Source organism: Echiichthys vipera (assembly GCF_963691815.1).
Source record: "Echiichthys vipera genome assembly, chromosome: 15".
Taxonomy (NCBI): domain Eukaryota; kingdom Metazoa; phylum Chordata; class Actinopteri; order Perciformes; family Trachinidae; genus Echiichthys; species Echiichthys vipera.
This window is the reverse complement of record NC_139840.1, coordinates 22,845,687-22,954,488: the sequence shown is the minus strand read 5'-3', so window position 1 is coordinate 22,954,488 and position 108,802 is coordinate 22,845,687. Positions and strand designations below refer to the sequence as shown.

At 40.8% G+C, this 108,802-nt stretch overlaps 7 protein-coding genes across 12 annotated transcripts in view; 3 read left to right on the top strand and 4 right to left on the bottom strand.

The window, feature by feature from the left end:
- Window positions 1-321, bottom strand: part of mul3 (mitochondrial E3 ubiquitin protein ligase 3) — a 5,257-nt gene extending 4,936 nt beyond the window's left edge. The window contains exons 1-2 of the mRNA XM_083927799.1: window positions 253-321; window positions 2-120 (exon numbers count right to left, since the gene is read on the bottom strand). Coding sequence (XP_083783925.1) covers window positions 2-118 — 117 coding nt within the window. The 5' untranslated portion in view covers window positions 119-120; window positions 253-321. The remainder of the gene's footprint in view (window position 1; window positions 121-252) is intronic.
- Window positions 322-9,173: 8,852 nt separating this feature from the next.
- On the top strand, window positions 9,174-28,966 carry LOC310958218 (vasoactive intestinal polypeptide receptor-like; the record flags this gene model as incomplete). Its single annotated transcript, XM_083929067.1, has 13 exons — window positions 9,174-9,191; window positions 9,572-9,665; window positions 10,846-10,959; window positions 17,319-17,428; window positions 17,523-17,620; window positions 19,554-19,683; window positions 22,576-22,729; window positions 24,664-24,724; window positions 25,545-25,611; window positions 26,065-26,156; window positions 26,253-26,382; window positions 27,605-27,646; window positions 28,775-28,966. 13 exons carry the CDS (start codon window positions 9,174-9,176, stop codon window positions 28,964-28,966), a joined length of 1,302 nt encoding a protein of 433 aa, XP_083785193.1.
- A 3,204-nt stretch (window positions 28,967-32,170) lies between these two features.
- On the bottom strand, window positions 32,171-36,771 carry klhl40a (kelch-like family member 40a). The gene is made up of 6 exons (XM_083927748.1): window positions 35,561-36,771; window positions 35,286-35,446; window positions 34,677-34,784; window positions 34,111-34,296; window positions 33,756-33,905; window positions 32,171-32,617 (listed from the first exon to the last, which is right to left on the bottom strand). The coding sequence occupies exons 1-6, from the start codon at window positions 36,680-36,682 to the stop codon at window positions 32,506-32,508; spliced, it is 1,839 nt and encodes a 612-aa protein (XP_083783874.1). The 5' UTR covers window positions 36,683-36,771; the 3' UTR covers window positions 32,171-32,505.
- A 2,125-nt stretch (window positions 36,772-38,896) lies between these two features.
- Window positions 38,897-49,716, bottom strand: hhatla (hedgehog acyltransferase like, a). Of its 2 annotated transcripts, XM_083927762.1 has the most exons (13): window positions 49,538-49,716; window positions 48,128-48,255; window positions 45,200-45,267; window positions 44,988-45,101; window positions 44,500-44,520; window positions 44,085-44,279; window positions 42,447-42,656; window positions 42,050-42,221; window positions 40,921-41,065; window positions 40,795-40,830; window positions 40,490-40,691; window positions 40,245-40,386; window positions 38,897-40,000 (listed from the first exon to the last, which is right to left on the bottom strand). In XM_083927762.1, the coding sequence occupies exons 2-13, from the start codon at window positions 48,231-48,233 to the stop codon at window positions 39,858-39,860; spliced, it is 1,554 nt and encodes a 517-aa protein (XP_083783888.1). In that variant the 5' UTR covers window positions 48,234-48,255; window positions 49,538-49,716; the 3' UTR covers window positions 38,897-39,857. The 2 variants fall into 2 exon arrangements, with proteins under 2 accessions (XP_083783888.1, XP_083783889.1); XM_083927763.1 differs by lacking the exon at window positions 44,500-44,520.
- Window positions 49,717-51,734: 2,018 nt separating this feature from the next.
- On the top strand, window positions 51,735-75,526 carry LOC310957591 (CTD small phosphatase-like protein). Of its 2 annotated transcripts, XM_083928225.1 has the most exons (8): window positions 51,735-52,365; window positions 66,039-66,190; window positions 66,330-66,362; window positions 67,285-67,386; window positions 68,764-68,820; window positions 70,790-70,882; window positions 71,445-71,630; window positions 72,487-75,526. In XM_083928225.1, the coding sequence occupies exons 1-8, from the start codon at window positions 52,290-52,292 to the stop codon at window positions 72,610-72,612; spliced, it is 825 nt and encodes a 274-aa protein (XP_083784351.1). In that variant the 5' UTR covers window positions 51,735-52,289; the 3' UTR covers window positions 72,613-75,526. The 2 variants fall into 2 exon arrangements, with proteins under 2 accessions (XP_083784351.1, XP_083784352.1); XM_083928226.1 differs by lacking the exon at window positions 66,330-66,362.
- Window positions 75,527-77,019: 1,493 nt separating this feature from the next.
- On the bottom strand, window positions 77,020-91,817 carry LOC310957606 (1-phosphatidylinositol 4,5-bisphosphate phosphodiesterase delta-1-like). 2 transcript variants are annotated; one of them, XM_083928244.1, is made up of 15 exons: window positions 91,599-91,817; window positions 88,914-89,105; window positions 86,587-86,815; window positions 86,356-86,485; window positions 85,219-85,447; window positions 83,009-83,210; window positions 82,428-82,572; window positions 82,187-82,339; window positions 81,909-82,067; window positions 81,631-81,790; window positions 80,507-80,623; window positions 80,222-80,400; window positions 79,997-80,129; window positions 78,403-78,552; window positions 77,020-78,184 (listed from the first exon to the last, which is right to left on the bottom strand). In XM_083928244.1, the coding sequence occupies exons 1-15, from the start codon at window positions 91,630-91,632 to the stop codon at window positions 78,093-78,095; spliced, it is 2,304 nt and encodes a 767-aa protein (XP_083784370.1). In that variant the 5' UTR covers window positions 91,633-91,817; the 3' UTR covers window positions 77,020-78,092. The 2 variants fall into 2 exon arrangements, with proteins under 2 accessions (XP_083784370.1, XP_083784371.1); XM_083928245.1 differs by having other exon boundaries at window positions 88,947-89,105.
- Window positions 91,818-94,282: 2,465 nt separating this feature from the next.
- On the top strand, window positions 94,283-105,775 carry LOC310958298 (serine/threonine-protein kinase OSR1-like). Of its 3 annotated transcripts, none has more exons than XM_083929192.1 (17): window positions 94,283-94,471; window positions 95,633-95,745; window positions 97,555-97,663; window positions 98,178-98,319; window positions 99,144-99,199; window positions 99,784-99,893; window positions 100,023-100,124; window positions 100,297-100,430; window positions 100,557-100,605; window positions 100,708-100,773; window positions 100,897-101,019; window positions 101,446-101,481; window positions 101,631-101,780; window positions 102,236-102,341; window positions 103,006-103,074; window positions 105,425-105,489; window positions 105,620-105,775. In XM_083929192.1, exons 1-17 carry the CDS (start codon window positions 94,402-94,404, stop codon window positions 105,692-105,694), a joined length of 1,575 nt encoding a protein of 524 aa, XP_083785318.1. In that variant the 5' UTR covers window positions 94,283-94,401; the 3' UTR covers window positions 105,695-105,775. The 3 variants fall into 3 exon arrangements, with proteins under 3 accessions (XP_083785318.1, XP_083785317.1, XP_083785319.1); XM_083929193.1 differs by having other exon boundaries at window positions 94,366-94,464; XM_083929191.1 differs by having other exon boundaries at window positions 99,784-100,124.
- Window positions 105,776-108,802: the final 3,027 nt, after the last annotated feature.

Here is a 108,802-nt window from a genome sequence, read left to right as displayed (position 1 = left end):
CCTTCAGCTTGTTCAACTCTTCTGTCTTTTCTTTGTATAAACGATAGAAAAGGCTGGAGAAAGCAAAGCTGGAGCCGACACCGATCAGAACCAGCGGGTTTACACAAGAGTCCCCCATATCTGTGAAGGTAAACACGAGGAAAACATCAACAACAACATAAAGTCAAAGTCAATTATACTGTGGTAATTACCGGTGTACAGGAGCTTCCTGTGTTTCTGAAGAATATGCAGATAAATGACCCAAAAACGTACCTGTTTAACCCTGACACACCTGCAGTTTGAGCTCAAACCGAAAACACAAAAACTTGGTTTCATTTCCGTGTTTGCCCTCGTTACGTCACATGAATTCAGCCAATAGGAAGCAAGCAGTGGTCTTCTAATGAGCGTCTTGATCCACCAGGGGGCAGCAGTGTCCTCCTGTGTGTATATACTGTATATAACAATATATATATATAACAAAATACAAAAAACAACAATTACTACTACTATTATACTTATATATGATATGACAAAAGTCACTTGTGAAAATAAAAAACAAACAGTAATCAAACAATAAAAATAGTCAGCAGTGTCCTGTTGAGACATTTAATACTTTTTTGATTGATGTGTTTATTTCAAACATATATACTGTATTTATATATAAACACACACACACACACACATATATATATATATATATATAACAAACAGCAACAATTACTATACTTAGAAAAAAATATGATAAAGTAACTTATGAAAATAAAAAACAAACAGTAATTAAACAATAACAATTTTACATTTAATGCTTTTCTGATGGATGTGTTTATTTCGAACATGAATATATAAAAAAATCATACATATATAAAGATATAAATATATATGTATTATTTCCTCTTCTCAGATTGTTTTAAAGACTTTAAGTGACCTGAAGAAATCTATCTATTCTTTCTATTTCACATGATAAGAGAAAATAACTCAAAAATATGAAACAGTTTTGTATCTTTCCTCCTGTTAATCATCTCATGACCTCAGATTCACCTCGTGGGACCTCCTGCAGATTAAACCTCTGATTATGTCTTTGCTAAAAGTTTCCAGTGTTGACCAACATAACACACCCATGCATCATAAAGTAAAGCATCGCGACTTTGCCAGCTTCCCTTTTCCTCCCCTCTCTCTCTCTCTCTCTCTCTCTCTCTCTCTCTCTCTCTCTCTCTCTCTCTCTCTCTCTCTCTCTCTCTCTCTCTCTCTCTCTCTCTCCCTCTCTCTCTGTGTGTGCACTGAATCACTGACTAACTTCTGTTGGCAAACAGTGTTTTGACTGTGAATACGCACCTGTTTTACACTGTGAGGTCGTATTTTCTCCTGTCGTGTGGATGCTGTGTTCACCTTTTGTGTCCAGGCTGTGAAAAGAGTTGCTAAAAAATGAAAAATGTGTCGGCTCTGTGTAAAGGAAATACTGAACATTTGAATGGAGCTCTGTTCTCCCGTGGATAGCAGTAAACCTTTCAGCACCTGCAGACAAAATGTAAAAAAAATAAATGCAAAAATGGTTTGACAAGGATGAGACTGATGTGAATTAACATCTTTATGAGACAATTTATCTCGTTTTTTCCTTATTTTGTATGCGTATAACTAAAAAAGGGAGGCTGAGGAATATTCTGTAAACCTTACATATCTGATATAATCCAGTAAAACATTATAACAAACCACGTCCCCTAAAACTGCCATGAAGTTTAGATTGCAATGTATCTGTTAAGTCATCAACTTGAGACTCGACAGAGCCATTAAGTCTCTTTTATTATTAGTATTATTGTTCCAGACCATATACACGGCCATATACAGTAGACATTCACATGAACAGTGCAGTTACATGCAATAAAAATCAGTTTCCCTCAGTTTGCTGTCAGATATGGCGCCGGTCATAGCAGACGCGCTGCCCTCAGATAAGATAATGCTCAGAGAGTGATGCATGGTGCACATATGTGGAGTATGTGAAGCGTTTGCAGCAGGAGAAGGGAGAGTAATAAAGCGCATAATTCATCAAAAACAGTGTGGGAAGAGTGAGAAATATGTCTGCTGCCTCTGGAAGTTCTGCAATGTGGAAAACCTGCAGAGTGTTTGTCTGTGGTCGGATGGTTGCTCTGTTATCGTCAGTGTCACGTGGTGAGGAGTGTCGTTTATTTAATGAGGAATACATGTTACTGGAAACAACGCGCCCTTGTTTTCCCCCACTGGCGGCATGAGCTCTACCTTATGTTTTACTGGCCTGGATTTACCGTCAGCGGGTGACTCACCAAGGCTTATGAAAGCTTTGACGGATGTCAGAATAACCTTCGTTCTTAGAAGAAAGTAAATGTTTGAGCTCTTGAGTTCTGTTGGATGAGTCTTGTGGAATTTCAGGACAGAAAGCTCCTCTGTTTGCAGAGTTTCTGCTGTTCCTCCATAAATGCTTTGTTGCTTTCTGAGGCCTGATATGACGCACACTTCCTCACTTCTAAATGCAAGTTTTTAAAAACATCGTCTCTCAGATATAAGTCCTAATGCAATTTGAGGTCTATCCTGTGACTTGTTATTCATCTTTTTATTTCTTATCTCATCTCATCTCATCTTCAACCGTTTATCCGGGGTCGGGTCGCGGGGGCAGCAGCTTTAGCAGGGGACTCCAAACTTCCCTTTCCCGGGCCACATTAACCAGCTCTAACTGGGGGATCCTGAGGCGTTCCCAGGCCAGTGTGGAGATCTAATCTCTCCACCTGGTCCTGGGTCTTCCCCGAGGCCTCCTCCCAGCTGGACGTGCCAGGAACACCTCTCTAGGGAGGCACCCAGGGTTCATCCTTACTAGATGCCCAAACCACCTCAACTGGCTCCTTTCAACTCAAAGGAGCAGCGGCTCTACTCCGAGTTCCTCACGAATGGCTGAACTTCTCACCCTATCTCTAAGGGAGACTCCAGCCACCCTTCTATTCATTGAAAATGTTTTTTAAATCTAATTACTGCTCCTTGTGTCATCCCTTTGTCGTACCTTATCAGCTTTAAATCCTCCTCAGTAAACACTGGAAGTACCCATGTCTGTCTCATACTGTGAGTTAACTCGTCTACTGTATGTCCTGTCATTAAAGTTTGTGAGACGCCCTCTCCTGCTACTGCACAACAAATCTACCTACGGGTATTATTAAAGTAAACTGAACTGAACTGAACTGAACTGAACGGACGTGACCTGACCAGACAAGGATCCCCAGCTCCTACGGTCTGCATGTCAAAGTGTCCTTAGAAAGGACACTGAACCCCAAATTGCTCCCTGTGTAGTTGGACTTGTACTTATATAGCGCCTTTCTAGTCTTCTCACTACTCAAGGCGCTCTCACTTTGTTTGTCACATCCACCCATTCACACTGACATTCACACTGATGGAAGTGGACATCTACAGACCATCTAATCTAATCTAACCATTTACACCACATTAACACACCCATGCACAGCACGTGGAGCGATTCGGGGCTCAGTGTCCTGCCCAAGGACACTTTGACATGGAGGTGGGGATCGAACCGTCGATGTCTCGAATGGAGGACGACCCACTCCCCCACTGAGACACAGTTGCCACTGTGTGCACAAAATAAATACTGTATATGTGTATATGTTATTATAGAAAGTATAGCTTGCTGCTGCTTGTGGACGGATTGTTGGGTCTCTGTAAATCATAAATAAGTCAGAGTGTGGTTCATGAGAAACCCATTTCCATTTGTCAATCTTGCAATCACAAAAATGTCGTCTCTCCAGGAACTAAGAAAAACAGCCTTTTTGCTTTGTTCAAAACATGTTTTCTGGTATTAACTCGAGGCCGTTGAAAGTGCACCATAAACTATTAGAATGTAGGGTTTTCTCGAGCAGTGTGTCTTTTGTCTGCTCTCACTCATCATTGAGAGGCCAAAGGGGGGGTGCGTCTTTCAAACAAATAGGAGTGTTTTTAGAGCTGTGGAAGTCAGAAAGGAGGATTCAGGGACATTTTTTATGCAGATGGAATAAGAATAACAACTCTTCATTACACACACACACACACACACTCATTTGACTAAGAGCTTGAGTTTTTTTTCACTTTGTCCTGATGTATTCCTCTGTTTTGCATCAGTCCAAACCTGAAGCCAAGTATCTCCACAGACTGTCCGTGTTGACAGTGTCATCACATGCAGGTTTGTTCCATGCAGGTTTGGAGACGCTTTAGACAAGGTTGCACATTTGAGGTGTTTGAGTGAAAGTTTTTCCGACGATAAAGAAAATGATTATTATTTTGACCTGAATGACGTTTTGCTTTCAGTGAGAAGAAGAAAGAAGAAAGAAGCACTAACGGACAAAAGAAGCTCTGAATTATGACGATCTTTAGTGCAACCTTCATCCCATCTCTTACATCAAACTCTCTTACATCAAACTGTAAAGTCGAAGTGTCAGAGATACCCTGTTGATTTAGCTGCATTACCAACCCTAAATTATATACATTTTAATTATACTGCCGTAGGCCTGGTCTACAGTGCCTATAGAAAGTTCTGATACCCTTTTGAAATAGTCCCTCTTTTTTGCTTTACAGCCTGAAATTAAAATACATAAAAACATATATTTTTCCAGCGTGATTTACAGTGATGTGTCCCTTTAGAATAACAATTATAAACATTCTCAGGTATAACCAATTTCCTTCCAGATTACCCACCAAGTTAATTGGCCTCCGCCTGACATCAACTGTGGTGTTTTTGATTTTACTTCAGAATACAATCAGCTGTTCCTTGTGGATTTCACTCCTAGTAATGCATGGTAACACAAATATTTCACCATGGCTGGAAAAGATGCTTTCAAATGAGCTCTGGGCTAAAGTTGTGGATAGGCACAAGTTAGGAGTAGGATATAAAAAGATTTCAAAGTCTTTAACTCTCCCTCTGAGGACCGTTCAGAGTATCGTCCAGAAGTGGAAGGCATATGGCTCCTCCCAGACCTGGCCTAGATCGGGCCGCCACTCCAAACTAGAGGACCGAGCCAGGAAAAGATTGATCAGGGAAGCTACCAAGAGGCTCATGGTGACCTTGAAGGAGTTACAAGTCTTAATGGCAGAGGTTGGTCGATCTGTGCATGTGACAACAATTTCACAAGTTCTACATGTGGCAGGGTGGCAAGAAAGAAGCCTCTTCTGAAAAAATGTCACACTGAATCCCGTAAAAAAAAACATATTGAAGATTCTGATGCCATGTGGCAAAACTGAACTTTTTGGGCGGAACTCTAAGCGCTATGTTTGTCAGAAACCAAACACAGCACACCACCCAGAACACACCATCCCTACAGTGAAGCCTGGTGGTGGCAGCGTTAGGTTGTGGGCTTTCTCTTCAGTTGGGACTGGGCAGTTGGTCAGGATTGAAGGGAAAATGGATGCTGACAAGTCCACCCAAATTCTTGAGGAAAACCTTCAGCCCTCTGTTAGACACTTGGGCAGGTGGTTCACCTTCATCATGACAACGACCCAAAACACACCTCCATAAAAACAACACAGTGGCTAAAAGACAGGGAGGTGAAGGTCCTAGAGTGGCCCAGTCACAGCCCTGACCTGAATCCTACAGAACATCTGTGGATGGACTTGAAGAGTGCAGTCCATCTCCGCTCACCACAGAATTTGACTGAGCTGGAACAGTTCTGCAGGAAGAACGGGGAAATATTCCCACTGTAGGTGCACAAAGCTGGTAGAGACAGATCCAAACAGACTGTTGGCTGTAATTAAAGCAAAAGGAGCCTCCACAAAGGATAACATCTGCGGACTCATCACTTTTCCAACCCTGCTATTCTAGTTCTTCATTTTTTTTATTAATTTTCAGAAATTTTGAAAACAACTATACTTGAATGTTGTAAGGCAAAATGTGTAAATCACGCTGGAAAAATATATATTTTATATGTATAATCATTTCAGGCTGTAAAATAAAAAAGTGACTATTTCAAAGGGTATCATAACTTTCTATAGGCACTGTATATACATATATACAGTATATATTATGTATTACACTGTTCATTTTAAATACTATTGCATCAAGATCAAGATTGGCAAGGCCACTATCCAAGAAAAGAGCTGAAATTAAAGTTGGCTCCATATATATTGGTCAGGAGGGGAATAAGCACTTGAGTAAATGTAAATTATTTTCCACCTCTGCCCTTTTTGTTTCTACAGAAGAAACTCCGGGAACAGAAAACCCCGTTTATAGAGTAAAATTTTTGATAAAACACATGCTTATAAAACAAATGCATGTTATTATAGTAGACTTTTAGTGACATCACTATGATAACATGTTCACCCCTCACAAATAAACTACAGAAAACGAAACAAAGGGTCGGTCACGTCTGAATTTGAATTTGCGGATACTTGTGTCCTTGTTTCTATGAAACTACGTGCTTCACGCCCTCATCTACCGACGTCCACAGATGATTTCATTGGTTATTTGATGGCTGTTGAAGGTAAAGAGTGAGTGGGAGGAGGAGGTGGTGGAGGATTTCAGGAGCGGAGCAACTCTCTCCACTCAGTGCGCAAAAACGCACAGACTGAGCAAGGAGACACGACCTGCGGCGGATTATCACGACTTTCCCAATACTTTAAACTTTTTTTTCTTTGATGCTATCTCCAATCAATGATTCTGTAACGCATCAACTACTCTGAAGGATTGACAGATGGCAGTTTCAAAAAGCGTGTGCATCCTTCTCTGCTGCATGTTGCTGGAGCCTGTGAGTATACTACTGTATATGAACGCTTTCGACTTTTCTCTGCTGCTTTTCAACGCAGATGCTCTTCATTTGGAAATGTAAGGTCGAGCACGTTCATGCACAGTGTTGTCTTCAAACTAAGTTGATGTGCATGTCACTCGTGCGCGCGTCAAGCAGTTTTGGACGCAGTGCGCGCCAATGTGCCCCAAATGAGACGCTTGAGTCATTCACCGGTTAAGGCGTGGAGAGAAGATTTTAGTGACATTACAGTATTGGCTCCTTCTTGGTCTGATTGTCACTTCAGAAATGAGCAGAAGTAGCAATTATAGCAAGATATCTGAATATGTTTACAGATGTGCAGAGGAAACTATACTTTGGTTATAAAACCAAAGATGCATCGGTAATCTGGCCTCTGGTTCCTTCAAATGATCTACACATCACACATTTTATTACATATATGACACATTCCCAAACAAGCAGTAACTTCATACTCATCTTTAAAACACCACAGTTCAACATTTTAGAGAAATGATTAATAACAACCTGCACCCACAGGAGCTGCAATAAGATGCAGAGTAAATAAAGTTATTTATTTGCTAAATAAATCAAATAGTGTGTGGTATAAGATATTACAGGCAAATGTAGTCGTGTCTCATTGCTGCACATTGACGAGAACATCCAAACTGACACTCATATCATATCATATCTATCATATTTAACTTGGGCTCCTCTCCCATCACCACAGTTCAGCCTCTGCTTCGACCCTTCAGGGAAAACCTGCAGCTTCTTAAATGACACGTGGAACCAAAGCAGAACCGTGGGCTTGATAGTGATTGTTTTCAGTGACATTAATGCGCTTTTGTGCCCAAGCCGGTTTCCTATTATGACCAAGATTAAGGTGAATTAGCAGGAGAAGTGGTACTTGTTCGTCTCCCAGAGGAACACCATGGCAATGACCTCCTCTATCTGCCTGTGTCCCAGTGGTTCTCAAAGGTTTTTATCACACGGTACACCATAGACTCAGGCGTAAGCATATGTTTGTCATAATAAGGTGAACTACTACTTTTACTCTCTGCTCTCCATTGTCCTTAACCACTACGGAGAACAATATGATGCTGGAACTCAAAGCCGTCAGAATAGTGTGCTGGCCTTCACGTTTCACTCGCAGACTGTTACACTACCTCACTGTTGAAAATAAAGTACAGGAAAAGATGGGGAGGGAAGGTAATTATGATCATAATGATGCTGACGCAGTGCAGGAAGTTTTCTCCTGACACTCCAACGTGCACTGCTTGAAGAAGTGCTGATCCATCACTGACAGCATATTCTCCAATCATAGTCCAGAGGTGTGGCACAGTGTAGCCTGAGGAGTGAGATTAATCATAACTTAAAGGGGGGAGTCACCTTGTGTGGTGTGGGGAGAGGCTGTGGTCATATGGCTAACAATAGCCACATAGTATAAGTCTGATTAATGCCCGTGCGGAGGAGGAGACTCATCCATTTAAGTGGTGGCTATAAATCTTGTGTTCACGCAGAAGGTTTGCATATTCTCTGGTGGTGAAGTCTCGGGGATTCAGCTTCAGGTAGAACTGGCTGAAGATTCTCTCTCCAAACATGTGCATGCAAAATCTGAGGAATATGATGAAGTTTTGAATCACAGTGAAAAGATTGATTTTGTGTCCGCCGTGTGTAGAGATTAATGATAGCCCAGCTCAGCTCAGGGAGACCCCGCTGGAGACAATAGATGTGTTTGCCTTGACATGTGGAGCAATGCTGGGAGAGCACATGAAGGATTCATTAAAAAAAATGAGATACATACGTTTTTAGTTATTTTCCCAAGTTATGTATTATTACTGGTGATGCTGGGGTTATTTTTCACCTTGTGAGTCTGTCTGTGTGTGTCATTAAGGCAAAATGTGGTCCTGGAGACACCTACTGTAGCAGGAACTGACACAGCTGGGGTTAATGTGTCTGTGATCTCTTTAGACAGTTTCTGCATGTGAAAGCAGAATCTGTGGCAGCCGGACAGGATTTGGGTAGCGGAAGTGGTCTGGTTTCCTTTTGTAATATGTAGAAGTATTGACCAATCACGTTTGAGCATGCTTTGGCTGCATGCAGATACACAGAGAAAAAGTGAACCCACAGGCTGTCGAGTGATGATGATTTATCTTTTCATTAGCTTTCCGTTGTTATTTATCTGCATTCAAATGCAGATATCTGTTTAGAGAGGCGTTGTTTCTCAACTCCGAGTCGCTTATCTGACCGCAAACATTGACCGCTGCTCGGAACAGGACGTGTTGGCCCGGATATCTGCCGGCTACACCAGAAAGGCCAGAAATATTAGCTGTTGAGGCTTATCTGCTGTCAGACAGATAGCCACTGGGTTCCAAGATTGGTGTCTGTGGACAAATTTTCTCACTGTGATGTCGCACCTGTGCAAGATACAGTAATAAAACAGGTTAGTTGAGTTCAAAGATGGGTGTGGTGCTGGAGGTAAGGGAGTAGAAGGTAAGTAAGGGGCAATTCCCCCACCACTCCACGCCCCTGACCTGATTTGGCGTTGTGGCTGCAGGGACCCCATCACAGCGTCTCTAGTTTGTGTTTGTATGGCAGGGAATATCAAACTGGTTTTTGATGTGACTGGTAACATCTCTTTTCTTGTTTACATTCAATAAGTCAGCTCTTTAAAGGGTATGTCAATCAAACTGTTGTTTTTTTTATTTTGGCTTTTCATCTTTTTTTGCAAACAAACTCTTCAGCTGCAGCACAACCCATGTAGGCTTCACTAATAAACAAATGATTTTTGACACTCTCAAATGTCACTAAGAGCTGAAGAGACACACAAAAATACGTGTAAAATTTTCTCTTTGCAGGTGCTTTCAGCGCAGAGTCAGATGTGCGACATAGTGACGGAGATAAGCACGGAGAGGGATCTGTGTGAGGCTCAGATGGAGAACAAAACGACAGGTATGTGGTGTGTGCATGTTTGTATTCGACATGCCTTTATTGTCCTGCACTTCTTCTGCTTATCCTAATTCGCTTAATCCACAGGTAGTTTCTGATCGAAGTGACACAACGAGCTCTAAAGTCAACACAAGCCGTTCAAACCTCCCCTCTGGCTCTGCATCACACTTTGCATGGCTGAACACTGTTTTCCACCTGATGCCGGCCTGCTGTCACATGTGCCTTATAAAAGTACTTCTTCTTCTTCTTCTTCTTCTTCTTCTTCTTCTTCTTCTTCTTCTTCTTCTCCTCCTCCTTCTTCTTCTTCTTCTTCTTCTTCTTCTTCTTCTTCTTCTTCTTCTTCTTCTTCTTCTTCTTCTTCTTCTTCTTCAATTTTAAAGAAAACTTTCTAACTGATCACATTTGACCTTACTGTACATGATCATGAAACGCTATTAAGGTGCAACAATTTAAAATACAACAGTGAGTGTACAATGATGAAACTCACTTTAATGATTTGCTGTTCCAGTGTGTCGTTGATGAAGCTGGAAGTTGCATCAGAAACGCACCACATAATTATGTTCTACAAAGAGATAATCATGCTCCACTGAGCCTTTATTACCTCTGAGTGTAACCAAAACCTCACTCATCCTAACTGCATGTATCAAGAGACTCAATGAAAAAGTCATTAAATACTCATTATCTTCATTTTAATTTAGATATCGTTGTGCTCCCTATGGACGCAATCGCTGCTAAATCCTCACGGCGATGATGCAAACATTCCCCACTCAGTTGTTTGCAGTGGTGAAATGGCGAGCAGGTGTGGATGTCAAAGTGCCGTGACCTTAGTCTGCACCCTGAGAGCACACACGTGGATGGTCACCGTGAAATCAAATATCAGTGTGTAACAAAGGAAGCTGTTTTATTAGTCATGGTGGCGGCGTGTTAACTCAGGTCGTCCGCTCTTATGGACCCCAGGGGCTGTAATGGCCGCTGACCTGAGCCAACATATTTTGGCTGCCATGGGAACTCCAGTGCTCCACCTTTAGCTAAAGCAAGCTGTTTGAGAGTCATCTCATGTCTCTCATAGACATGTTCAAGAAATCTGCTGTGTTGTTTTCTTGGTGCATGTGGTATTTGTTTGACAATCATGACCTCTCTCTCTCTCTCTCTCTCTCTCTCTCTCTCTTTCTCTCTCGAGCAGGTTGCAATGGGACGTGGGATAAGATCACCTGCTGGCCTAGTGCCAACGTTGGAGAGGTGGTCACCATCCCCTGCCCCAAATACCTCTTCTACTTCTCCAGGGACGTTCCCACGCGTAAGAATCGTGCTTGTGTGTGTGTGTGTGTGTGTGTGTGTGTGTGTGTGCGTGCGTGCGTGCGTGTGTTTGTGAGAGGAAAGAAACGGGGAAGGAAGGCAAGCATGTGACTATATCTTCTTCTCCTTTCCTCGTTTGTGTGATGGTCAGCAAGTTCTGGGGGTCCTTAGAAAAGTACAGTCACTTGTTATATGTAACATGTTCCTGAATATGACCAAATCAGTGAATAATCTTTGGGTGATGCTGCTGTTTATTGCATAATGATCCAGACAGACACCGATGATACCTTGATGACTTGTGTAGGTGAACGTGAGGTGGTCCAGGTTGTGTCATGGCCCTTTGTATTTGGACATAATTAGACATATCATATGCAAGAAAGAGAAACAAGCTAATGTAAATGGACAACAGCAAATGTAAAAACTGGAGGAAAGAACGATAAATCACTACTTCATTGTATCCATTATTATTTCAAACACCTTAGCGAGATTGTTTAAAGCTGCTGTAATCAGTGTTGTTATATTGACAAAGGATCAAATAACTGTGTAACGTTTAAAGGTGTCGCTCACAGCGCAGTTTCCTCTCAGCTCTGTGGAACGTTTCAGCTGCTTTTAGCTCATTGTTTTGGTTTTATGGCACACAGATTTACTGTTTCAGTTCAGTCTGACACTCTCATCAGGTCATGTTCAGCCGCAGGCAGCTGTTTTCAGTGGAATAGCAATAAAGATCTCCTTTATACACTACCTGCTTATACAGGCGAAAGACAAAGTTAGCAACTACTGTAGACAGTGCGGAGCGTTGGGAACCCTGAGGCATTCTCAGCTAGATGAGAAATAAATATAATCTCTCCAGCGTATTCTTGCTTGGAATAAATCTCAATAATCCAGATGAAATGTCACAATTCACTGGAGCATTGGTATACATGTGCGATTGGAAATGATTTGGCATCTCCCTCCATATCTGAGACCAGAAATAGGAATTACAAAGTACACTGAGCATCCCGGTGGCTTATATCATAATGTTATTCTGGCCCACAATCACCTGTTGTTTATATCTTTCCCGACACCCCGTCTCATATATCACAAAGAACACAATAAAACTGAAAACACACGCCACAGCTGAGTCACAAAATGACAAACAACTTCCCCTCCCGGCACCACTCATGCATCAAAGACACGTCTTTGTTTATTTGTCCTCCTTTAATCTATGAGAAACCTCACAGTGAAGTAGTAATTATGAAGAAGCGAAGACACTCTCCTGAGGATTTATTGTGCGGGAAACTTGCGGAGTGTTTGTACAGTAGTGAGTTTCCTGTTCATCTTCATTTGTCATTAATTACCACACCGAGTCTCCTCAGTGTAATTACGCTTGAGTTGATGGAGTTGTTTATTTGTATTCATCTGGCAGAGAGGCCTCGATTTCAACCTGCAGCCTTGAGAAATGTTCCTTTATTGGAACTATAGTTCTAAGCTGTACTTTTAAAAATAATGGATCTGATGGCTATGTGAAACCTGTCAGTTGTAGTCACCAACCTGCAGAGAATTATGCAAACTTAGCAGATGTTCAGCTCTACGGAGCTTTTTAGCCCTTTTAGCCAGTTCAGCACATTGTTTCGGTTTTTCCCACCCACAAACTCTCACACTAGCCCCTCTCACACGGAGAACAGCATGAAGGTTCACTGCAACACCAGCTTTTTGGTAATTCACTCAAAGCCACAAACCATCAACGTTACATGTGACAGTAGCACAACTGTCAGTAGAGAAGGACGGACAGACTGCAGTGACACGGCACCTGCATGCATTTATGTTTTAATGGAGAGAGAGAGAAAGAGAGAGGGGAAGAGAGACGGTGGATTTTACACGCAATATTTCTGCAAGTTATTAGTAGCTTAGGTTACTGGGAACGCTGCGGGGGCTCCTTCCCTCTGCGTGTACTGTTGCGCTGCAGAAAAACAGAGAGAGGATGGAGCGTGGTTCAAATTCCCCGTGTGAGTGGTACCAGAGCGGAACTGGAGCAGGAGATAAAGGCGGCTCTCCAACCTTTTTTCAAGCCTTTATTATATAGGACAGACAGGAAATGGGGTGAGAGAGAGAGGGGGAGACATGCAGCAAAGGGCCGCAGGTTGGAGTTGAACCAGCAGCCACTGCCTCAAGGACCTTCAGCCTCTTTACATAGGGCGACTGCTCTAACCACTCCCTGCCCTGGCTCACCAACTTTTAAAAAATCTGCTTGTGCACATGTGTCTGTCCCTGAATGCAAATATACAAATAAAATATACAATTGTTTGCTAATATGTTCACTCAAGCATGTTGCTTTGTCTCCAAGTGGCTAAAAAAATCACTTAAGATGAACCTTAACAAGGTTAACGAGGTCTGACAGATTGTATATAATAAGATAACAATAATAATAACTGCTTTGTTTTTAAGGTAGGACAGTGCACATTAATGTACATCGATATTTACATATCTCTGTAAACATGCCGGATTATAGCAAAGCTGCTTATTTGCATCTGTAGTCCCTAATAAATAAATAAAATATATAACAAATAGTCACACAGCACAATACGTTACATAGTCAGAAAGACATCAGACCCAGACAGGATATAACAATGGAATAAAAAAATATTGTTCAATTAGGCTCAACTCCAGTTAGTGGTCACACTTTAGATTTGAGCCATTGTTCCAGTTGTCCTTTAAAAGAAGAGTTTGTGGGGGGTTCCCCTATGGAGGGAAGACTGTTCCAAATGACACCTGATAGGTCGAAGCTGCACAAACTCAACCCACAGATCGTTCTATCAGCTGTGATAAAGTTACAGATTTTAGCTATAAGTGACTGCAGTCCTTTTACACACCTGAGTGTCTCTACACGCACCTGGTGAGGGGGTTCGTGCCCCTGTAATCCCGTCAGTATTCAGGACAAACCCTAAATTTATCACCAGGCTTGGTGCGGAGGAGAGGGGTTTTCTGGGAAGCTGTGATGTGACCCAGATGGGAGACAGTGACCTGAGAGAGGAGAGTACTCCAGGGAAACGAAGAATGAAGAATCACCAGATTTGTATGGCACAAGAGGGATACGTCAAAGGTTGAAGGATGAAGCGAAAGAGGTCTTCAAAGACAGAGATAATAAGCGGCCTGTTCCGCACTGATGTGCATGTTATCAATTATGCAGTAAATCAGCCAGTCAGGGCAGGTTTCTTCTGATTAAACCTGCTCTGATATCAGGTCATGTAAGGAGGCCTTCAGTAAGGAATGATGATGATGAACCGCCATAACTCACTGCTACAGTCGGGGGAGAACCTCGTGCCTCCAAATGTGAAAACAGCCATGTTTGTGTAGCTTGACCGCTGTGCATTTTACAGTTTATTCGTCTCATTTTTAAAAGTTCTCTGAACCCAGAGAGGCTTAAGAGATATATGACAGACTTCTCAAGAAGTCGCATTTTTTTGTGAGTGTAGTCGTGTCAATTTATCTTATTGTCAAATATATTCTCTGTCAGTCAACGTGCATAAGACTCAAGTTATTGACACGTCCCAAGTTATTCGTTTTATAAGCCTCACGCACACACACACACGCAAAAACTAGCGTTACGAAACACGGCGCCCCAGAGATACGGGGTCAAGTCGTAAATGTAGTCGAGATAGAGTTTGCCATTCTCATGAACTCTTTACTTAGAAGGTCTAACACAAACACACACACAGTCATCCATCTCTTTCAATAACACGGGTGACTCTCTCTGCAGGCTCAGGGGGACTGACCGGTTTCACCTGCATGCCATAACATTCAGCTCCACTGACCCTGACCGCTGCACGCTAACGTGAACCTTCCTCCAAGATATAATTAGACAGGATAAAGCATTTGACTGATACAACACTGCAGAAAAAAAGCCTAGAAATTAGAGCAATGATTGGGTGATTATGTAGTTTGGGCTCTCGTTGTCGTGCAAAACCCCTTGCAGTCATGTTTTGGGGGGATGATGAAAGCATTCTTCTGGCAATCCCTCAAACAAGCCAAATCCAGCGGTGGCATGGGCTGGAACAGCAGGGGCTTACCGCCGCCTTTGTGTCTTGTCATGTTGTTTGAGGAAGCTAAGCCTCATTCTTCTCTGCAATACGCCACTCAGGTATTTGTGAGCTGACCGTATTTTAATGCCAAATAAAGACTTTGGATTGTTGGCCATTTCCCAACTCGGCCTTGATTTGATAGTGGCTGCGGATTGTAAAAGATTCTGAGGAATGTCCTACATTTAGATTTCTGCGCGTGGATTAATTTGTCGCCAGCGCTCTTTCTGTACGGACAAGAAAGGAGATGAGCAAACGCTGCAGATAAATACTGCTCAACAAAAGACGGAGATGTCGGTCTACGCTTGTGTTTACAGGATTAGATACGCCTCGTGACGATTTACGGAGGATTTTAAATCTAATGAACGATTAGTTTCTGCATTTTCTTCCTGTTGTTTAGGAAAAAGTCAAACTACTGTATCTATTATTCAAGAGGCTTTTCTGATATAAAGGATTACCATATGCAATAATCATTCCTGAAGATAATGTTTTCCTTTAAAAAACCCAAATCTTTTAATTCATTAAGTGATGCACATTTACTGAAATAGCTATTCGAACATTTACTCAATTTCTTAAAAAGCTTGAAGCAAAACAAAAAAAAAAATCTGATTTTGATGTTGCTTAAGTGACAAATAAATGTACTAATGTGCATTCGCTGAAAGGGAGCTATTTATAATGTGTAGTACGACAAGATGGGAAATTACAAATCCACTCATTTATTTACCTTTTTTATTATTTGGGTCTTTATCCCTTCAGTCTTTACCATTTGTTCTTCTCTACTCTACTGGACTCTACTCTGTTCTACTCTTCTCTATATTAGAGTAGATTCTTACATTAAAGTAGAGACTCTACATCTACATCTACTCTACTGAACTCTAGCCTCAGAGCTCTACTCTCCTCTACTGAACACTACTCCGCTCTACTCGTGTCTATTGAGCGCTACTCTACTTAAGAGATTTCCTGTACTCTACAGAACTCTACTCTACTTAACTTTACTGTGCTCTACTCTGCTTTACTGAGCTTTACACTAATTTAATGAGCTCCACTTTACTTTTCTCTCCTGAGCTCCACTCTGCTTTACTGAGCTCCACTCTACTTTTCTCTTCAGAGCTCTACTCTGCTCTACTTTACTTTTCTCTCCTGAGCTCCACTTTGCTTTACTGAGCTCCACTTTGCTTTACTGAGCTCTACTCTGCTTTACTGAGCTCCACTCTGCTTTACTGAGCTCCACTCTGCTTTACTGAGCTCCACTTTGCTTTACTGAGCTCTACTCTGCTTTACTTAGCTCTACTCTACTTTTCTCTTCAGAGCTCTACTCTGCTCTACTTTACTTTTCTCTACTGAGCTCTAGTCTTTCGCAGCGGCGGCCCAAAACTGCAAAGCTCTTGGTCGTCACGCACATCCTCACCTCAACCCAGTTCAACTGTATCATCCCTCCCCTTTCAACCCCCATCATCCCTCAACTCCCTTCCCACACCCCTTGGTCATTTTAAACTAAAACCTTTCTAATACCGCACCATGGTGTGGTCTTGTTAGTGAATCTACTTTTATCTACTGCCCTCTACTCAGCTCTACACTTGTCTATTCTAATCTACTGAACTCTACTTGGCTGTAATCTACTCTTCTCTATATGTCTCCACTTAGCTCTACTTTTCTGAGTGGCTCTATTGTGCTGCTCTTTACTCTACTGAGGCCTAGTCTACTAAACTCTAGGCTCCACTGTCTTGTACTTTAGTGAGCTCTACTCTGAACTCCTCTCTGGTCAAAGTGCCCTCTCCTCTCTTTATGGTCACTCTGATGCACTTGGACCTTTCACTTCTGCCCCCCGTGGACAGACCAGGGTAAAAATATCTCTCTGCTCGAGTGCTGTGTGTGTGTGTGTGTGTGTGTATGTGTGTGTGTGTGTGTGTGTGTGTCTGTGTGCGCGCACCCTGAGAGTAATTAAGAAACAGATGCAGGCAAATACACATGGGAACCGTCCCAGCATGTTTGAGCCGATGGGACGACTGATCCCCTTCAGTCATTGCTTTTAGTATTTGGAAGTATTCCAGTGAGACACATCAATTATGTACAAGACACACACACATACACACACACACACACACACACACACACACACACACACACACACACACACACACACACACACACACACACACACACACACACACACACACACACACACACACACACACACACACACACACACTATATTCTAATTATGTTTCTATGAATAACACATTCTGATTAAAAAACACTGTATCCGTCAGACCAACGACTCTTCTTCTGTCCCTCTACTCTTCAGGTTACCTTTCAAAGACCTGCACTGAGGACGGCTGGACCCCAATCAGCATAGACTCCTACATACTAGACTGTGGATATGATCCTAACAACACCATTGACGATAATACGTCGGTATGGCAACCAGAGTCTGGGTTATGGGCTTCATTTTAAATGTCAAATAGTCCAGATAAACAGACTTTTTCAGTAACTGAGTGTGTTTTTGCAGGGAGAGTTCTATGACACCATCAAAGTGGGTTACACCATTGGTCACAGCGTCTCCCTCATTTCTCTGACGATCGCCATCATCATCCTGTGTCTCTTTCGGTAAGGAGATCTGTCAAAATGGCACTTAACGTCCCCGCGTACAGACAATCAAACACCTTTTTCCCGTCATTTAGAGCGATAAAACAGCGTCGATCTCTCATTTCACACCATGCTTCCTGCATTTTATAGAGGTTTTACAGTGTTTTTCACACAGTAAATGTGACTCAGACAGATTTTTGTGGGACAAGACGTCCAAATTTGACATCATCTGCTGTTGCAACATTTCTCAAACAAAGCAGCCTGCAAAGCAGCCATAAAGTGGAACCACTTAGACGGGCTGTTGTTCACGACGTGTTTCCTTTTGACCTTCTGTCCAGGGGTTGCAGAGAAAAAGTGTGCTAGTTGCTGCAACATAGCACTGATCATTAGAGTAAGTTTAAGCGGTTGGTGTGTGTGGCCATTCTGTTCAGTTTGGTGTGTTTGCATCTGGAGTGTGTGTGTGTTACGGGCTAAACAACAAGGGATGTGTTTACTCCTCTGGGTTATTAAATGCCAGTGGTTCTTCTCTAGCACTGACACAGGATGTGAACAGCGTCGTCTGTTTATGGTCGGCTGCAGACGTCGTGTTCATCAAACTCCTCCTGCTGGGATCGCTCGCCTGATGGGTTTACACAATTCAACCCCGATCATAAGCTCACTGGGAAGGCATTTGTTTGAGAACACCCAGGAAAGAATTTACATTAGAGACATTTTCTCTGCAAAACAAAAACCCTGACTTGTTCTTGTTTACCTCTGTGCTGAATGTTTCTGCCTGATAAATATGTTTCACTGGAAAACTACATCCTGTATCCAAGTATGTAACATACAGATAGCTTTTCTTGACATTTAAATAACAGCGCAATACAGTAGGAGCACATTACAAGGCAGTAGTCATGTTCACTGAGTGCTGATAATGACTGCTCTTCAGCTAAAACATACATTCTTTCTGTGAATGTTGCAAATGCCCCCGTGAATGAAGTCTGTGAAGTTCCTGCTGCATTCTTCCTTAGTATTTATGCGGATTAAGTGCTCAGGTCTTTTAAACACACTTCATCATTGTTTGAGATCCTTAATCATGAAGACAATTATGCGTATTGCATTTCCTTCTTGATTTAAATCCTGTAACGGCCGGCCCGCAGTGGTTGCGTCCCATGTTAATTGGTTGGAGCAGCCCACCTGAACAGTGTGGCTCAGCAAAAGCAACAAAAAACAGCCCTTTTGACATCATAACAGCGCTTTCACTGCCGTTTCAACGTGTATAGATGTAGGTTACGTCACAGACATGAACACAATTTATAACTCAACACTTTCAGATTCTGTTTTGTTTCCGGGGACAGAATCTCGACCTTCTCTGTCTAAAACAAATATAAATCACATTTGTATTGAAATTAAAAAAAATTTAAAACATTTTTTTTATTCATGGCCATTATCATAAGCAAAACTCCATAAAGAAAGTCAAGCAGCACCACAGCAGCAACTACTGCATGTGTGGATGCCTGTGCAAGCCACTTCAGCAATGCAGCCGCCATGCACTGCTCATGCATGCAGCCATAAGTGCTTCTCAAAGGAGGGTACTGTTACCCCTATGGAGTGTAATTCTGCAGGGAGTACTTGATTTTGGAGTACTGATCCGAGCTGACTTCTGGCGTGAAGCGGGGTACAACCTGGACAGAACACCAGCTTATCGCAGGGCACATAGATACGATCAGAGACAGACAACCATTCACACCTACGGGCAATTTTAGAGTCATAATAATTTAATTTAGTGATGCAGCATTTAAGTGTTTTTCAGTTGTTGTTTAGTAAGTCAGACACTGAAGAGGCTGCACTGTATTGCATCTTTTTATTAATTATTCCTTTTTTTTTTACCAACAATGTTTTGCACTTGAAAAATATTCAATTAGAAAAAGTTTGAGAACCACAGATCTAACAGTTGATGTGTCCTGTTTTACAGGAAGCTGCACTGCACACGGAACTACATCCACATGCATCTGTTTGTGTCTTTCATACTGAAAGCCGTGGCTGTTTTCATCAAGGATGTGGTTCTGTACGATGTCGGGGAGACGGACAATTGCCAGTCACCTGTGAGTAGACCGTTGTCAGAGCCCCAACACTGTGGAGCACTCTGCCCGTTGAGATCAGACTCACCACGACCTTGGCATCTCCTAAATGGTGGTGCCTGCTTCTGTGGTCCTGCATGACGCTTCCTGCTACTATTATAACTATAAGTCATATATACTATCATTAGTCTTATAAATTATAACATTTGTAGCCATAAAAACACCATCAGTGGTTTGTCTCGCTGTGTGGTAGCTGCTATCGCTGCTACTCATCGTTGATCATGTTTGTCACCACAATTATTAATATTTTTCATGTTCTATCCCCTTAGCTGTGCTTGTTTCTACTATTCTGCTGTATTAACTGCCATAACATATAAGTCATATTCACATTACTATAGATTTTATTATAGTTACTGTTACTCTTTGGTTGCTTGCATCTCTGGAAGTGTGTCTGTCTCTGTCTGTGTGTCTGTCTCTCTCTGTCCATCTGTCCGTCTTTTCTCTCTTTCTCTCTCCTTTTCTTCCTCCCGAACCGGTGCAGACAGATGTCCGTCCTCCACAGAGCTGGGTCTGTCTGACGTTCCTGTCTGTTATAGAGAAGGTTTTTGTTGCCACCGTACTCTACGGGGGAATTGTTGGGTCTTTACCTACTCTGTAAAGTGTCCTGAGATAACTTTGATTATGATTTGTCACTGTAAATAACATTGAATTGCATTGAAATAAATACCTTCTTAAAGCTTTCTTTTACAGGAAAATACTATAGAAATCAAGTTTATTTATTAGTATAATTATAATTATTATGATACTATCCTCTGCTCCCCCATCTCACTCAATTGATTTTCTTCCATGCATTATCACAAGTCCTGCATCATAGATCAAGTTAACTCGTCCATCTGAACGAGCAGCAGCAGCCGCCAGCTGTTCGCTTCTTTCCTGAGCTGAGGCAGACTCTATTTAATCACTCGCGTACACTTTAATGCTTTGTCTCTGAGTTTACTTAACATGTGAGCGCTCAAGTGCTCGTGGGTGTAGCAGTGTTTGCCGAGTTCCCTCCACTCCTCAGACGACGTTCCTCATTCATGTGTCCAGCAGGATGTTGTGAGAGTTCCTGTTTGCTGAACATTAAGCCTGAACTATAGAGAGCTCGGTCAATAAATCACATTTAGAGTTTTGATATAGTTTTAATCCTTTCGTCTCGACAACATGACCATAGCAACAATATCAAAACACTGTAAGTGCTGAGTTCAGATAAAGAGTAAGATAAGCTACTGGATTAAATACAGTTTCATATAATAAGGCTGTTTTATTCTTTATTTGTTGGATTAAGTTTCCAACGTCAGCGGTGTTTTCTCAGGTCTCCAGCTGAGTCCACTGCTTTATTACCTGAAAGGATTAGACCGGCAGTCTGTAAATCACCTGCTATACTATCTCTAAGTGCTGAGTGTTAATGGTTGAGTTTAGATATTTCCTCCTCAGCGGACACAGATTGTCCTGGTCCAAACACAGCTGCTAACCCTCTCAACTGTTTCTGTTGTATAAACTCTGCAACATGTTAAACTCCACCTGTTTTACATATTAAGGTCAGTTTACCAATCATAAAGAGCACCACGCAGCCTGGAAAATACTATAAATATAAAGATTTTCGTATATTTGATTTTTCACATTTTAACCTGCCTTTAAAGTTGCAGCATTTTTTTGATCATATTCACTGAAACCGATAACCTGACTCCGCCAGATGGAGTGATTTGCATAATTCTCATTTTCTCCGCATATCCATCTGGGAACTCTCGGTTGGAGAACTTTTGGGAAGGGGCGAAAATATTGGTTGCTGATTGGATAAATCGTCTGTCTGTCACCAATATACACATATATATTTGCCATTTGTGTAACGTGAATTCATGGATCTAGGTCATAATTTCAGGTGCCCGGTCCATATTTCAACAGAAGGAACCAAGAGAAGAAAGCGTTAGCGAGAGGCTGGCTCGATAGCTGCTCATCACGCCGTAACACGTCACACGCATTGATTGACGTCATCGCGATGCGTCGCTTTGTTTACAAATCTTTCCATAGACCTCAGAGTTTTTGTGCGTCTTGTCCGACTGTTTTTGAATATTTTCATCCGACCAAATCTGCATTAAACACTCCACCTCCGCATCATACCAACGTGAACCTTTCGCCGCCATTGTTTTAAATGTCCGCGCATGGTCCGTCCTCCTTTTTTCTATGTCCGAACAGGCGCAGAGGTGGGCTTTACAAAAGCCCACCTCTGTGCCTGCGTCCCAAATGGACCGTGGCCGGCAAGCGTACCGCACCTAGGCGCATTGCGGTTGCACTCACACTGGTCAAACGAACTAGACTTTACCCATGAAACGTGCTTGGCCACATATGGATGGACAGTGTGAGTGCGGGCTGAGTCACCTCATTCTGCCAGACTTGCCGACTGCAGCTTTAATGGACACCATTTCCCATAAGTCCTTGATGATATAGACATTTTTATATAGCTGAGGTTAGAACTAAAGACTTGGGAAATCTACAACAATATTTCGAGAGCAAGGTGTGAGGGGCTTTACACATAAATCTCAATTACACTTTGATTGCAGATTTAATCAATGTAGCAGTCATAATTACTATAATCAGCACAACCATGAGGTAACCCCAGTAGATTTTTGTCTGATTATGCTATGCTCATCATTAATTGTTGTAATGAGTGTTTCCTCACTGTCAAGTCTAAGAGAATTGTTTTCTTATAAGTGAGTCATCAGTACTAATTTTAAAGTAATTTACTAAAAGCATTCTAAGATTTGCCTCGTCCACTGACAACTGCATTTATCTTCGTCATTTGAGCTGCAAAATAATTGCATTGATCTACGTTCACTGGTAATGCAATAATCCACTCACATCCTCGTCCTCCTGTAGGTGGGCTGCAAGGCCGTGGTGGTCTTCTTCCAGTTCGGGGTCATGGCGAGTTACTTCTGGCTGCTGGTGGAGGGCCTGTATCTCCACACTCTGTTAGCTGTTTCCTTCTTCCCTGAGAGGAAGTACTTCTGGTGGTACATCCTGATTGGTTGGGGTACGTGCCAGCCTCTCTGCCATATTTTGATGTACACAGATTAACTCACGAAAGCTCATTTTCAAGGAGATCTGATCCATCAATTTGTCTGAAGTGGCAACCTGGAAGTCTGTTTGGTCTTACTAAAGCCACAACATACATGATAATAAATGAATGAATGTATAAGTGACGTTTTTATACATGCAGAGGGAAAATGATGTGCCTTCCCATCTGCGTATGAATGAGTCTTGCTGCCAGTTTTAGATTAGCAGCAGCAGGCAGCTGCCACTCCACTCCACGGCCTGAGCATCCTGCCATGCTTTTGATGTTCTTGATAAGAAAATAGCCAATTTAACTAATCCATGCATGCGCGGCAGACATAATATGTGATTAAAATGAATCCCCCCCCAAACTAAGACATCAAACAAATTCAGACTTGAACTTTTTTATATTTTTTAGATAACTAGATTAAGAATTCAGGATGATTCACTGTGCACATGCTTAGTTTAATCCTTTTTCCTTTATCCGTATCCTGACGTTTATAAGGGGGAAAAAAAATAATTTTGGGGGTAAGAAAGTTTTTTTTCTGCGTTTATTTTTGTGAAAGCATTACCTGAATCGCAAGTTAATGCATCGAACTGAAAATCACATTGATAATGTGTCGTGCAAGTTGTTAGTTCTAATGTTTTAGCTGTTAGCTGCAAGGTAAGCTAGTTCATGCCTGCAAGAGTCTGTCACAGCCTACACGAACACCACTTTTGTATTGTATTTATATGTTTTCTTTAGGTCTTGGGAGAGAAAGTGTCACGGGGGAGGCTTTTCGCCATTTTAAAAAGAGCATCAAACGATTTGATAGAGCAGGAAAACCACAGACTTTAAATAAAGATGGACGGTTGACGCTAAAACATCGCCCCCTGGTGGCTAGCCATAGTAGTTCCTATCACACTGATTTTTGATTTCTGAGTATTTTTTGGTTTGGATTTATTATTTGACGCTATAAAAACTGAGCGAAACATCATGAATGACAGCTGTGACTGACTCACTATTGGTCGGGCGGGTGCATGGGCGGGACATTCAATCTGCCCGACCATCACTGCGCAGACAGCATCTCCAAACCCGAATCATCCAACTTTATATACAGTCTGTGGGGAAAAGAGAGAAACACACATACACACTAATTAGCCTGTCGAATGTTGAATAAAAGACAATATCAATATCTTGCTTGTTTTGTTATAATCCTTATTTTATAATGTTACAATCCACTCCAGGCTTGGCCACAACTAACCCGGATTATGGGTCGGATTGTAACATTTAACTCTTTGTGTTTGAGAATAAACTACGAATTTGTGTTACAGATATAACAGCTGTACCATTTCATAGCAGACACATGTAACTAGTTTGTGCCACACTGGAATAAAAGAGCTCCAGGATAAAGACAGAAACATCACAACCATCCACGGTTACATGCATGTATTCATCCAGAAGTATTGGCCTTGAGAGCTTTCATGTTTGGCCCTACATTTTCATCTTTCAAACACTTTTGGTCCTAAAGATACACTTGCCCTTGAAATGTATATTCAACTTCCATTCCCCAAATTTCTGATGCTCCTTTTTCCATCACAGCAATAAAGTCGCTCTATAAATAGGTCGGAGATGTTGTGTCTGCCAGCAGGAAAATGGAAACAAGCCTGTGACTGTCCTGCAGATACCCTGGATCAGCCAATATTGGCACAGAGCACATGATTACAGTTGAAAATGATAAGCATACCCAAAATGCAATATTACTTTAGCTATAAAAAGATTGACAGTGTACACATGCTGAAGGCTCAACGTAATTTTTGGTGGTGTTGAGTCATTGTGGGGGTTTTGTTTGAACACAGTGGACATAATTAATAGTTTCTCTCAGTGAAACCGAGATTATTTTAATGTTGAAATAACTTGTTTCTTGTTTGCAGGGGCTCCAACCATCTTTATCTCAGCGTGGGTGATTACAAAGGCTTATTTAAATGATCCCGGGTGAGTTAATCATTGCTTTAATCAAGCTGTAATTTATCAGTACAGCTGATTTAAACAATACACATTTACACACTCATAACATAACAATGATATCTGGTCTCTGCCGAGGTCTGTGGTGAACTATTAATCTGCAGCAAAGTGTTTACTCAGATAAGAGCTGAGTGTTTCACGGCTGCTACACTGCCTTACAAAGCTGCAAAGTGCAGAAACTATTTTTGTTCAAAATGAGTCCATTTTTTAAAGTGCTTTACCCAAGCCCCCCACCACAGGAAGCCCACTGTTCAGTTTGTTTGATGCTTTTTGGGATCATGGTTTCTGGTTCGGTTTGTTTTGCACATAAGGGAGAAGAAAATATAATTAATTTCTATTATTCTCTCTGTATTATATCGTTTGCAAAAATAACATTTTTCTTCCATCCAGAGATTTGATAATGTATGAAATCAACGTAATTGAAAAATGTGTTTCGATTATTAGACATGGTAAGAATTCAATAAATGAGGCAGAAGCAAAACTCTGTCATGAGCTACTTCATAATCACATATTTTAATACATTAAATCTAGATTATTTCATTATATACTAGTTAATTAGTTCAAACGGAAAGAGAGTTGAAAGAACACATTTTGTTTGTAGATGCTGTGTTTTTCCTGCGTCCTTTAGAAAAAAACAAAAGTACTTAACGGCTTCGAAACTTCAAATCCCTTTTTCTCATCTTCACCGTGTCTGTTGTTTCTTCTCTCTGCCTTTGAAGTGCAGCTTAAGGGTTTGTTCTTTAATTTATTCTCTTATTTTCTGACAGTTTGTTTCTCTCTCCCCTGACAGATGCTGGGAGATAATCAACGACAGGCCATGGTGGATCATCAAAGCACCTGTTCTAGTCACCATAATTGTGAGTCACACTCTCTTCACGATGTACGTCTCATCTGCTCATCACAGTGTAGGAAATTCAACTATAATCAGGGCATTTGAAACATTTTGGGACCCCTTTTAAAAAATATTTTTTAGTGCATAAAGTTGCTGTTGAGCCCAGATTAATATGAACACAGTAATCACCACCTTGTGCCAACATCTGTTATCTTTATGTAACAGCGCTTTTTTTGTGACTGTATGTTAGAGGCTGAAATGGAAATTACATTAATTCAATGAAAATTAAACAATGGAATAAAGTAGGATTAGGATATTGGCAATAACTGTTATTATAACTATTATTATTATTATTTTTTGAAAATCTTGGCAGCAGTTGTCGCCCCTTGAGCACAATTTGTAAGCGCATTATGACATTTCTTGGGGTATTTCAGCCCTTAACGCCCACTGACTCTTTGACTTTGACTCTTTTTTGCAGGTAAACTTTTTCCTTTTCATCTGTATAATTCGTATTTTGCGTCAGAAGATGAACTGCCCCGACATCGGAAGAAAGGAGTCCAATCAGTACTCGTAGGTTTTCAGTGCAGATTGTATCTGGTTTCTTGGGCTTTTTCACAAACGCGGACACAATCCCTCTTCACTTTTTCATTCTTGTGCTTTTTTCAGGAGACTGGCTAAATCCACTCTGCTGTTGATACCTCTCTTTGGCATAAACTACATCATTTTTGCCTTCATCCCCGACCACATCCACCCAAAAGTGAGGATGGTGTTCGATCTCATTTTGGGGTCGTTTCAGGTAACGTCACATAAATGACGAACATGCGAGGTGTTAGTTAGCAGTCTGTTGGCTATGTTACAACTTTCCAAATGTCACACAGAAGCAGCGCTACTTTCTGATGAATTAAGGGATTGATGCACCTAATCCGCCTACAAAGGATTGTCATCTTGTGTTTTAGCTAAAAAATAAAAAATTGTGCCACAGATAGAAAATAGAAGTGATCCTATGATTGAAGTTGCAAGAAAACAGCTCGATAACACAAAGACAGTTTGTCTGATTAGGCAAGTGAATGGTTTGTTTAGCTGACCTGTTTAATTTTGTTTGCTTAAAGTGTAATTCCGGCGCACAATCATCCAACTTACATACATACGTTATTTTCGTGTAACAACTATTAATGGAAAAATCGGGTAGAGTCGCTAACAGCCGGACTTGGCCAACAGTGATTAGCTCGGGGCAGTACGGTGAAGGCATTAAAACCTCTTTTTTAACCACTAATGCTGCTCAAAATAACAGCAAACCTCTGCAGCAGCATCAGAAGAGTCCCTACACAGAAAACAAAGCACCAATGGGCTCCTTCCTTTTGCATTTACTTTGGTAATCCACTTGAATGGACTTTACTATGAGAGGAGCTGGTACAGGGGCCAGTAGGTAAGTCTTTAAAACACTCTTTTAATAAACTCTGGGTCCCTGTTCACATACTACATTGTTTCTGCTTTGTTTAATGTGTAGGGATTCCTAACATGCCACTGCAGAGGTTTGGTGTTATTTTGAGCAGTATTGGAGCTAATCAGTGTTAGCCACGTCCGGCTTTTAGCCACTCTCCCATATTTCTTTGTTAATGGTTGTTACACGAAAATAACTGTCTTGATGGCTTATTTGACGTATGCAAGTGCCAAAAAAGACCATGGGCGCCGGAATTACACTTTGAATAATGATGATTTAAAGAGTATTAGGTTGAATGTGAACGCTGGGAGCCAAGTGCAGCGGTGGAAACCCAGCGATGGAAAGTATTCTTAATTTATAACCGTTGGCGCGCAGAACGATATCTCCTGGGAACTTTTCCCAGAGATCTAAATGATGAACCTCCTGTCTGAGCCTGAAGTTGGTCAAAGTATAATCGTCGTTACTCATGCACAAGCATTTTGAGCTTTTCCCCAGCTGTACTATCACACTGTTGTTTCTTTTTCAACAACAACTCCTATCGGTCTGTAAGTTTGATCTACTTCTCTGTCTCTTTCAGGGTTTCGTCGTTGCAGTTTTGTACTGTTTTCTGAACGGAGAGGTGAGTAAATTCAAACAAAAAACAACATCTTGGTTCTACCACTTCTGAGTTTATCTTTATTTGTTTGCAAACCCTCTGCTAGTCTATGTGGACTTCACAACTGGACTAAAGGAACATGTATTAAGCTGCATTATCACTGTACATTAAATTAGGATAATTATGGTTTGTTTAAATGTTTAAATTATCTTTAAATTATGTGTTATCATGTTATTGTCAATAATTATTTAATTTTAAGGGGTAGGATTAAAGTAGTTTATGCTGCTGTTGTCTTTTGTTTATTTGTTTTCTATTGTTTTCTGTTCTTTTTATATTTTTCTTGCATTTTACTTGTTCAAAATAAATAAATGAATAAATACAAATACAAATAAAATCAAAAGATGAACTGCCGGCCACACACTAGAGTATTGGTTCTCAAACTTTTTTCAATAAATATAATAAATATTTTTTTAATATAAGCACTCTCTGACCATGAAAAAACAGTTTTGGTAGATTTTGTTTCTTATGAAGAGGCCCCATCAGTGTCTTGATTTACTAAACAACTGTTTTTGAACAAAAAAAACAGAACTACTGCAACATTTCAACCACAAATCATGATTGCATTTGCTGCGACACTTTAGTTTACTGCAGTTAACTTAGGAATGCTGAATATGAATGGGGTTTATCCAACTCACATTTTCATTTTTACTGTGCTTATTAACCTATATTTATTCTAGGAGTCATGCATGACTCATATTTTATAAATTATCATCTCACCCCCCTCATGCACCCCCTGCAGTACTCCAAAGTACCCCCATTTGACAAACACTGCTCTAGAGAGAACCAAGCTGATTTTGGGTGGTGGTTCGATGGTTCTAAAGATTATCATGCCAGATTTTCTTGTTGTGTGAGAGTGTATTTTATGTCCCAATATAATGCCCGGTGGTCCATCTTGGATGCACCGATTTTATATCGCAAATATGTCCAATATTTATGATCCGATACTTGAGTGGCGAACACAGAGGACGCAATCACATGAGAAACAATGATAGCATACGAACAACAAACCTGTCAAATAATATGTTCCGTTTTCATGCCCTCTTAACGCCCCCCCTCTTCGTCTGTTTGTCTACCCCCTCGTCTCTCCTGCAGGTGCAGGCGGAGATTAAGCGTAAGTGGCGCAGGTGGATGCTGCAGAGGTTCCTGGGTACTAACACCAAGTACCAGCAGCCCTCCATAGGCAGCAACGGCAACAACTTCAGCACCCAGATCACCATGTTGACCAAATGCAGCCCCACAACGCGCCGGTCGTCTGAGTGTCCGGAGCACCTCTCTACCATCTGAAACCCATCTGCAGCTCAGTTTCTGCCGTTGGGTACTGAATTGTACACACACGCACTGTTGCAATGCAGTTGATGTTGGTTATTAGAGGTTAATGTGACGTTTTAGTACTGACGCTAATATTTGTTCATTGTAACTTTATTCATAACCCGTCAAAAAAAGATGAGGAGTGTTTTTCTCGCAAGGGTTAAATCCTGACCTTTATATGAAGACTTTATTTTCATAGACTGTAGCTCTAATCAGGTTGCTGCCCACGCTGACTGGCAGGTATTTGATATTTACATAAGGAGATCTAAAGAGTAAAGCTTTGTTGAGATCACACGATGAGTCGACCTGAAGCTGCTGCTGACAAGTTGTTGGAAATCAATTCTCAGAGTAAAATTAACAAAGTCTTTTGTCACCGACACACTTCAGAATCCTGCAGGGAGAAAGATCTTCATGGCCACTATATGAATTAAAGGGAAACGGAGCTCTTGCCTTCATCTGATGTCAAACAATAGATGAACAGAGCCAGAGACCAGCCGCGTCCTATAAGGAGCAAGATGTTTATTCAGAGGGTGTGTTACACAAGAGGGCTTCAAGCACTTAACCTAATGGCCTGTGTTGCGTAGGGGACCAGTGGTTACAGCATTAATGACAGTGTCAGACGGTCATGAACAGTGGTCACAGAGGAGGAATCTATAGCATAACCATCGTACTGGGCCTTCCTGTTCCTGTCCCGTCTATGACAGTTTTATACAGGACGTACACTCTGCTGAATTACTGTCGGAGAACATTCCTGAGGAGACACTAAAGCTCCCGCTTGTGAAATTTATCTCAGATTACAAAAGCTTTTAGTTTTGTCTGAGTGCACAGTTGCTCACAGACGTTCGTTTTTCACTTTAACAGACCAGATGTGCTCCATTATTAGTCCTCAACATTGTAAATAAATGTGGCAACACTAATTCACTTTTAGTAACTGGATTGCATGAAGGATTCATTTCATTGCATCTATGGTTAACTTTTCTATTCTATCTAGTATATACAGATTAAATAAATATTATTGTTGTTATTGTACCTTAGGTTTTTTTAGCCACGTTGGCAGCATCAGCCAATGGTCGGTCAGCCCTCCACTTTGTTCCAGATGGAAATATCTCAAAAACTCTAGGATGGCATGCCAGGAAATCCTATACACACATTGATGGAGATGGAGAACCTGTTCATAGTCTTATCTTACCTTTCTCTTACTTTTGTTCTTACGATAGGTTCATACCAAAAGGTTCAGCAAACGCTCCTAACTTCAGTTAACTGTGTAAAATGTCCCTCGTAAACATGAATTTGTGCGTAAATGAGCGTGCCTTCACGAGAATTGTAAATTAGCAAAGTAACGCCCCCAATAATACCATGTCAGGCTCTGCGTCCTGCCTCATTCTGTCAACATAATTATGAAATGTAATTTATATAGGACTTTCAAACTCAGAATTGCTTCAAATGAATTAAAGTACTCCGTAAGATTTTATTTTATTAAATTGTCTTTTAAGTTAATTTCTATTAAAGAGTGAGTTAAAACAATGGTGATTGATCACATGACTCACAAACAAAAGCACTTCTACTCCCCTTTTTGCAAAGTATTCCGATATCTGGGTTTGTGGCGACATTCCCGGGCTGGATGTAAATAAGCCTCCATGTTAGTGACGCTGCTGACAGCGGTTGGTTTGCTGGCCGAGATCATCACTAACGGTTATGCTGTGTTTACTTGTAATCGGAAATTGGGAACTTTCAACTTGAGTCAGGCTTGTGGTAAGGGCAGAAGTGTAATAGGAACATGTGTGTGTGGATTTAAGAGGGTCACATATAGGGGACAGACTGGAAGTAGAAAGGTGAATGTGTTTTAATAAAGTTTACAAAAGAGCGGGAAAAAAAAAAACACACATAGCGACAGTGAACGTGACAAGTGGAGGGCTCCGTAAGAAACATAGACTGTATAAAAAACGGGGCGTAGCCTCTTCATCGAGGTCCGTTCTCTCAACTTGATCTGGCTGACGTTTACCTCTGAGGAGAAGTTAGGGCCAGCGGCAAGCTGGCAGTCAAGAGGCCACGCCCCTAATTATTCATAAACTTTTACCTCCAATAAGATAAAAACTAGTTAATGTAGTTAAGTTCTTCTAAATCATCTGTGCCAGCAACTTAAGAACGAATCTGTTCGTACAAGTGGTTCTCACACAAGGTCCATCAGAGGGCAAATCTTTAGGAATTATGCATTTGTTGGTCCTGTAACTTTTTTATTAAGCGCCACCGAGAAAGTTTCCTCTTATCTGGGGAAATATGTCGTTATCTAAAAGATGTATCTGAACAACTTTTTTAACAGACGTTCATTATTCCCAGATGTTGGATCCTAATGACGTGAGGGGACTTTTCCTCTTGTGCCACCATGAGGCTGACGTGAAATACCTCAACAACTAAAAGACGGATGGAAATTTAGTTCGGACATTCATGTTCCAAACCCGGATGGATTGTAATAACTATTGTTATGCCTTCACTTTACGTTTTGAATCAACATTAATACTTTTATTTATGATGTAAGAACTGCAAAACTAATGGCCTCAGCTTCAGCTATACTCGGAACATTAACCCTCTACACATCAGCACGTTAGCGTTGTAGGATTTATAAAGTTCAATGACACTATGCATGGGAGTTGTTGTTCTCTCTATCTCTGTTTAATAATGTTTTCATACATGTATTTGAGGCCACCTGCTCAAAAAAAAGGCATTTTCAGACATTAATATGTACAGGCAGCAGCAGTGTCACATTTCACGAGGGAGTCATTTTGGAGTCGATGTTTACTTTAGTCCCCTTTCTTGTTGTGCCAGTGTGTGTAAAACTGAAGCTAACTGAAAGTACCTCAGACTAATCGTCACATGTATCTAATGTGAACCTTTAAATACGGCTGAAGAACTGGTTCATGATGTGTTTCGTGTTGATGACTTATTGTGCTCAGGTGTCAACTGGAAATCAATGTTTACATTTAAACGTTCCTCACTCATGCTATTTGCATTGTGTCACTGAAGTGTCTCTTATTTGTTGCCATGTAAATGTCGTGTAAATATGTCGTACTGTGCAGCATGTGTAAAGATGTATATTGAACAAAATGTCAGATGAATAAACCATTTGCACTGTGGATCGGCCTTCTGTGTGTTGTTTCAACTAAAGGAAAGCTGCACTTAAAGTGATACAGTATTATCTTTATTTCTGCTTTGAATAAAGCAAACAGGTATTAAAGAAACATTATGAAATATCATAACAAAAAAGAGATGTATAAATCAACATTTTAGCTTTTTATAAAATAAATTTGATGTGATAACTTGTTCACTTCACATAGATTCAACATGTAACTGTCTCCCCCTGCTGTAAAACACAAGGTAAAACATGTTGATGCTGATTACATGAAGCTTTTTCATCCTCCAAATTCATTTGTTACCGTGAAACATTCTGTACCTTAATGCTAATGTTACACAATTAACCTCATGGTACCAACGGTTCGGTCCAGTTCAGTTCAGTTCAGTTATAACTTGGTGAGACGCAGAGTGTTGAGACGCACTGGAAGAATGGTGGATCCCTCTGCGTAGCTAATCTCCCGCAAAATCCCATTCCAGCACTTGTCTGACACGTCATATCTGTGGGGAAACACACGTATGTCAGTGTTTGGTGTCCTTATATGGGGTCAACAGAGGGGTCATTAAGATTTTGAGCTTTTAACATCAACTTGCACAGTCGTATGTCACCTTTTGTGTGAAAGCAAATTACATGCATGTATCTGAATTTGTGAATTTGTAATAAAGTTTTGCAGCTGTACAAATATTTTGTGCGTGTGTGGAAAAAAAAGTGCACACATAATTGCACATGTGTAAATATATAGTTTGTTTTTGTATTCGCATTGTGGAATTAATTTGTGTATGTTTAATTTCAATTTGTGCAGGAATGTTATGTTAACAGTGAGGTTTTACAAAGTCTGAGAGAAGGATGCACAAGTGTCCTATCTTTGTGTGCTACCCTAAAGTTACCAACTGCAAGTCACGAGTACAAACACTGACCCTTAGGGCTGTACAATACGGTCATTTCATATACTGGTAATTATATAAATGAATGGTTTACATAAAACATGGTAAAATCCTATTTTTATATACTCCTGTCTAAAGTAAATACTTGACAAATAAAAAAGTATTGAGGATTTTCTCATTTTATTAAGAACTTGAACCTAGGCCACACTGATCAAATATGACTCAATAGTCTGTTACTGCATTGACTATTTCTCACGTGAAATATTTTCAGAAACGCATTTTAATGTTTAGCTGTAGTTGAACGTTTGTTACCCGGCCTCCATTGTTTTCCATGGCAAGATTACTGAGATAATAGTGCATTCTGGGGGTCTATTTTCAGCTGTGGATGAATACACATTTGGTGTTTGAGTGAAAGTAGCTTCCTCTTTGGAGCTCTAAGGAGGAAAAAGTCACATCGGGCTTTGGCCAACAGGTAATACTTGTTAGTATAAATGAATTGCTGGTTTTAATCATTAATAGTAATTGCTACCAGTTGGAAAAACAGAGAATATTACCTTATTGTTGAGGGTTATTCATTAAACCTGTGCTTTTCCTTTGGGCAACGTCAATAAGAGGAGTTTTTCATCTTAATCTGTGTCATCAGATTCTTCTTCGCTGTGTTTAACTTTGTAACTGCATGCATCAGGATTTTTTTTTATTTCAGCCTTCATAATCACTCATCATGTGTTTTGAAGCATGTGAAGGAGCCGCTCACCTCCAGATGTCAGTCATCTCTGTGGGGACGGGCTCCTCACTGGTTTCGCTGGGCATCATGGCAAAGCCCCCCACAGCGTACAGGAAACCTCCCATCGAGATCAGATTGAGAGAGCTGCGCTCCTGAGGGAACTCTGTGAACTCAGACCACCTGGAGCACGACAATAACCCAGGGAAGTGATGACGGCGTTAAATAGGCGGCTATATATTATTGTATGATATCCACAGCAGTAAACAAGTGCTATTTTATGACCTAATGATCTTCCATTCATGCTTTTCACTCCTGTGGACAGATGCTTTACCTCACAATGATAACATAAAGTGGGTCATATAAAAAAAAAGAACAGTTGTCTCACTTGTTGGTGGCAATGTCGTAAACCTCCACAGAGCTGGTGAGGCCTGCATCTGTGACCCCCGTCACCACGTAGATCTGGTCTTCGTGGATGGTGATACCAAACAGGGAGCGGGCTGTCTTCAGAGGAGCCAAATCCTTCCACTCAAACTTAGTGGGGTCATAGACACAGACTCTTCTCATGCATTTTCTGCATAAAACATTTCATACAGTTTGTTAAAGGGTTCACTGCTGATCTGATTTTGGTTGGCAGTATGATGTTACTGTCCAAAAGTATATATTTAAAATGTAATTCCGGTGCAAAATCATCCCATGGTCTTTTTCTGCACTTACGTACATCAAATAAGCCATCAAGACAGTACTGCCCCGAGCTAATCAGTGTTAGCCCCGTCTGGCTGTTAGCAACTCTCAAGGATTTCTCCGTTAATAGTTGTTACACAGTAATTGTCTCGACAGCTTATTTGATGTCTATAAGTGTAGAAAAAGACCATGGGATGGTTTTGCGGCGGAATTACACTTTAATACTGAAGAGGGCTTTATAAATTGAAACAACAAATACTTGCCACTTACTTGCTTTCAGACTTTCCTCCAATGACATAGACAAGTCCGTTGTGTGATACGGTGCCGTGGCCGTACACTTGATAAGGCAGAGGGTCAGACTCTCCCCATTTGAATGATCTGTGAACAAAGAAGATGATACCTGATCATGAAGTGACCCTATAGATAAGAAACTGCAAACTCATGCAGCACCGTAAATGATGGAGACGCTCTGGAATTCATGGTTCAAAGGAAACCATGTATGAATTTTTCCAATCAACTAATTTAAAAGTTGTTTTAGGTCAAATAAACGAATCAACCAGCTGAAAATGCATTGTCACAAAGCTGGCATGACATTTTGGAGATACATGGTTCTCACAGGACAGTGAGGAATTATTCCTCTCATGTGGCATTTCATACCGATTGCTTTATCTATGGAAATATAAAGTAATGCGTTTAATGTGATTATGAGAGGCATGGTTTCAAACTTATTTGCATTTAATGGACATTTCTTACTAGTGATCAAAAGGATACATTTCTAGAAAAGGCATCTCTTGCAATATCTGAGTGTTTTAATTTCTGTAATGGATACAAACAAATACTTTTTTAGAGTTACATATTAGCTTTGTTGTCTGCACTTACTGTCTGTCATAGATGATGACTGAGTCCAGGGCGTGCTCGCCTTCCTTCAGTTCCTTTCCTCCAACAACAAAGATGGAGTTTTGAGCTTCAGCAAGGCCGAACAGACAGCGAGGGTTGGGCTGTGAGGGCATCCCTAACCATTCTGAACTTACTGGGTCAAACTGTGGGATGGAAACAATGATATGTGAGAAATGAGAGGAGAAATCAGGAGAAGAGCAATGTGTTTTTCAGGTTACAAAGAGCTGCTGATGGTCGCCATGACTCACACACTATACCTGCAGGAAGTAAGAGGTGAACGGTTCGTCTTTGTCCTCCTCGTTATAGAGAAGACCTCCGACGGCAAACACCTGGTTCTCCTTGGTCACCAGGCTGCAGTGGTTCTTGGGAATCTCTGTGGACTCTGAGACCACAAAGCATTCATTTCCTACGGGCTCGTAGGCCACAGTCCCTGTGTCACTGATCATAAGTATCAGGTCCTGCTCAAACATCCCAAAGCGAGGGTTGTTGTTGAGTATACCCGGCAAGTACCCTTCCTCCTCCTCATCATCTTCCTCGCTCCCTTCTCCCCCCTTTGCCTCGCCCCCGCTGGGCTTACTGGGCTTAGGCAGACGTCCTCTGTGAGCATCCTTGACGAGATCCAGCTCCTTCTTGATGTCCTGGCTGAACCGGAGGTACTGGTGACGCTCTACTTTCTCCTTGAAGTAATCCAAAGGTATGAGCCTAAAACGGATGCAGTGCAACAGCTCCGGCAGATCCTTGACACGGTTCGTCTCGTCATGTCTGACCCAGTCCATCAGAGATTCAAACACCAGCTCCTCCCGCTCAATGTTGAGGGCGTCTGAGGTGATGATGATGGCCAGCTCGCTCGGGCCCAGCTGCAGGAAGTCCGGGTCCCTGACAACAACCTGGTAGCGTTCGCAGATGAACTCTCTGGAAGCCAGAGCGAGCCTGGGACAATCCAGCAGCAGTCCCAGCCTGAAGATGGCCAAGCAGTTTCCCAGCACCAGCTTCTCTTGGAGATAGGACGCACATACAGAGAATATGGAGGGGATCTGGTACATGTTAGCAACCATGAAGATATCCTGGACGTTCTGCTCTGTCAGATTAATTTCAGAGGTGTATAAGTAGCGCAGGATCATTCCCATAACACCTGGCTCCACATCTTTGAGGACAATCTCACGCTTCTTGCTTTCCTCCAGGTCAGACAGGAACATGGCCTTGAAGAAGGGGCTGCTGGCTGCCAGAACCAAGCGGTGGCAGGGGAACTTCTCCTCCTGAATTTTGAGGATACAGTCCACAAACTTGTCATTTTCCAAGAGGTCACACAGTCCATCCTGAAGCAGAGTCTGCTGGTACATCCGAGGCTGCTCCACCGGATCTATAGTCATGGCAGCCATTTTGTTCGGTTTCCTTGTCCTGGTTGGGTTTCCTGAGCACCCCACTCACTCCCCACAACAGAGCAGGACTGTCAGCGTGCACAGGGCTGCTCAGTCGCTGTGAAAGTCTCGACGGGTTGGTTGGCTGGTGGCTGCAGCTGTCCGTGGCTGTCAGTCACTACGTAAGTCGAGGGTATTTATAGAAAGGACCCTCACAAAGCTAAGGAATCCATTTTGGTGGACCTATCCACTCCTTCACCACACAAACAGCTGAATGACTAAGCACAGGGGTGACAGCATGTTAAATCCAGCAGAACATCTCAACAGTCTGACTGGCTGCTATTAATTCGATTTTTTTTCCCCCACACTTTTTACAAGTTGTGTTTCTCTCCGTTATCCAATATTGACTTGAATAGGGAACGTGAATACTGATGCTGAACAGCGTAAAATGGTTCCTGGAGTATCAGCATGTTACATAATAAACCTTCCCTGACACCAGAAGTTGGCATAAAGTCATGTTTTAGGACAAAAAAAGACAGCAAGCACGGACATTAATGAATTGTTTATTTATTGTACTTAAACACAGCACGTGACACACTTCATCATATATACCTCATGACACGAGAGTCAATCTTTTATTTTGAAAAACAAACATAAATTGATGAAAACATCAGTTTCAACACATGAAATTAAACATTAAGGTATATATTAATTGCCTTAATATGATTAAAACACCAGATCCCAAGTGGTTCATTATTAAATGAATCATCTTTCAGATCAAAAGTCTCATTATTCATTCTGGAGAGTATGAAACATGCTCACGCGCTCGTTATATATGAGGAAAACGTGTAACCTCTTAATAATTCCCTCCACAGATTCATCCAGAGCGATAAACAACACTGGCATCTGTTGGCTGAAAATGATATAGAAGTTGTGGAAGATTAAATCCACCTCTACCACTGATACATACATGGATTATTTTTTGTTACTTGTAATAAAGTATTTGATTAATTTAATCAAATGCTAGCTCATAGGTTTACTTAAAGGTTTACTTAGAGGATATGACAAGGCCAGGGAAAATGTGATAACATAAGAGTGGTATCCTGTGAGGTGTGTCATCTGTGGATCAATCTCTCAACCCGTCAGCGATCGGTCTGAAGATGATTCAGCCTCTGGGGGCAACGGCCAATATTTCAGGCTTTCCAGTGAAGCAAATGTGCAACGGTTTTTCTGTGTACTAAAGTAATGTGCAGGAATTAAATCTGAAAGGTTCAGAGCAATACACAAAAGTATTCAGCTGGACAAAACTGACATTCTTATATGGTACGGTCAATTCGATTCAATTCAGTTCTATTTTATTTACAGTCCCAAATCATAACAAAAGTGTATCAGGACACTTTACAAAGTAGGTAAAGACCACACTCTATGACTTATTTAGGATTTACATAGACCCAACAATTCCTCCGTAGAGTACGGTGGCAACAAAAACCTTCCCTATAACAGACAGGAACGTCAGACAGACCCAGCTCTGTGGAGGACGCACATCTGTCTGCACCGGTTGGGGAGGAAGAAAAGGAGAGAGAGAAAGAGAGAAAAGACGGACAGATGGACAGAGAGACAAAGACAGACACAAAGACAGAGACAGACACACTTCCAGAGATGCAAGCAAACACAAAAGTAACAGTAACTATAATAATAGTTAAAGTAATGTAAATATGACTTACATGTTAGGGCAGTTAATACAGCAGAACAGCAAGAAACAGGCACAGCCAAGGTGACAACATGACAATGATAACAATTGTAGTGTTAATGAGAAGTTAGTGTCAATAAGAAGACAACAACAAAACAGAGACTTAGGTTGACTGTCGTAGTGAAAAAACATTGACACAATGACAAAACAACTTTGCATTTTGGTGCCATCGGCCAATTTACTGACACAATTTACTGACACAGTAATTATGTTTTGAAGCATGAATTAATTGTTGTGGGTGAGTCATGCCCTCTGTAGACGTGCCATAAAGTTGTGATGTCCCAGGAAACCGTTTAGAGAATGTGCCAAATTTAAAAAAAGACCCCAAACTGTAATTGCAGTCAATGATCAGTTTGGTCAAAAGGAGCCATCTTGTGGTGACAGATGACAATGTCTTCAGTAACCAGCATTACCACTAAAACAATACATCCATTTTATTAAGTCTCCTTTCCACACTGCAACAAAACAAACTTCCACTTTTGTCACTTTTGGATGGATCAAAATTTTATTTCAAGTGAAACATCTAAAATGAACACCTCTGAATAAAAACCAAGGCAATACAATCGGCATGAACTTTATTCTCTGCCACTGCTGCACTGACGACAGGCAGCAGGTTGTGGTGACAGGCAGGAGAGGAGTGACCCATATTGCCTTTCATAGCGCGCTGACGGACCTGGATCATGTGAAAGAGGGCAGAGGGAAGAAACGTCGCACCTACAGTTATCTTGCGTACGATAGTGCAGTAAAGAGATAAAATACATTCTCAATCAACTTTAAAATAGACCATCTTATACATTGTGACTTGCATGATTGCTTAGTGACAGTAGAGCAAATATACAATCAGCTGCAAACTATGTGGAAGACCTCCACAGCACCTTTTGTTTGATTCCTTTTACGGCACTTTATACCTGGAACCCTGATTTCAAGTTTTAACCCTTTCAATATGGTGAAACAAGAGTCAAAGGCAAAATTAAGACACTGACTAAGAATTATCATATTGAGGATGATTTTGTTTAAAAAAAAGAAAAGGTTGAATGTAATGAGGAAATCTATAATGAACAGATGAGACAACCACAAAGAGCAAAGTAGTTGTTCCTTTACAATACTCTTTGTCCTTATATTTATATATATATATATATTAGCTTTGTAAAATATCATTTGTTTAACAATCTTTTGTTCAGATAAAATACAAAATGCACCATCGGTGGGTTTGTGCAAAAAGGACGTGGCAATTATCTACAGCAAGTGCACTTGAGGATATTTTACAGTTCAAAACATTGCCTCGCTTCTGACAAAGAAAAGCAAAAAAAAAAGCCCTTGTGAACAATACAGGTGCTGACTGGCTGTTACAGTCTGATTGGGTACAGTTCAGAAGGCTGAGGATGGAACCACGTGAGGGGGCTGTTGACCGTGAATTCTGTGACAATCAGTTTTTCTTTTGTCCTTTTATTCTGCTTTTTCTTTGCCCCCATCTACTGGCTTCACCGGCTCTGGATCGTCCAGCAGGGCTTGTTGTCTCTCCCTTTCCTTCACCAGCTGCACGCCGCAGTAGGTCACAAATAACACTGAGAGGGAGGACAGAGGAAAACCTGGAAGAAAAACAACAAAGAAGTGAAGAAAGAGGAAGTGAAGTAGGGACAAGGAGAATTACTTTAGGGCGCTTTCTTTGTGCTGAGTGGATGTTTAACTGTAGATAAACCTGTGAAAAACCTCTACGTTTGCAAATTCTACGTGAAAGAAGAGGATATTAAGCCATGTGATATCAATCTTTTGATGTCTGAGACAGAAAAGCCTTTGTTTGATTTTATATAATACACCCTTGTTGTTGCCCACCTTTGAAAATCAGTCGCCTTCCCACCAGTTTGGCAAACTCCAAACTGTTCAGGGAGAGGACGTTGTAGAGGACAATGGCCCAGAAGTTGGCAGCATTGAACACACCCCGGATCCTGCGTGACATGGCTTCACCCATTAAACCCTAGATGCAGTGGACACCGGAAGATTAAGGGATATGGCATACAATTAAACACAGCATTATCCCATTTATTGGCTGTGGGTTAAAATAGTTTTTATCTTCTTACCTCGATGGTAGAAAATGGTGGAAAGGAGAAGAGCTTGGCCACCCACAGCTCAAAGTTGAGGCCAAAGCAGTTGAAAAAGGACCAGATGTAAACCAGCTCACACGGGCCCAACCACAAGGTAGTGATAGCAAAGGTGCAGATGGTTGCCAGGAGCTCCTTGAAGATTTTATCGTGATCCCCGCCAATATAGTCATAAACATACCTGCAAAATTACAACTCAAATTCAACGTGATGAAGAATCAAAGCCCTTCCTAATACTGTAAGTTCTGTCGTTTAAACCCATGATTTAAAACTCAAACACTCACTTGCACAGCCAGTCGTTGATGCCTCTGTCAAAGTGCCTAAAAGACACAATTTAAAGGTTTAGCGTGCGGAACAAAGACGCTACGCAAGGATTTCTTAAGACTGCACCAAAGACAAGTCGCACGTACGTCTCAGAGAAGACATAGAGCATGGTGATACACTTGGGAGGCTGAGGAGGGTCCAGGTGGTCCAGTGTAGCCACGGTGTTGATGACACCAAACATCATGGCTGCTTTCACCCAGTCATACACCAGGTTGGAATAAGCCAGACCAGCTGCAAAGGTACACATGGAAACAAGGTGCATTGGTGATAGTTGTCGAGACACATTAAAGTGATGATTTGGATTGTTTGAAGTGGGGTTGAATGAGCTACTTATTGTATCTATAGTCAGTATGTTACCTACAGTAGACGACGGAGAGCTTGCCCACAGTTTGGAGAAACAGGCAGGAGTAACCACACAGAAGCTAAGCATTGTACTACTGTGGATGGGGGCAGCAGCTTAACAGATTTTAGCCACTTAAAGTTTAGGTGTACGCTATATATAGAATGCTTTCACTGCTTTACTTCACCCACAGACAGCCCTGTTTAGGTTTACACAGGGCTGAAGCTGTTGTATGCTCTCGTTAGAGCCACCAGATTTTTTTTTTTTCCTGCAAAACACGGGAGTTGGTGGTCTACCGCTGCTTGGATCGTTAGTTTGATTGTCTCTTTTCTTAATTCCTAACCCTTTAAAACACCAAAGTCACTCAATAACACAAACAAACTTACCCATTAAGGCAGCGGTAGACCAGCAACTCATGTGTTCTCTGCGGTAAATTTACTGTTTTTGAGTCTGGTGTCCTTGAAGAGAGCATAGATGTATATGATAGCTTCTGTTCCCCCCATGTAAACTTAAACGTCTGTTTGACTGCAACATAAAGCGATGAAAATATTCCAAATTTGGCGTACACTTAAACTTTTTGGAGGGTCTTTTTTAGTTAGCTAAAATACATTTAGCTGCTGCCCCTTTCCACAGAAGTACAATGCTTAACTTCTGTGACAAGACACCTGTCTGCTTCTCCAAAATGGGAAAGTGTCGGCTGCCATCTACTGTAGATGGCTCCTCAGACACACTTAAAAAAATCAGAACTATCCCTTTACTATGAACTATACTAAAGTGATTAATAGAGCCCATATTAAATATTTGCCCTGTACTAAATACCCAATGTGAGATCGTTATAATGACCACAGCCACATGAAAACGTATATTTAACTCACCCAGACACCAGTCAGAAAGCTTGGTGACCAGCTTCATGTCACTGGGGATTGTCAAGATGTAGAGGTAGTGGAAGAAGACGTCCACCATCAGAATAACGCCCAGATGCAACAAGGCCTTGGTGGTGATGTTCCACATCTCCCTGTCCTTGCGGGTCAGCTGGGTATTGTTCACCTGGGGAATTAAAAACACCAACATTGTTTTGTACAATGACGCGACCATCCCAGCATCTCAGCAATCTGTCCAAAATTCTTATGTTGAAAATGATTTAGAGCAGGCACATACAGTAGATTAAAAGACAGCATTTAGAGTATAACAATCAAATACAATTATATGGGTAAAGTAGGTATTACATAAGCCTTACGGAGTCCCACCATCTGTCAAATCTTAAATCCTCACCTGTGCATGAAACCTGTCAAAAGTCATGATGGGTCCGAAGAAGAAGAAGGGGAGGTAGAAGTTGTATCTCAGCAGGTCAGAGAACGTGTAGTTTCCGTCCTTCTTCTCACAGTTCTCTAAAGCAAAGCTCATACAGCGCATGATGCTGAAGCCGCAGCCTCCGTAGAACAGGATGTCTTGCAGGTCAAAAGAGCCGGTCACCAAGGCTTCCTGAAGAAGGACTCAGTTATTCTGAAGCTCAAACATCATCGCATCACATCTAGACATTGGACAACAAGCACTTTACAACATCACACCTGCACCTGCACACTTGTTCTCCATAATGTATTACTATTATTAATATTATATCATTTTTATTATTACAATAAGAGTAGTAGAAGAAGTTGTCACACGTATCTAACATTGCATTAAATTACATTACTTATACTACTACTTATGTTATCATCAGAATTTTATGCTACATTCATTGATGACTCTAAATCACCCGTAGGTGTGAATGGTCTGTCTCTGTTCGTCTCTATGTGTCCTGTGATAGACTGGCGTCCTGTCCAGGGTGGACCACGCCTCACGCCCAATGTCAGCTGGGATCGGCCCCAGTGCCCCGCGACCCCGACAGAGACAAGCGGTTGAAAATGAATGAATGAATGAGTGATACTACAGTAATATTTTCAATGTCTCTTAAATACATTTCATAGTATCTTATGAGTATTGTGTGTTTGTATAACACACTGCATATATGAAACACCATATTCTTTATTATATTATATATCATCAGTAAAGTCTTATCTTATCACCTTCAGGCTTTTTAAATGCATTTATTTAAACGTCCCATAATGTAAAAAGTGAGATTTCTGAGTCCTTTTGGATTATAAAGCAGGTTACTACACATAAATACTGTGAAAGTATCAAAAGGCTCAAGCCTGTATTCAGAGACTGTGCCTTAAACGGGCCGTCAGGACTTCTGTACACTTGTAATGTCACATCTATACTGTATAATGGTAGAAAGTGCAGCTACAATGCTGTTTCAGTCATTCCCCGGCTGCAATGATGGTGCAAAGAGAGTATAGATGGGGAAGACCTGGAAACATGGATGATGGACCCCAAAATGGCGCCTATTCACTTCAGTGAGATTTGCTCGACTGGCGCATACGACAAAAAGGTTTCTGGGCTTCTGGGATTATACCTTGATATGCACATTTAATATGCACATTAGAGTTTCTTCAGCTGGCCCCACCTGCAAGTTCCCACATGGCTCATAGGCTTTACATTGGGATGACTTTAGGTCTTTGAAACACTTTTCTGTGCTTGAGAAAAGTTTTACAAAAGGAAAAAGTCCATGGGTTAAAAGTTCATAATAGAAAGAGTCGTAATCGAGGAAATGCTTTTTGGCTTGCACAGGGATTTTTAGTTGCAGTGTGGCAAGTGGTCACTGGAAAAACAATGTCTGCAATACCTCCATGGTGAATACAGGTACATTCAGACAGACAGTTGTGAACATTAAAGCAGAAACAGAAACCCAAAATACAAGTATGAACCTGAAAACGAGCATGTTTGTCCCCTTTAAAATGAGATATCACAAGATACAGATCTCCTTAACATTCCCACATCTCATTCTGAATTCTTGAACCACCCACTCACCTGCCAGGAGTTATAGGGCTCCAGCTTGATGGAGGCTAGTGTGGTAAGGCCGGCCACAAAGCACAACCATTTCATCTTGACCAGGGCGACGCTGTAGAGTATGATGCAGTGAGACACAACCAGAGCCGTGAAGGTCCAACCCATCGTGACCAGGACTGCCAAACAACCGTACACACCAAAGATCAAGGATCTGTGCTGTGGGTAAAGAGGGACCAGCGTCAGCGTGACGTCACGATTATTCATAATTTAATGCAACACACTTGAAGAATGGTTTTTAGTACAACAACATTGGTGTTTCTACAACAAATGGATAAACTCTACGATGGAAAAAACAACAAATCTACTGTCCATGTATTAATGGTTTAAATGAAACACATGACAAATGAAACACAGTTCACAAGTTTATTAATGTTACCTTACATCCATTTATACCAATCTTCATTGTATGCATGGAACAAGACAGAAAACATGTTTAAAACTCATTGAACAGTTTTAAATATGTCAAAAACATTCACAGGAGAGAATAACTGGTACACTCAACAGACAGCATCACAGTCCAAGTGGTACTCATGCATCAAGTCAATTATGTGTTAGACCTTGGGGTACAAACAAACAGTATGACAAATTATATTTTGCTCAATAGAATAGAACTGAGTTGAATTACCTGTACAGCCCAAGGTCTACTGTTTACATCACGACAATGCAGCTTTGCATTCAATATGTTCATAACATTTCAAATCAAATCTGGTGGACTTGCATGGAGCAAATATGTTACACACACACACACACACACACACACATAATACATAGATGCATTATGCACAGAATAAAATACATGCCATTATACTTGGGTGCAATCATATTACAGTGCTAGCTGACGGACATTCACACACATGCACGCACCTTTGGAGCCAGCAGGGTAAATATCTTGGCAAAGATAACGTGACCGGCGAGAGCAAAAAGGATATGATTGCGGAATGTAGAGAACCACATCATCCATTCGAAGTCCGCAACATCCTGTGGCAGAGAAAGGTGCATTAGAAATACAACCACTGTCCTCCATCCGCATCGAGCACAATGAGATACTGAAAAGGGAATATATGGGTGTGATTTACCATTTTCCTGCCAAAGTAATGCCATCCTGGTTGCACACTTTCTTTGAAGGCCTTTCTGTTTACATTCTCTGAAGAAAGAAGAAAAGGAAACATAGTGTTTAATTAATAAGTTAATGCATTTTCAGCTCATGGTAATATATGGTTAAGCTTCTAGGTTGAGAAGTGCTAAATACAGACTTCATGTAGCTGTATTTCTGTAAAATTTATGTAAAAACTGAACAGGTCGATATATCTCTATATATATTTGACGATATGTATTGGTATAAAAACTTATTTTAGAAAACATTTAATACAGAAAACGATGCTTGATGTGACTGATGTGAATTTATTTTAAGCCATTTTTTATTTAGTCTGAATTTAAATGGTAAGTAACAGACTGATACTGAACATACAGTAATATTTTGATATTTATTGTATTTGTATTTATTCTTCATTTAACTGTCCATCAATTTAATGACATTTATCTAATTGTATTAATTTGATCATTTATTATTTAAGTTTTGCTTGTTTAGAGAATTGGTTGTACTACATTTATATAGTATAACAATAATAATAAGTTATTTGTTTAGTAAGTACCTGAGTACCTTTGCAGAGTAATATTGGTGCAAAAGGACTATTTTCATTCCCGCTCAAGAATTAAATTTACCTGCCACCATTTCGGTAATCGGTGAATTTGTCCCATCTACACTTTTTATCGGCTTCAAAAATCACATTTCGGTCAGGGCCTAATCTTTGGTGGAATTGTTGGATTATTCAAAGTGAATTTAAGGTGTGAGAGAACGTTCAGTTGATCATTACATAATGTACTCATTTCTATTTTTGAGGCTGACGTCTCCACTCACACAGTCATAATGTGGTTCTAGGAGATTAGTTCACTGCATAACGTGAGTGAAATGCTGACAGATAAATTATTTAAATATATATTTAACAACAAATATCAGTCTTTATCAGAATCAGAATCATGACATTGATGTTGAGACATTCAGTTCAGGGCAACGACTGTGACTGGCACGCGCCCGCACAGTGGCTCCTCCAGCTTTGCCTGATTACACTAATGGACATGGAAAAGGATATGAAAATGTGAGGGTCAGTCAGGGGAAAGCCTCTTAGTTCTGGGAACACAGCCAAACTTTATCACGCTGTACAGTGCTACTGTAGCATGCAGACATGAGCAGTATAAACGCCCACAGACTGAACAGCCCAAAAATGACCATTTTAAGAAAATCAGGACAAAAGTGATGACTGGCAACATGACTGTGCCCTGACTGCACCGACCGGGACAGACAGTGCCATTCACCAGATTACAGTGAGTCCATTCACATCAGTTTTAAAGCATGTTACTGTCTGAATTTACACTTGAGGTCAAAATTAGAGAACAAATTATTTATACTTACGGTCATTTTTATTGTTCAGAATTTGATATAATATCTGCTGTGGCTACACTGCTGTACTAGCGTGTGTTTTTTAAATAACAAAAACCTTTATTTTGTGAAAAACAGTGAGCATAATTAGAGAACAGTAACCACTGTGTAAGAAGAGAAGATTTAAACAATGTTTTCTTCTATAGGATTGAAACATGAATAGGAAGTGTAGAGGCCACAGCTTTGAATGACATCTGCGCCCACAGGACATCTCTAGTTTCTATCACTGCTCTGGTTTGATCTTGGTCCGTTCTTCTTCAGTCTCGTCCGCAGTTTGGTAACTGTAGTGGGTTTCTTAGACATTACTTTTTCGCTGAGGATTTTCCAGAGATTCTCTATGGGGTTCAGGTCTGGACTCGGACACTTCCTCCTCCAAATTTAACTGACTTATTTAGATACTTTGGGTTCAGTCGTTCCCAGTCCGAAGCTGAACTAATGTTTCCCATCAGACACAAATAAATTGAACTTTAGCAAACTTTATGTCATGTCAGGGTTTGGGAGATGTTTTCTGCAGCAGGAGTTGGGCCTCTTGGGTGAATACAAATGTTTATGTGAACCTCCTTCAGCAACATGCAATACCTTCACTGCAATTGTCTCCAAATCTGCTGCAATTTTCATGCAAGACAATGTCCCCTTTCACACTACAAAACAGGTTAAGCAGTTCCTTGCTGCTAAGAAGAACATTGAAACAATGAAATGGCCGGAGTCCAGATCTAAACCCCATAGAGAATCTCTGGAAAAACAAAGTAATGTCTAAGAAACCCACTTCAGTTAGTGAACCGTGGAAGAGACTAAAGAAGAAAGGACCAAGATCAAACCAGAGCAGTGTGAGAAATTAGAGATGTCCTGTGGCCTGGATAAGCGGTTGAAGATGAGATGAAATGAGATGAGGTTTTTTTTTCACAAAATAAAGGTTTTTGTTAAAGTGCCTTGGTTATTTAAAAAAAAAAACATGCAGTGGTATATCCTCAGCGGATATTCTTTCAAATTCTGAAGAATAAAAATAACAATATTTCAGAATAAAGCAAGTATTTATAACATGTTTTCTAATTTTGATTTCCAGTGTACATGAAAAGATTTGGCAGTATTTCAGGAGGATAAGTGTGGGATTAGTTGACTCAAGTGTAATTGAGTCTTAGTCTGTCCATCAGGAAAATAACTAGAAAGTAACTGGATCATCTTTAAATTGCCTTCATATTAATAGAACCATGCAGGGATTCCTTAGAGAAGAGGTCTCCTTTAGTCTGCTCAGTGTGCTTTGTCCTACGCAGTTTTAGATAAAATAGGGACATGTTATACGTAGAAGTCTTGTTTTAAAGCACATTTCAATTTTAAATTACTATTGCTAAATGTTTTCAGTGAGATTTATTTACACTGTGAGTGTTTTTTACTGTAGGTACAGCAAGCTGCTCAAAAGTGTCCATTATAGCTCTGACTAAATATGAATGAACTGCGGTGAACATTGTGTTATTGTATATGTGCTCTGGATATCATGTTGTGCACTCACCACTTGAAGCTTCAGATATCCAACTGCCTGCCCATATCAAGGCCCCGGCGAGTACAGCTGTGTAGAGATACAGCTCATATCTGGGGAGGGCAGCCTTGATCCCCATGGTGAATCTGTACGCAGGAAGCCTATAACGGGTGGAAAAGCAATCGGCCCCACAATATTAGATCTGACTGAAGGCAAACGGTAAAAAGTAGACGCCTCTGAAACCAGCAATGGATGGTGGTGAAAATGTGAGGAAGAGGTTTAACAAGGTTTATTGAGAGTGTGTTTTTTTCAGCTACCCCTGATTATTCTGAAGGAAAAGTATTAAGTTTTAGTTGGGCTGAGAGATCAGCACAAGAGCATGCACAGTGATGGCATAGTTGGGTGCTGTAGCAATAAAAATGTGACTATTAAGAGGACAGAATACAAAAGGTTTCGAGGCATATATATATACAGTATATACTGTATTACTATACCGCCCTACAAAGCCTATGCAGTAACGGAAATCACTAATATCATTATTTCTGGGCCTGAAAGTATAAAAGCTAGGATGGATTTGGATAAAAAAAATATTAAATGTTAAACTAGTAAACCATTATCCATCATCAATGTGCCCAATATTAATTTGTTGGTACAGTAAACCAATTTTATAGATTAGCTCAAGAGCTTTTTTGGCTCAAGCTTTGTCGTAGTTACTGCACTTATAAGCTTTGTACGGTATATATTGATCATGAAGAACAAGTTATATAGGTTCCCTGCAACAATAAAGCTCAGTGGAAAACAGTCCGATGCCTAAATTCAAAATAAATACACCTTTAAGAATTGGTGATTGAATGTAAAGCTCCCTCAACACACATCAACATTCTCCATGACAGGTACAAGGTGTTTTAAGGAGGTGACATTCCACTAATAAGCCTTTGGGATCGACAGGGCAGTGACTTAAATAGTACTGCAGAGCTCTGGCTCCTCGGAATCAGCACCGTCAGCTGCGCAACCCTACCTCTCCTTCCTATTATAGCTCTTGCAGTTGGTCTGCTGTATACAGCGGGGCAGCTGCAGTGCTATGTGATCTGAGAGGCGCTGGGGGGACTCACTTCACACAATAATATGGTATTAATGGTGCATTGGAGTACAGGAAAAACAGATAACCGGTTACTTTCCAGTGGAGAATAACGCACTTGTACACTGAATGTGAATGTGTCTCAAGTCGCGCACTGTGAGTTGAAGTTAAAAGGAGTTGGACTCACAAGTCCTGTTCATGCCAAGATGCCCCCATGGCTGAGCAGGACCCCTGCAAAGCGTCCTGCATACAAATACTGGCTCACTGCTTCACCATGCACACAGAGCCCATAACACACATTTGCACTGATTATGCTTACTCTTATGTGTAACCCTATACAACAAAACATTTTTTTTTTTACTAACCTTAAATCCGCCTCACACTGTCAAGATGGGGGTGTTTACTGCCCGACTCTTCAATATAGAGAGTGAATAAAAGAAAAGGGGGGCGGCGGTGGTTGCAGCAGCAGGTTTTCTAATTCATCCGTCTTGCGGGGGCTTGTCGCTGCCTGCGATCACCAGCCTCGGCCAGTCAGGATGTTGCGGACTCAACCAAAGGCGGAGGAGGAGGAGGAGGAGGTGGTGGTGGTGGTGGAGGGGGATATATTTATCCTCCACTACTGCACCGCAGTGAGGGGTGGTCCACAGCGAGCCCATTAGACCTCACTGGAGCGCAAAAACACTCTGGCAACGGTAAAAAAAAAAGAAGAGGAAATCATGTTGCATGGATCAATAACACACACAGTCTAACACACATGATCAGTGACACCCCACCTCCTGTCAGAAAACAACAATAATGGATTATACTTGAGAGAAGAAAACGTGCAAATGACGCAGAATGTAAAACATATGTCTTTAAAAAATCACAAACGCGTGTTCAACAATTACCTACAACAAAAACAACAAGCTAAAGCCTGTTTCCAAGTTTTTTCATTAAGTGTTTTTTAGGTCTCTATACTATCTTGTGTAAAATATCAGAGGAATTAGATTTGTCCCTTTATAAGACCTAAAAACCCACCTGTGCTCCAGAGTATTTTGCTAAATGTCTTTTATATGTTCTCCTTTTAACTTATTACTTATTTTTCTTTTTTTCTATTCTGCTCTGAAGCACTTTGAGGTTGTTGAATGTAAAGTGCAATACAAATAAAATGCATTATTATTATTATTATTATTATTATTTATATAACGAGGCAATTAAAAATGCTTCACATAAAACATAAAAATAAAATAGGATAAGACATGTATAAAATACAAGAATCAAAGTTACAGTTCAGTAAGAAGACATTAATAATTATTTGATTTAATAAAAGTCCTCATGAAATGTCATCCAAATGAGATTGCCGTGATTGAATACAAATACAGGAGGATACGTCTATATTTTGTATAATTATGAATGCAGGTTATACTTGACGCATTTCATAATTTAAGCACTAGGTGGCGCACTCGACTTGTTAAAATTAGCCACACGGAAAAAGAAACAGGCAACTTAAGGGTTTGGGATAATAGTCAAGTAAATACTGTATATATATAAATATATAGCATGGTTTTGACTTGTTTGTTTACAGCTCATAAAGAGGGAAAATAAGAAAATGTAAGCATAACAAAAGAAATGTGGAATGTGGAACTGTGTATCGTGTTTATATAAATAGTATTATTGTTATGAGGCCTATAATTATTATTATTATTATTATGAGGCCTATTAAGACTCTGTAAATCATAAATAAGTCAGAGTGATTTAGATCTTCTCTATATGTAAAGTGACCTGAGACAGCCTTTGTTATGATTTGGCACTGTAGATAAAAATGCATTGAATTGAAATGAAGTATTTGCTTGGATTTCAAACAGGCAGCTGTGCAAAGTGTATTATGTTTGAATGTATTCTTTTTTTTTAATGACACAATAAACTCTGCATTAGTCCCCATCTTATCTTATATAATATACCTTATAAATGATCAAAGTCAAAAGTCAGATTTATTGTCAATTCTGCAATATGTGCCAGACATACAGAGGAATCGAAAATACGTTTCTCTTTGCAATAGTACAAAATATACATAAATAAATAACGTCTACATTTCAAATAGTGCAAGAGAAATAGAAAAACAGGATATGAAAATGTGCAATGTAATGGACATACTGCACAACATATCATCTATATAAATACAAATTGAATTGAAAAAACAATTAAAGGCAGTGATGAAGTGGAAAAACGTTGCCTATAAAAACACTCTTTTTAAATGTTGTAAATGTACATTTGAAACACTTTTTAAAGCATTGTTGTACTCTCACACTATTTTCCATCTCCTGTTTTTGACTTTGTGCCTGTGTGTCTTGTTCTACTTTGTTTTTATTTGGTGTTTTGATGTAAGGGGGGACATCATACGGAATCCCATTGTACTAAGACAGTAAAGATGAGTCTGAGCTGTAATTTGTTGCATGACCAACAGTAGTAATTACAGAGGAAAGGATGGTGGGTTGAGCAACGTCGGTGAGAGAATCCATCACAGAAACAAACCCTCCCACTCTGAGCGCCCCCCCGCTTCAGATGTAACTCAAAATACATAAAGCCTCCATGTTGCACGGGGAATGTAGGGCCAGCAGATAGATAGCTTACTTTAACGTTCAACAGCTTGCTTTCGATACATTTTTCTTTTTTTTGTTGGACAAGAACGATCATCCGACGGGCTTCTTAGTGTTGTTTTCAACGTTGTTTCCAGACACGGCCTCACATTCTTGGATGATCGGAGCTTCGCAGCTAACTCAAGCTAACCCAAGCTAACTTGAGCTAGTATAGTTAGCATTTCAGCGTCGGTTGTTTTGTTAATATTATTATTTTTTTAGCTCACAAATATATTTGTTTTTGCAGCGATGATATTTTGCGGAGAGCCGTAAATGACAGCCCAGTCGCCATCACCGTGCTAAGCTGGCTGGCTACCAACCGCTGCCACAACACTTCACCCCGGACGGTTGGCTGGTCATCCTCGTCCTTAAACGGCTAACTAACGGCTGCTGCTGCTGCTGCTGCTAACGGTAGCTAGGTAACGAAGCAAGCTCGCGCGTTAGTACGAATAACAGTGTGTGGGGAAAACCAAAAACAGGAATAAAACCATCACCCGTCTAAATGGACCACATGTCCATAATAACCCAAGTTTCCAACCCCAAGGAGGAGGAAATAATATCCTTTAACCAGGAAAAAGGTAAGGAAAAAAAGTCCCGGTTAACGGACAGACAACTAAATGCTAACTGGCTAACTACTTTTCCTGACGCGAATGCTAACGCTGCTGTAGTAGTTGAAGACACTGGTTGCCTAGAAATAAAACTCTAACTAACTACAGTGGTGGCAGTAATTTACTACATTAACTCAAGTAATGTATTAAAATAACATTTGTGGCACTTGGAGTTTCCCTTAGTAATTCAAGTTTATGCTACTACTTCTCCTTCTCCACGATATTGTACTTTTTACTCCACTAGATTTATTTGGTAACTTCAGTTACTAGTTACGTCACAGATTCAGATTAATAATACATACTATTATCAACAAATACAATAGGATATATGTTGTTGATTAAGATACACAGCCGCATATACAGCAAATGAAACTAGCTCCGCCTATATCAGCTGCAAAATTGAAAGTGAAATTTACATTAATATCTCAATACCTATAATCCAATACTATTATTATTATTATTTTTCTGCACAAGGAGTACTTTTTCTTTTTGTACTTTGAGTACATTTTATACTAGTTATTTTGTACTTTTACTTAAGTATCATCTTGAATGCAGGGCTTTTACTTGTAACAGAGTATTTATACAGTGTGGTTTTACTACTTTTACTGAAGTAAAGGCTCTGAGTACTTCTTCCACCACTGTCTAACTCTGAGTAAGTTTATCAGAGTCTCTTATGGGTATTGGACTATCTTAACACCTGTTTAATTGGCTGTTAAACCTAAAGAGCACTCCAGTGTCCAGACTTGTAGTTTTCTTTTTATCCTATGTTCACACATTTGTTGTGAGCACAATGCTGCAAAGTCTTTGCTTCTTAATATATGTGGCTACTTAAACTGGACTGATGTTATGGGTGATTCACAAAATGAATCACAACCACAAGAAGCTAAAAAAAGCTCATGATTGCTTCGGTCTGTGTGGTAGCAAAAAGTTCTTAGGGACGGACGAAGCAAACATGCAGGCAGGCAGAGGACAACTGTCTGCTGTCAGTAAATGTCTTGTGAATGAGAACAGATTTTTCCCTTAAGACGTGAAACTTTGACGTGACAAAGCCATCACACCTGTAGGATGCACAGATTTAAATTGTTATCCGTTTATCTGTCTTTTTCTATTTTGTGAAGCTGCCTTATCTTCTATCTAAAGACTGTGCTATGGATTTTCTGTGGTCCTGTCTTAGGTGCAAATGTTATTTTTTATATTTTTAGTTAATCACCCACGTGTATGGGGATCTCAGGGTGGAAATGGTTGCTTGTGTCAGTGAATGTCTTGTTAATGAGCACAGATTTTCCCCTTAAGACATGAAACTTTGACGTAACAAAGCCATCACATCTGTAGGATGCACATATTTAAATTATCTGTTTATCTGTCTTTTTCTTTGTTGTGAAGCTGCCTTATCTTCTATCTAAAGACTGCTATGGATTTTCTGTGGTCCTGTCTTTGGTGCAAATGTTGTTTTTCATTTTTTAGTTAACAATCACCCACGTGCATGGGGATCTCAGGGTCGAAACGGTTGCTTGTGTCTTCATTTTCACTTACACTTCAATCTGTCATTAGTATATGTAATTCTCCACTCACACTTTTGCATGATCTGCAGTGGAGGTCAAATTTCTTCTTCAAGACTGTAGCGGCTAATGTCCTTTCATTCCCATTCCTGGGGCTACCCTGACACTTCCCGGGTCACCCAGGCCCATGGGAGGTTTATCCGTATCGCATCTCAAACCTCACTTGTCAGACCATTAGTAATATGAGAACTTAAGTCTTTCAAGCACAACAATGCTTTCTCCCCTGAGGCTACAAAAGTATCCCTCACTAACTTCTATGGATTCTACGTGACTTGAATAAGTGTGCGTCATGCAAGATTATCATTGCATGTATGTGGGAGTTATGGGAGAAAGAAGGCTAAAGGTAATGACAGACCTACGCAATATGAATGTATGGCAGTAAAAGTATGCAGATTCCACTGCTTGATATTATATCTCAGTATTTATATTATCAATATACAGTAGTTTGAAAGCTATCAGAAGCTATTTTTGTTTGCCATCGTTAGTCACAACCTGGTGCTTGGAAGAGGTTTTGTTATTTTGCAGGGGAAAGGGACGGTGAAGTCATTTGAGGGGTGTGAGCCGTGCTGAAATGATTAGTCAATTAAGTGGTTAGTTGACAGGAAAATTCATCTGCTAATGGTTAAAATTAGATTTAATGAAAGGTTTAAGTAACTGTTCCAGTAAAATATGCCAGGCAACGCGGGCTATGGGGCTTCATTAGTGAAGATTTGTTTTTGCTTTCCTTTGTCTCTTTGTTAATTGATTTTTTTTTCTTTTGGCTGTTGGTCAAAGAAAGTAATGAATGCAATGCATCATTTCAGGCTTGTGAGTTGTATTTATTTATAGACTATATGATTGATTAGAGTAGTTATGGTGTTACTATGTAATTCTGCTATAATGCACTATTCTGTACAACCTAGTTAGTGACAGTGTGTTTTTCTTCAACATCGTCATTTCCAATTTTGTGCAAATAAGTGTAGCATCGCAGCTTTAGTTTATTTTCATAAATATGGGATTGTAAAAGTTAGGAGAAAGGCTTAATAAGCCATTTTGTGTTTACTTTTAGTCTTCATGTGCTAGATGATGCTGGTTGTGCTGCTCATGATTCAGAAGGGGGGCTGCTACACTGTTTATCTTTTTATATTTGTTAAAGACTGCCTTATTCGCTTCATTTGTAGAATGAATAAGAATTAAGAATTATTACTTATTAATTCCGCAATGGGGAAATTCAATTTTTTCACTCTGTTATTATTATTCAGGTAAAACACAAGGGCCCGAAATACACACACATGCACAAACATGACCTATATACATGCAATTAATGGAGAGATGTCAGAGCGAGGGGGCTGCCAATGGATCGGCGCCCCGAGCAGTTGGGGGTTAGGTGCCTTGCTCAACAGCACCTCGGCAGTGCCCAGGAGATTGTAGCATGCATAGACTATACAGTCTGTGGAAGCGTACCAAGTCGCAGCAAGAGACACACATGAGTATGTATATGTTGGAAACATTTATAGGTTTTTTTGTTTGCAATACTTTTAAAGTAACTTTGACTTTGACTGTTTTGAGTTAAATTAATTGAATATGTACATAAGTTTAATTTGGATTAATATATTTATGCAGGGATTTTCTTACCTTTTGTTTTACCTGGGAAATAGGTGTGTCGGTCCACGTCAAGCTCTGTCCTGGTTTGTGCCCTTATAAGTAGAGATGCACCTATCTAATCCAATACCGATACCTGGGCTGAGCGTATCAGCCGATACCCGATAACAAACCGATCCTGCTGTTGAATGAATAAACCGTGTACCTACATGTGAGTGAAGGCATCAGACTTGATATAAACATTTAGCCCTGTTAGAAAAAAGGTAACAAATGAACACAGCTTTAAATGTACCTAATATTATTTATTAACAAATAACAAAGTGTCAATAGCAACAAAAAGAAATAAATAACACTTCCATGTAAAGTGCACTGCAAACAGATATTTTAAAATGTAATATAAAATATAGCAGCTGCCTAAAACCCAGCAAATAATGACTTTATTAACTTGCTGTGTATGATATTAATAGAAAAGAAATGACTGGATCGAAATGCTGGATCTGCCTCTTTCTTCCTTTCTCCTTCATTTTGCTCGGTTTAGGAAGGACACAGAGCAGAGTTTCTGACCGCATTTACCTCATATACTGCATTCATTTTAGCGATTTAGGTCATAGCACTGAGTCATTCGTGTCAACATTACATCGTCATCTTGGTCGTGTAAATAGCAACATTTTTGGTTTGTGTTTTGTTTTATTTATTTTTTCTAGAAATTCAACCGGAGATTATTGTTTAAGAATAAATATCAAACATCAAGACAAAACTCTGTGCGTGCTTTAAAGGAAAATGTGTGTCGGACAACCTGTGCCTACGGAATAACGCACATTAAGAATCTGCCAACATATATGTTCAAGCAGCATGATCAGCATCACTTGAAAACGTGAAAAAACAACAAATAAACACAGAAATGGGAAATTCACACAACATAACACACCTAATTTTAATGATCTGCTCATTATCAATCAGCTTTAGCCTGTCAGGGGTTTGATTATCATTAGAAACAGGTGTGTAAGAGATGGGAGAAACCTAAAACATGTAGGAATACCTTTGCTGCATGTCTCCCCCTCTCTCTCACACCCAATTTCCTGTCTGTCCTATCTAATAAAAGGCTTGGGAACAGCCAAAAAAAATAACAAAAATATGTAGTGCAGTAGCACTCCGGGCACAGGGTTGGCTACCACGGCAATGGATTTTCCAGTGTAACATTTGCATTCAGCCTACACTCTTAAGTTACTTACAAGCAGCTCAAAATAATAACAAAATTCATCTATGGACAATAACAATAAATAAAGTGCTGCTAAATCATCAAAAACAAGCTTTTCTGATACCAGAGGATAAAACACAATAACCTTCAATAACACCGCATGGATTTTCTTTGAATTTATTTACAGTTTAATATATAGTATTACAATAGACCTTATATGAATACTTGGGGAAACTTTACAGACCTGTCAGAGTTCACATGTTGTGTTGCTAGCTTGATGGATTTTCTCTCTCTCTCTGAGCTAAAAATAGCACATAGACTCGCTGAATATAACATGAAGGAAGTTCACAAACCGTGTGTCTAAATGTTGATACATAACCACGCAGTATGTATCACAGAGGTTTTGTGAGGCGCGTGAGATCCTGCCATTCAGCTGTACAGGTCCCCCGGCTCACCGCAGCCTAAATGATCTATTTATACAATTGTTGTGTTTACCGGCAGTCCAACAACCAGCCGAGCTCACCAGGTATCTTCCTGTTTCCTGGTCATATCACACTTGGTACCATGTAGCGTATCTGTTTAAAGAAGAATTTGAAAAATGTAAATGATTGTTGTTAGGGAACCATAAAACCAATGATCTGTTAAACTTAATAAACCAAGAATGAACATTCTAACAATGGCATAGCTGTCAGTGCTGAAAAAAAAAAAGTTTAAATTGAATCGAAACGTGTCCTTTAAAAAAACAAAAAGTCATTGAGTTATGGATTTGGAGAATGATCACTTACAGCGGTATTAATAAAGATTCAGCACATCTAAATCAGACAATATGCCTGCTTGTGAAGTCGTGTTAATGCAGTGCTTGCATTCTGGTTGCATTTAGCACAATCTTAAATTGTTTTCCACCAGAGGAGTTCGAGCAGTGCTACACACACTCACACAGTGGGAATTCACTGTTGTGCATTGAGCTGCTGCATGAAAATCACACCCAATAATGGCTCGAGTTAGAGTTTTATTTATTTTATTTATGCAGGACAGTTGAGTTAGAGGACAAAGTAGGGCAGAGATATTTCTGTTTGTATCATGTCTCCTATCTCTTCTGTTTTCTCTTACGAATGAGTCACGCAGAACTCTTCCCTTAGGGCCAGGACAAATATTAGTATTGCCTTTCTTCCATTTGTTCTGGACATTAGGTTTGTGTGTGAGGGACACAGCTGTCATATGAAAAGGAATTCAAAAAGATCTGAGGTTGTTTTTGTTTTGTTTTCTGATTAATTTTATCCCCTCTGTCACAATCAGAGAATTCAGCAGAATTCTTAGCTTTATTAAGCAGTCAACCAATGATTTGACTTTCCCTTATCTATTGAAAAACACATACAAAATAACATCTAGCCCGTCCCAGCAGCTGTCCTAGAGGAATTTGACAGGTAGTCTTCCATTGCTTGAATAGGCTCCAAACTGTCTGGACAGAAATTGACCACCTTTGCTCTCAGTGTTCCTCTACTGGCCGTTTTACAACATGTGCCGCCCTTTCACACTGGTTTGGCTGTCAAGCAGCAGTCTAAATATAGACTTGCTGCCCTGTTGGCCAGGGCACCACTGACCTCCAGGCCAAGTATAACTACTTGCAAAGATGACAATGATTTTTTTGTCGTTTTTAATTCTCTCAGGCTTTAGTTTGGAAAAAACACAGCTTGTTTTTTCAAAAGAGCGGTGGGTCTTATTTCTTGTGATTTTTGAGGGTGTTTTAACTATTTAAAGTTGGCATATTTTAGATTTTTGCACTAGGACTTTGACGCATTTATGAGGTGAATGGATTTGTCCTACATGCCACTTTACCCTCATGGTAAATACTCTCTCTATAGTCCTGTAACCCAAGAAGTTCCTGGGGATTGATCTGTGTCGTGGTATGCACGGAGCACTGCGGTTGTTCAGTGACTGTCTCTGTAATTTCAACCAGACAGGTTATGTCAAATTCCAAACATATTACACTATGAGGTTCCTCAATAGTAATGTTTCAGCCAGACCTCATAAATATTAAGTATATTCAAGAGTTGACTTGCAAATGAAAAATCTTGTGCAAGTTCATCATGATTACTAATGACCTTTGGCCGAACGTTTGGATTATTACAAATACTTTCATATCATCCGCAAGAATCCCAAGTTTGAATCCACAGGCTTTTTTTTTTTTATGTGGAGTTTTTACCTTCTGCGTTTGTCGGTTTCCTCCCTCACAATATACTGTATGTATCTATTTTTATGGTTAATAGTTTATTATGCTTATATTTATCTCTGCTTCCATGTAAGCACTGTCAAATCAAGGCAAATTCCTTTATAATGCAAATTACTTGGCAATAAACCTGATTCTGATTGTGATGGTGGTTAAGAAAACTGATTAAATGTGTTTAAATCTGTGTGACTGCCATCAAAGGTGTACCCTGCCTCTGGGATTGTTTCTTGGCCCTTATACCTGCACATCCTGCCAGGGTATAGTAAATTAGGCTGTAGTAGGGTTTAGTGATGTCTGCTGAATTGGCATATGCCGATATTGATTTTAGAGGGGAAAAATTCACCTATGACCAATATTACTGCCGATATAGTGGTTCAAGCTAATCTAATCTCTAATCTTTCTCGAGAGGTAAACCAAGGTCAATTTGACTAGGTCGATTATGGCTCTGTCTATCATGGGTTTTGGATTCATGAGGGTTTTATATTTGTGATTAAGCGATTTAAAAATCTACATGTCTTCAAAATGTAAAATCTTTTGGCTGAGCAGAAACTCACAGGCCGGGCCAGTGGGGAAAACACTATTGTGCATATTTAGTGGGCCGCATACCTGGGATTACCCAGAAACTAGAAACTTTTTGCCAGATGCACATACCAATACCCTTACCTATACCGAGCAATATATTATTTTTGGACTGAATAGAGGCCATTTTTGTTTTCGGTACTCAGTTTGTGAATAAAAGTGTGTGCGCGCGTGCGTGTGTGCGCGTGTGCGCGTGTGTGCGCGTGCGCGCGTGCGCGTGTGTGTGTGTGTGTGTGTGTGTGTGTGTGTGTGTGTGTGTGTGTGTGTGTGTGTGTGTGTGTGTGTGTGTGTGTGTGTGTGTGTGTGTGTGTGTGTGTGTGTGTGTGTGTGTGTGTGTGTGTGTGTGTGTGTGTGTGTGTGTGTGTGTGTGTGTGTGTGTGTGTGTGTGTGTGTGTGTGTGTGTGTGTGTGTGTGTGTGTGTGTGTGTGTGTGTGTGTGTGTGTGTGTGTGTGTGTGTGTGTGTGTGTGTGTGTGTGTGTGTGTGTGTGCTTTTGAAATGGCCCGTGCTGATGAGGGATTCCCGTTTAAAATGATCCTGTAGTTTATTCAAAGATAAAGGTGCTAAATATTTAAAAGCACATTCACCAAACACAGTGTTGGTTCGAGGAAAATTGAACATAATATATACTAGATATACTGTACATATATATATACACACACATATATATATATATATATGTATATATATACACATATATATATATATATACATATAAATACACATATAGATATATACACACACACATATATATATATATATACATACATGTATGTGTGTGTGTGTGTGTGTGTATATATATATATATATATATATATATATATATATATATATATATATATATATATATATATATATATATATTAGGGATGCTCGATATTGGCTTTTCTGCCGATACCCGATATCCGATATTGTCCAACCCTTAATTTCCGATACCGATATCACCCGATAGCGATATCACCCGATACCGATATCACCTGATACCGATATATGCAGCCTTTTTACACCAAAATTCATCACATATCACCTATTATGGAATTAACACATTATGCCTAATTTTATTGTGATGCCCCACTGGATGCATACATAAATGCAACACGGCTTTTCAAATGTAAACACAGTCTGTACAAAATAAGTTATTGAAAAAAGTGCCATTCATTTATTTGTTTGTGTTTTTAGAGAGAATATTTTGCCTCAAACAACACTACAGACAACATCACAACAAGGAAGATGAATAGCTTCAGTCCACAGTAGTAAACAAACTTAGTTCTCTTTTTCCAGACTGAGTAACCGGCCGTAACTTGGCAAATAATACAATCAATAAATCAGCAGTCAAGCTCAACATGCTAACCTGTATTGGATCTAATGGATACAGCACCAGAAATTACCTTCTCGACGTGACGGTAAACAACGCTGTACAGTCCGGGTAAACAATGGTCTGAGAAACACTTGTGACTGGGCGTTATACAGGCATAACGGGGCTCCAGGAACTCCACACGTTTGGTGAATCCGGCATCTTGAACGATAGAAAAAGTTTGTTTCTCGGTGTCGGCTGTTGCTTCTTCTCATCACTTTGCTGCACAGATGTAGCGTTTAACTCCGCATGATTCTTCTTGAGTTGCGTAATCAGATTAGATGTATTAAAGGAAGACGCCTTGTTTCCTCCTCTCATAACTAACGCCTTGCAGTCATTGCAAAGCGCACATATACTGTTAATAGGTGACACTTGGAAATACTTCCAAACCACGGACATCTCATGCACCGGGAGAGCTGAAGCTTGTTAGCCACGGTTAGCAACCTACGAGTGAAGCGTGTTGTTGTTATACGTCATCAAGCACGCGCTTGTAAACGGCCCGTGTTGCATTCAGGTACACTCGGAAATGCTGAAGCCTACGGCCCGTGTTGCATTCAGGTACACTCGGAAATGCTGAAGCCTACAGAACTAACATCGGTTGTAAAAACCCGATACCGATAATTCCCGATATTACATTTTTAACTCAATATCGGCCGATAATATCGGTGGGCCGATATTATCGGACATCCCTAATATATATATATACACACATATGTACAGTATATCTAGTATATATTATGTTCAATGTTTCTCGAACCAACACTGTGTTTGGTGAAAGTGCTTTTAAATATTTAGCACCTTTATCTTGGAATAAACTACAGGATCATTTTAAACGGGAATCCCTCATCAGCACGGGCCATTTCAAAAGCAGGATTAAGGACTTTTTAAATACAATTCACACATGTACTGTCTGTGAGCACTGATCTGCTTTTTATTTTTAATGTTTTATTTTGTTGATTTATCATGTTTAGTTGTGTGTTGTTTTGGTCTTAAATGTGAAACTTGTGTGTTTATGCTGCTGTCTTGGCCAGGACTCCCTTGAAAAATAGATTTTAAATCTCGATGGGAATACTCCTGGTTAAATAAAGGGGAATGAAAAAATATCAGCTACATGGTATAAGATATGCTTCCCAGTGTATAGCCTATTCTGACCGCTTGCCTTTTAGGAACATGGTTGGAGCCCAGTTGTGCTCTGTGCAGCTCTCAGTAGTCCTTTGGTGTTTTCGGAGGGTCTTTGTGCAGGAATCAATACAGCGGCTGTCCGCTCGTAGTGATGAATCACAGAACCGCCTCACTGTCCCAGTTTCACGGTAAATCCGAACTGAAGTGACGAGGCAGAGAAGTCCAGTTGAATAAAATAAGTTGTGTGGTCTTGATTAGGTTATTTTTAGATTCAAACCAGGGTTACTGTGGCAGACAAGATCAGCTAAAGCTAGGGCAGCATGGAGAACAATTTAATTAGGCTAATTAAATCTGCCCAAATAAATCTCTAAATCAGTTAATAACATTGGTATTTGGTGGTTGTTGTGCCCTTTTTCATACTTAACTTGGTGCAGTAGCAGGACTTTTTTTATGCATGCTATTTTATTCCTCTTCTCTACTTAGCATTTGCTGTATGCCTTTTTTTGCTTTGGACACTTGAAGAGTTAGTTTTTTTTCTGAGGGATTTCTTTTGTTTACATTACTCACATTTACAAAATCCATCTCTTCATGGACCCAGTCAGTTTTACTCTGTCTGCTCCCAAAAAGTTTGTCTTTGTCTTTTGTTTGACAGTTTCAACAACGCTACTCCATCATCAACAAACAATTCAATTTGTTTAGAGGTTTTAAATTACTTTTTCAGAAAAAAGGGCTAAATAGGCTAATACCTGCCAACAGATATATATATACAGTGGGTACGGAAAGTATTCAGACCCCCTTAAATTTTTTACTCTTTGTTAAATTGCAGCCATGTGCTAAAATCATTTAAGTTCATTTTTTTTCCTTTTAATGTACACACAGCACCCCATATTGACAGAAAAACACAGAATTGTAGACATTTTTACAGATTTATTAAAAAAGAAAAACTGAAATATCACATGGACATAAGTATTCAGACCCTTTGCTGTGACACTTGTATATTTACCTCAGGTACTGTCCATTTCTTCTGATCATCCATGAGATGGTTCTACACCTTCATTGGAGTCCAGCTGTGTTTAATTCTAATGATTGGACTTGATTAAGGAAGCCACACACCTGTCTATATAAGACCTTACAGCTCACAGTGCATGTCAGAGCAGATGAGAATCATGAGGTCGAAGGAACTGCCTGAAGAGCTCAGAGACAGAATTGTGGCAAGGCACAGATCTGGCCATGGATACAAAAAAATTTCTGCTGCACTTAAAGTTCCCAAGAGCACAGTGGCCTCCATAATCCTTAAATGGAAGAGGTATGGGATGACAAGAACTCTTCCAAGAGCTGGCCGTCCAACCAAACTGAGCAATCGGGGGAGAAGAGCCTTGGTGAGAGAGGTAAAGAAGAACCCAAAGATCACAGTGGCTGAACTCCAGAGATGCAGTGAGGAGATGGGAGAAAGTTCAAGAAAGTCAACCATCACTGCAGCCCTCCACCAGTCAGGGCTTTATGGCAGAGTGGCCCGACGGAAGCCTCTCCTCAGAGTAAGACACATGAAAGCCCGCATAGAATTTGCCAAAAAACACATGAAGGACTCCCAGACTATGATAAATAAGATTCTCTGGTCTGATGAGACAAAGATAGAACTTTTTGGCCTTAATTCTAAGCGGTATGTGTGGAGAAAACCAGGCACCGCTCATCACCTGCCCAACACCATCCCTACAGTCAAGTGTGGTGGTGGGAGCATCATGCTGTGGGGGTGTTTTGCAGCTGCAGGGACAGGACGACTCGTTGCAACTGAAGGAAAGATGAATGCGGCCAAGTACAGAGATATCCTGGACGAAAACCTTTTCCAGAGTGCTATGGACCTCAGACTGGGCCGACGGTTCACCTTCCAACAAGACAATGACCCTAAGCACACAGCTAAAATGACGAAGGAGTGGCTTCGGAACAACTCTGTGACTGTTCTTGAATGGCCCAGCCAGAGCCCTGACTTGAACCCAATTGAGCATCTCTGGAGAGACCTCAAAATGGCTGTCCACCAACGTTCACCATCCAACCTGACAGAACTGGAGAGGATCTGCAAGGAGGAATGGCAGAGGATCCCCAAATCCAGGTGTGAAAAACTAGTTGCATCATTCCCAAGAAGACTCACGGCTGTATTAGCTTAAAAGGGTGCTTCCACTCAATACTGAGCAAAGGGTCTGAATACTTATGTCCATGTGATATTTCAGTTTTTCTTTTTTAATAAATCTGTAAAAATGTCTACAATTCTGTGTTTTTCTGTCAATATGGGGTGCTGTGTGTACATTAATGAGGAAAAAAATGAACTTAAATGATTTTAGCACATGGCTGCAATTTAACAAAGAGTAAAAAATTTAAGGGGGTCTGAATACTTTCCGTACCCACTGTATATATATATATATATATATATATATATCGGTCTGGCTCTAATGTATATCGTACTTAAATTACATCGGGGCGATCTTGTGTCACTGATAAGCTATCCAGGGCTTCCCAAACTCAAGAATGTCACGACACAATTTTAAATCTGAATATCTTCTGCAGCCCACTCAAACCTTTGATCTCAACTCTGATCAACGTGCAAGACTAAGATGAAGTATTTCCTGATATATTATTAGAGTTATGCTTTGCGAATTAATCTATCCACATACTTGTAACACTTTGTAAAGCAACAAGTGTCGGCCAATGATGAGATATCGATAAAAATAGGCCAGATAAATGAAGAAATGCACATTTTAAATATCATGGCTTTGTTTTATTAGATTAAATGTCAAAGTTTTTTTTGTTTTTTTATAAAGTGTTCATTACGACCTCTCGTAGCCAACCTGCATTTCATTCACACCCCACACTTTGGGAATCACTGCTATAGTCTAAAAACCCATTGTGTGTGCACTAGCTTGAAGGCAGTAATTTAACGTGACTGGCAGCGAGTGATAGAGGGAAATGACAAGTGTTTCATGTAGCTGTGACATGCTGTCACCCTGTCAGTTTCTGATACCTCTCCTGCACTGATGAGTATTTTTAGCTGTGTATATAAAATTGACATGATCTTAAACAATAGTGTGTTAACTTGCATGAAGTGATGTGAGGTTCTGCATTGCGTCAGAATACAATGACATGTAGGAGTGTTTTTTTGGAAAACTCAATGCTGAATTGATGTAAAAATAGTCTGGTATTTGTAAAGGTCGTCTAACTACTACGTGTGTACTAGTCAGTTGATGTACTTTCTTCTGGCACGTCAAATGTCTGTTGGGTATTTTGTTTAAGGTCAGCAGCACAAAGTGACACAATATAAAGATGCCAAAAGACATGACATAATGCTATTTGCTCTTCGCTGGTCTTCAGTTGCAAGAGCATTCTGGTTGTGTGAACGGGGAGGGGGGGGACTAATGGGTGGAGAGGAATGCAGCCTTGTATAGGCTCTGCAGGGTCTGAGGGGCCTCCTCCCTCCCCTCGTCTCTTGTGCATGTCCAGGCTGCTTCAGTCACTCACCTGCCAGCTGAAACATGGGGAGACTCCTAGGCCAATCAGGTGAAGGGATCCTCAGCAGGGCAAAAAGGAGGAGGGAGGAGCGTGTAGCTTCCAACTTGTCACTATTAATAAAAGCTCGGTGTCTGATTTAGACCCTGTAGTCCTGGAATGAGAGGCAATTTGCAATCAGAGCAGAGCGAGCTCTGAACTGTCGCTATGTGTGACAGATGAAGTCACCCGGCCAGCCAAGTTATTTTCTGATCAGTGGCTCTGCCAGGCCGGGTCAACAAACCCCACTCTAATGCCATTTAATCACACTGTCAAGGTCTCACCTATTGTTGTGATTCAATGTGGCTAACACCACTGTGGTCACTTAGAAGGATTGTAGTGAACATGTAACAGTTTGTTCAGCTCAGCATGCAAATAACCAAACCTAAATGCTTCCCAGCTTCAGTCTGCTCCATTTGTTTTTTTTGGACAGATTTGCATACCCACTTGTTCACCCTCCGCTCTCCCACTCCCTCCTGTTGTTTTGACAGCATCCCAGTCAAACAGCAGCCTAAAGAAGCAGAGGAGCCGGAGCATCTTCAGCACATTCTTCTGCTGCTTCCGCAACTACAATGTGGACCCGCCAGCGACCAACACCAGCGCCCAGCCTCCACCTGTTGAGGAGAATGGATCACCTCCCAAGGTGGGTTGCTAATCCACTCAACACGTTATTTGTTTTTGCATTTCTTCTTTGTGAACTTTTTTTTGTTTCTTTATTCTTTATTCCTACTCTTCACCCTGTTTTTTTTTATGTGTGTGTGTCTATCTCTCTTGTGTTGTAGTGTGACCAGGTCGAGGTCATCCCTGTCCCTAGTGTATGTATTGCCTTTTTTGTCTTTTCCTTTGCATGCAGGCTGAGTGGGCCGGTGCTGGCACATCCTGTCTGTGTGGGCTCCAGTGCTCCTCGGAGATCTTTTGCTCTGCTACTGTACTGCGGTTCATTTTCAGCCGATTGTAGCACTGGCTGCTGGAAGGTGTATATGGGGTTTAATGGTGCCTCGGTGCCTGGTCTGCATGAGTAACACTTTGGTGGTTTGTATGTTTTCAGAAATACTGTGACAAAAACTGTCTAACAAGTTAAGTGTGAAACTGTTTCTATTAACCGCATCAGGTGCTTCTATGCAAGAACTAAATCAATTTATGGTGCTACTTATCCATGCAATATGATACTTTTCGTGAGAGTTGAGCTCCACAGTAGCTCCAAGTCTTTAGATTTGCTTCCTCAACTGAGGGGCGAAACTAATTAATCATTTAGTCACTCAAGTAAGGAGTTAGATGCAATCTAGTTATCTGGTGTTCTGGCTTACATACCGGCTAAATCACCCATCAGTGACTGTATGAAGCTCAACTCTTGTTCTCAAAGGACGTCATCCTGTCATGTTCACATTGTTTCATTGATTTCAATTAAGCTGAAAGTAGCTAACCTTTGCATGGCTTTTGTATTATTTTAATCTCCACAGATGTGACAGAAATCTAATGGGGTTTATGATGGTGTTACATTCTCTGAGTATGTCGCAGTAACAGGGGGATATCCGACGTTGAAGAATCCCATAGGGTGTCTTTTTGAAGCGATGGGTCCATTAAAAGCATCATTTCAGACATGGCTTATGGCTTTAGCTCAGCTGCATCATCACTCAACATTGTGTTGGCTTTCCTGCTCAGCCTTACACTTCTCTTAATGCAAAGTATATAGCAGTATCATACACCTGACATTATCTGCCTTGTCTTCCCCCACAGCCACCAGCCAAATACCTCCTACCAGAGATGATAATATCTGACTATGGCAAAAAGTGTGTGGTGATTGACTTGGATGAAACACTCGTCCACAGCTCATTCAAGGTAAGAGCATTGTGCACATTTTTGCGAATGTCAAGTGTCGGTGTGTCCGAAGGTGTCAGAAGTTTTCTTTTTCACACATGCGGGACACTACAGGAGATTTTCCGTGTCAAATGTATTCTCGCTTACTGGAAATACTACTCTGTGGTTTACGTGAGGGTAGAGCATGTACGAGTGGAAGACATGACGTGGGTAACACCGATGGAGCCGGTTCTTATTTTGATTTCAAACAACCAAACTTTTACCACTTATTAAATTTGTCTGATGATTTTGGTGTCCGTCCTCTCGTCGTCTCTCGAGTTTTGCTGCCGTCTTTGTGTAAATCACCCCACTTCTGTTCTTCTTCAATGTCGGATGTTGGTTTTCTTCTGGTGTCAGCTTCAGCGTGATAGAAACTCCATTTACATGCCCATTCGCAATGAGCAGCTATACTCACACATGGGCTCACTCTCAGAGATTAAACAGTCTTTGTACAAGCAAACTGTCATGGTAAACTCTGTGTGATGCACAGTCCGTCTAATTTCGACATTTACGTTCTCACATAAAGCTCCACCAGGTGATGTCTATAAAATTTTAGGTTTTGAGCCAATTTCTTGGCTTGACAGTATAATTCTTTGCTTAAAAATGCAAATTGTCAGTAGAAAAACCACCAATATCATTGTAGCGCATACTGTATATATGCCTTGCAGTGAGAGTAATACATATTGTATTTCAGACCTTATCTTTTTCTTCATAACCAGGGGTCAGCCAATAACCTGCAGGAAGTCAAAGCTGTGTTGAATCCATTAAAACAGTGACTGTGTAAACAAAGCATGAAGAGGAGCAGGTGGTGGAGGATGTGCTGTAGTAAGAACAGAGGCAATAGTACAGTCCAGGTTGTGCATTAAAAATAAAAGCAGGGTGGTAATAGGGAAGTCTGAAGGCTTGCGGATGTTGGGAACTAGCTTCATTTAATACTATTTCAAGTATGTTTTGTTTCAGAACAAACATTGTCACATAATGAAGTTCTCTGAAGTGCAGTAGTAGTGGCTGTTTTTATGATCCAGAATATAATGTGTATAGACCACATCTTGATCATCTTCCTGTTTATCCTTTGTCCTTTTTTATTTAACCTCATCCTGTCCCTTCTCTGTCCAGTTCCTGTCTGAGGACAACCACCTCGCTGCCTGTTGAGTTAAATTACTAGAGAGGTTGTGAAGGAAGGAGGACAACGAGTAGGAGTTGTTTTGATATTAAAGATAATTTCCTTCTTCCTGATAGAAATTGAACAATCTGTGAAGTGAAAAGTTTTTAGTGTTCCCAGCAGGACCTCTGCTGATCAGTGGTGGTATTACAGCAACTGCTTGAATGACGCTGATGTGCTGTTCTTTCTTCTCACAGCCTATCAGCAATGCAGATTTTATTGTTCCAGTGGAGATTGATGGTACCGTTCATCAGGTATTGTACACACACACACACACACACACACACACACACACACACACACACACACACACACACACACACACACACACACACACACACACACACACACACACACACACACACAAAACAAAAATAGCTTTTTAGTCAAGTATACCTTTTTTATTAGGGACCAGTTCCATGTTTTTTCCTGTGTGAAGATCCAGAAGAGAATGGCTGTGACCCGGTTCAAGTAATCCAGGATAGGCTGTGTGTATCCTGGTTGGCCTATTCATGATTACTTGCACTGGGTGGCAGCCGCCGGGCGAAGGGATGAGGGCGTCTAAACTGTGAGTGATAATTATCTCTTTTAGACGGGGAAGATCACCAAGCTGAAGATTTTTGATGCTGCAAGAAATGAGTAGTAGGGATTTTCCTGTAGAAACTGTCAAAATATATAAATTCACGCCGTCTTAAAGGGATAGTTTGGCTTTTTTAGTGTGGTTGTATGAGGTATTTATCAATCATCAGTGTTTAACCTACAGTAGATGAAGGTTAGCCCGCCGCCAGTTTATAGAAGCAGACAGGAGTACTGACACGAAAGCTGCTGTGGACGGTGGCGGCATCTGAAGGAAATATGTACTTTAGTCACCTTTTTACAAAAAAAGGGCCTACCTAAATCAGTTTAACTGTACGCTATATTTATAATATTCTCACTCCTTCACCGTGCCGTCAAACAGCCCTTTCCTTTCACACTACATTTTCTCCAAGTTTCCTTTCTCACACTGTATCCCACTGCAGACTGGCTGTTTAAATCAGACTTTCTGTGGTTTATGGAATAAACAAATTAGTCATGGGCGTGAGTGATCGATTCCTCGAGTAGTCCTCTTTTCAAATTAACTTGATTTGTATGTTGTGTGCGTGCAGCACCTCTTGCTTCTGTGCTTGACCTCAGACACAAACCTCTTCGATTTTTGGAATTGGCCCTTCACCTCACCATCCGAGAGAAGTTGTGTGACTGAGATGACGGGTTACTGTGCAAGGCCCAGACTATACAGAGTGGGAAAGCAGTGATGCTCAGGGCCGCAACGGCGAGGCACAGGACATCTTCTTCAGGGAGGAATAGGTCAAAAATATGGATGTCAATGAGCTAGAAGCTTGCTTCAGTGAGCCATGCATCTGTCCTCAGAAAAACCCACTGCAGTGGTGGAAGTCCAACAGACACCGGGACAAAAAAGTGAGCACTGTGGTAAAGCAGCAGTCTTCCACAGTGGAACTGATCATTAACAAAATGCAAACGCAAATTTTAATTACGTTTTTGTAAGGAAACAAAGTTTTGAAGTTGTGGTTGTGAAAAAATAACGGTGACTGAGAATAAGCATTAGGTGTTGGGTAGGCTGTATTGCTGTGCATCATTATTCCTGCAGGAAGATGCGTTGCGTTCTAAAAATAGATTTAAAAAAAACGAGTATTGGCCCTCGAGGAACTGATGCGATCCCTCGATCTTGAAATTAACAACACGTGCCCATCCCGAAAACAGATAAAAAACAAGTAAAAATGATTGATTATGAGTGAAATATACAGAACTACTGCAGAGAGGGACTGAACGGATGAAAGAGAGGGAGGAAACTGGAGGAAAGCGGTGGCAAAATAATTCTTAATAAAGTGAACATTTAAACTGGAATAGATTTTTTTAGGGGGGAAAAATACGTTTAGCTGCTGCCCGCGTCCACAGCAGTGCAATGCTTAACTTCAGTGTCGGTGCTTTTTCAAACTGGGGGCATGCTAACCATCTACTGTAGGTAACAAACGTCAGTACCTCATACAACCACACTTAAAAAAAACAAAAAACTATTCCTTTTATAGTGCTAAAAATCCCACTGTGAAGATGATAGTGAATTGTGCTCCCCTCACATTTCATACTTTCAGATGTGTTTGTCTCCTGTTTACAACATCTATGCTGTTTTTCTCTAAACTGGCCTTAAACCTAAGCTGTGCCTTGCAGGTGTATGTGCTGAAACGACCCCACGTCGATGAGTTTCTTCAAAAGATGGGAGAGCTGTTTGAATGTGTGCTCTTTACAGCAAGTCTTGCCAAGGTGTGTTTAGACCCGGATATGTTTTCTATGTGTTTTGATTACAAACCAGGGCCATGGAACAACATTTTCTGTTTCCTTGTTCTGGTATTTTTCATCTGCTTTTGCTGTCTGAATTGTCGCACTTCCTCTGATTCACTCTTCATTCGCTCTCCATCTGTCTCTTTTGCATCTTAGCCAATAATGCATGGGTAAGTGTAAGAGATGGAGAAATTACCATGTAAAGGGCCTGATGTTTCTGTAGTATCCGTTGTTCCTCTTGCTGAGTTAAAAGCTGGATGTCAGTAGTCATAGAGTAGTATTTCCTGAGGCGTCTTTACTGTCAGGTAAACACAACTGTGAAGGATGACCTGCTTTGCTTCCTTTTGGAATATTAGTGTAGTGTTTGCAAGTTGTTCTAGTTAAAGCGTATACCCCAAAGCTATTATTTACAGTTTTCACAATGTGCAATTTGATTTATTATGTACATTTCCCATTGCTGTATTGCAGGGAAATTAAGGATATGTCTAATATTTGTTTTTATAGCAGTGTAACATGTTGTTCTGTGTTTGTTTGGCTCGGACAGTATGCAGACCCTGTGGCAGACCTACTGGACCAGTGGGGCGTGTTTCGAGAGCGACTCTTTAGAGAATCCTGCGTTTTTCATAGAGGGAACTACGTCAAAGACCTCAGCCGACTGGGACGAGATCTCAGCAACGTCATTATTGTTGACAATTCACCCGCCTCTTACATTTTCCACCCAGAAAATGCTGTGAGTTCCTTAACCACTAATTTGTCACAGTCAGAAACTACTTCTTTTGTATCATTTGCCCTGCCAAGTTATCACAGGGTCCCCTTGTTTGTTACCTTGATGAGGTCCGTTATCTTTAATAAATCTATATTGTACTTTTTCAAGTCACTGCTACTGTAGCTGATATACACGATATTGACGCGTACATGGGTGCAATTAAACAAGTCCAAACGAAAGTCCAATGTTGATTTATTTGTTATTACCATAAACAACTCAAACTCCAGCACTGCATGGCATGATAAAAGAAACGTGTGCCTCATCAGCCTCCCCCTGTGGCTTGCTCACCCTTATCAAATAACCCCCGTGACCTGTAGTGCCTTACGTCAATTCTTTTCCCCCTGCAAGTAACCAAACACACCCCACCAAAATGAAACACAAACTAAACATAGAAATAAATCCCAAAACTGGCTCCTACAATAAGAGCAAACGAAACATGAGCTTGGCACAATCGTCTGGTTTGTAACGTAGCCCTTTTTCACACACACGCACAGCTATGCTAACTGTTTAATGTATGTGAATGGAGAATGCTTAAACCATTATTACCCTACTCTTACAGCATAAAAACAAAAGCATGCAGCCACGCATGTACTGAAATTCCTTTAGTCCCATTTCACACTGAAAACTTTTAGCCCGGTGCTTCATCAATTTTCACGGCATAACGTCGCACACATTGGGCTAACCCTGGTCAGCATATTAAGTTATTTGGAGATCTGGTTACTTATCTTAAAAATCTAAGTTGCTTATTCTAAAAACTAATGTTGGTGGTTCTAATGAGTATGTTGTAAGCTAACTGCATGTGGTTTTCCCATCTCTCAAGGTCCCTGTCCAATCCTGGTTTGACGACATGAATGACACAGAGCTCCTGGACCTGCTGCCTTTCTTTGAGGGACTCAGCAAAGAAGAAGAGGTTTACGGAGTCCTGCAGAATCTAAGAGGCAGGTAGCAGGACACACCACAGAGCCACCCGTGCTCTCCATCCTCACCTTTGTCGATCTCTGCCCCTTTCTACAACCACATCTCTCAGACTCAGGCAGATCCTCCCACACGCGGCCCTCTTGTCTCTGCCCCAAGGGGACGCCTTGGAGTCTCACTGTGGAAACAGTCATGTCCGCTCTTGTCTCCTGGTGACTGGCTGCCTTCTGAGTGCCATCAGAAAAAAAAACACTAACTATCCCAGGAGCACTGTGTTTCACAAAAACCACACCAGAAAGTCTACAGAGCGTCCTAAGTTGATAATATTGGGGACAAAATGCTAAGAGAAATGAACTCTAGTCTTTATTTTCAAACCAACAAAGTTTTACTATTCGGTGAAGTGCTTATTTTAAAACCAAAAAAAAACCTAAAACAATTTTGTCTGAAATTTCTTTTGTGATACCACACAAAAGACTGAAACGATTTTGTCCTCGTATTGTTGCTATGCAGGCAGTTTCTGGTAGTAGAAAGGACTGTGATTCTCTTTTCTTACTGAATGAAGTGCCTTGTGTGTATGTTGTTTATATGGGGAGATGTTTTGTACATGGCATATTTCCAGAGTACTTCAGTCTTTTCACACACAATATGCTTTAAAGTGGACACAGAAGTATCTTGATATAAAAGTTTTAGATTCAATTTTTTTTGATTTTCAAACGCTGGGTAAATGTCTCCACGGTCTTCTCTCTCTTTTTCCTCTAGGTATGCTTGTGCCATTATATAGATGTGACTTTGTTTCTTTCTACTTTCATTATATGTAGAAATAGTTAATTTGTTGTAGGCAAAGAAGTACGTTTGCAATTGTGAACCTTACGCCCCCATCTGCAACTACAGTAGTTCTTTGCGTTTTGTTAGTTTGATCTAAAAGGTCAGATGAAATTGTGCCATTTTATTTTCTGTCTTTCTCACATTAGCCCCCCACCCCCCATCTTATTTTTACTGTTTGCCAAATAAGAAAATAATTTGAATAGGCTTCATATCTCTAACAGGAGTTCAGCTGTAACTGTTAAATCATCAGTAGTAATTAGAGCATTATAGGTTTTATTCTTTTTGACAAATAGTTGTCAAATCAAGTGTTTGTTTTTAATGTTATGAGGTCCTTGTTTGTTATGTCGTGCTTATCGTATGGCGAGCACATTCTTTCTTTTCTCTTATTTTCGGGCACACATTAAGTGATGCAGCTTCACCCTTAGGGGATGATCTTTCTCCGTAATTGTACACAGTTGCAAAGGAATCCCTTTTTTTGTTTCAAATGGTCTGGGATCTTTCAGTAAATGGGTCGAGTGCCATGTGTTTTTTGTTTTTTCGTGTGTTTTTCATGAGGTTATAGTGTCTAGGATAATGTTGGATCGAGTCTGGCCGGTGTTAAAAACTACACAGATGTACTGTTGTTGTTGTTGTTGTTGTTGTTGTTGGAGACGATGTGTGGTGTTCACCTCCCCAGACTCTTTTTAACCGCTCTTCACCTCAGTGCCTACGTTTGAGAGGAGCAAACCGAATGCTGCAACATTAGCTCCCATGGCAATAACCTTCCGGGCGGGAGTTTCGATCCCAAGTGTTTGGTTTGGGTGTCTAGAGCACTTGACGAGGCTAGCTGGTAGAGGTTTGGTTGACACTAAAGGCTGGCCTCGTTATCACTTGACTTACAGTGTTCATGATCAGAACCTTCAAACATGAGTTTTTCCACGCTATTTGATCAGAAATCAGTGCATATTGGTGAGTCCTTTGGTCATTTTAGGATACAAATTTAGATTTTTTTTTTTTTTTTCTCAAAACGAAAATACTGAAACAACTTGAATGTTGATTGGTGTCCACAACCACAGCCAACCAACCTTGTATAAAGAACTTCATTGCCATAGGTATCAGCTTTTGTTGTGGAAAAAGAGAACGCCTTCCAAACCTACAGATGAGTGCTCAGACGTTAGGGGCTCCGGGCTCATCCAGATGTTGGGGGGCCAGCTCTAAATGGATCACTACTGGGGCACTGCAACTGTGAAGAACCTCATCGTGGCATTGATGCCTTACTGCCCGTAGAGGCACAAAAGCAATGTTTCTCCATTAATTCCAAGGTTACATCTGCACGTTTTTGCATCGTCTCGTTAGCACTTTCTTCCAGAGTGTGATATATGGTCAGGTGGATTAACATGAAACAATAAGATGAAGCGTGAAAAAGCTCCGTGGTGCCATCAACGGGTTGTATGCTCCATTGCTTGGTTTATGGGTCATGGCGTTATGTTAAAAAGACCTACGCTACTTCATTTCCAACATTTGTTTTCAAGTTGAAAGACTGCTGCTCTTACATGCGTATTGAAATAATCCTTTCTTTTGCATTCGTGTTGGCGGCGAGCGTGTTCAGCTCATGATGACGGTTTCAGTGCAATGTCCTTTTACACGAAGCGTTTGGTCGACTCTTCTCAACCTCTCAATGATCACCTTTCTCTCAAAATGTTGTTTGTATCATTGTGATATTTTTCTACCTACCTTTTGTCAGTATTCTGTTTTGAAAAGTTGCATATTACCCATTGTATATCCAGCTTTTTTTCCCCCCACCACGTCCTTTCTGATCCGTAACGTCCCGGTCTTGCCTTTTGGTAGGAATTCAGTCAGGTCTCGTCTTTCCTATAGGAGACGCGTGTGTGCGCACAGGCATCTTTTTGCGCTTCCTTCCAGTTTTTCTTCTGTGTATCACCTCACTCATAATCACACGTTCATAATTTTGTAATGATTTAACACCAAAGTTCTAAAACACTTGAGTTCAAGTCACTTTTTCTCTTTTTTTTTGTGAGGTTATTCACTTTTTTTTTTTAAACTTGTTGGTTGTCCATGGCTTACTTTGAGTGTTGGCAGCACGTTGTCATCATGAGCATCAGTTTTCTTTCTTTCCATAATAAAAGGCTTCATTGAAACAATCTTCTCATGTCTATTTTTTTATTCAAGTGTATGATATGGTACTGTCCATGGATTTAGACCAAAGATCCTCACTTAAAACTGGTGTTTCCAGCAGACGTGTTAAAATAAATAAATAACTTATGTACAGCTGAGACAGAGCGTAGCCACATGTGGTTTCCAGTGTGTATCTGATTTGGTCTGTTCTGTTCGAATACGTTCACTGTAAGACAACTTTTTATTTGTGCCCTTTTTTTTTTAATTTCCTTCCAGTAATGTCACAATAAAGCAACTTTTTATGGAGGAATGTCGCAACCAAAGTGTTTACTCCGTCTAAATGAGCTGAAAGTAGTGAGGGCACGTTATCTAGGTTTGAGGAGACTGATCAGAAGGCCGGCGGTTCGATCCCTGGCCTCTGCAACTACATGTCAAAGTGTCTGGGCGAAATACTGAAGTGGGTGAATGCTGGTTTGTGTCGATTTAGAACGTTTGGTCTCTGTAGTAATTGGTACGTCAAATAAATGTAAAACTCTTTTGGCAGTAGTAACAAGCTGGAAACACAACCTCTCACTTTGATACGGCGAACATCCAGCATTCAGTTTACACATTCAGCAGGTATGGAGCAACATTAGCATCGACTCATCTGCAAAAACAAACCAATCATTATAGTATCCACTAACACCTGTAAAGTTTCATGACTGCATCAGTTGCAGTTTGTAAAATTAAAACAATGACCTGAAGAAATCGAAAAAGCTGCAGAGAGAGAGAGAGAGGGAGGGGAGCTGCAGAGTGGATGTTCATGTGGTTTTAAATAAAATATTGGGGGTGAAAGCAAAGCAGGGCTGCCCAATCCTGCTTCTGGAGGGCCACTGTCCTGCATGTTTGAGGTGTCTCCCTGCTCCAACACACCTAAGTCTAATGATGTGCTCGTTATCAAGCAGCTGAATCTCGTCACAGGTTTTTGAAAATCCTTAGGTGTGTTGGAGCAGGGAGAAACCTAAAACATGCAGATCAGTAGGGTTCCAGGGGCAGGATTTGGCACCCCTGCTTTAAAGGCTTTCATGTCATTCAACCGTAAGCTAACCCATGAGCTGTGCGTTTGTGCATCGCCTCCTTAAATTCCCTCTGATTGTTGGACTTACTCTCTGTGCTCCAGGGGTGTGACCATCCAAAGTTCACTAAGTTAATGGTTTTATTCTGAGGAAAGGTTGAAGTTGCTCCGCCCCAAACAGCTTCCCTTCTTTTCCTGTTATATAAAATGAATTGTATGCACTGTAGGCTCACACCGAGCTGCACTGCTAACTGTGTTACTGTCGTATAATCAGTGAACAGAAAGGTAATTCAGTACTATACAGCTGTATTATTCCACTGGATTATTAATTAGGTTCTGTTTAAAGTCATACATGATCATACAGATGTTTGTAGAGCCTTTAGATAAATGAAACAGTTTAGTTCAAAGTGCTGGAAAAACAAACATTGGAGACAGGTGTTCATGTTAAAAACTTTTATATTCATCTGGATTTACAAAAAAAAAAGTAGTGGTGATGATCATATGAAGAAAAATCAAACTCGATGAATGAAGTTACTGATGAACGTTGTTTCATGGTTGTTTTTTTTTATGTTTCTCCAGAAGTCAAACTGATCATTTGAATAAAACGATTTGAATAGACAGTACACCGACTGACTGGAAATTAGGGACACAAGCGTAAAAAATAAATAAAAATAAAATTCCAATGCCATCGCAAATTGAACATGGTTATTAGAACACTAGTGCAACATACAAACCAATTTAAAAGTCTGTATAATAGTCCCTGTAATGTGACTTATGGAGCATTATAAAAGTCCAGCAGACCAAGTGTGTATGCACAGTGTTTGCATACAGAAGCCGACCTCACATTACAACTCATTTCCAGTTAAAGATAGAGAAGAATGTGGTCTGTGTCTGACTAAAAAAAAAACTAAAAAGTGCTTAAACTACTGGAATTAGTGAAAAGTAAATAAGTTAATTATAAACTAAAACTACAGAGCAAAAAAAAAACAATTAAAAACAGCTGAAACACGGCTGTGTAATGGAGGTCCATGAGTCCTGCAGAGGCACGTGCCAGCCCGTGACTTCTTACTCCGTGTCTTGACCGCAGACGCCACGTCAGCGTCACGCTCGCGGTGTTTATCAGACACTGAAGCGCATGTCCGTACCGGTTCTGACTTGTCCGTGAATTTCAAAGCGTCAGACAATGACAGACGGTGAAATTGTCAGTTATGTGCAGTGGAGGTTACAGTTTGCCTGTGAATAAACACAGCTCCTCAAGTGTTCCTGTGTCTTTCCTCCCGGCCGCTGGGCGAAGGTGAAGAGAGAGTCTGTTGGGTTTAAACACTCTGCTCCACCCACATTTCAAAATGTTAATAAATATTACGAGCGTATTGTGAATAAAAATAGACTTTGGGAGGTGGTGTTTAGAACCTGACGGAGCTTGTGCAAACGCGTTTACTGATCAAAATGAGTGTATCTGTTGTATGAGACGGGCGAGTGAGACACGCTTCTGAGACGCCTGTGGTCTAAACACGGAGTTACTCAGCATCAAGGATCATGATGTGTACAAAGAGTCCAGCTGAGGGGAGGAGGTCGCCGTTCTTGTTGAGCAGAGGCACATGTCTGTATCCTGCGTGGGAGCACAAAGCGGTTGCAGTCAGTGATCAGCGAAAGGAGAATATGAAGAGCTCTTTGTCGGAGAGTGTGAACTGACTTCTCTTTGCTCGACCAGAGAAGGGATAGCCCCTGTCTCTGCCCATTCATAAAGTGTGAAATCAAAGAACAATCAGTGGTTTTACATCGTTGCGTTGAAGCTGAGACAGTGAAAGAAAAAGTTGATGAACATACCCATTTTTAAGCTGTTGAACGGAAGCGTGTACTGCCCAACAAACTCATTATCAGACGTGGAGTCGTGGTCTTCGACGGCGAAGCGCACCAGTGCTAGCTCTGGCACATGCACGTCAAACTGGAACGTTTCATTCCATTCTGGGTTAAAACCTTCAACAGAAAAGAGGAAATACACCGTCAGTAACTTCATGTATCGCAGAAATTATGCATCATTCATTTCGGGAGCCATGTGGTGATCTTTTAACCTGCCTCGCCTACTTGCGTTTCGAAACAACCCCCCAGAGGGCGTGAATACATTAGGTGAATGCAGCTGGTTTTACATGTTCAAGACAGACACACAGGGGAGGCAGAGCAGGAGGTTCCCTCAGTAAAAAAGAAGCAACAGTCTTACAACTGACTCAAAATGCTACGTGTGTTGTTGTAGTTGTCCCGCATTCTGGTTTATTGAGGCTGCTGCTGGTAGAGACCATAGACTGTATATAAAGATGGACGGCTTGACAGCTCCCCAAACATAAAGCTAAAACATCTGGTGGCTTTCCATAAACATGATATAAAGTGTTAGTGTGGTGAAAATGGACCTCATGGTCTTTTTTTGACATGAAAAATACATCAAATAAGCCATTGAGACAGTTTTTTTCGTTGAGTGATCGTGTATAGAGAATGCCCGAAGAGACGCTAACACTGATTGGCTTGGGGGCGGTGCACTGAACGCATCCAAAACAGCATTTTTTAACCACCAAGCCTCTGCAGTAGCATGATTAGGGTCCCTACACATTAAACGAAGCACCAACAACATAGTTAGCGAGCCCGTTAATTAGAAATGATCCTCCTTGAACTGAACTCCAGTGCATTCAGTAATCGACCTGTATGGACTAACTGTCAACATGGGCCTACTGGTAAGCAGCAGACTTGTAAAACAGTCTTTGTACATGGTTGAAAAATAACTGTCTCAATGGCCTATAAGACCTTGGGGTCCATTTTCACCAGACTTACACTTTAATTTGGCAGATTTTGCAGTTGTATGGAAACTGCAAAATTAGATCAAACTTCCTCAAATGCACATAAATGTTGAAATAGGGTTGATGCGCTAAATGGGACATCAGAAAATTTGTTCTGATGTAACAAATATTTGGCTCATCTGACTGATCAGCTGATCCTGTCACTGTCTTCTCTGATATTCTCATATCGTGTGTCTTTATCTCCGGACAGCATAAAACAAGGGCAGAACTAGCTGACACGAAAGAACAAATACAACTTTCCCAACTGAAACAAATTCCTGAAGATCTCTCTCCATTTTTCTCTTGTATGCAGTTCGATGACTGGGGGGACTGAACAACACTGCAGTAAAGTTTATATTTGCTCCAAACCTGTTGATGGAAATGCATCTAATTTGATTAGATTTTTTTGAAAAGCAGTGGAAAAAGAGGAAACACGTCGTCCATCTTTATGTACAGTCTATGGCTCTGGATTATCCTGACATCATAAATGCAAAAACACAAGTATATGACCGATATCTGCCTTTTTTAAACTTGGTGGGAACATAAGAGTAGGGTACCTAACACATGTATATATAGTGTTTTAAAGGAAAAGGCACCATTGTTCTCAACAACGTTGGTCTCTTGCTTAGCCTCATCGTCCGGCACTCCGTACACCTCCACTTTTACCAGCGGGTCCAAAATGGAGGATTTCTTCTTATTCAACTTGGGGAGCTGCTGACCCGATATAACCTGATGACAGGTGGAGATGCATCACGTCAGATAATAAAAAGATCTTTGACAACAGCGGGTGTTTGGGCGTTAAGTCAGTGAGTCAGTGTCACCATGACGTGGAGCGTCTTGTGCTTCAGCCAGTCTCCTCGGGTCAGGGTGATGGGGTCAAACTCTGTGTCCACGTCCCTCATGTAGGACGGTTTCAGGACGTAGCCGCTCTTTCTGTTCACCAGGAATCTGCCCTGGTTAATATCCATGTCCGTGCCCGCTGTCTGGAAGTTCAAGGCCACTGAAAAAAGAATAAGATGATGCGGGGACAGTGTTAAATCAAAAATGTCAGACTGCACTGTACATGTGAGTGTTTGTAATCCCCTCCTTGCATCAGTGATGTGTACCGATTTGGCAGCCGGCGTTCCACAGAGGCACCGGGATGTAGTTGGAGGAGCCGGCCCTGGTGCCTGCTGGATAGATGCGGCTCAGCTTTTCCACGTTATGACGGATGTAGCAATTAGCTGCAAAGAACACGTAGAGACAGAAGAAAAGAGTTATCTACTGAGCTGAAAGTTAGTTTCCGTTTACCGATCATCACACAGAAGGGTGCATAATTATGTTCATGAGGTGCCACCGTAAGTATAACTGGTGTCAAAAATCCTTTAAGGAAAAGAAATGTTCAATTCAATTTTGCTGTCACAACTTTCCAATAGATATTAATTAAAATAGCGCTAAGACAAATCTATACATCAGGGTGCCCAGTAGCTCAGTGGTGAGAGCAGGCGCCGCATATACATATGCAGCGGCCCAGGTTTGTTTGTGATAGATCTATACATTAAAGTGATATTCCAGTGCAAAATCCCCCCAGGCTCTTTTTAAGCAAATACACTCATCAAAAAAGCCTGTGAGACAATTTTATCGTGTACGAACTACTAAGGGAGAAATCCGGGACAGACGCTAATAGTCGCTAACAGCCGAATGCGGCTAACATTGATGAGCTCGGGGCAGCGAGTTGAACACACCCCTGACCTCTGAGATCCACGTAATGTTTCGGTGCTGAAGGGAAAGCGGTTCAGGACTTATCCAAACCTTTTACCATCTATTATAACTTATAAGTATTTCACCTAACTGCCACATACCACAACATTTACATGTTTTCCTTCCTTTTGGATTGCATTTGGTAATCGACTTGAACACACTCTATGACTTATGACAGTAGGTAAGTCTTAACACTCTTTAAATAAACTCTGGGTTCGCCAACTACATCGTTGGTGCTTCAGTTAATGTGTAAGGACTCTTATCATGCTACTGCAGAGGTTTGGTGTTATTTTGAATGCGTTTTAATGCATTCACCGTGCTACCCGAGCTAATCACTGTTAGCCGTCTGTTCCGGATTTCTCCGGTTAGTAGTTCGTACACAAAAAAGTTTCTCAAAGGGCTTATTTGATGGGTTTATTTGCTTAAAAAGAAGCCTGGGATAATTTCACTTTAAAACACTTGAATGAATCCAGCCTGAAGTCTTTCTCACCCGACTCCTCTGCCAGCTTCATAGCCTTTCCCTCCTTGAAGGACGACATCTCGTAGAAGCTCAGGTTTTGTCTCGCGTCCTCAAAGCTGTGGAAGTGGACGCTCTTACAGTAGACCACCATGTCAGACAGCTCCTTGGCTAGTTTCAGCTTCTTTCTTTTCTACGCATTGAGTGGAAATCAAGTATCAGAACAAAATAAATGTCGGCTAATGCTTAAAAAAAAAAAAAAAGGGGTTAAAAAAGACTAGTTATTAATTCTCCTTTGATGTGACCCTCACCTTTCTTCTCTCTTCCTCTATCTGTTCATCCTCATCTTCTTCATTTGACTCTTCCTCCTCCGTCATGTCTGTGTAATCAGTTTGTTCCACCTCAAGATTATAGCTGGCCTCCAGTTTGTTTAACCTCTTCCCTTTGATCAGGAACTTCCCCTTCAGCTCCTGGAGGCAGGCAGGCAGGCAGGCAGGCAGGCAGGCAAACACACACACGCACACGTACACACAATCAGCATCAACAGTATAAAAAAACAAAGTCTACCAATGAAAGAGTGGATACAAACCTCAGGAGATGGAAAGTCCGTGGGCATGCCGTCCCCCAGGGGAGAAGTGACGAGTGCGCTGCCCAGAATGGAGCTCAGGTGGTGGGCCATGACTTCCTGCTGCTTCACACTGCAGTGGTTCTCCAGGGAGAGGATCACTGGGTAATCGGACGTCTGGGGAAAACCAGACAGAATATATGGTGAACTCAGATAAAAAAAACCTGTAAGTCCTGTAATGGATATTTCGGGATAGTAAACCAACCTTGAAAGCATACTCCTTGATGACTTTGATGACGTCTTTGAAGAGGATCTTGGAGGTGAGCGTGTATCCGTGGTAGATCTCCGGCTCATCGTCTGATCCGTCCCAGCAGTCCAGCTCCACACAGCGGCAGCTCTTCAGCAGAGCCCTGGGAGAGTCACAACCAGAGTTAGTGACCTAAAAAAATCAGGTTGTTGTTAACGCAACTAAAAGCATCTAGGTCGTCAGATGAACATGTACTACCATCTATAATCCCCACTGTTATATCACCCAAAGCATACATCAAATACAATAAAATAAAAAGTATGCATTTGTTTTTTTTACTGATTCTAGCTGCAAACTTCGAAACACTGGGGAAAGAATTTCATGTCAATAATCTTTAGGTTAAACTAGAGCAAACATCCAAGACATTGCAGCTGACTTATTTGCACTTTCATGAACTAAACAGATGAGTTCAACCTCATGGGCATCCTGCAGCCGTTCTCGCATTGGGACAGAGAGAGATAACCAGAGATGCTGGGTTAATATCTGCAGACTGAATTGATCTTCAGATGCTTATACAGGCGGAGGGTGAACCCTTTTACCTGACATAAGCCTCTGTGCTGCTGGATCCTTGGAGCTGATCCTCCATGAGGTAGGTGTTGTGCGAGGACGAGATGAAGTAGTGGCTGAGGGGCTGGCTCATGTCCTGGTAAACCTCTCTGTGATCTGGATTGAGGATCAAGGCCTCTTCATCGTGCATGTACATGAGGAAGCCATCTTTGGAGAGCAACTTCTTCTCCTTGGCTGAAGGAACACAAAGAAAGCACAGAACAACAGAGAGCAAGGAGCCAGTGATCATTTATCCAAGACAAAGCGAGTGTAATACATGTGCTGTTGAAAATACACGCCAGAATATACAGACACCAAAAAGATCGCTTCAAGCCCGTACAGCTTCACAGATGGACTGACATGGGAGCTGACATGAAAAGGGTACGTCCCACTTTGCATATGGTAAACCATTTGAAGTGTCTGAGCATGCGGCTTAAGTCAAGTTTCAAACAAAATAAACACCTACAGTAGGTTTATGTAAGTGATCTGCATGAGGGGCTAGAATACGGCTACAATCTTCCAGGACAACATAGATTATTTTCAGGGTATTTGATCATTTTGATCAATTTGCAGGTGTGTCTGCGAGAGAACGCTTTATAAGATCCCTGCTGTGTGACTCAGCACCTCTTTGCATTTAAAAGGCTTTGCCAACATGACATAAAAATGTATGCAAAACATTCTTTGAGTATATAACTTAGGTTTAAGAAAGCCAACAGCACTGAATAGACTGTAACCGTTGGATATTGCATGTAGTATAAGTTTATCTATTGGTTTATTATCATTATTATTATGATGATGATAAGGCTGTTAAAAGGCCTGTCTAACTGGTTAGCTGTCTTCCCAACATTATATTTGACTTGGAAAATTGCTTATGTTATAAATCTTTCATTGGGACTTGGTCTGCTTTGGAGTGGCATAATATTACAGTCAGCCAAACTCACACATGATCTTTTTTTGTTCCACACCGATTCATCTAAATCTATCCTCCAGAGCAGATAATTAAACATTAAACAGGACGTTGGTACAGTAGTTGATTTGTTTTATCTCAGAGTTAGGCTAGCTGTCTTCACCCGTTTCCAGTCTTTATGCTAAGCTAAGCTAAAGCCATAGCCTCCTGGATCTAGCCCCATATTCAGTGGCATTTACCTTGTTATCTAACTCATGGCAGGAGAGCAAATAAGTCTATTTCTCAACACGTCAAACAATGGCTTGAATCCAGGGCCAACCCTCAGAGTGGTATTTATTTATTTATTTATTGGGTTATTTCATAGGGACAGAGCCCATTAACAACCATTGCTGTATGCAGAAGAGTTAGCCAAAAGGCACATTTTTCATCTGCGAAACACAAACTCTCGGTTTGCAAGGGGTGTTATCAGCAGTGCAAAATGCCTCTGGATGTAATTACATAGACCTACAATCAGTCAGAGCAACGAAGCCAGGAAACAACGTAACAACAAAACAATGTAACACCGAAACTATGAAAAAAACAAAAAACGAAACGATGAAACAACGACACAGTGAAACAATGTAACAACAAAACAACGAAGCAACGACGCAAACAAGCGCTGGGCGAAACATGCATGCTGTGGCAGTTCTTGGTTCGTACTGAAACAGGGAAACGGGTCACACACTTTCTCAGATTGCTGTTGCCTTGGCCCAGAACACCCTTGTAGAAGGGTATGTTTTATCTCAATGATGTTTTATTTTTTCCTGGATAAATAAATTCTAAATGAATTAATGAAATTCTTGGTGAGAAAAGGCCAATACACAAAGAGAACCTTCACATTTGATCAAGTATCATACTGGATGCAGTTTGCCAGTTACGCTCAATAACTACGTTCGAGCTTGACAAGACTCTGTCAGTCATCGTTCTCGCCCCATACTAGGAAAAAAAGGGTTACGATTGGTCGGGCGAGGGTCAGGTCTGGTGGAAGTCTGTCATGTGTTTTAAATCGATACCAAAAAGTAATGAAGCGATTAAAAAAAAGCAGGCGTACAAACAGATTATGAACCCGATGCTGCACAGGTGAAACAACAGTATGTGTCGTATGTGTTCAGTGAGTGTCACTGTGTGCAGATTGTTAATTTTAAAAAAAGAAGAACAGCAGCGTATCAGTCCCTGATCAGATGTAAAGAGCAACACTGTTCCACCACACTGTGGAGCAACAACCTGAAACAAAAACCCGTTATTTCAGGTACTGACCATTTTCATCTGGCTCGTACTTCTGGATTATGTTGTGTGCATCAGCCAGCGCGGCTTTCTCTTTCTGTTCTTTCATCAGGAAGTCCACCAGGTCTTGCGGACCCATAAGGCCCGCCGTTTTAGCGTACGCTCCGTAGATCACATCGATTTCCTCCCGATGGGTCAACAGGTCGTAGAAATGTCGAATCTCCTCTCCATCCAGGTATCCAGATTTGGATTTGTCACATTTCTGTATGATGAAAATGACATAAGAAAGTTTACATTTAACCTAATATTAAAAAAGGGGTCTTACAAGACTCAACACTAACTTTTAAAAGTTGTTGCCACTGCCAGGTTGGTCAGATTTTGTTTGCCCAAACTAAAAATACGGTTGCCATTTTTAGTCACCATCAAGATACAATTCAGTTTGAAATGGTAAATGGACTTGTACTTTTATAGCGCCTTTCTAGTCTTCTGACTACTAAAAGCGCTTTCACAGTGTTTGTCACATTCATCCATTCACACTGTGAACTGAAGTGGACGTCTACATACCATCTAATCCATGGGTGTCAAAGTGATCCAGTAAAGGGCGTGTGGCTGCAGGTTTTCATTCCAACCAATCAAAAACACACCTGGTCCAACAAATCAACTGTGTGAAGACAGTTCAGGGGATTGAATAAGTTGAGTCAGGTGTGTTTTTGCTTGGTTGGAATGAAAACCTTCAGCCACACGGCCCTTTACTGGATCACTTTGACACCCATGATCTAATCTAATCATTCACACCCCATTTACACACCCATGCGCAGCACGAGGAGCAATTCGGGGTTCAATGTCTTGCCCAAGGACACTTCGACATGTGGACTGGGGGAGGAGGGGATCGAACCGCTGATCTCTTGAATGGAGGATGACCCACTCTGTCACTGAGCCACAATCGGCTTAAAAATTAAAATGTAACTTGATAATAGAATAAAAGTATTATTGAAGTTTCTTCCGGTTGGTGGCATTAATGTTACGAATTGCAGTGTTCATCAGTCCGTCAGCGGGGGAGCACTGCTACTGTCGACCCCTGTCCTACTGTTTTTATGGACACTGCAGCAGTGACTAATGTTTTATGTCTATAGCTCCTGAGGATACCATTAAAAAGCCCTGAGTGTGTACCTTGAAGAGCATATCTGCGTAGTCGTCATCCACCTCGATGTTGATCAGACTCAGGAAATCCTTGAGCTCTGACTTGTTCAGCTTACTGTCTTCGTTCTTGTCTGCTTTCCTCAGGCAGCTTAAGATCCAACTGAAAAGTGTGTCATGTAAGGAGGAGATAACAGCATCTGCATGTCCGCGTGCTCTCATTCAAGTTCTCAGTCTACCCTCCACTATCACGATAAAGGATACTGCTCTGTCTTCTGCTGGGTGCTGAGGTTTTTTATGTGGAAGACCACTTTCTGCAGGCTGCTGACCCACTGCTTGGCCTCCTCCTCCGAGCTGGCGATGAGGTCCAGGTTCTTGCGGCGGCCCTTGAACATGATGGTGAAGCAGCGGCCCTCCACCTGCTCCTCTGTGTGCTTCTTCAGGCCCTCTGACTTACGGCCCATTTGCACCGCTGAGATGTCATCGAGTGAAACTGAAACCGGGGAGGTACACATGTTAATTTACACTTCCAGTGTAGCGATTTAACTAATATATATCACCGTTAAAACTTCCCCGGTTGATCAGGTACATGAGGACAAATACTTTTTGCATTTAAAATTGTCTGACATTTATGTTTAAATTTGCAAATTAAAGGTGGAACATGTAGAATCTTTATGGTAAGCTATATATATATATATTTAATAATACACTCACAGGGCGTTTTGAGGGGTACAGAATGAAAGTGTTGCTTTTCCATTAAATAATTAATAGATTTAGTATGAATTAATATTTAAACATTTTTTGACAGGTTTGACAATGACTTTGTCACATACTGTTTACATTGTAGCAGCCAATAGCGTTGGTCATTGCAGGTTGCCAGGTGTGTCTATTGTTGCTACAGAGACAAGGAATCATTTTGATTTGAGAGTTGGCTAATCGATCACACACCACTCACAGAAAGACTGATTAGTGGAAATGAGTCGTTACCCAGTATGATTCATCACTGACATGGAGCAGGCTGATAGCTTCACACACTCTGCAACGAACCTGGCAACTCGACTGCTGGAATTCTTTTTTGTTGTTGCGACTACGATCTTGAGACAATAGATACTCATTCTCCGTATTCAACCAAAATATTATCTAATTAAATATGTGCTTATGTGCAAATTATTCCTGAACAGAGATTAACATCATTCTTTTGACATATTAGAGCCACAAAAATCAGAAAACACTGGCAAAATATCATTTTCGCCATGTTTTTAGGGATAAAATGTCGTATAAAAGGCTATGAATGACAAACAGTTTGAACAAACCGCTCTGTTAAAACCTTTAGAATACAGACAGGAATCAAACTGGGAAGTTTGGTATGTGTAAACGCTACTGAATTGAAGGTTTCTGTTTCAAAGTGATAAAAAAACAATTTTGAGAAAATTGAATGATGTGTGTTGTGAAATTCATATATTTTGCAAATGTTTCTCAACAAACTACAGGTGAATAAGGTAAAACCTAACAGATATCAATATAATGCTCCCCTGGTGGATTTCTTACATTAAGACAAATCATTTTTGTATTGACTTTTCTGAAATGGGCGACACAGTACTGTGGTGGTTGGCACTGATGCCACACAACGGGAGGGTTTCTGGTTCGAATCCCAGCTGGGGCCCATCTGTGTTGAGTTTGCTTGTTCTCCCCGTGTCTGCGTGGGTTTTCTCCGAGTTCTCCGGTTTCCTCCCACAGTCCAAAGACGTGCACGTGTTAGGTTAATTGATGACTCTAAATCGCCCGTAGGTGTGAATGGTTGTGTGTCTCTGTTCGTCTCTATGTGTCCTGTGATAGACTGGCATCCTGTCCAGGGTGTACCCCGCCTCACGCCCGATGTCAGCTGGGATCAGCTCCAGCCCCCCCGCGACCCCAACAGGGACAAGCGGTTGAAGATGAATGAATGAATGAATGTTTTCTGAAATGTTGAGGCATTAACTCATTCTAGTGTAGGAAAAACACAATAATAGTATTTCCACAAGTCCTCTGTAAGCAAAATAGCCTAAAATCTCTGAATTAAGCGCATGAAAAAGTTTTTGTCTGGGCGCTTCTTTTGTATTTCTGGTATCTTGATGCATCATAGACCTGCCTGTTTGGTAAACATAAACCTGATGTTTGCACTTTACTGATATCACATTACAACTGAATTCAAACAGCTTCGGTTTATTGAGTCACGATTGCAAAGTTGTTGGATTCACCTTTGAGGGCTGCATGTCGTCAGTCAGACATACAGACGTTACTTTACTGCAGTTATCAAACTACATGAAGGACAGTTTATGGACGAATCCACGGTTTACAATATTACAACCACTCCTCCGAACACTTAAAACAAAATAAATCACTATCTCGATAAAACACACCCACTAAACATATCCCTGCTATCAAGAGCAATGCAGTTCCGCCTGATAACACAGAGGACTTTCAGACAGAAATGATCTTTTATGGCTCTATGATCAGTTTTATAATCCACGAGGGAAAAATCCACCCGATATGAGAAATGTGTTGTTGGGAAATAAGTATAAAGTAAAGACGAGGTGTGAGGTCTCACACACATGTAGGTGCGAAGCTGGGACGCCAGCACTCACAGGTCTGGTTCGATCTGAAGGTTTTCTTTGATTCACGCCACATGGTCTTGCAGTCCTCCAAGAGTCTGAAGTAGCGGGTCTTCTTCCAGGACGTGGTGCGGACCTTGAGGAGGTCTCCTCCCTGCAGGAGGAACTGGAGGTCTGGATCGCCCTCCATACCTGTGGAACAGGAGCAGAGAGTGCACATTTTTAAATATTTGGGGGCAATCTGGGGAATTTACTCAATTTGGGGAGGGGGGCACTTTTAAAAAGTAGAAAGAAGTGCATGAAGTTGCTGTAAAATGAAGTGAGCCCAAATTAAAATGCATACAGTTATCACAGCATTTTGCCAACATGAGTAAATAAAAAGCATGCATTCATATGTGCAGTAACAGTGCTGTGTTTGTTAATGTTAGATATGTGAATATAAATTAAATGACGTCTTGAAGTAGGATTAAACACTAACTATTAAACACTACAATCTTATTTTATGTTATCCTGTTCCAAACACACAGCAGGACAAAACTATAGAACTACCCAGAAATAAAAACGTGAAAAAAAACATATTTAAGGCTTAAAAATTGCAACATTGCTTTGGTAGTCTCTGAATTTCAAAATAAAACAACCTTTACATTCATTTCTGCAAACTTACTCCATATGTCCTCATCAGGAAACTTGCATAAAAGAAGTGAAAGTACAAACAACAACAAAAGCTGGCTGATTGAAAGCCCCTCTGCATGCACACATGAAACAAGTCGAGATCTGTGACAACAAAGCGCTCAGGATGAACTCTTCTGGTCTCATCTGCTTCCAAGAAGATCCCTGAAATAACTGCAGGACTGCCGACTGTACCTAGAAGCCTCTGGTTCATTTGCGTCGCCTCCTGGTCTCTGGCATGGCGCCGGGATGCCTCAGATCTGCTGAGTTGGGGTTGACTCTGCAGGCAGCTCATGGTGCCCCGCGGCGCTGACACTCTTACCAGACTGTGTTCACAGGGCGTGGGGCCGACCAGTGTGTTAAAGGGGCGTGGACCTGCTGCCGGCTGCCCCACTCAAAGTTCACTGCGGTCAGGACGCGATTTCCGGCTGACAACCTCTCAGGCACTATGCTGCCCTACACAGCCCGAGCGCACCAGCGATTTAAACATTTAAGCCCAAAAACAATGGCTTTAAAGTTTGTTTACAGTCCCAAAAAAATATTATCTTGCTCATTGATGATGGATTATGGTTTACTAGTTTAATATTTAATCATTTTTATCCAAATCAATCCTAACCTCCATAAGTGTGCAAGAATTTAGGGATTTCGTACTGCACGTAGGCATTGTAGGGCAGTAGTTCAATTCAGTTTTATTTATAGTGCCAAATCATAACAAATGTTATCTCAGGACATATGGTACAGCTACCATGACTAGCGGTGTGTTGTAATGATAATAATAATAATAATAATAATAATAATAATAATAATAATAACAAAAGGGTTCGTACTGGTGCTTGAAATTGCTTGAAATGTAATGTTGTATTTTCAAGGTTTGAAAAGTGCATGAATTTTGGATACATTAATATCTTTCACAACAAAAATATTTAGAATATAAATATACTTTCACTCTTATCCTTCTGGTATAACGAAACAATTTAAGATGCTTAAAATATAATACCATCTCTTAACTTGATTTTGTTTATTTTTTTAAAGAAGTGAAATAATAATTTTCAATATCTATGTATTCGTAGAAATATGGGACTTTAAAGCGCTGGAAAAGCTTGAAAATGGACCTTAAAGTGCTTGAAAAGTGCTTGAACTTGACCCTGTGACACTACTACTACTACTACTACTACTAATAATAATAATAATAATAATAATAATAATATCTATTTATATAGCGCTTATAAATAGTGATTTCTATTGTAAAACTGTTGCATGTGTGGTTCCCTTTAAACCCATTTGCATTTGTGAACGCAGAATTTTCCACATAATCGCCTTCAACATAAACATCCTTTACATTCAGTGCCATTCTCATCATAAATAAAATATCTCTGGAGCTAACACAGGACACCGTTTACACGACACTCAAGTAGATCACACAGTAACCACACCAAACATGTGGATATGCAAATTAATTCAATAAAATATAAGGTTTGAAAAAACGAACTCATTGAATTCAGAGCCATGCTGCACGCTGGCTCCATCTCGTGGTGCGGTCGGGCGCTGTGATTTCACTCAACACGCCGAGGCTTAAAAAGCGCGTTATGTCCTGAAAAAGAGCCGTGAAAGTAGAGAAATATGAGCTGATTTAAAGCTTTTCCATCACGGTGTTCGCTGCAGCTGCGTGTCTTTCCTCTCAGGCGAGCCCCAGGCTGTGCGCTGTGCTTGGGTTACAACAAGGTGAAACTATATAGGCCACACCTTTGGACACAGTATAAGCGAGTCTTTAGAGGAAATATAGGCCTACAGGTGATCTTCCGCGGGCACATTTAGTTCAACACAGTAAACATCCGCAGTTAGGGAAGAAAAGTTTGATAGCAACAGTTAAAATGTGAGAAACAAAATAGAGAAGTAGGCCTTAACCCCTCCAGTTCCCTCAGTTTGGCCGTGATTGAATGCTGGAACACCCTGGACAACAAAGTGACTTCCAACCAATGCAAAACTTTAATTAACACAAACCAAAGTGTGTCCTACCGTTGGTTTTCTTTTCGATCCCATTCGTTTCCATCCTTCCTGAATTGTGTCTCTTTTTTACGCAGTGAGCTCCTGTTATTCCTCGTTTATCCAAAGTTGCTCCTTCTTTCCATGTGCGCACTGAGGTCAGACCAGCTCTGGGATGGTTGAACCGAGTGTGAGGACAACACAACCCCCAGGCAGGGCAGCGACACAGGTGGGTTTCTCTTAGCAGTGTGAATGGTGTCCGCGCTCATGTAGAGGCTCCAACACCGGTTTGACAAGCTCTCAGCAGTGCTGATGTCACAACAGAGGTGGTTACACCTTAACACGAGCTTTTGCCACCAGGCATGGGGCTGGTTAACAAAACAGCCAGCGTTTAAAACAAGTCTGTGCACCTGCAGCCAAAAGGAAACTTTGATATACACCTTTTAATATTCATGCTCTTCAAACAATTTCTGGCCTGGAGGGAAACTCAAGATGTGAATAAACATAGGGGACACACCCATACTTAGATACTGTCAGGTTTTATTAGTAATATTTATACAGTGTGGAAATGTCCTGTCACTGCATGTGTATAGATCACTTCTGCTGAAGCAGCTTTGGTCATTTGCATTTTCATGAAGACACCTGTCCCTTATTTGAACAAAAGGTAAACCAAGAAAGTTGGCTCTCTGCCCGTCCACATAGTTGACAGTGAGTTGGAGCATATTGGTGACACTGAATGGGACAGATGAAGTTTTTTTGCTTTCCTTTTCATGTGCAGCTTAGCCTTGGCAGGATAATAGCACTGCAGCCACTGGTGCACTGGGGCTCTGTGGCTCTCAGCACTTCCCTTTCAGGCCCGGCTTACCCTCGGCGCACTGTCAGCATCAGGATGAGTGAGCTTTAATGCAGCACCAGGGGGAGAGCTTCCGGGCAATGGCCGACCACTTCCAAAAACCCACGAGGTTCAGGGAGACAGAGTGCAGAGTCGTCTTTACTCTGTGTGTGTGTTTTAATGAGCTTACATGTGTGTTGGGGAAGATAAGTAAATAAGGGTCAATCAAGAAAGATGAAGAAACAATAAGATCGGCTTTCTCCATGTGAGTTTATTCCAAATCATTTCCTTGCAAGGAAAGCCCTCTTCCAAACGTCTGCACAAACGCCTCCTGTTTTCAACAGTGCCCCCATGGTCAGGCTTCTGTAGAGTTTTAAATACAGATAGTACAAAGAAGCCCGGCTTGCACAGTGTTTACAGAACACAAGGCCGACCTGTCCTGTGCTTTGAGTCATAATTATTATGAATTTCATTCCAACTTGTATCACAGGATAAAGGGAAGTATCTTCACGTGTTATACAGGACTGTACATTGTATGCAAAGATAAAGAAAACGTCTGCATCACAAGGAGATAAGGAAAGTGTTTTGTCCTATGTTTTAAAACCCAAAACATGTTAATTGTAATTTCCATCACACATGCAGTTTTATCTTGGTTTCACATTTCATGCATTACATCTTCTACCTGATTTTCTCTAAGGCACTTTGTGCTGCTGTAAAACGTATGAAAAGTGCCATTTAAATAAAGATTTGATTTGATCTTCATCTGGGAGCTCAAGCATCTCTCCTGGCTCTGATGAGGCATGCAGGAGAGAGTTACATATTTACTTTCCCCTGTCAGATTCCACTTACTCGGCTCAAAAACTAAAACAAACACACAAAAAACCCTTAAGCGTTTTAAGCAAGCAGTCTTTCCCTGACCAGCTGCAAGGCCTAACTATAAGGCTTTTTTACGTGAAAAGCCTCAGGCTTAGAAAGTGGTCACTCTGATACCAAGTGGGCTAATTCTGACTTTTAAAAGTATAAAAACTATAGTTTTTTGTATATATCATGTAACTATATATAAAACGTTATAAGCTGTGCGTTTCAGGACACATTTTATTTGGTGGAACAGGGGGAAAATGGCTCTTTTGATAGTAAAAGTTGCAGACCCCTGCCCTAGGGGATAACCCGAGGATGTATAAAGATAACTAGACACAGTGTCAGAGGCGGAGTCAGAATAGGAAAGCTGCTCCGTGGTGAATGAAGCTAAAAGAGTTTTACTGTGACTCTTCTAGTTTTTAAAACGTTATCAGAGGTATGGACCCAAGTACTTCTTCCTGCCTCCATTTATTAATGCTCATGTAGACTAAATCGGTTCATTCAGACCTTAACATTAAGTCTTTTACTGTAATATGTCAACAAAATTTAAACAGACATTTTCACTGGTTCATACCAAATGTTTAGATCTGTTGTGGTATTTATGAAAATTAGCACATACGTAATTACATTATGCCCCGTTTGCTCGTGTTTACAAACAATTTCAAAAAACTTGTAATACATTTATTGTTTGTCTTGATGTAAGTTATTAAGTCAGTAATTTCCATGGTGATTTTTGAAGGTTATTTTCCCCCCTATTCACCTGAGAAAAATAAGGAATAGGGTATATTAGGGTCTTCTTTTTTATTTTTAGAAACTTTCCACTATTATCTAGTTCAACATTTTTTCATAAAATGACTGAACTAAACTCTGGAACATGTAAGAAAAGTAATATTTATATTAAAAATAATAATCTTGCCACACTCAAGATGGCGACGTTCCTGTTCCGCCTACGTCATGGCTGCGTCAGCTTGTGTGCGTCAGCGCGTAAGGTTGTGTTGACAGGAGCGTCAGGAGTTTGTCAGCGGAACAGCAGCAGCAGCATCAACCGGAGCTGAATGGATTAATCAAACAAAGATATTACATCCAGACAGCGACTCTAATATCACCATTATTGTTTAGAAGCATTGTTTACACAACAACGACACCATGGCAGATGACCAGTCCTCTCTATCCTGGTCCATCGAAAGGGACGACTACGAACTCAATGAGGTGATAGGTGAGTGCTAACGTTAGCATCCTAGCCTCCCCTCTCTCAACTAGCCACCTAGCATTGCATGTCTGTAGCTAATACAAGGCCAGTTTTAACCCGTAGCTACACTGGCAGGAAAGTTAACAGCTCTACAGACTGTTCCCTCCAGCTTAGGCCAAATTAAATAATTAGGTTCCTGCTAGTTGTTGAGCTATAATAGTGAGATGGCTGAAGCTAAGCTAAACGGCTAGCCAAGTTAGCCTGTAATAGTGCGTGAAGATGTGTCAGTTGAAAGAGGGTGGTGCTCTTTTCCTGAAGGTATCACACGGATTATACATGAGATATTCATGCTTTCGTCCAGGTAACGTGACTGATGACTTGGAACAAAAGTGTTGGACAGATTCATGCTGTATATTACACTATTGTAACACACTAAATTGTGTTACATTAAATGTACCATTTTTGTATTTATTGTGCTACTTTTTTATTGTACTGTGGACCTTTCATTGTGTCCTGAATATAAGTCAATATTATCATTATTATTATTATTAATATTAGTGATAGACCAATACATCGGTCAGACGATATAATCGACCGATATTTGCGCTTTTCAGGTGTATCGGTATCAGCCGATATTTGCGTTTTTCAGGTGTATCGTATCGGCTGATATTTGCGTTTTTCAGGTGTATCGTATCGGCTGATATTTGCGTTTTTCAGGTGTATCGTATCGGCCGATGCAGGCTGCTGTGTTCGCCGATTTAGTTTTCCCCCAGTATTATTTACTGACAAGCATCCACAGGCAGCCTCGTGTTGCTGGGGACGCCTTTTACGTTCAATAAATGTTCCTTTTTTCAAAATTGAGATTTGTCAAATTTGTTATCATCATTGTGTAATTTTTTATGATGTAAATTGAGAGAGAAAAAGTCGTATCTGCTCCAAAAATCATCTCAATCAAAGTCTGTATCCGTCATCGTCACCATCCATTAGTAGCTAGAGGATTTCAACCGGCGACCCTTCGGTTCCCAAGCCATGTCTCCTATGTACTGAGCTACTGCAGCTCCAAATACTTTCTACTCACATTTAGCACCTCATCACATTGCACACAAGATAATTAGCTGAGCTTGCTTTAAAAAGTCAAAGGCTCTATGGCTTAATACAGTATGATGGTTTCTTTAATCTTGTTCTCAGGGAGCGGAGCCACTGCAGTTGTCCAGGCAGCGTACTGCAAGCCGAGAAAGGAGAAGGTGGCCATCAAACGCATCAACCTGGAGAAGTGTCAGACGAGCATGGATGAGCTCCTGGTAAGAAACTGTAGCAATGTGTGGGCCGGTATCTGTAGTCCAGATGTTCTTTGTGTCAGGTTTGATGGGAGTGGTGTCGGCTGTTGAGGTCAGTCTAGAACAGATCAAAAGCGTGATACCACTAACCACTGAGAACAAACGCTGAGTGAAATCATAAGACGCACCAGAAAGACAAATTTAATGTGAATGAATTTGTGCAACATGTGTTTCAACATGTTTTCTAAACATTATTTTACTTTTGATGTTCAATTGTAAATACAGTTACTCCGATTAGATGAGGTAGAGCTGCAGCGATTAATCGTTTAGTTGTCAACTATTAAATTAATTGCCAACTATTTCGATAATCACTTTAAGAGAAATAAGTCAAATTTCTCAGATTTCAGCTTCTCTAATGTGAATATTTTCTGGGTTCTTTCCTTCCCCTCCTCCTCCCTCTTCAGACGGGATTAGTTTCATGTCGGGAAGTGGAGTAAGGTCATTTTTTAGCAGAGGGTTTTAGTCCCGTCCGATTGCGCCATGTCAGTCATTATTCCGGAGAATGTCAGTAAATTTTACAGCGAGTTTTACCTTCTGTAAAACGGTCCAGAAAGAAATACCTCAGCTAAAACAAATCCCGCCTGAATGCGACCCTCTGTAAAATTAATGTATCTATTCTGTCATTTCCTGTTAATATGTAGTTTCCACATTTTTTTGAGCATGGAGGCGCTTGAAGGAGCACTCTTATCACTTTTTTTGGATAATCGATTTTTTTCCTAGTTTCGTGTTAAGTTAGTTTCGTGATATCAGGAAGCAACGTAGCACGCGCATGGCGACGGGGAGTTGACGACAGTGCATAAATTGAGTAACCACTCCCACTTCTGCTAGAATACAGGGATTTCTTGCCCATTTATATTACAGATGTCCTGAGGGAAGTTGTATTTCACCCCACATCCCCACGTCAACCTAATCCTGTCTGAATAGGACTCATGACAGTTAACTAAAAATCTTTGAGTTGTGAACAAAACAAGACATTAGAGGACGTCATCTTGCACTTTGGGAAACACAGATTGACATTTTTCACTTTATTCTGACATTTTATAGACTGGACAAGTAACTGTAACTAACAAGTAACGACAGTATTTGTCAGTTGCAGCCCTTGATGAGCTTTAGGTCAGTGTCCTACACACTTCATCAACATCAGACACGCAGACTGTAAAACATCCAAAACCCAAGGTTCATTCTCTGGTTTCTGTGACATGAGAAATACATTCAATACAATAATCATTAAATATACAAAAAGGGACAAAATACACAGAGCTACCTTTTACTCAAAAGTTGTGGACAAAGCCAGTGTTTACGTAGTTTCGCTCACAGCTCAGTAGGCCGGCCCGTCCTTCAATGTGTTTCAGCTCGTATGTGTGCTCACACTGCTAAGTTAATCCAGGCACAAGTGTGACAAAGTTCATTAATTAGCTGTGAAGGTGTAACTGTTTGAATGTGATTAGGGTGTGAGCCATTCGATTGGAAATGGGAACTCAGGAGGAGGATGACGATGAGGAAGTGATGAATCAATTAAACCTCAGCATCATTGTTTTGGAAATTAAAACAAAGTTATTGCCAATGTCCAAACACACATCTCTTTCTATCTCTCTCCATATTGCTCTGTTAGCTACTACGACCCTCAAACGGTGAAGTGCGGTTTACTGTAATTTGACCGGTGTGCTGGGCACCCAATCCATTTAACTGGATGAACCTTTGTAAAGGCCTCTGAGGCCCTTCTGTAACTGAAAGTGTAATATAAGTGACCTTGAATCTCATTTTTCTTTGTAGAAAGAGATCCAGGCTATGAGCCAGTGCCACCACCCAAACATTGTGTCTTATTATACCTCCTTTGTGGTAAAGGATGAACTGTGGCTGGTGATGAAGCTGCTCAGTGGTGGTAAGTACTGTAACGTTAACTTGGCTAACTCTTATCTTCACCTTGACTTTGGCTTGACTCTTTTGTCATACCTCCTTAACTTAATCTTAAATAAACCTTGGCTTGAACTTTGACTGAGGTTTGGGATGAAGTCACCAGGAAGCCCTGTAGCAGACTACACTGGTGTTATTTTCTTTTCATTATACTTATTAAACCAAATTTCATTCGGCAGCCGTAGTGGGCATTCACACTAGATTAGGCAGTCCGTCGAAAACGCAAGGAGGCTATGTGAATGCAGCCTTACTGCAACATGCTACATCACTTGATTGATGTGGGAGGGACCATGTTTATTCTTAAGCACCTCTTCCAGAGTTACAGGAGGTCTTGTGCTGCTGTTGGCCGGCTGTGTTTTGAGTGTTCAGTTAAGAAGCAGGAAACAGCTAAGAGTGTGCCTTTAACAACATGCCAAACTGGAGAATCCCTCCATGTACTGTCAGCATGTCTTGTGATAAGCCTCTGCCTCTCTCTCTCTCAGGCTCAGTGTTGGACATCATCAAGCATATCATCTCTCGTGGTGAGCACAGGACCGGAGTGTTGGATGAGGCTAGCATCGCCTCCATTCTGAAAGAAGTCTTGGAGGGGCTGGAGTATCTTCACAAAAACGGGCAGATTCATCGGTGAGCTCTAATGATGTGTCACCGGGCTGCAGGGCAAAGCCTTGATATCGCTGTACACTGTGTTCCTGGTATCAGGACGTCCCAACGCGCAGTCCCGTCTCCGCTCCCTCTGAGCATTTCATCTCAGCATATGAGCGTGTGGTTTGAACTAAACCCCACTCCTTCAATATTTAATACACTGAAAATGCATAATTGAAGGGGTTTGTTTGACATAAGAGTGGGAGGAACTCTGTGTCCCAACGCTGAGAAGTAAGCCCTCTTAATACCCTTAGTGTCTCGTTGAATGACAAGTGTAATTGTTTCAAATTAACCGGCTCATGTCTTCTTACAAACAGAGATTATGACTTTGAAAACTGACCCTCCTTTTGAAAGATGGTTTATTTTTTTATGTACTATCTTGATTTATCTCATTGGAAAAGTCCAATAGAGAAATCATTTGATTAGCTGATAATTCAAATGTATATGACGGTCTACAGTATTTCAGTAGACGGACTGAGAAAGCAGCTGCTGATTGAGCTCAGATGCTGAGGCTAACTCACTTAATCGGGATGCGGAGAGGGGGAGGGAGGCGTTTGAGGCCAGCCAGGTTAATCCACTCCTGTTCTTTGTGCATAGTTTGCACCCGTTGTATGCAAACAGAAATCAAGTGGATTAAAATGAGGCAGACCAAAGGTGCAGCCTTGACTTGTTTGTGTGCCAGAGTAAAGTTTGTTCATTTGCAGAGACAGTGTGCACAGCCTAACCACTCCTCTGTTGGTACACCCGCTGACTTGTGACATCTTAATTGTTTTTCATGTTCTATTCCTCCTCCTCTTCATGCACAGGGATCTAAAAGCTGGAAATATTCTTCTTGGAGACGATGGCTCAGTGCAAATTGCTGGTACTGTTTCCTCTGTTTCTATTGTGGTTTAACACATTTTCAGCCTTTCTGCTTGGTTACAGTTTTACATCCCTCTCACAGTTTCTGTTTAGAGCATAGACTGTTTATAAAGATGGACGATATGACAGCTCCTCAACGTCTCGATTGCCCCCTGGTGGTCTTCATGTTAGCGGGTGGGACATGAGCCAAACAAAATCCAGGAAATGTTCAAATTAATTTCCCCCCAAAGATGGTTTTAAGTAGTTCTTATTGCATGCATGTTTGTTCAAGTGTTAATTTTTCTGATACGTTTAGTTTTATTTAGTTATTTCGTGCTATAAAAACAGGGTGAAAGGTCATGATTGACAGCTGCGATTGGCTTGGGCGGGACTTCGATACTGAGGCTCCGCTGCCTGATCACTACCGTGGAGACTATGGTTCCAAAATTACATGATGGCTTCACTTTTGTACAGTGGGAGCAAGTAGAGACATGTCGTCCATCTTTATATACAGTGATGTATGAGATTAGTTTGTCTAAATATTTCAGTGATTTAAGTTAGGTTTTCTCTTGTTTCTTCATACATTACAAATCACACACTCCCCAGACTTTGGTGTGAGTGCCTTTCTAGCAGCAGGAGGAGACATGACTAGGAACAAGGTTCGGAAGACATTTGTGGGGACGCCGTGCTGGATGGCACCTGAGGTCATGGAGCAGGTAGGAAGCTTGCTTTGTAGATGGCTTCTTTCTTTTTGGCTGTTTTATCTCAGTAATGCCTCTTGCCAACTCTGCGATAAAAGGAAGACTGGAGCGCTTTGTTCAAATGGTTTTGTTTTTGATCCGCAGGTCCGTGGCTATGATTTCAAAGCCGATATCTGGAGTTTCGGGATAACAGCCATTGAACTGGCCACTGGGGCTGCACCATATCACAAATACCCACCAATGAAGGTAACTGTGTGTGTGTGCACATCAGTAAGGCATCTCCTGTCTCTTTGGGGACATGGCACATTCAGTTTTGCATGCTGATTAACTCAAAAGTTATTTTCTTTATGCTGATGGTGATGTCTTTAATTCTGAAGAGTTTGATTGAGTTGTAAAGCTGATTTTTTCTTTTCTGTAGGTGCTTATGCTGACTTTGCAGAATGACCCTCCCTGTCTGGAGACCGGCATCACAGACAAGGAAATGGTGAAGAAGTATGGCAAGTCCTTCAGGAAGATGCTCTCCCTGTGTTTACAGAAAGATCCAGAAAAGAGGTCAGCTGGTCCTCAAACCCTCTTTTTTGTTGCTTCATGGCAGATTAAAGTTCTGCTTCATTTTCTTCATTTCCACAAGATTCCCCAGTTGTGTAACGGAGAGTCTTGTGTCTCTTTCTTGTTTAGGCCAACTGCAGCCGAGCTGCTGAAGCATAAATTCTTCACAAAAGCCAAAGTGAGCCTTACACTACTATTGTTAAAATAAAGTGAAATATTTGTGGTGTTTCAGAGAGAATCTGTATAAATCCTGTAAGAAATGTTTTTCTTTTTGTTACAGAACAACGAGTATTTGCAGGAGAGGCTTCTGCACAAAGGTCCAACAATAACAGAGCGATCCAAAAAGGTTTGATCGTCATTACTAATAATACAGTTTTCTGTCTAATGCGTGCTGGCAAGGATTAACCAGAAAGAGGAGTCTGACGTATCAATATTAAGTGTCACACCTTTTTTTTAATGCATTGTGCAGGTACGCCGTGTGCCCGGCTCGAGTGGCCGTCTCCACAAGACGGAGGACGGTGGTTGGGAGTGGAGCGACGATGAGCTGGATGAGGAGAGTGAGGAGGGCAAAGCCGCTGTGGCAGCTCTGCGGGTGAGACTCTGCATGCATGTCTCTCTGAGGCCACTAGACTGGGTTTCATCCTTATAGCCAGCAGATGGTGCAGCTGGACTGAACATTTCTTAGCCGAACTGAAGTGTGCTGTGTTTTGGCCTCAGTGTTAGTTTAGTTCAAGTTCAGGTTACTCAGGTAAATCAACTAAGATGTACCAGATGCCAGGGCTATATCAAGATCTGGAGAATTGAGATTAACTAGAACAGACAGCTGCAGCTTCAATTATTCTCCTACATGTGCTCACAATTCTCATGCTCAATTCATGTCTTGGTTTGGGATTTCACTCTCTGTGTTAACTCACTTTGTGTGAAATTCCTTCAATCGTACAATACTCCATACATTGGGGGGGATGACAGGAGAACTGCATGTTTTTAATCTTGATAATCTGTCATGTCCATTCTGCAGTCCCCCAGAGTGAAGGACGGGTCCCAGAACATGGAGGTGAGTCCATTTGTAGTGGACATGACCTGGAAATCTTGATTTATTGTAATGGCTTGACACAGCGATCTGCATGACTGTCCTGTGTGTCCTTTTTCCATTCATGCAAAACTGAAAATGCCCACTGATTTATTTGAAACTGTGTCTCTTAGCTATTCCCACCAGCAGATGGCTCTACACAACATCTGCAGCCACCCGGTGCTGCACGTGAGAGCCCTGCGAATGTGGGTCAGACAGGAGAAGATGCTCCGCCACAGGCTCCCACTCAAACAGCGAGCCCTTCACATGCACCCGCTGCTCAGGTAGAGACACATTCCTATGTAAGGGCAGGCTCTATGAAACCATTATGAACCATGACCTCTGGCCTAGTGTTGAAAAAATTATAAAAAGTGTTACCCATAGCACTACTGCGGCTGACTTCAGTACAGTCTTCCTACGTCCTCAATGGACCAGATAAACCAGTCTCATCTTGGGGATATATGTATAATTGGGCCTCCTGTTAATGCAGAATGTAAATAGAAAGTTATAGCTTGTGGTCTTTACCTACTCTGTAAAGTGTCCTGAGATAACATTTGTTATGATTTGGCACTGTAAAGAGATTTAAATTAAAATGTAATATATCTTGAACCAAAACAACCACAACTGGGTGACTTTACCTGCACATAAGTAACCTTGTATCATCAGTGTTGTCAAATATTTTACCTCCTTTTAACCAGAAGTGCTGCACAGTAAATATTTACTGTTGTGCTGTGTGCAGGACCCAGCTGCAGCCAATGCCAGTGTTCCCATCAGCCTCGTTCTGAGACTGAGGAATCTCAAGAAGGAACTTAATGACATCCGATTCGAGTTCATGTCCGGCAGAGGTAGGATGCATCCACTAGCTTTTTTTCTTTTATCACGTTCTAACCCCCTAGTCTACACAGCAAAAGTCACGCTAGATTGTGTGAAGCCAGAGTTCATGTGACACTGAACTGTGTTGGCTGGTTACTACATGTGTTTATTCTGCCAGATCAGCTTGGGATCGGCGTTTACAGATGTAACACACCATTAGTTGTACATCTGGTGCATTTACAGCGATAGTATTGTGATATCCTATGCTGTGACATTTATCAGCTGGCTAGTAATAGCTAATTGTGTGTCATAGTGTGTGCAGATGAAAGGTGGGGCAAATAAAACTTTATTTGTATACGACTTTTTTAAACGCTAAAATAAGGATTTCACAAAAGATCAAGGTCACATAATACGAAAAATAAAGAATCTCAATTTGCATTTGTTTTACCATTTTATTGCAGCTAAAGTTGAATGAATATAATTATAAAAGAATGGTGGAAATCTAGTAGTAGTGTTTTATTGAGTATTTACCTCACATTAAAAAAATAAGGCCGGCGGTTGAGATGTAGCTGGACAAGCCTGGAGCCCGTGAAGACATCTGCAAAGATTAAAATGAGAGCAAGGGAAAAAAACGCGTCTGACACATTTGCGGTCCAGTCTAAGTCTTCGGTTCCTCCTTTCCATTGCTGCCCTCAGATTCTGCTGATGGAGTGTCTCAGGAGTTGGTCTCAGCAGGTCTGGTCGATGGGAGGGACTTAGTCATTGGTAAGTAAGAGATAAAGTGCTGTATGATGGATATTATCAGTGTCAAGTCAGTTGAAAGTAAACAAACTTTTCATGCAAGAAGCTTCACACCATTGTTTTCATCACCTCAATATACTTTGGGTTTAGTTACTGACATCACACAGTAGCATCTGATGCATATTCATGATGTTTGTTGGGGTAGATCTCAGTAAGTTAACTATTAATGCTGTACTGGAATCAGTAGAAATAAGGCAAAGCGTGTCTTACCTTCCTGTTTTACTAGAGGGTAATTTCACCCCATTCAGTGTTTAACGCCTGTGTAAAAAAGAAAAAAAAAGAGCTTGGCATCATTTTTCTGTTGCATACTCGGTGACAGTTCCTGGTTTACAGTTTTTCTCAGTTGCTTTGTTACATTTTTCTCGAATCCCCCTTGACATTTGCAAAAGAGTAAGTGCATTTCTAAAATAGGAAATTACCATGAATTACCTGCAGAAGCCAGTCTCTTGCTCAAAATCCTTAGTTCATCTCTCAAAAGCAAATATCTGTGTCAGTAAACATGTCCGTGCATCATAATGACAAGTCCTTGTGTTCTTGTGTGCGTATAAGACAGTCACATTGCTCAGTCATGTTGTCAATATAACAGTGTGTGCTGGAGGGGTGTTCTGATGTGAACTATGGCTAAAGTTCTGATGACAATTTTGTAAATTGTGAGTTACAACTTAGTGGGTGTGGAAGATTGATGCAAGAGACTGGACAAGATGTTTGTACTGTTATTTGGTGACAGAACGGAAAAGACAGCACTGCACAGCACAAAGACAAAACCAAAAAATAAAAGTAGAAATGTGAATATAGGAGAATCTCCTCAGGGACAACTGTACATGCAGTGCTGTAGGATTTACACCGCAGTCTTCCTACACCTCCTGACGTTCCTGTCTGTTGAGCCACAAACTCGCATCCACACATTTCCCCTTTGTTGGAAAAAGTCTAGATTCACCTGAGAGCAATTGACCAATTCAGGACAGATTAAGAAAAAAAGTCTAATGCAAATGTATAGAAATACGCTCGACATATTATGACAACTTGCTCAACCATTTTGCATGTAAAGACTTCTGTGGTGAACTACGTGTGGGTGAGACTATTCAACAGAAACCCTTATAGTACATTTCGATCAATATGACAGAAGCAACTGGTAATGAAGGAAACAGCAGAGAATTGTACATAATCATTTGCATGGATGTACCAAAGCAGTTGCAACTTGTTCAAAGAAATAAGAAAGTGTTTTTTTGATGTGCACAGGTGACACAATGATATCAAAATTTAAGTGGTTTTGAGAATTTCAATTCTGATCTGAAAAGATTTACCAAAGCAACTGAGAAAAACTGTAAAAGGGATAACTGGGTAAACATATTAACATTATGATATTTCTGCAATAGCCTGCATGAATTTTGTACACATCAGTTTTCCTTGGGGTAAATTTTAGCTGTATAACACATGTATAAGAAGAATCCACATTTTACACACACGTGTTCAGGTTGTTTTGGCTGATATTCAGGTCAGCATCACATTCAGTTTTTTAATCTTTAGGCCCTAACTAGAGCTGCAGTAGTGTGAGAACCGCTGACATGGGGTGGGGGAAATAAAGTTCCTGTGAGACATTGACAATTCACACAACACAGAAGAAGGGTTAACGTGTTGAGGACATTAAGCAAAAATAATTGATATTTTTTTTAAGTCACATAAGTGGTATTCTGGATGTACAGTTTAACAGTAGGTCGACAAAGTACCTGACACACACACACACACACACACGCACACACACACACACACACACACACACACATATATATACATAGTCATGTAGTAATTTAGGGTAATTGAGAGTAGTGATATTTGCATTTTTTAGGTGTATCAGCATCGGCAGATGCGTGCTACTGCGTTCGCTGATAGTTTTTCCCTGATGTTGTTTACAGACAGGCGCCCACAGGCAGCTTCTTGTTGCTGAAGACGCCTTTTTTAAATTCAATAAATGTTCCTTCTTTTTTTTAAAATTGAGACTCGTAACATTTGTTTTCGTCACTGTGTAAGTTTTATGACGTAAATTGAGGGAGCAAAAGTCCTATCGGCTCCAAATATTGGCTTAAAAAAATCGGCATCGGCCCTAGAAGATCCATATCAATCAATCCCTAATTGAGAGTAACAGGATGTTTAAAAATATTTTGGTGAGATCATGTGATTTGCAGTAAATGTGATAGAGCTGGTGTATGATTTTTTAGTGTGCATTCCCCGTTTTCACCTGGGATCATGATGGAAACGTCTGTTCTTCCATTATCAGCCGGTCGTCTGACACCTCTCTTCCTTTTATCTTGTGTAGTCGCTGCCAATCTGCAAAAGATAGTGGATGATCCTATTAGTCACAAAAATGTGACTTTTAAATTGGTAAGTACACAAACAGAATCATTAATGACAACATATACTCTTGTAGGTGTTTATTATCACTTATTGTTGAATTATTGTTTTCATAGGTTTAAAAACAGGACAGTTTATAATGTTGTTCCCTCTCTTCCAGGCATCGGGCGTGGAGGAGTCTGAAATTCCTGATGATATCAAACTCATTGGATTTGCGCAACTCAGCATCAGTTAAGTCAGGTAGAGCCGTCAACAGAGGACAGAAACTAATGGTATTGCACAGCTGCATTGTAGTCAACTCCAAGAAACCACAGCTGCCAAAGAGAGGGGGAGGAGGAGGAGGAGGAGGAGGAGGATGATGATGATGATGATGATGGTGGTGGTGATGAGGAGGGGACAGGAAGCTGGCAGGAGTGTGACACTACTGCAGGGTGGATGCATGAGGACCACATTGAGAAGAGGCTCAGTTCATCACAGGAATCACACTTGAAACGTTTACAGTGCGCTTATACAGTAAATGGGAGAAGAGATGCAATCAACTATATCAACTCCTAATTTCCTTTCTTTCTTTCTTCCTCTTCATACATAAGCACAATCCAAACCATCTCCTGCCAGTACTGGAAATGATTGCCTTTTTTCTTTTTCTTTAAAAAAAAAAAAAAATCAACTGTGCCACAAAACTCACAAGAGTGTCGTGCCACCCTTTATTTGGCACTTTATGCTACACTGAAATGAAAAAGTGTAAATTCAGCCTTAGTAAGTCAAAGTATAGATTTTACCAGTGTGTTTGGTGAAAGTTTAGGTGTATTTCACGTACACCTATCCAATAAATCCAAGAAAACCTCTGTTAAAACCAATAAAAATAACTTAGAAACACACCGTAGCATAGTTTTAGTTTTCTAATTCTGTAAATTCAGATGGACATTTTACGTAGAATATAAAGAAACTTACCCGATTCCTGTATAAGGCACCCCAAGGTGTGTGGTGTGGTGGTTTTGTCCAAACATAACCAAAGAGTTTAGGCTCTGACTGCACTGCTGAAACCTTCAAATAAACACAAACCAACTGTAGCTGCTCTGTCCCGCAGCTGCAGTTCCAACACCTTGTCAGATGGCGTTTCCCCGAGGTATTCAAAGACAGGATTATTTTCACAGATTGAGACCTGCCTAATATTCTTGTACTATGCAATAGGTGTTTTGTTTTCACCGTGTGTGACCACTGGTTGTTAATATGATTTCTCTTGGGTTGAATAAATCCACTTTCTGTGCTTGTACCTCAGAAAGAGTTCATGAAGTCCACCAGCCAAACAGGCAGTTTTAGGCACCTGCAGTTAGAATTTACTTTAATTTTCACAAGCAAAGTGAACATTTAACACATCAACAAACAGAAACGGGTACTAATTGCATTTTTCTTTGTCCCTGTGGAGAAAAAGGGGTCATTTAGTCTGTTTACCATTACTGATCTAACAGCTGGGGAGAATCCTGAATGCTGGTAATGAGTGTCGACCCTGGAGCTGCCCGCGTTACAGGCTGGCTGACCATGGACTGCTGTGGTGTGCACGCCCAGAAACTGAAAATGTTCAACCAAAGTGAAATAAAGTTCAAAGGGGCAGTTCACCTAAATTGATATTAAAAAAAATAAGTCAAAGATTTTGTCACTTGCCTCTAGTTGTATTTAGCAGATAACTTGGGTCTTATCTGCAGAGGTTTTGAGATGTTTGTGAGATTTGTGCCTCCACGGCGATACAATGGGGGTGAATGTAAAATTGTTCGTAGCTATGCTAGTGGCCGGACCAAAATAACTTAAAAACTATCAATCTCGCGACCCATTGGCTCATCTGTCTGATGATGATTTAGCCTCTGGTGGCTGCGGCTAATATTTCAGGCTTTCCAGCGGATATCCGGGTCATCACTTCCTCTTCGAAGCGGCAATCAATTAGCAACTTGAGACGCGATAATGACGTGCAGTTGACAGAGGGCGTCTCTTTAAAGAGATCTGCATATGAATCCAGATAAATAATAATAAAAAGCTAATGAAAAGCTTAATCATTATCACACGATAGCAGATGGTCAACGCGTTCCGCCTCTTTTGCTCTCAACACAAACCTGCATGCAACCAAAGAATGCTCAAACGTGATCGGTCAATACTACTAGACTACAAACGGAAACCAGATCGCTGCCCAAATCTTATTCTACATTTCTGTGCAGAATCTCTTTGCAGAGTTTATCTAGATTAAAGGTCCCCAGCGGATGAATTCTACTCCCTTTGGTGATTCCTTGAATATTCCTCCTAACGCCACCAGCTGGTCAAAAATCTCAGTTTCAGTTATGACCAATTAAGTACAACTGAAAACTTTTTTTTTAACCGCTAATTAGCTAATGTTAAGTGCGGTATTCCAAATCACATACTTTGTTTGTACTGTTGCATGTAGTATGCAAACAATTGGGACACACTTCTTCTACTACATTGCAACTCGAACCAGGACCCTCTTGCTCATAAATGCTGCACAAATTATTGTGGGTCAGAAAAACAAAAAGCAGGCTTGCAATATCTGACTGGACCATACTGCATTTGATTATCTATTGGGACGCACTAAATCTTTTTCTGGCAGTGATAGTTTGGTAGTATGGGTATTGGAACTCAGGGTAAGATTGTAAACAAGTTAGCATGCTGACATTAGCCTTAAGCTCAATGCTCTGCTGCTAGCATGGCTGGAGACTTATTTAGATTTGAACTCCACTTACCTGTGTTTAATTAAGATGCAGCAGAAAACTTGAGATGAATCTCTCAAAACCTCAACAAATAGGAGCAAAACTAAATGCACGTCCGGATACTACAGAGGTAAATTTTTCAAATATTGAGTGAGGTAACCCTTTAAACTTCTCCAGAAGCCAGTTATTCTCACTTTAGCTTTTTGTCACTAGGCAAGTAGTTTTGACAGTACTGTAGTCTCTTTGCTTTTTAAACACTCACCAACAAATCACTTTCGTCACTCCCTGTGTAGCTGTATGGTTGTTTTGTACCGCGTTCAAAGGGCTGCAAAATAGCCTCTAGTTCAGGTACTGATGTAAATGGTGTATGTAAAGATGTTGTAAATGTATGTATGATGGCAACTCCATGCACTGTCACACAAACATCATGAGGTTTGTATGTAACGATGTAGATGCATTGACTGTTTTAAGTGTACACGTCAGATAAAAAGGAACATTTTCTTGTAAATATAGATTAAGGCAGGTTGAGACTCATGTTCAGTACAGTTTGTTTTGTAGTGTTTTCCACTGTTGGCCTTTTGTCAGAGCATCACTAATCATGCACAAATTATTTGTTCAATTGGCACCTTATT

Coding starts and splice junctions, on each gene's coding strand:
- klhl40a (XM_083927748.1), bottom strand. CDS start 36,682: ATGGCTGCCATGACTATAGATCCGGTGGAGCAGCCTCGGATGTACCAG. Junction 34,297..34,676: donor GGAGGAAAGTCTGAAAGCAA/GTAAGTGGCAAG, acceptor TGTTTTATGCAG/AAAATGCATGAGAAGAGTCT. Junction 32,618..33,755: donor GAGATGACTGACATCTGGAG/GTGAGCGGCTCC, acceptor GTTTCCCCACAG/ATATGACGTGTCAGACAAGT.
- hhatla (XM_083927762.1), bottom strand. CDS start 48,233: ATGGGGATCAAGGCTGCCCTCCCCAGATATGAGCTGTATCTCTACACA. Junction 44,280..44,499: donor TTGGTATAAATGGATGTAAG/GTAACATTAATA, acceptor CTTTACCCACAG/CACAGATCCTTGATCTTTGG. Junction 41,066..42,049: donor GCTTTCTGACTGGTGTCTGG/GTGAGTTAAATA, acceptor GTACCTTTGCAG/CTGGTCTGGCTTATTCCAAC.
- LOC310957591 (XM_083928225.1), top strand. CDS start 52,290: ATGGACCACATGTCCATAATAACCCAAGTTTCCAACCCCAAGGAGGAG. Junction 68,821..70,789: donor TTGATGGTACCGTTCATCAG/GTATTGTACACA, acceptor TGTGCCTTGCAG/GTGTATGTGCTGAAACGACC. Junction 71,631..72,486: donor TTTTCCACCCAGAAAATGCT/GTGAGTTCCTTA, acceptor CCATCTCTCAAG/GTCCCTGTCCAATCCTGGTT.
- LOC310957606 (XM_083928244.1), bottom strand. CDS start 91,632: ATGGAAACGAATGGGATCGAAAAGAAAACCAACG. Junction 89,106..91,598: donor GATCGAAAAGAAAACCAACG/GTAGGACACACT, acceptor CCTGTTCCACAG/GTATGGAGGGCGATCCAGAC. Junction 78,553..79,996: donor CAACGTTGTTGAGAACAATG/GTGCCTTTTCCT, acceptor TTTCTGTTGAAG/GTTTTAACCCAGAATGGAAT.
- LOC310958298 (XM_083929191.1), top strand. CDS start 94,402: ATGGCAGATGACCAGTCCTCTCTATCCTGGTCCATCGAAAGGGACGAC. Junction 94,472..95,632: donor CGAACTCAATGAGGTGATAG/GTGAGTGCTAAC, acceptor TCTTGTTCTCAG/GGAGCGGAGCCACTGCAGTT. Junction 97,664..98,177: donor GATGAAGCTGCTCAGTGGTG/GTAAGTACTGTA, acceptor TCTCTCTCTCAG/GCTCAGTGTTGGACATCATC.